Source organism: Sinocyclocheilus grahami, unplaced genomic scaffold (genome assembly GCF_001515645.1).
Source record: "Sinocyclocheilus grahami isolate Dianchi unplaced genomic scaffold, SAMN03320097.WGS_v1.1 scaffold141.1, whole genome shotgun sequence".
Taxonomy (NCBI): Eukaryota; Metazoa; Chordata; class Actinopteri; order Cypriniformes; family Cyprinidae; genus Sinocyclocheilus; species Sinocyclocheilus grahami.
Genome location: NW_015505320.1, coordinates 969,364 through 1,076,863, shown reverse-complemented (window position 1 = coordinate 1,076,863; position 107,500 = coordinate 969,364). Strand labels below are relative to the sequence as shown.

General features: G+C 37.1%; 12 protein-coding genes and 1 long non-coding RNA gene across 27 annotated transcripts in view; 5 read left to right on the top strand and 8 right to left on the bottom strand.

Moving 5' to 3' along the window:
• Nucleotides 1-5,654, bottom strand: part of casq1a (calsequestrin 1a) — a 9,580-nt gene extending 3,926 nt beyond the window's left edge. The window contains exons 1-2 of the mRNA XM_016280599.1: nucleotides 5,249-5,654; nucleotides 211-304 (exon numbers count right to left, since the gene is read on the bottom strand). Of these exons, the coding sequence (XP_016136085.1) occupies nucleotides 211-304; nucleotides 5,249-5,485 (331 nt within the window). The 5' untranslated portion in view covers nucleotides 5,486-5,654. The remainder of the gene's footprint in view (nucleotides 1-210; nucleotides 305-5,248) is intronic.
• Nucleotides 5,655-6,120: 466 nt separating this feature from the next.
• Nucleotides 6,121-11,405, top strand: LOC107591431 (complement C1q-like protein 4). The gene is made up of 4 exons (XM_016280576.1): nucleotides 6,121-6,133; nucleotides 7,966-7,992; nucleotides 10,458-10,589; nucleotides 10,959-11,405. The coding sequence occupies exons 1-4, from the start codon at nucleotides 6,121-6,123 to the stop codon at nucleotides 11,222-11,224; spliced, it is 438 nt and encodes a 145-aa protein (XP_016136062.1). The 3' UTR covers nucleotides 11,225-11,405.
• Nucleotides 11,406-12,203: 798 nt separating this feature from the next.
• On the bottom strand, nucleotides 12,204-16,698 carry LOC107591375 (heterogeneous nuclear ribonucleoprotein C-like). 5 transcript variants are annotated; one of them, XM_016280527.1, is made up of 9 exons: nucleotides 16,569-16,698; nucleotides 15,646-15,774; nucleotides 15,246-15,511; nucleotides 15,095-15,167; nucleotides 14,933-14,986; nucleotides 14,682-14,854; nucleotides 14,373-14,486; nucleotides 13,010-13,149; nucleotides 12,204-12,892 (listed from the first exon to the last, which is right to left on the bottom strand). In XM_016280527.1, exons 2-9 carry the CDS (start codon nucleotides 15,648-15,650, stop codon nucleotides 12,785-12,787), a joined length of 933 nt encoding a protein of 310 aa, XP_016136013.1. In that variant the 5' UTR covers nucleotides 15,651-15,774; nucleotides 16,569-16,698; the 3' UTR covers nucleotides 12,204-12,784. The 5 variants fall into 5 exon arrangements, with proteins under 5 accessions (XP_016136013.1, XP_016136015.1, XP_016136011.1 ...); XM_016280529.1 differs by having other exon boundaries at nucleotides 15,646-15,766; nucleotides 16,568-16,634; XM_016280525.1 differs by lacking the exon at nucleotides 16,569-16,698 and adding an exon at nucleotides 16,388-16,465 and having other exon boundaries at nucleotides 15,646-15,764.
• A 6,687-nt stretch (nucleotides 16,699-23,385) lies between these two features.
• LOC107591372 (Purkinje cell protein 4-like protein 1) lies at nucleotides 23,386-27,778 on the top strand. 2 transcript variants are annotated; one of them, XM_016280521.1, is made up of 3 exons: nucleotides 23,386-23,585; nucleotides 26,025-26,079; nucleotides 27,098-27,778. In XM_016280521.1, exons 1-3 carry the CDS (start codon nucleotides 23,577-23,579, stop codon nucleotides 27,247-27,249), a joined length of 216 nt encoding a protein of 71 aa, XP_016136007.1. In that variant the 5' UTR covers nucleotides 23,386-23,576; the 3' UTR covers nucleotides 27,250-27,778. The 2 variants fall into 2 exon arrangements, with proteins under 2 accessions (XP_016136007.1, XP_016136008.1); XM_016280522.1 differs by lacking the exon at nucleotides 23,386-23,585 and adding an exon at nucleotides 23,988-24,177.
• A 1,504-nt stretch (nucleotides 27,779-29,282) lies between these two features.
• Nucleotides 29,283-30,074, bottom strand: LOC107591374 (uncharacterized). The gene is made up of 2 exons (XR_001609872.1): nucleotides 29,960-30,074; nucleotides 29,283-29,924 (listed from the first exon to the last, which is right to left on the bottom strand). It is a non-coding gene; the product is annotated as an uncharacterized lncRNA (long non-coding RNA).
• Nucleotides 30,075-30,093: 19 nt separating this feature from the next.
• Nucleotides 30,094-38,327, bottom strand: LOC107591365 (uncharacterized). Of its 3 annotated transcripts, none has more exons than XM_016280509.1 (21): nucleotides 38,249-38,327; nucleotides 37,714-37,783; nucleotides 36,286-36,309; nucleotides 36,056-36,160; nucleotides 35,906-35,971; nucleotides 35,613-35,678; nucleotides 35,423-35,491; nucleotides 34,498-34,569; nucleotides 34,311-34,358; nucleotides 34,138-34,203; nucleotides 33,928-34,002; nucleotides 33,753-33,824; nucleotides 33,598-33,666; nucleotides 33,454-33,507; nucleotides 33,174-33,236; nucleotides 33,035-33,097; nucleotides 32,826-32,900; nucleotides 32,697-32,733; nucleotides 32,448-32,499; nucleotides 31,961-32,375; nucleotides 30,094-31,820 (listed from the first exon to the last, which is right to left on the bottom strand). In XM_016280509.1, the coding sequence occupies exons 4-21, from the start codon at nucleotides 36,143-36,145 to the stop codon at nucleotides 31,227-31,229; spliced, it is 2,046 nt and encodes a 681-aa protein (XP_016135995.1). In that variant the 5' UTR covers nucleotides 36,146-36,160; nucleotides 36,286-36,309; nucleotides 37,714-37,783; nucleotides 38,249-38,327; the 3' UTR covers nucleotides 30,094-31,226. The 3 variants fall into 3 exon arrangements, with proteins under 3 accessions (XP_016135995.1, XP_016135998.1, XP_016135996.1); XM_016280512.1 differs by having other exon boundaries at nucleotides 35,912-35,971; XM_016280510.1 differs by lacking the exons at nucleotides 37,714-37,783; nucleotides 38,249-38,327 and adding an exon at nucleotides 37,015-37,064.
• A 282-nt stretch (nucleotides 38,328-38,609) lies between these two features.
• On the bottom strand, nucleotides 38,610-43,603 carry LOC107591367 (apolipoprotein L6-like). Of its 5 annotated transcripts, none has more exons than XM_016280515.1 (10): nucleotides 43,378-43,603; nucleotides 42,281-42,604; nucleotides 42,028-42,093; nucleotides 41,202-41,276; nucleotides 41,016-41,072; nucleotides 40,876-40,935; nucleotides 40,260-40,337; nucleotides 40,140-40,179; nucleotides 39,917-39,968; nucleotides 38,610-39,843 (listed from the first exon to the last, which is right to left on the bottom strand). In XM_016280515.1, exons 2-10 carry the CDS (start codon nucleotides 42,347-42,349, stop codon nucleotides 39,009-39,011), a joined length of 1,332 nt encoding a protein of 443 aa, XP_016136001.1. In that variant the 5' UTR covers nucleotides 42,350-42,604; nucleotides 43,378-43,603; the 3' UTR covers nucleotides 38,610-39,008. The 5 variants fall into 5 exon arrangements, with proteins under 5 accessions (XP_016136001.1, XP_016135999.1, XP_016136000.1 ...); XM_016280513.1 differs by having other exon boundaries at nucleotides 40,876-40,944; nucleotides 42,281-42,355; XM_016280514.1 differs by having other exon boundaries at nucleotides 40,876-40,944; nucleotides 42,281-42,352.
• Nucleotides 43,604-49,734: 6,131 nt separating this feature from the next.
• cbln9 (cerebellin 9) lies at nucleotides 49,735-50,853 on the top strand. The gene is made up of 3 exons (XM_016280520.1): nucleotides 49,735-49,978; nucleotides 50,222-50,359; nucleotides 50,440-50,853. The coding sequence occupies exons 1-3, from the start codon at nucleotides 49,810-49,812 to the stop codon at nucleotides 50,721-50,723; spliced, it is 591 nt and encodes a 196-aa protein (XP_016136006.1). The 5' UTR covers nucleotides 49,735-49,809; the 3' UTR covers nucleotides 50,724-50,853.
• A 1,972-nt stretch (nucleotides 50,854-52,825) lies between these two features.
• Nucleotides 52,826-54,823, top strand: cbln10 (cerebellin 10). Its single transcript, XM_016280519.1, has 5 exons — nucleotides 52,826-53,074; nucleotides 53,274-53,336; nucleotides 53,485-53,568; nucleotides 53,935-54,054; nucleotides 54,133-54,823. The coding sequence occupies exons 1-5, from the start codon at nucleotides 52,906-52,908 to the stop codon at nucleotides 54,414-54,416; spliced, it is 720 nt and encodes a 239-aa protein (XP_016136005.1). The 5' UTR covers nucleotides 52,826-52,905; the 3' UTR covers nucleotides 54,417-54,823.
• A 3,740-nt stretch (nucleotides 54,824-58,563) lies between these two features.
• LOC107591373 (cerebellin-2-like) lies at nucleotides 58,564-61,070 on the top strand. 4 transcript variants are annotated; one of them, XM_016280523.1, is made up of 3 exons: nucleotides 58,564-58,968; nucleotides 60,503-60,640; nucleotides 60,731-61,070. In XM_016280523.1, the coding sequence occupies exons 1-3, from the start codon at nucleotides 58,803-58,805 to the stop codon at nucleotides 61,015-61,017; spliced, it is 591 nt and encodes a 196-aa protein (XP_016136009.1). In that variant the 5' UTR covers nucleotides 58,564-58,802; the 3' UTR covers nucleotides 61,018-61,070. The 4 variants fall into 4 exon arrangements, 1 of the variants encoding a protein (XP_016136009.1); XR_001609869.1 differs by adding an exon at nucleotides 59,198-59,281 and having other exon boundaries at nucleotides 58,887-58,968; nucleotides 60,503-60,811; XR_001609871.1 differs by lacking the exon at nucleotides 60,503-60,640 and adding an exon at nucleotides 59,198-59,281 and having other exon boundaries at nucleotides 58,887-58,968; nucleotides 60,731-60,795.
• On the bottom strand, nucleotides 60,988-65,134 carry LOC107591368 (uncharacterized). Its single transcript, XM_016280518.1, has 9 exons — nucleotides 65,012-65,134; nucleotides 64,731-64,865; nucleotides 64,278-64,369; nucleotides 63,957-64,082; nucleotides 63,187-63,286; nucleotides 62,882-63,104; nucleotides 61,727-61,809; nucleotides 61,527-61,631; nucleotides 60,988-61,436 (listed from the first exon to the last, which is right to left on the bottom strand). The coding sequence occupies exons 3-9, from the start codon at nucleotides 64,364-64,366 to the stop codon at nucleotides 61,317-61,319; spliced, it is 846 nt and encodes a 281-aa protein (XP_016136004.1). The 5' UTR covers nucleotides 64,367-64,369; nucleotides 64,731-64,865; nucleotides 65,012-65,134; the 3' UTR covers nucleotides 60,988-61,316.
• LOC107591430 (telomerase protein component 1-like) lies at nucleotides 64,634-93,986 on the bottom strand. The gene is made up of 50 exons (XM_016280575.1): nucleotides 93,919-93,986; nucleotides 90,811-91,348; nucleotides 90,234-90,404; nucleotides 89,178-89,327; nucleotides 88,928-89,092; nucleotides 88,645-88,782; nucleotides 86,798-86,962; nucleotides 86,490-86,642; nucleotides 85,972-86,052; nucleotides 85,773-85,891; nucleotides 85,554-85,631; nucleotides 83,531-83,677; nucleotides 83,068-83,359; nucleotides 81,852-81,973; nucleotides 81,558-81,671; nucleotides 81,363-81,480; nucleotides 80,905-81,090; nucleotides 80,620-80,804; nucleotides 80,401-80,542; nucleotides 80,108-80,287; nucleotides 79,922-80,014; nucleotides 79,664-79,796; nucleotides 76,308-76,467; nucleotides 76,089-76,222; nucleotides 75,517-75,605; nucleotides 75,304-75,418; nucleotides 75,197-75,241; nucleotides 74,813-75,020; nucleotides 74,303-74,423; nucleotides 74,070-74,194; nucleotides 73,868-73,967; nucleotides 73,622-73,777; nucleotides 73,339-73,551; nucleotides 72,670-72,726; nucleotides 71,983-72,103; nucleotides 71,547-71,777; nucleotides 69,630-69,787; nucleotides 68,983-69,090; nucleotides 68,788-68,886; nucleotides 68,586-68,709; nucleotides 68,394-68,479; nucleotides 66,703-66,838; nucleotides 66,426-66,556; nucleotides 66,176-66,297; nucleotides 65,855-65,980; nucleotides 65,618-65,717; nucleotides 65,449-65,535; nucleotides 65,012-65,147; nucleotides 64,735-64,865; nucleotides 64,634-64,651 (listed from the first exon to the last, which is right to left on the bottom strand). Exons 2-50 carry the CDS (start codon nucleotides 91,336-91,338, stop codon nucleotides 64,634-64,636), a joined length of 6,897 nt encoding a protein of 2,298 aa, XP_016136061.1. The 5' UTR covers nucleotides 91,339-91,348; nucleotides 93,919-93,986.
• A 7,545-nt stretch (nucleotides 93,987-101,531) lies between these two features.
• The window catches only part of tep1 (telomerase-associated protein 1), a 32,804-nt gene continuing 26,835 nt past the window's right edge, over nucleotides 101,532-107,500 (bottom strand). Inside the window, exons 48-56 of the mRNA XM_016280508.1 lie at nucleotides 106,492-106,627; nucleotides 106,224-106,354; nucleotides 105,974-106,095; nucleotides 105,366-105,503; nucleotides 105,112-105,211; nucleotides 104,722-105,028; nucleotides 102,167-102,249; nucleotides 101,963-102,067; nucleotides 101,532-101,871 (exon numbers count right to left, since the gene is read on the bottom strand). Of these exons, the coding sequence (XP_016135994.1) occupies nucleotides 101,752-101,871; nucleotides 101,963-102,067; nucleotides 102,167-102,249; nucleotides 104,722-105,028; nucleotides 105,112-105,211; nucleotides 105,366-105,503; nucleotides 105,974-106,095; nucleotides 106,224-106,354; nucleotides 106,492-106,627 (1,242 nt within the window). The 3' untranslated portion in view covers nucleotides 101,532-101,751. The remainder of the gene's footprint in view (nucleotides 101,872-101,962; nucleotides 102,068-102,166; nucleotides 102,250-104,721; nucleotides 105,029-105,111; nucleotides 105,212-105,365; nucleotides 105,504-105,973; nucleotides 106,096-106,223; nucleotides 106,355-106,491; nucleotides 106,628-107,500) is intronic.

Genomic DNA, 107,500 nt, shown 5'->3' with positions numbered 1-107,500 from the left:
AGATAAAAATCAAATTTAGGTTAAGGTTTTGTGTAAACAAAAATGTAAAAAAAAATTTAATTAATTTTTTTTGCAGTGTAAAAGATTATTTTTTGTTAAAAATTTTACAAATATTCCACTTAATCCCTAAATTAATATTTACATTGAGTAGATCACATCACATTACAGTTATGGTAATATTTGAGTGTTTCTTGAATATACGTAGGCTACCTAATTTCTTGGCAACAGCTTTGTCTGTCTTCTCATCGAGTAGGCCGATTCCGATGTCCTCATCGTCAAAATCCTCCAGGACTTGTGCAGCAAGCTGTGTAACAAAAAATATAATATAATAAAAAATTATGTCCTACAGCTCCTTTAAACAGCATGTGTGATTTAGTTTAAATGTTTAAATGCATGTTAGTGGTGTCCTAACATATACCCAGTTCACATGATATAACTCTTAAGAGGGCAGTTCCTGTTCATTTGGAAACACTAAGGTAAAATGACTTCTTGTTTTAAGCTCATGAGGGTTTGTGTCCTATCAGCATAGCTCTTATGTATTCATTATCAACCTGGTTTTGGTAACTGAGTACAAACACAGCGTGTTGGACAAGGACAGCAAATTTGTTTTCTGCCTGCACAGATATTTCAGGCTATGCTGTAAGAACTGTGGCTAGTTTCGTCCACAGTCTTACATCCATAAAAGCAGTCATCAAGAGTGCTGCCCCTGCACTTTCTAAATTGGTGTGAAACTTGACCCGTATGATGGACAGCTGCTTCCACCAATCACAGCGCTACATGTGCCTGCTGAGCTGGAGTAACAGCGTGCTGGCGTGCTGACAGGTGCAACCAATCATTTCTCCAACCACTGTGAAGAACCAATTCCTATACATACTAACACATATCTCACTTTGAGAAAATTGTCAAATTAAAATGGTTAGTAACTTGTTTGACTTTGTTTCTTCCATGCAGCACAAAAGGAGAAGCAATGTGCTGGTTGCTCTTCCCTATGCAATTACTATACACTGGGACTGAAGTCTTTAAGCTTCATAAAATAAAATAATAATAATAATAAGCGGCATAAACATATCATAAAGGATTTTAATATCACATGCACGCAGTATTTAAAGTCTTTTGATGTCATGTGACAGCTTTGTATGAAAAACAGACTAAATTTTAAGTCATTATTCACTGATAATGTTCCTCTCAAGCAAGCTGTTAATGCATAGATATCTATACGCAGATCCTTCATTTGACTAGTTCACATATGTCAACCATAGACTGTGATGTCAACACGTCCGCCATCTTGGCACGGTTAACATTTCAGATGCTACTAAAGACTTCTGCAGATCCATTATTTCGGATAGCTTATGTAATGTACCTTAGGTGACATCTTCTTAGGTATCTATGCATTAACTGCCGTGACCAAATCAAGCCAATAAATGAATCAGAATGTATCCGCCAGATAAATAATGATTGAAGAATTGTAAATTGCTATTTCTCTAATTAACATGCCAAGGTGAACTTTTTAAAATAATGAATTACATTTACAGTCTGAAACTTGGAATATAGTGCATGAATTTTATGGATGTTTCTGATATTTTTATGGTGCAACTTGAAACCTTCCGTTCTCATTCACAGTAATTGCACGGGGGAAAAAAGACAACGAAAAATGTTATCCTTTTTGTGTTGCACAAAAATATTAATTCAGGTTTGGAGCAAAATGTGGGTGAGTAAATGAGATCATTTTAATTTTGTGGATGTACATTCTAACTGCCTGTACAAGTCATTTAAACTTACATTTTATTAAACTGACTTGAAATATCAAGTTGAATGTCCCATAGCTTTGAAATTGGTTAAAATTAATTTTGATTATTTAAATAATGGAGCTAATGGAACTACTGGAAGTTTTTTAAGGTTTATCCAAGTGTTCTATTTATCTGTTAACATTAAATATGCTGTTCTTCCAGTTTGTTTGTAATATTAGCATCAATATTTTAGAGATAAAATTCTTATTAAAGAAGTTAGTCTGTATTAAAGTGCCTTATAATAGGATAATGCTTCACAGATGTTCTCATGGTTTTCCTATGAGTTTAGTCCTATGCATTAGTGCAACACACTAGTTTTAAAAGGAGGGGGATGTATGTCTGTTAATCAAATCTTAGGCTAAACTCAGCTAAAGGCTTCAGGCCAAATAGACCATGGCTATATAAGGTGACCCACAAAAGCCATGAGTCAACAAGAGAGGATTTTTGCAATGAATCTAGATAGAGCTTGCTAACGACAAATCAGAATCAGGATAGAGGAAGAAGGAGGAGATGTTTAATCCAATACACAGCCACGGTGTAATGCACCCTTCTTCTTCCTCTTTACATCTCTCCATCTCACATAGTCATACCTTCATATCTTTTCAATTCAGCATATATTCGCTAATTCAGAGATGTGATGAAAGATAACTAAATCAGTAATAATAACAGAACTGAGAACACAGTATCATATCTATAACTAGGTTTACTCAGAGGCCTAAGGAATGTTTATAAGTCAACACATTAGTAACCAACATTTGTAAAGGAAATTAAACCAGAACACCCTGCGCTGGTTGGTGTAAATGAAAGTGTTTCTATAAGGGCAGAAAGCAGATCTTCTGTTATGGAGCATCACAGCGGCCTGTACCACACAAACAGCAATGACAGCAGAGCCGACTATAATTAGCGCTGCTGCAGAGACCAACCAGGACTATTTTGGCAAAGTGGTGGTGACGTTCAAGTTCCTGGGATCCGCTGACAGGTACAGTACTGTGCCCAACACTCGGTCCTCTCAGCCGACACTGCAGATTTCATGCTAGAACCTCCTGAATCCACACAGCACACAAGCTGTTATAAGTTATTATAACTCCCGTAACATTACATCAGTGCTGGACTGCTGTGTATTAGGGAGCAAAGCCACATACGCAAAAACCCACAGCTATTGGGCCTTTAAACGGGGAATTTTTACAGAACCTATTACCCTCGTATTATAGGCCTATAAAAAAAAAGGTTGTGCATAATGCATGGCTGATAAATTATATTGGACAATGTTAACAAAACTGTTAGACAAACTGGTTAGACCAGTATGAGGGTCAAATATTAATCCTCAACACATTAACCACATATATTAAATGACAAAAAACAATAATAATACAAATAATAATCATTTATTATTATTATTATTTAATTGTCATTGTTTATTTATTTTAACAACAACTATAATAATAATAATAATCCACTAAATTAAAAGGTCAGGCGATTGGAAGTTCTGGCCCTTCTCCGAAAAAACACAATGTCCAACACAAATCCGTCAGTATGCCACTTATTTTATAACTAACATCAAAGATTTAGACATACGGTTACTCAAATGAGGTAATCCCACACGACAAACACAATATATCAATATCTGTTGTTTCTTTAAGATTGCACTGTGGCCCGCACACAACGTCCTTAATAACAACAGGCCACTATTGAATGCAGGAGGGTGACAGCAAGGCTAAACGATGGCATAACCTTTTAACCACATGGGGTGAGTTCTGCCTGCTGAGAGTTTAAAGGAAGATGCTGATGTAATGGGTGATTGGGATTGCTTGTGGCATTGTCCATATTACAATTGGTATGTTTAGCTGAAAGGTTGATTTGAAATGAAAGTGATGTGAATTGTTGTTTTTTTAATACTCTTTGTGTTATTTTAGTTAACAATAACAACACTGTTGTCAACAGCTGGCTAATATCTGTTTTCTTATGCAATCTAATATAGTGTTACTCATGATTTGGCCCCTGGCCCTGTCCTTCAGGCTCTACATACTGTACTGTTAGAGAAAATCAGTATTGATGCTTCAAAATGCTACAAATGCTACTTTGCAGTACGTTACATAATCTTTTTTAACATTAGTTTTGATATTTGCACGTGGGCCTGTCGACAAACCCAAGTGAAAATGTACTGAGTTAAATCCAGAAAAACAAATTCCTTTGAAAAATGACCCATCCAGGCTTATGCTCAGGGTGCAAATATACTGCGTGATGCATCAGCACTTTTCTGAACATAGATGCCATAGTCCAGAGTGTTCTCATGGCTGGTGTAACAGGCCCCACATTCCCCTGGCTCTGGTGGAGTACTTTTCCTTCTGATATAGAGCAAAGCATCTGATGTATATGATTTATTACATTAATTTGTAATTGTCCTCTATCAATGTTAAGAAAATGAAAAATTATAGCTAATACTAAGTCAATTACTGTGTCAGCCACCCACAAATAGATACATCAATGCAAATTACTATATTTTTGTCAAATTTAAGTGCCATGTAGCTCTGTTTATACTATCAATGTAACTTTCCATGAAGCATAAGAGCAGAACTACAAAGTGCCCGAAGTAAAATACTACATGCTATAAATAGCCACACACTAATTCCTGTAGAGATGAACTTTTCTACTGGCTTCATGAGTCTTTGATTGACATTGCTCAAGGGGCAACACATTTGACTATTAGCTAAATATTTAGTTTTGCATTCTGTTTAAATGTAACATTTATATTTATCTAACCTGTGGCTAGAATCGAAATTAAGACACAACCAGTGTTATTTTAGAATTATTTGTATACTATTATAGTATTTATTAAAAACTTAAAAAATGGCTTTTGTATTTATATTTTTTCGTTGAGATTTTTTTCATAATGCATGTCATTTTTTATTAGTTTTAGTAAATATTTATATTTATATATTTTTTTATTTCAGTTTTAGTTTTAGTAATTTTAGTACTTCAAGTTAAACCTATTAACTATTTATTTCCATTTCAGTTTTTAAAGATACGTTTTCATTTTATTTCAGCTTTATTTCAATTAAAAAGAACTATTTTTAAAACCGTTTTAGTTAACATAAAAAATGGTTTTGACATTGATTCACAAGAATTTATGTTCAAATCTGTTCTGCTCTTATTGAAACACTGCACAATGTGTAAAACTCACAAGCAATATGTCTAGAATGAAGACTTTAAATAAACAGGTTAGCCACACTTTATCTAAATATGTGATATCAGTAGCAAGCATATTCCAGGTGTGCATATAAAGTCATATTTTGCTAAAACAACAGCAAATATGATAATCTACTCTAAATGACACTCCACCTTTCACAGATGTATTTTGGTAAAGGATGTTCATTAACATCAAACTTGCCCAGAGTTGCCCACTGGTTCCAGGTGCTACCTACAACTCCCTCCCCTTTGGCCGATTTCTGAGTGAAACCCACCTCAAGGGCCAGCTCCTCAATCTGAAACTGTTTCTGGGAGACTTTGCTGGATCCTACGTGCTCATGGTAGTACACCACCATCACGTCATATTTCTTCATCACAGACTTGTAATTCTTGACATTTAGGTCGTGAACGCGGTCCTTTCCATCGTACTCAGGGATGTCCATACCTTTCTGCCCCCATGACAGCTGCCCGAAGGTCAGAAGGAGCCCAAGGAACACTAGGTTCCACTTCATGATTCAATACTTAAGAAGGGAAATATGTAGTTCCAATGAATTGAAAACAAATTGACTAATTACGTCATAAAATTAAATTAGAAAGGACCTGTGATCCCCGCCACCCAGATCAGACAAGACCAAGTCCTGAGGCCCCCTGTATGAAACCCCTACACACGGGTAAAAGAGACGAGTAACAGGGTCAAGAGCGTTTTAGGGGGTGGGATTAGGTGAGTGCATGAGAGAGAAAGAGAGAGAGAGAGAGAGCTGCTAAAAAAGAAAGAGACATGATTCTTCATGGAGTGAGCCAGACTAGAGATTGGAGCAAGGCAAAGTAGAATTAACCATACAGAACTTTTTATTATGACCTTTAGGGAAACAACAGAAAGTTTGTGTATGGGACAACCAAAAAATTAAGCATGAATGAAAGATTATGAAGAAGGCAATGTTATGAGATGGAAAGGAAAGGAATCTTAAGGCACACAGGAAGACATTCTCTGCCATATTAAGTGTTACACAGCTCAGATCTTGGCTAAAAATACAAGATGTAGCATGGAGACGGACGTATGGAGAGGGTGGGCGGTGGGGGTGTCTTATTTGCTGCACTTGGCTCATCCTTGATGCTAGAATGTGGCACTAGGTCACTCCAGGACGACATGGAGAGGCAAGGCTGGTGCATCTCCTTGGGTTTCACAGATGTCAGTTTGCTTTTTGGGCAATCAATTCTGGCTTGCACTTCTGTCTGACCCAGAATGGAGCATATGATACGTGCCCGACCGCATTCATGCTCAGTGTGTTTATCAGCACTGAGAATTTTTTTTTTACGGCCAACATGCCTAAACTCTGTGAGGGCACTACAGTACATGTATGCGCAAGATTATATGTGTGCGCGTGATATAGCTCAAGATTACTTTACAAATTGAAAGATGAGAGGGAGTTATTAATAAAAATCATGATCTTACATGTTCTCTTCCCTTCAGGCCTCTTTATTTAGTGGCCTGTGGAGTTAATGCCTATTTAGTCGTCAACTGGTGGTTAATGATGAGGCAAAGCAGAGCATTTGAGAGAGAGATGATGTGATGAAAAGGGGGTCGTAAGTAAAAGGAGAGTGCTTGGATGTCACTGCATATCAGGTGTTGACTGTGCAAAGCATCAGCCCATTTAGCATAATGCTTCATTAAATGGTGATGGTGTTTGATGTGACATCAGAACATTTGGAGTCAAAATTAAACCCTGTTCACAACCTAGTTTATGTCTCTGATGTCACCCATTTCTGATGATATGCAATGAGGAAAACATGTAGGACGAGAATTTTACCTATCATAAACTGATTGGATATTTACACATACACTGTGGCTATTTACTATTGGAGCAAATGGGAACACAAAAATATATTTGTTAGCTTCCATTCACCACTAGATAAGTTTACCCAGCTATGACATCTTTCACTTCTAGATGCAAAAAGGGTCAATTATATACAATGCTAAACATTCTCAACGTTTTACATGTCTGTTACATGAAAATGGCTTTGGATAATAAATATATGCTAAACAATAAGCCAACCATGCGAAAATTTAAATGGAGAGATCACCGTGATAACATTTAAGATCTCATTTTTGACCACCTGGGCAATGGATACTAAACTAATCCCTAATTCATATTTTTCATTATGGCACCATCTAGTGGTAAGAAAAATGTGATAGGCCTACAAATTAAAGACTGGAATAGAGCTCTTTTCAGCATGTCATTATACTCTCGAGTATTTCACATTGTAGCGTTCTTGTCATTTATGACTTGGTTTTGGCAAAGCCTGATTAATTAATTTATTAATTAACCTCCAGAATGCAGACCAGTATTTTGACAATTCCCATATGGACATTGAGGCTAATTCTGTTTTTGACCATTCTTTTGAAATTGAAGTTAGCTAACAGTCTTTCATTTAGAAGTGTTAGAAGAGTGTTACAAGCTCTTGGTGCATAAAGAAGATCTGTAAAGTTGCAAAGACTAAAGTCTCAAATCCAAAGAGATATTATTTATAAAAGTTAAGTCAACCACGCCTACCTAAAATGCGTGTTTTTTGAACATTAAATCATGTCAACATATTTTGTTACACCAAATACACAAAATAATGATCTTTAAAAAAGGAGCCCTTTAAAGGAGACATATTATGTCCCTTTTTACAATATGTAATATACATATCAGGTGTCCACAGAATGTGTCTGTGAAGTTTCAGCTCAAAATACCCCACAGATAATTTATTATATCATTTTGAAAATGCCTATTTTGAGTGGAAGCAGAAACACAGTTTTTGCACCTGTCTCTTTAAATGCAAATGAGCTGCTGCTCCCCGCCCCCTTTTCCAGAATAGAGCTGCTCCATTACAGCTCATACCTGCTAAAAAAACATCTGTTTTGGTTCTGATTATCATGTTTATCATGTTCATTACCATATTAATTTAAACTTCTGATATACAGTTTTCTGAGAGCACACATCCGAAGCACAAGGACAGAAAGCGGCTGTCACAGCATGTGAGTACTAAACTAAGTTTTCATTCACACACAAGTTTGTTAAAAACACATGAGTTACAAAATAGTCGGTTATGTCTGTGAAGGTAAACAGCTGGGAAATAAATTGCATGTTTATTTTAGATCTGTGTGGCAGCAGCATAATATACAGTAAATAAATCAATAAATCCACTGGTCTCTTGTCTCCTCTGAGGCTGGGACTCTAAATAGTGATCTGTGCTCATCTGTGCAGCCAAAGACAGAACAGTTAGCATGTTTTGCTCAAGCTTTCGCCATGGCATTAGAGCTGCTACACCGTTGTCGCTTGTGAAATCAAATGATGGCGCCGTGGGTGTAAATTTACAGATTAAGGAGCGGTAATATTATAATGAGATCCCTTTGCCACGTCACCAAGGGAGTGAAATCTGTCACACTCGTTTTCTCAGACACATGCAGAAAAAGGCTTACCAAAACAAAGTTACTGGGTTAATTTTTTTTCACGTTTCCTTGGTTGGTAGATGCACCTGGGACCTGATTATAGCACTTAAAACTGGGAAAAGTCAGATTTTCATGATATGTCACCTTTAAATAAATACTACCGTCTCTAGGTTACGTATGTAACCATGGTTCCCCGAGGGAACATCACAGTGGAGTCAGCTGTCTTAACCGTGGCTTGTGTACTGCAAACACATACCAGCTTCATCACTGTGTCTGTCACGCGACTCTGTTCCCCTTTCGGGCTCTGTCTTTACATTTATTTTGAAAGATGAAGCTCGCGATTATGGTAAGGGGCGTTACATTTCCGACGAGTGCTTGCGGTGTTCGGCCAATCACAATGCACTGGGTCAGCTGGCCAATCAGAGCAGACTGCGCTTGTCGGAAGGAGGGACTTTGTAGAAAACGAAGCGTTTGAGAGAGGCGGGGCATAGAGGACCTACAATAATGTACAGTATTTGAAAAATAATGTGTTTTTTGAACATTAAATCATGTCAACATATTTTGTTACACCAAATACACAAAATAATGATCTTTAAAAAAGGAGCCCTTTAAAGGAGACATATTATGTCCCTTTTTACAATATGTAATATACATATCAGGTGTCCACAGAATGTGTCTGTGAAGTTTCAGCTCAAAATACCCCACAGATAATTTATTATATCATTTTGAAAATGCCTATTTTGAGTGGAAGCAGAAACACAGTTTTTGCACCTGTCTCTTTAAATGCAAATGAGCTGCTGCTCCCCGCCCCCTTTTCCAGAATAGAGCTGCTCCATTACAGCTCATACCTGCTAAAAAAACATCTGTTTTGGTTCTGATTATCATGTTTATCATGTTCATTACCATATTAATTTAAACTTCTGATATACAGTTTTCTGAGAGCACACATCCGAAGCACAAGGACAGAAAGCGGCTGTCACAGCATGTGAGTACTAAACTAAGTTTTCATTCACACACAAGTTTGTTAAAAACACATGAGTTACAAAATAGTCGGTTATGTCTGTGAAGGTAAACAGCTGGGAAATAAATTGCATGTTTATTTTAGATCTGTGTGGCAGCAGCATAATATACAGTAAATAAATCAATAAATCCACTGGTCTCTTGTCTCCTCTGAGGCTGGGACTCTAAATAGTGTTCTGTGCTCGTCTGTGCAGCCAAAGGCAGAACGTTCCTTGGTTGGTAGATGCACTGGGGACCTGATTATAGCACTTAAAACCTGGAAAAGTCAGATTTTCATGATATGTCACCTTTAATGTAATGCATTTATGCTGAAAAATTTTCAGTGCACTCAATTCTACATCCGACTTGTTCTAATGGATTACTATAATAAACAAATCCCTTACAACATCAGTCTAAAGTACAAAGTTTACTAACTTGTGCAACCATAAGGTTTCAAAGCATTTTAACAGTGTTTGAAATTCGAAGCTAAACTGTGGAATAATCACAGGAGTAATTTGTGTACCTGAAAAATAACTGATGATGGCGGTTACAAATGCTACTGCTGATCTGTGCTGGGAGTTCAGTTCACTTGCAGAAGATTTATTTTCACCAAATGTGAACATTATTGCTGAGCTCGAGAAACTAAAGAACACAGATGAAAGGATACAAAAATTAGAAGAAGCACTAGATTAGCTTGCTACCCATTTGACTTATATTCGTTCCATTTTTTTTTTCTTTTCCATTATAAAATCAAGAAAGGAGAACAATAACTGTACCCATGAAGCAGTTTTGACTGTTACGTTTATTAATTTTTCATGATAAATAAAAAATTTAATAAAAAATTATTAGTAACATTATCATATCAATGTATATTCCGAACAGCTTTGAAAACCATAGTCCATGATTAACATGACAAAATAAGCTTGGGTCTTTCCAAAACGAGAATGAAGGTAAGTAAAAGGCATACTTTGTTCCCATATACATTTAAATGTTTTAAATTAAATATTTTATTTTATTATACATTTCACACCAGTCTGTTCGCTTATTCACAGCCAAAAAGGTTGCCTTTTTAGCTGGACTTCTGGAATCTGGAACAGGACACACTGGGCCCACTAACACTCCAAAAACTCTGGTCTACAAAAAAGTCTTTAGTAATATTGGAGGTGCCTATGACTTAAATACTGGTAAGTTCTGTAATGAGAATATCATGACAAATGCAGATTCCTGTTCACATATGATCTTCTCTGTGGCAACTTTGTACATGTACATTGCTGGTGTTTTCACAGCACCAATCTTCTATTGGAGCCTATTACTTCAGATTGTACGGTCATTCTCATGGTGGAACAACAACGGCAGTCAGTCTCTTGAAGAACGGTGCAACCCAGTGCTCTCTGCATTCTTGGAAGCCTGTCTTCAATGGTAATGCCAGCAATGCTGTTGTTCTCACACTGGAGATCGGTGATCAAATTTCTACACGACACGACGCGAACACCTGGAACATATGATCTTCTCTGTGGCAACTTTGTACATGTACATTGCTGGTGTTTTCACAGCACCAATCAAAGGAGCCTATTACTTCAGATTGTACGGTCATTCTCATGGTGGAACAACAACGGCAGTCAGTCTCTTGAAGAACGGTGCAACCCAGTGCTCTCTGCATTCTTGGAAGCCTGTCTCCAATGGTAATGCCAGCAATGCTGTTGTTCTCACACTGGAGATCGGTGATCAAATTTCTACACGACACGACGCGAACACCTGGGTTTATGATGACCCAGAAAGTTACACCAGTTTCTGTGGTTTTCTGATTTTCCCCTTGTGAACGTCTGAATCTTGTATCTCATATCCAGTGCAGGATGCAATGTGAAAATTATTGTAATGGAACTTAATTGTTCCTGTTTAAGTAAACTGCATCTTAGTAAATAAGAGGCATAAAGAAAAGGAGATCATTGGTTTTTAGTTACAGTATTTAAAGTGATAGTTCACCCAAAAATGAAAATGTAATGTTTATCTGCTTACCCCCAGGGCATCCAAGATGTAGGTGACTTTGTTTCTTCAGTAGAACACAAACAAAGATTTATAAGACTGTCAGTCTTATAATGGAGGTGAATGGGAATTATGGCATTATGACAGTTCAGACATTGCAGTGCATCATAGGTAAAAAAACAATATAAATACCGTTCAGTTTCTTACACAGACCGATTGTTTCGTGTCTTTACACATCAATGTATCGTCACGAGCCGCAGGGTTTAATTTGGTTTTGTATGTTTTTTTGACTCTCAAAGCCGTGATTCCATTCACTTACATTATATGACTCAGACTGCAACGGTTTGAGTTAAAAATCTTCGTTTGTGTTCTACTGAAGAAACAAAGTCACCTACATCTTGGATGCCCTGGGGGTAAGCAGAAAAACCATCACATTTAAATTTTTGGGTGAACTATCCCTTTAACACTAAAAACAGTGAACAAGAATAAAGGAGCTAAATGTGTATGATTTTTCTAAGAACGAGAGTAGCACTTTCCATATTTCTAGCATATCAAATGCTGAACATTTTATTAAATAAACCAAATGTGTCACTGAATTATGCTTCATTTTCATTCTTACCCCCATGTGGTCAGACACCAGCAAAGCATTCATAACAAAATGAAAATCAAACATTTAAAGCTCATGGTGTGCAGTGATGGTAAAATAGTAACAATACGTCACATCAAATTTAAAAACACTGACAATGTCACGATTTGCCAGTGTTTTAAAGCCTGCATGAGTGTTATGTACGCAAAACTAAAAAACAAAACAAATTTAATTTAATATTTTATTGAAATCTTCCTGTAGAATTATTCAGAAACAAGGTAATATAAAAAAGACAGGTAAATACAAACATAGCTGTTTCCTGGAAGCTTCTCAGCTCTCTGTAATAGAGGAGCCACTCAAGTTTCCCCCTTTTAAAATTCAAATTTTATCTTTGTTCACAGAAAAAAAAAAAAAAATCCCATTAAGACACACAGGGCAAACAGGGATCAGGCCAGTTTCACGCTGAGAATACATAATGGACATATTCTGCTAGTGAAAAATAAAAACCTCTCAGGTTCAAGTCAGAATAATTAAAAATAACTAGTGGAAGTAATGGTTTCTGTTGTTTGAAACCAGATGTTTGTCTCCATCAAGGTTGAGGGACACTTCAAAAGCCTGAAAAGATGTCATGCTAACATTAAAAATAAACTGACATCAGTGAAACTGATGTAACTGTAGTGTCAGTTATTATAGGAGTGCAGGCATCTACATCATAAGACAAATCTTTCAAAGACTGGCTTCAACCTTTCTAAAGAACTGAAAGGGCTGAATTTTGAGTGCGTGTCTCATATCCGTGGTGTTTAAAGCAAGCTATGAGTCGTCGCCATTAATGCTGTCACCATCATCTTCCCCTTCTTCATGCTCACCCTCTTCCTCCTCTCCCTCTTCTTCTTCATTCTCTCCTCCCTGGCTTTTAACCTGAGAAAGACAAAACAAAGCTTGTTAGTTTATCTGTGCAGTATCCAGCACCAATTACAACACAACCTCCATTTTGCACATGGCTGTTTTTTTGTTGTTGTTTTTTTACACACATACCTCTTCCTCCTCCTCCTCTTCCAACAAATCTCTCTCCTCCTCAGAATCATTTATCTCTTGCTCTTCCCTCTCTCTGTCTTTCTTGCTGGAATGCTGAAGGGAGGAAGCCTCACCCACTTCTGCCTTCACACTTTTCCCCTCTGAGGGGAAAAAAACACAAACTATAAATATATAACAATTGGTAATAATAATTATATATTTGTCTTGAACTATAACTTTAAGCACCACATCAGCATATTAGAATGGTTTCTGAAGGATCATGTGAAAGATCACTGAAAGTAAGCCCTATTGAAAAGTCAGGTTTTTTTTAAAATATAAGTTTTGGCAAAATGGTGTTTTAAATAATTTATAGGGCTTTCAGTCGCTAAATTTTTTTAATCTATTTATTTAATTACATGTCGATTAATCTAATTGTGAAAATACCCCTAAAAGATTATTTAAAGCTATTTTTTGTGTTAAATGAGAAAGTATTAAGTACACATTACAAATAGTAGCTTTAGAAAGAAACATTTGATTTGATTCAACAAATTTATTACACGTTCAGGCTATGAAGGCCTAAAATAAACTATGGAACATAGAACATAATTTGAGAAACATTTTTTATTTTTTGTTCATGCAATGGAAGTCATTGGTAACCAAAACAGATTTGTTACCAACAGACTTCAAAATACCTTATGAGTCATTCATTCATTCAAGCGGCTGATTCATTCAGGAATTCAGCAAATGGCTCACTTTAGGAATGGGCTTTTGAATCAGTAGGTACGTTTACATGGACACTTTTTGCTTCCATCGGAATGAATTCATTCTGATTAATGAATCCGAACTTAATGTTTACACGAACGTTAAATAAAGTGATCGGGTTGATATGCGCGTTTATATGTCACAAGCTTCTGATCGGATTTAATCTTTTGACATGCGCACACTGCATGAATATACAGAGTTTTATAGTGACTGGACACTCATTTATGACACTTTATTCACCAGGAAGAACAGCTCGTTCCGCGTGTCATACGTCATTACGCTATTTCTTCGTCACTGCACATGCGCAGTACTTTCCAGTTTCGGTTTTCAATCCGATCAAGTGTTTACATGTCCTCTTCACTTGGATTACAAAACGAATAAACCACCCCTTACAATCCGATCGAAATTTTAGTCGGATCTGGCCAATTCAATCCGACTGACGTGGTTACATGTGACTTCTACTATTCTGATTGTGCTTCTAGTCCTATTACAATCAGATTAGTAGGGTCTATGTAAACGCAGCTATTGGTTCACCCGAGTCGTTTAAAACACGGATTCATTCAGAATCACTGCGGTGTTGCTCACAGACACACACAATAGTTCAAATCATGAAGAATGTTACCAGATTTCTTGTTGTGGTTTTTCTCCATCCTGTCCAGATTCTGCAGAAGATAGTCAACCTTGTGTTTGATTTGAGCAAGCTCTCTCTTAATAGTTTGAAGGTCATCTGCTTTCACTGAAAAAACAAAAACAAAGCCTGAATGCAAGTACAAACTGACAAGCCAACTAAGGTCAAAAATGTAAAATGAGAAAAGGCAGACAAATGACAAGCAGACAAAAATCAATCAATGTTTATTTTTAATGCATTTGTCACTGACAAATTAACATGAACCCCTATAGTGAGGGAGAATAATTTTAAAAAGTCACTGACAGGTTCGAGAAGACATCCGTTGGCTGCTCTTGGATGAAGTGGAAAAGCTGGACTTGGCGCGGCGGCTGGTTCCCCCACTCACACTGACCCGCGGACGTTTGGAAGGGATCACAGCCCGTGAGAGAGGTGGTGGTGGTGGTGGAGCGGGCACACGGGAAGGGTATGAATACATTCTGCACAACACAAAGCAGATTGAAAAGTCAGCACACATTTATAAATCCACACTGGCACAGTGTTTGTGCAGATCTTACCGGTCATAGTAATCTCTCTGGAAATCATAATCAAGCTCGAAAGTAGAACTACTGCTGGAAAGATTTAAGAAAATGATTAGAGATTTTGGCAACAAAACAATTGCTAATTTAAATAAAACAATAAAATGGGTGAAAATACATAAGAACAAATGTTTTCCTTACCTGTACATATCTCCGGCCGATCGCTTTGTTGTATTTGACCTGTGAGGTTTGGGCTCTCCTGCCAAATTAATATCTGATGGAAAGACAAGGTGATTGCCCAATTAAGAGGGAAAATATTAAGATAGCCTATGATTCTTTTTAATGTACTCACCAAGCACTTGTCCAACAAACATCCGGCCATCCTCTCCTGCTACAGCCGCTCGTGCGTTCCTCTCGTTGGCGAACTGGACGAAGGCGTAGCCCTTGTGCACAGAGCAGCCAACAATCTTGCCGTATTTGCTAAAAATTGCTTCAACATCTGCCTTGGTAACCAGCATAGTGTTCAAGTTCCCGATGAAGACTCTTGAATTCAGGGACCGTGGGTCTGTCTTATTTGTGACATTGCTGGCCATCAGCTGACTAGTGCTGGGAGAACGACTAGGGCAGGAATAAGGAGGAAGAAACATTAGTATATTTCCAAAGGGAAAGCAATACTATTCCTAAATCATTTATATTCAGAAATCACACACAATATTTAACATGGAAAGAAAGTGTTGATGACTGTGACTCACTCCATGGCGTCGGTACAGCGCAGTTGTCTGTTTGTCAATGTGAGCAGGCCGAAGTGTAGATTGATCTCAGCCAAAACGACAATACCAGCACTCAACCAGTGAGCTGCACCTCCAACAGCCTAAAATTGGCTTAAAATTGAGATAACAATTAGACACATTAAAATTGGACATGGTTAGTTTGGTTTTAATCAATGCACTTCTGTTTTCAAATAGATGTGCACCAACAACTCATTGGATGCTACAAACGCTGAATTGCTGGCAATATGCAGCTGCTTTCCAGTCTTAGGATACAGTAAATTCTATCAATGGAATTCAAAGGAAGAATTTTTAAATTTTAATCTCAGATATCTTAAAGTGAAATGTTTACAAAAGCCCAAAATACAAACATGTACTTAAAGGCTACTATTAGTATACAGAGTGGTCTTGTACTGTGCGTTAATTAAAAAAAATAAAAGAGGAAATTCTTGGAAAACATTTGGCTTCATTGTTCAAAAAACTAATACAACAGACTACAGATATGATAAAATATCGGTAAATCTTTAACTTTGACCTAAAAACCCCCAGCGCTACCAGAGCTGCAGTGCTGTTTGTTTGGGTTTCTGTGCTTGTGGTCGCGAGATCACAACGAACAATACAATAGAATGTGAATGTTCGTATTTATCCCGCCGCAACAACGTGCTTTGGTTTCTTTTCATAGAAATCATTGACGCAAGGCATCGCGACTCAACAAAACCAAACACACGTGCAGAGATCCGTGAAATGTGAAAATCCTCGTAGTAGACAAAGAGGACAGACCGCACTGCATAGAGCGCTGCTCGGCCTAGACACTCAAGAGGGCGGCGGTATAACGGATCTTTCCGTAAATGCACGAAAAATAAGCAGGTCATTGCTGAGAGAAAAAAAAGAATACAAAACCTACTCACCGAATATTTAAAATGCGTTATTTGGGAAGCATCAATATTCTTACACTGCCTGCAAAGTAATAGAAGTAGTCAGTCTGCGACGACATAAAAGCTATCCACACATTTTTCAAGTTAAAAGTCATCAGTTTTATTTTTGTAATAAACCCTCCTCGTGTAAACCACGTAACGTGATCTCGTGATCTTGAAATACTATAAAAAGACTATATTAAGTTTAATGTTTTAACGAGTGATTTTAAGCCGCCGTTGTGCCAACTGACAAGCGAGTATGGGCTCGTATTTTGAAAGAATCAAGACTTTTCGAGACGCCTCGCGCGCCCTTCACACATACAGGCGTTCATAAACTGGATCAATGACATTTAAATTGGTGGTCATGGGCAGTGTTTGTGTTTCGGTTTTTTATTTTACATTTTTATTTTTGGGTATGTAGCCTACTATGACTGTCAATGGTATTATAACGATATATATTACTATCATATGGACAATAATTTGTTGCCAGAGGAGGATGGGCTCCCCAGTTGTCTTGTTTTTCTCAAGATTTTTCTCTGTAATTCCTAAACATCGTATACAGGTTTTTATACAGGTTTTGGCCTGGTCACTGGGGAATTAGAGATTTTGAAGTCTCTAAAATGATTTCTTGTAAAGCTGAATGATTATATCACTGGGACGTACATTTCTGTGAAGTTGCATTAAAACGATGTATTATGAAAAGCATTAAGATCTGAACATGATACGACTTAAACATGAGTGAACAGTACATTAGTCCCGTGAACCTTTTTCGTATAACATTTTCCTCTCTTTGTACTCCTCGAAACTATGGACATAAAAAGCGACACACTATGAATTTTCCTGAAAATCAAATGTGCCAGGAGAATTTAAACAACTTGTTTATGCAAATTACTAGAATTCATTATAATTGTCTTTTATAAGATTGAACTGCATGCAAAAAATCTCAGATATTGCAAGTAAGATTTGCAGTCGTTCTTGTATTTTCTTTTTTCCTTTATATTTTTCAAAATAAATACTGCTCCACAAACTTTACAGTTAAATTCTTGAACTGTTCAAAAGCAAGAAAATTTCTTTCTGTAGTTTCATTTCATTGTTATGCTCTTAGAAGTGCTTCATTCCAAATAATAGCATTGACTAGTATAAGCTTAATAAAAACCAGAAAAAACAGCACCAGTGTAATAGTATTCACAATTTACAAGCAAGTCAGCTACATTAGTTAACATAAGCAATTAACACTTCTACAGCATTTATTAGTAAATAAATGATTTAAATACCTTTTAAATCAAAAGTTCTCTTAACATTAGAAACTGTAATCTAACATCAATGAACATTTTGTATTTTATTAACGAACATAAATTCTATAAAATACATTGTTCATTGTGATTGTGTAGCTAATGCACTGACTGATGTTAAATTGTCCTTATTATAAAGTCTTTTTTTTTAGATTTTGATCACATGGTTTTATGCTAAATAATTAAATGTCATGACTGTACATGACATGTCCCCTATTAGGTAATTTTGGATTGTTTGTGGAAAACATATATAATAGAAATAAATTATGTGTAATTTATTTTCTGTCTAACCACAGGTTGCACAAATAGTGAAAGAGAATACAAGTATATGTTACCATTCATACAACTAATTAAATAGCACTAATTAATACATAAATGATTGATGGCCTTAAGTAGGTTACACAGAAAATAAATTCCTTCTGTATTTATAGTAAATAAAGGCACTTGGTCAGAAACAAATGAACAGATTTTTCTCTCTTTTTTACTGCACAATCGTACATGTTGTCTGAACTGAACTGAAAGAACACAATATTGCAGCGTGGGATAACTCGGATCAAAAAAAATACATGTCAGTGATAGGACATTTTGAGCAGACAAGTGAGAATGAGAAAATGAACATTAACAGAGACTAATGCTTTTAATTTCAGTGACAATTAGGGTTGTAATCCAAAAAAAAGAAAGAAAAAATATATATCCAATGTTTCCATTCATTTAAAAGTATTTTGTCTTATACAATATAAACCTCTGCATCAAATACCAATTCAATTTAGACACCCTTTGAAAGAGTAAGGGTTGAAGATTTTTACAGGTTTTTAATATTTATATATATATATCTTTATATATTTGTATATACATATAGTCATTTAAGTTATTCTTCTCATACAAAAAGAGAAAAGTTGATACTTTATTCCCCTCACAAAAGAAGAAGGAAAAAAGGGGCCAAGTAATTCAAGCTCCTTACCCCTCCCTGCGTACCCCACAAGTGCTATCCCTCCCCTGCCATTGACCCATCCTTCTGAAATGAATCATTCCTTTCCACATGCAAGTCTCAACAGGCCACAGTCCGTCCATGTTTGCTCTTAACCAGCTGAATCCAAATACTGACAAAGAACAGGCACCATTTTTATGAAAAATGGGTTGTGAGGGCTTAGCCTTTCTCTGGCAAGCACGGGACATCCTGCTACAATTGTTCCTTGCCATATAGTTAGGCAAAGATCTTGAGGATGCGTATTCAAACAAAAGACAAAGGAAGAAACATGTATTCAACAAATCACTGGCTCTGAGCACATCATCGTCTTTGCGCTCAATTTTTACGAGATAGGGCTGAGAAGACGACGGTAGTCCGTGGAGAGTTACATTTTTAGCCATTAGGAATTTCTACAAGAACTCCATCCAGTATCTCCACCCAAGTGCAAATCCCAAAATCAAAGAGCTGGTGTCAAATCTCTATTCAATTTAAAAGTCCACAGTATATTTGGGGAATTGCAGGGCAAAAAAATAAAAATAAAAAATTAGCAAAATTAACACATTTACTCCAAGTATTGCATGCCCCCTAAGCGCACACTCGTCTTAGAGATTCAAAACTCAAAACAGATCTCTGATTAAAGTGCACCCCGTAGCATGGGAGAGAGAATAGAGCAAAACAGCCAGCTCTGGAACCAGATTAAGCAGCTCTGGCTCATCTTCTGTGTCTTCAGTCGGATCTAAGAGAGCATGATTGACCTCAAGAAAATTTGCTGTGCCTGGCTTCAGCAAACACACACACACACACAGGAGAAGAGATCAAAGACAAGACAGGATTGGACGGCCAGACGGCTCATGACAGTCTATCACTGCGATGAACAAAGATTGCAGTCCAAAAATAACAAACGTCAGCTCAGTCTTACATAGAGATGTAAGCAGTTCAGATCACTGGAGAAAACTGATGACGCCAGTAAAAGATGGTGCTGGTTTTTAGAACAAGTAACACTCATCCTCTCAGTAATCTGCATAAGGACCGGCTTTGAGTGTCCGTACTGTCCCGTCATGCTGCGGACACATCGCTGTGAAAGAAAAGCTTCAAATGGGACTGTTTACTACAGCACAGATGAGAAATTTCCTCTTCTGCGCCTCACGACTGCTGCAGCAAAATGCTGCTTCTAAAATTTGTGGTTGTTGATAAAACAGTAGAGGTGATATTTCTCGATCACCGGCTGTATTCTTCCTTGTGATACGCTGTAAAACTGGGAATGAAATGCGCCAGTGTCCAAGTTCATGTAAAATCAGAGTGGTTAACTGCATGTGTGGTTGCAAATATATCAAAAATACGAATCTCAGTATCAGTTCTTCCCCTAGTGATGTCATTTGTGTGTGTGGAGCATAAAGCCAGATTTCAGTCGTTTCCCTCTCCCTTACACTGTGTATGTATATATAAAGCTGTGTGTGTGTTTGTTGCTGACCTTTCAGTGTCTATTTGTGTACCAGTGGGTTACTAGTATGTATGCCCTGCTTCTGCTCAGAGTTTGCCAACACTCTGTCCTGACCATCCTCACTTCCCTCTGGGACTGAACTCAAATTTGCTGTCAAGAGAAATCTTGAACAATTAGTGGAGCACTGCTTATTTACATATCCTGCTGTCAATGTGACTCCAACATTATCTAAGATTCCATAACAAATGCACAACAGTTCATGATTTTAAGGTGTGTTGGATGCATTAAAATGTTCAAAAGTGACAGTAAAGACACTTAAAATATTACAAAAGTATTCCATTTCAAATAAATGCTGTTGGTTTCCACAAAGCTATTAAGCAGCACAACTGTTTTCAACATTGATAATAAAAATAAATGTTTTTTAAGCACCAAATTAGCATATTAGATGTTTTCTAAACGATAGTGTGACACTGAAGATTGGAAATTTAGGTTTGCCATCACATTAATAAATTACACTTAAAAAATAAAAATGGAAAATAATTATTTTAAATTATAACAATATTTTACCATATTACTGATCAAATAAATTACAGCCTTAGTGAGCACAAGAGATGTCTTTCAAAAGCATGAAACAAATCTTACTGACCACAAACTTATGAACAGCACTGTATATGAACTAATCTAAGCATTTGCTTTTGTGGCATTACCCTGGTCAAAAATAGAAAAGCTGCAGGCTAATTTTGCAAGCGCACACGGATGTTGGCAGGCAAGTACTGTAGTTCCACAGTTTGAACAAAGAGAGAGATATTCTTAAGATTACAAAAACGTCCCGACGAGGAAATACGGTGTAATGTGTCGTGCACGAAAAACACAAGTTCAACACGTCAGTTACGAGAGCTGACAACATGTAAACATTGGTCGTTGCGAGAAAATGGAGAGCTAACTAGCGAGCGGTGGTGTTACCTCTACTGTAACGTTAGGCCCAAAGTCTCCGCACTTGTTAATCCTCTGCGCAGATTTCCCTTCCTTCAGCTTCGAGTCAAGCGCGAACAAAAGCTCGACACATTAGTGAGATGTGCCCTCAACACGCTCACGCACTGGCGATCCAAAAAACCCCGCAGTTTTAGGTCACGTTTTTGGTCGTGCCCGCAAGTGTTTATGTTTTGACTGATCTGCTTCGTTAGCACTTCTGTTTTTTTCCTTTCTCTTTCCTTTTTTCTCGCTTTCTTTTTCCGGCAAGACGCTCGTTCTCCGGAAGTAGGTCTAGATCCACAAACAAAGCGGCGCTTAATATTACCATAGACTGTGTGAATATTACACTACATATAAATTAAAGAGAAAATGGCTTGCTTCAATCAAATCACACACTGGATATTCACTAGATAACATTATTTTCAATACAAAAAAATTTGATTTGAGGGTACTGTTAAAGAATGCTTGACAGATCACTTAACGATGGTATTTCATATAGCAAGTGATTACTAGAGGTCTGATTTAAAAGCATGTCTTCAAACTGATGAACATAAAAAGAGACATTACTGCCATTTTGACAGGTGCTGACCCCACATAGTGACCGACAGGATCCCTGACATTGGCTAAAGGTGGCAAAATAAGCCTGCTTCTATAGTAAATAGCTAGTACACCTGCCTCTAATCGCAATACCCATGACATTAACGTTACCCTTGTACAGTAACAATTGAGTCCAACTGCAAATGACCCTTAGATTGCAGTTTGTACATTAATGTTAATGCCACATAACAACTTGATAGTGCGCAGTAAACTGGCTGCGACTAGCTAGTGTGCTTACTAATCTAAGCATTTGCTTTTGTGGCATTACCCTGGTCAAAAATAGCAAAGCCGCAGGCTCATTTTGCCCGCGCACCCGGCTGTTGGCAGGTGTTGGCAAGCAAGTAACGTTAGTTGTACAGGTTCTCCAGTTTGAACAAAGACATATATTTTCAAGATTACAAAAACGTCCCGACGAGGAAATATGGTGTAATGTGTCGTGCACGAAAAACACAAGTTCAACACGTCAGTTACGAGAGCTGACAACATGTAAACATTGGTCGTTGCGAGAAAATGGAGAGCTAACTAGCGAGCGGTGGTGTTACCTCTACTGTAACGTTAGGCCCAAAGTCTCCGCACTTGTTAATCCTCTGCGCAGATTTCCCTTCCTTCAGCTTCGAGTCAAGCGCGAACAAAAGCTCGACACATTAGTGAGATGTGCCCTCAACACGCTCACGCACTGGCGATCCAAAAAACCCCGCAGTTTTAGGTCACGTTTTTGGTCGTGCCCGCAAGTGTTTATGTTTTGACTGATCTGCTTCGTTAGCACTTCTGTTTTTTTCCTTTCTCTTTCCTTTTTTCTCGCTTTCTTTTTCCGGCAAGACGCTCGTTCTCCGGAAGTAGGTCTAGATCCACAAACAAAGCGGCGCTTAATATTACCATAGACTGTGTGAATATTACACTACACGCTGATAAATGTGATACATTATGTTCACTTTAAAAATACACATAATATCCCAATTTTGATTATGAATACGCCATTTATATTTATAATGATCATAATGAGATCAAAATACAACATAACACATTTATAATAATAATAATAATAATTCGAAAACAATTACAGAATTTGTATTATTATTGTTAGGCTATGATTATTATACCAATTGCATATTCTCCACCAGTATTAAAAACAGCCTATTTATACCAGTGAAAGTATGGCACAATGTCTGACCATGTCTGAAAATAGTATTTTAATTAAATAATGATAATAATCAAGAATGCAAATAAATAAATCAATAATGATGATCATTATAATAATAATACAGTTTTTATAATATTTTAATAATCTTATGATTATAATTAAAGAAAATTGTTATACCAATTCATCAACAGTAATAAAAACAACAAAACATAATTTTATTTTCAAAATAATATTTAACATTTTTTATTAATTAGGGCTAAATGATCAAGAATGCAAATAATAATAATAAAAACATTTCGACATTTCATTAATAAAAACATTCAAATGTATTATTATTCTAGTACACTGACCAGAGCGAGAGAGAGAGAGAGAGAGAGAGAGAGAGAGAGAGAGCGAGCAGGGGCGTGTTTTTCGGGATGAGAGATGGAGATTCAGTTCTCTGAGTAATATTCTCGGTTCAGTTGTTCTGACATAATTTTAAAGCACTCGGACAAAACCCCCCGCAAATTTCGATTTAATTTATTTAGTGTTTCAAAGTCACGCTACAAATTATCCCGCGAACCCAAAACGACATTCTACTTCTCTCAGAACTATGAGTGAGGTAAGTGCTCATTTGTTATTTTAAATCTGATAAAGCAGATTAATTTAAAAGTTAAATTCGAAATTTATAACAAAAGTATAAACATCTATAACATTACGTTCAAGGTAAATATATTCTTTGTTGAGGCAAAAAAAGGATTCAATAAATTCAATAAAAGATCAGATTGCTTAGCTGTCAAGCCACCTCCAATTTCTCTTCAGTAAAGATGCGAAATATAAAAGGGTTGTGTTTTTCATCTTTACTAAAAATAAATTAGAGGTGGGTTTACAACTATGCCATCTACTCTTTATAAATTTGACAAATTTGACATTTTACAGTGCTTTTTACTCAATGTGAAAATATGAGAGAGAGAGAGAGAGAGAGAGAGAGAGAGAGAGAGAGAGCGAGCAGGGGCGTGTTTTTCGGGATGAGAGATGGAGATTCAGTTCTCTGAGTAATATTCTCGGTTCAGTTGTTCTGACATAATTTTAAAGCACTCGGACAAAACCCCCCCGCAAATTTCGATTTAATTTATTTAGTGTTTCAAAGTCACGCTTCAAATTATCCCGCGAACCCAAAACGACATTCTACTTCTCTCAGAACTATGAGTGAGGTAAGTGCTCATTTGTTATTTTAAATCTGATAAAGCAGATTAATTTAAAAGTTAAATTCGAAATTTATAACAAAAGTATAAACATCTATAACATTACGTTCAAGGTAAATATATTCTTTGTTGAGGCAAAAAAAAGGATTCAATAAATTCAATAAAAGATCAGATTGCTTAGCTGTCAAGCCACCTCCAATTTCTCTTCAGTAAAGATGCGAAATATAAAAGGGTTGTGTTTTTCATCTTTACTAAAAATAAATTAGAGGTGGGTTTACAACTATGCCATCTACTCTTTATAAATTTGACAAATTTGACATTTTACAGTGCTTTTTACTCAATGTGAAAATATAAATCCTTAGATTTCCCTGGTTTGAAATGAAAGTGTGGTGCTTTACATTCTTTTGTGCGTCCCATTAATTGGCAATTAATAAGTGGCTCAGGAGAGCTTGGCCTTGCTGATATGAGCTTGGCTAATTAGCAGATGGAGATTGTGCCGTGAGGCTTGTGTGTATCACTGATGTGTGAGAGTGAAAATAAAGAGCTGGCTGAGGTAATGTAGCAGAGAAAAAGTAATAGCCCACACACTGGGCGCCAGCTGGCTGAATGGGATCTTTTCCCCCCTCATCATCAAGTCTTTTAAGTGTGAAAGCCGGAAGTGTGAAAAGTCTTACCTCCATAATACTCATATAACCTACTTTTGGCAAATTATAAGACAGAAAATAAACAACAGAATGGCATATAGCCTACCAAGAAAACAAAATCTCTTGAGACAAAAGTTGTCATGTTTTAATGCTCAAAGGGATTTTATCTGACAGCTCAGAGAGTGGGGGATGTATGCTTTAAAACCTACAAGAGAGAGAGGAAGACAAGGCAAGTTCAGAGTTAGGGTAAGGTGAAGAGGTTCTTTCATTCCAAAAAAAAAAGGGGGATTATAGAGGGAGGGCTGCAGAGATTTGCATTTAAAAGAGCCCTTGCAGCAAGAGAGTGGATAATATGTGGATAACAGAATGGCTATATGCCATTCTGTTGTTTATTTTCTGTCTTATAATTTGTCAAAAGTAGTGTGTGTTTTTAAGCAATGTTCTATTTTGTTCTCTCTTGATGACATTTTGTGCTTTACAGAAGCTATGTAAGAAGTATTCGCAGTATATTACTTGCTAAAAGCAAATATTATACAGATTTTCTCACTAACAATTCATTGCTGAAAGTGCACATTAAAGTGACGCAAGAAATACATGAATTAAACTGACACATTTTGGATGTCAGTGTCTATATGAATAACTCAAATCTAGGGCATCATCTCAAGGCTAATTTGTTTTCGTAATTGAAGAAGCAAGGTCACAGATATACTGAATGCATTTTGGCCTCAAGTAGTTTACTCATGCTGTGCGCATTGAAAAGGCAACATAAGGATGGTGACGGATTATATCTTCAGCAAAAATACAAATGCACACTTTTATTTAACCTATATCAAACAGATAAACATGATATTTGGGAACCTCATGAACCTTCAACTAAAAATGTCAACCAGGATAAATTAATTTTAAAAATAATATCAAATATACACACACATACACACACACTAAGCTTGCATGTTATGGCGATCCTCTCCAGGGCTGAGTGCCACTGTTCCAGATTGCACACAGAATTGAAAAAAAGGAGGATTAAACCGATGGGGATTAAGGGGTCTTTATCGCTCACTGTCCTAACACACGACTCAGAAAGCCCATATCAGCTTTTAATTTAATGGCAGAACACATCAAAATTCACAAATGTTGTTTTGTTTATACTGCATGTATGAATGCTTTCACACAACGTTAAACCTGCTGAAAGTTGCCGTCTCTTTCCTGCAGAACAGTTCATCTGATCCTCCCAACAGCACTCAGGGGCCCACCACAGATAAAAAAGGTGCGTTTATGCGTTTCATTACACCATGTTTGAATTTTTCAAAATGGACTACTTGAAAACTCCTCCATATTTTGTTCTCCACCAGAACTGTACGGTTACATAAGGCCAGGTTTATATTTGTACAAATATAAGTGTAGCCAACCACAAAACAGATGTCTACTAGTCCAGTCTGATTGTTATCTTTTTTTACTATTTTTATCATAAAATATCAGTTCAGTTCTCTCTCTCTTTACAAAAAAGCACACACGCATACCCATGAGAACTGAAACACACATTTACTCTAGAGAGACCGTTCTTTATTGCATATCTAGTGGAGGTTGGTTATTCCCATAAGGTCAGGGTATATTCAGCTGACTTACCCTTTCATCTCACCAAAGCCCTGACGTTGCAAACCGCATCAGCTAATTAAATGAGCTCGTAATAACTTAAAGGGATATTTCATCTAATAAGAAGATATTTTGAAGAATGATTCAGCTGGTTTTGACCTAGTGTGACCTGTCGGCATGAGGCATTATATCTGTGTCCTTCTTTTCAAGACAATTAAAGCTTTAAACAAAAGAATTACGGGGTATTACTGATATATTTTAAGTTGTAGAAAAAATATCTTAAGCTTGTTTTAACCACAGGCCTTTTTTAAAGCCATTTAACCAATAACCCATTCAAAAAACTCATTGACTTTGGGTAGATGGTACCGGAAGTGATAAAATGCTAACTCATTTCCAGGTTTTGGCCCTCAAAAATACATAATTTCTGCAGCACATCCCTGCATGTTAATTTAAGATACAAGAAAATATTTTAACATCGAAACAAATAGAAACTTAACTATGAAAATATGTTCTGATTAGAGATATTAGAATGGTTGCATATTTTAGAGTTCTGTGGTATGAAAATGTATAAACAATTTATGTAACAGGATTTAACCTGCCTGAATTAGGACACACTGGCTTAAAAAAAAAGTAAGAAATCCTTTTACTATGTCATCGACATTGTCAGTGTTTCTATGTCATGTGCCCCTCAGCCCCCCAGGAGAAACCGGCGGACAAAGCAGGGAAGAACCCTATGCAAGAACCTGAAGAAGAGATTGACATTGATCTGGATGCGCCAGAGACAGAAAAGGCAGCTTTGGCAATACAGAGTCAGTTCAGACGCTTCCAGAAGAAAAAGAAGTAGAAAAGGGAAGTATGAACTAAAGGATCCGTGCAGAGGACAAAAAAACCTTCCGCAATATTGGAAATGGAAAGAAATTTAATAAGGAACAAACAGAGAAAAGGGAAAAGTCAAGTGAGGGTGGGAAATTAGGGGTTTGGAAAACAAATGATAGCCCTGTGGCATCAACATGCTGGGTTGAATAGAGTTTAGGACATAAGAATAGAGAAGGATTTTCACTTTAAAAGACATTGCAGATTTTATTCTCGTTGTATTTGTCTAGATTTGTCTCAATCCTTTCTCTCCTCTCCTGTAGACATGAATATAGGTAGGAACATGTTATTGACATGCGCAACACACATCTATCATTTAATACAGTATATTTAGTATATCATCGATGCAAAATGTAATTTATATAAATGCAAGAATTCAAAGGGCAGTAATGACCAAATGGTGCACTGCACCTACAGTAAAACATGCTGGTGTGAATTAGCATAGATATGAAGTAGATTAGTTGTAAATGTATTCTTAGAGGTAGCTCTTAATTGTTTTGTTTTTTCTTTCAAAATGACGCGTTTGAAAAATAAAGCAATCTCTGTAACACCATTATCTGTTTAGCATTAGTTGACTACATTAACATGGACTAACAATTAATTACTTCTAATGCATTTATTAATCTTAGTTAATGTTAATACATTATTAAAAGCATTAACAAAGATGAATAAATATATTAACAAAGGAACTGCTTGTTGTTATTGTTAGTTTAATGCATTATTGTAAAGGTGCTAACGGAATTTCTTTATATCAACCGCAGACTAAATAATGATTATTTGATAACAGAAAAAATATAATAACCTGACATTAACAGAAGAATTAGCAATAGCAATATCTTGCATATTTCTGCATTTTGGACAGGTATTTAATCAAGACATTGTATAAAATGAAGTAGCTTGTTATTTTCAAATTGATCCCTATTCATGCAATTGGCCTTGAAATATATGTGAAACAGGTATAACATTTTTGCTCAGTTTACTGTATTTTACCGGCTGTTGAATTTAGCACAAGGTCGAGAACCTTTTTAAGTCATGTCATACTCAATGAAATGAGCATAATGCCTTTAATTTTTGCTTTATTGCCAGTTACAAGCATGCAGCGAGATCCTTGAATTTTTGGTGAGTCAAATGAAGATGATTATCAAGGAAAGTGTACCATTTGATCTATTTTAAGTGTCTTTCTCTTTCTCCTTCCCCTATAATTAAAGCGGTCTCTACAGATATCTCAGAATAGCTCATAATAATGAGAGCAGATAGACTCATGATTATCTCACAGTTAGTGGGACAAATGATGTCTGTAATTGCATTTAGACAGGTGTGATGAAAATATCATCTGTGTTTGATCGTTTTCAAATAGTCGCTGGCAATGCAATATGTTATTATTCTGTGTTTTATATAAAGGATGACACATTTTACTGTTGAACAGTTATCTTGTCCTGTATTGCCCTGTACTTCTTTTCCTGTGCATGTGCTTATGTTTGCTTAAGTGCTCTAACCTACACTTGTTTCTTTTTTCTCCGTGTGACTCAGTCTAAAATATATGCTTCAATAGCAAGAACTGTATGTTCTGAGCTGAATTGTATGTCCTAGGGGCAGTGAGTCCATGGTTATATAAAGTAAAGAGCATTATATAACATTAGTTTGTTTCTTACCATCAAACCTATTTAATTGATACTGTAAATGCATATTGCTTGTAGGCTGTAGTAGTATTTATTTAAACTTGCGATCTAAAATAATGTGTTTAAGCAGAACATTAATGCAGGTAAAGCATTAAGCACAAAGTGAAGGGTAAAAAAAGTTCCCGATTATTTCTACTTGTTATTTATAACCCAAAATATTAAGCTATTTATAGCTTTATAGCTAGTTTGCTGCTGTCCCCTGCAATGAAGCACATTCAATAGTTCATTTCAGCTTCATTTGATCATTTAATGAATGCACATTTAGGCTACTTATGTTTGGGTGCTGATGTGTAGGACATGCAAATGTTTATCTTGTGAGAGGAGATGATGCCGTCATACTTTAATAGATACTAAAAAAAAAACCTATAAACACTTAATAGCTATAAACTGTATAAATACCCCAAATACCAAACATATACAAACATTTTCTTCAACAGCAGAGGGCATTCTCTCCCATTCTTTCAGTCTTAGGCCTATGTACACACAAGCAGAGAAACATGAGGCCCTGTCACAAATGCAACAATTGATGTGAACAGCAAAGCTCGCATGCATTAAAAGTTCATGAGACTGTGTCCCATTTGTCATTTGAGGTTGCAGAAGAGTCCTCAATCCCACCTCTAGCTGTGATTTATGGCTCTGCTGCAGGTGGATTTTATCAGAGGCGCTTCAAGGACCCTTCAATGTTAGCAAAAAAAAAAAAACCTCAACACCTTTGGATGCCGTGAATGGAAGTAGGAGATTTTGTTGTCGATAGATAGATGCTTATCTCGATTTCGGCGTACGCTGAATAAACTTGTGAGGAAACATCTCACAACAATGACTCGACAGCCTGTCGGCTAATCTTCAACATGTTTGCCAATAAACATTCATTTTGGATTGAATAAATTGCTCTTTTATAAGAGAAGGGTTAGGTTATTTATTACAAAATAAATACAAAAACGCATTTTGCATTCATTAAAAAAAAAAACTTTTATGCATTGCATAAATCCAGAGAAAAATAACACCTTTTAGGAAGCATTTTTAAAAATAAATGTTAAATCATAAACAAACTACCTATTAATAGACTAACAGAAAATGCTTTTTTTTTTTTTATAAAAAATTTATATATTTACAAAAAATGAATAATACATAAAAAATAACAAAAATACATTACATCTTTGCTGCATAAAGCCCAGCATAAAAACTTTTCTTTTTTTTGTGGGCAGAGAGGAGGAAATAGGATTATAATCCAAACTTGTTTCACCTGCACATACCCCAAAGAATCATGTGTTGGAACACATGAACTACCCACTAGGTCAGCTCCAACAAATGCTCATTTAAAGTTCTCACACTCATAAAGAAAATAAAATCTAGATTTACCGAATGCCTTTTTACTTACAAATGATAGTTAGTTGTGCACTCTGTCATTACTGGTTTAAGGTGGACTCCCTTTTTTTTTTTTTTTTCCACACAAGAACAATTTGATTAATGTAAAGCCACAAAAGAATACTTCTTGGATATATTGCTGACGGAATTGAAACAAACAGATTTGTGTGTGTGTGTGTGTTGTAAACCACACTAGCCAATTGTGAGAATCTTAATTATAGACTACAGGCCGTGGGAAACAGGTTGAGGGTAAAGTTTCTGACTCAACCCTTATGCTGTGTAAGCCCTTCACATTTTTACAATGGTCTGTATTTTCACACACATTCTAATTAATTAATTTATTTACATTGTTTACAAGAGTGAACATTATTGATACACCTTAAATATTAAAGTTTAGTGGTTTGTTTTAAACCTGCAACCGTAAAAATTAATTTTGAATTTTTCGTCTGCATACTTAATGGTGATTACCATATTTAAAAAAAAATTCAGTTAAATAACAACAAGAATGTTGATTCTCGTGTGTAGCACACAGGAATAAAAGATGCATGCTGAGTGGCATCAGTTTGCATCCACTGGTATTTATTTAAAGAAATGCAAATCTCCTTGTTTTTCTCTTACTATGTCATCTTTGATTTTCCTGAATAACACAACAACAAGTGTTTATAGGCTTCTTTTCTTTCTGTCTCATTAGATTCCTCTTATAATCTGTTTTCAGCCCCTTAACATCTGTGTAAAGACTTCTATTTTCTATATTCTAAGTCTTTCCAGGTCCTTTCAATTCAACTGCTTTATTCCTTCCCACTTACCATTTTTCCTGTCAAATCTTTCAATTTAGTGCTTCTGTTGTTTCCATATGTTAGCTCACTGATAAGACCCTTTATCATTCACTCATCTCTTTGACTCCTCATTTTATTTCTTTTTTTGACATCTCTTTCTCAGCATCTCCTCTCTTGCTTCGGTTCATTTGCTGCTGCATAGTTTTCTGGTCAAGTTTCTCCTCCAACTGATCTATTTCTTGTTCAAGTAGAGCCAGTTTAACAAGATCTGACTCACAATGGTCTTCATCCTCCTCCTCGTCCTCATATTCTTCCACTTCAATTCCATCCATGGTCTTTTGAAGCTGAGTCTTCACTTTGTTTAGTTCTAGTAGGCCATGTTGAAGCTCTTTGCAGACTTCTCGGAGCTTGGAGGCAAATTTGGTCTTGGCACCTTTGCGAAGTTCATTGGAGTCTTTGGCGAGAAAGAAGACATCCAGGGCGAGGAAGAGAGTGGACATGACCCCTGTGGTGATACTGATGGCCTTGGCGGCTTTGGCAGCACCTCCAGCAACACCTAGAACTTTCACAGTGTTGATAAGCCTATCTGTGTTTATCATAAGGGCTCTACCTGCTCGTCCACCTTCCTTCATCACATGCTTTATGTTACGACTAAGACTCGTGTTGACCACACTCTCAGAGTACCCCTTAAAATCCCATTCCTGTAGGGTGTTCATTCCTTCCTACATACACAAAAGAAAAAAATCACATCAATCAGACAGAAAAACAAATAGACAAACAGATGGACTGATAGATCAACATACAGAGAGAATGATAGCCTGGCATACAAACATTTGACACACAGATGGAATGCTAAACATACCTGCATGAACTCCAGACAATCTTTGATGTTACTGATCTCATTCTGGTAGCCTTGGATCATCTTCTCCACCTTCTTGCGATCCATCTTGGATTGAACCGCATCGGTGATGTTAGCTGTGGCTGAGGTGATGCTTCCAGCTGTTGCCACACTGATACCCACCGCAGTGACGATAGTGGAAGTGCCAAAGGTGAAGGGTGCCAAGATGAGTCCAGTAATGGTGGCTATGCCCCCTGCAACACTAGCTACGCCTCCTCCAACAGCTGCACTCACAGTCTTCTTATGAAAGCTGTCAGCATTGTCTGCCAGAGCAAGCAACTCTAAAATATGATGTTGCAGAGATGCCCCACGCTGGTTGAACAGACTGACAAAGAGACGGGCGGCCCTGAACACACGGTCTGCAGCAGCCTCGACAGCCCTGACAAAACATAAAAAAAGATCAGTGGAGGCGATTAGACAATGATTTAAACTAAAATCCACATTTACTCACAGCTCCTCGTCGTCCTCCTGAAAATGTGCTGTTTCATTCCATTCACTCCAACCTGTCAAAAGTCAGTAAGTCAAATGAAGTTGCTAACAGTGATCTAAACTAGATATAGTAACAGGGATGAGGGACAAAGATTAACCAATCGTCCAACTGATTAATTTTAGTCAACTTAGATTAGGAGACTAGTCATTTTTGAAAACATATAGTTTTGCATATCCATAATAGGTAATCAGGTCATTTGACCCAACTCACCCTCAACAGTTTTCCACCAGTCCATCAGGTCATCATCCTGTGAAAAGAGAGCAAGAGAGAAATAAAAGGTTAAAATAGATATCCTAATTAACATTATTGCATAATAATGAAACAATAATGATAATATACCTCATCTGTCTCTAAAGAATTTAAATCTGTTGGGTAGGCAGCCATCTCCAGTGGCAGGATTTCAAACGTACAGTCCTGTAACATTCAGAGAATAAGATATTAATTACTATGTGATGGCATAATAATGTGTCAAATAAGTCAAGGACTGCAATAAACTCCAATGTCCATAATGTACACTCATTCACATACTCATTGCAACAATAACTCACCTCATTTGTCCCCAGTTGCTCCATTTCCATTGGCTCCTCAATCATATCTTCTTGATCTGGATCCTATATAGATTTTAGAGTATGGCAGTTGTTTTGATGTAAAATATCAAGTGATATTTTACAAAAGTGTTAACACTACCTGCGTACTGGATGAAAATGTGGACATTCTAGGTAGAGTTCTCTTCACTCTAAATGACACAACCTGAAAAAATGTGAACAGCACATGAGTTACTTCAGAATGTGAACTGACACTAAATAATTTCAGGTGCAAACAAAAAGTCAAATTCTACTACTGTTTGTGACAAGTAGAATTATGGACTTCAATTTCCTACAATATTCCTGCCTATGTATGCCACTTTTGTGACCTTCAGAAGAGAAAACAAGTACTCCTCTATTTAGAAAGTGAGAGAGAGGCTTACTTTGTTATTACTGTTAGATAGTTTCTTGTCATGGTATTTTCTGGGTACAGATTTCTATCAAATAGAGGAAACAGTTCAGCATTTGTTTCACAACATCATCTACTTTGCAGGCAACTTATAATCTTTAGCAATTTGGTAAAGTACCTTTTCAATGCCAGTGTCCAAGAATTTATAATCCCAGTCTGTAAATTCACTGTGCTCACTTAGCGGGTCCTACATATCGGATAAACTGTCATTTTAATTTGATTAAAAATGGTATAAAATCTAAATACAGTAATAAGTAATGGAAGATGCTTTACCGTTTCAGCAGGAAAACGTAAGGCTGGTTTTGGGGAACTGCGAAAAGTGCCACTTAGCTTTGCTGAGTTATCCTGCACAAAAAGGACAGTTATTGTCAATAGCAGGTGACTAAGCAATTACAATAATATACATATATCTTACTATATAATATAAATAAAAGGTTGTGATAAGCACCTTTAAGTTGTTGTTGGAGAGATATAATAGATTGTCATTACAGGCCAGCAGTTTAATGTGTAACGGTGGGCTGTCCTACAACAAGAAAGCTTGTAACTATTGTGCATTATCAACAGGAAGGCAGGAGTAGCAATACAAAAAATATACAAATCCTACAGATAAATAAAATAGACAGTCATACGTTAATTATTTTTTGTTGTAGCAATATACCTCTTCAGAAGTATCCTCAGCTCCTCTAGGAATTGTTTTGTGAAAATTAAACAGGGAATTTCCCTCCTAATGAAATGAATCTGAGAGTTAGAATGACATATTGTGTGACTTTGAATTCATTATACATGGCCAATGTGATTGTTGTTACTGAACCTACTGCCATTGTGACTTACAAGATTGCCACTGCCTGAAAAATCGTCATTTTTCAATGCTGGTTCTTCCTGTAAAGAGACAGAAGACCAGCACATTATGCAAAGCTACAAGAATTATATCAAAAATTAGACAGTTTTGCAAAATGTAAATTTTAAGACATTAATTTAAGAATAAATGATTGCATCCAAGGCTGCAGTTTTGTCACACCGTGGTGTTGTTGTTTTGTGTTTTGTTGTGATTGCCAGCTGAGAGTTCTCCATGTTGTAATGATGGCTCTTCCTGTTAAGAAAGAGAGGAAGGTAACATCAGACATACAGTATTTGTGAGCTAAACCAAAGACAAGCTTCAAAATTGCAGGTTGCATTATTCTGTGTAATGTGCAACATCAAAGCATGATTTTACTGACTGAACTGTAAAAAAAACTTGACCACAATTATAGCAATACATTTTATACAGTTTACTGTATGTTTTTGTGGACACAGGGTGGATCATCTGAGCTGTTGTGGTGTCCCTAGAGCACTAAATACTTATTTTTAAATCCAAACATATTGTGTCATTACAAACCATGTGATTCACACTGGATATTCAGTCTAAGGTGTGATGTCATGTGATGTTAGGTGTACTGTAATCACAACAAACCTTATAGCTGTGTTGGCTAGACAGACTGTCAGTGGTGGCAGTGAAGCCATCCTGAGCCAAATCTCTTATAAGTTTGCATTATCTTTCATATAAGATCATAATCGTTAGCTTAAAATGTATGTGCCACTCAACAGGCATCTCATTTGACCATGAGATTCCTCTCCTGAGGGTTTGGCTGATTTGTGGTCAATTTCACTGAGGAAGTCTCTTGCCTCCCCCTAGTGGTAAAAAATGGTACAGTTTCATGGCCTGACACTAACTGTGTGATGTAATGTCATTTTTATCTGCAAAGCATGTAGGCCTATGTAAGACACAATGGATGAAAATAGCAGCATTCTGGTACCTCAGTGCTGTTGACTCATGTTCAGGTCATTTGAACACTAATAACTGATTATATATGACTATATGAAATAGCTTCAGTTGTCTGTTATGAATAAAAATATTGGCTTAAATTGACTATTTTAATGTCTAAAAGCTCCACCAGATGTTTTACCTCTTGTGCAGGGAGTCTCGTCCATGTTTTAGTTCTTTTAAACAACCGGCTGAAACTGGCAACGTTCCCCTGATAAATGAAGACAATTTGCATTCTATAAACATTTTCATCATTAAAAGTGAAAACTATGAATCGGATATAGATTTACACCATTTATGATCAAAGTCAAGTTTATAATAAGACGACAGACCTTTGGGTTATCGTTGCCCGATGGATGATCATTAAGAGCCGACAGTTCACTTTCAGTTAGCTTGTTCTGGGAAAAGATTAAATTATTCTTCTCAGAAACATGCCACTACTATATTTACTGTATAGATTCTACATATTACTAAATCAGATTCTTCCTTGCAATCTGCCTATATTTCAAAATGTTATTTATTGTAAAGCACAATCGATGCAGATTCAGAACAGTATTCTGAGAAATCAAAACATTACATTAACTCTCAAGTGCATTAAGACAAAACATACATTAGCTTTACATACATTAACCTTAATTTTGCTGTTCTCCAACAGACCATCATTATTGCTCGTGAGTTCACCATTCTCATCCTACAGAGAAAAAAAAATAGTCAACTAACCGTTGCAAATGAAAGCCTAGATATTATGAGAGTCTAGTTACATAAAACTAATTACCTTAGTGTGAAAGCTTCCTGTTCCTACACCCTTAAACATGTACTGTCTCGCCTCAGATGAGCGCTCAACTACGTCTGAAAGCCTGGACATTGAATCAGCTTTTTTCTATAGCACAAGCAGAGGAAAAAACACACCACAAAACACAAATTGGAATGTCATTCATATATGTGGTTGCTAAAAAGTATTTGCGCATTTAAGTGTGTTATACAATGACATATGATATTGCTCACCTTAATGATCTGCTGTTTTCACACCTATGGAGGAATATTCACCATTAGTGAAGTAAATTATACTTAGAAATCCATTAATGCAGTTTATTTTTTAAATATCATGCTTTGAAATTACCTTGAAAGCACATAGCTTTTTTTGTATTTTCTGAAAAGCCAATCTAATTAGCTAATCTTTACAATATTCTCATATTATTTAGAATCATTCTAAAATATTGTGCCTTTTTTTGCTAACATACACAGTCAATGTCTTACATTTACACATAAACCTATAAAAAGAGTTTTCTCTCGCTTTGATTTTCTTGCTCTGTGTCATTCACTGGACATTTTCTGGGGTGGACTCTTCTATTTGGGATTCATGTCCATGGATGTTATTCTGTCAGACCAGGCCCACAGAGAGTAAAATTAATTATCACAACCAACTTCTTTCACAGATTATGAAGAAATGGACAATCATCTCCGGACATGTTTTAGTGGTTCATTAAATAGTTCATGACTTCCTTTTAAATATCTATAGTTCAAATAATTTCCATAATCACTTCCATAATAAATGCTTAATATACATATTAAATGCTTAATAAAATTAAATGCTTAGCCTTTTTTTGCTTATTTTTCTTTCCTTTTTAAATTTTTTACATAATCTTCATGTTCTTAATTTATAGTAAAAATGTGTTTTTCTTTTTTCTCTCTTTATTAGACACCGTATTAAATGTATTATACAAATAAACATACCTTGCCTTTTCATGTCATAATTAAACAGTTACTGGAAACATTTATTTCCTGAAATGCAACAGACATTCATAATCAAATCTCTTGTCAGCATTATTAGACCTATCTCGCAGTCAGAATTTCCATAATCACTTCCATAATAAATGCTTAATATACATATTAAATGCTTAATAAAATTAAATGCTTAGCCTTTTTTTGCTTATTTTTCTTTCCTTTTTCAATTTTTTACATAATCTTCATGTTCTTAATTTATAGTAAAAATGTGTTTTTCTTTTTTCTCTCTTTATTAGACACCGTATTAAATGTATTATACAAATAAACATACCTTGCCTTTTCATGTCATAATTAAACAGTTACTGGAAACATTTATTTCCTGAAATGCAACAGACATTCATAATCAAATCTCTTGTCAGCATTATTAGACCTATCTCGCAGTCAGAAAAAAAAAAAAAAAGGTCAAAGAAGTCTATATATTCTTCCGCTATTTTGTGGACTATTTGTGATTAGCTGACATAAAGCATTAATGGAGTTAGGTTGACTAAATTGTATTTTGTGTTTTGAGACTTCTGAGAATCTGCTTACTCCCCACTTTTTTGTTTTTAATGTTAAAAATCCATCAATTATTTTAGCAGTGTCATGTATGGCAAAGAGTGATATTTTATTATCATATGACTGTATCCTTGCCTCGTATAACCACGTTACCTCATTTAGGGGAGGTCTGAGCTTCCTGTTTCAGTTTTCCCTCTGGAATCACAATTGCACTTCTCCATTTCTAACATAAGAAAAAAAACCATGTTTACACAATGTATCATGGTAAAATAATGTAAACTATAATTATGAAGCGTTACTCAGGTAACACTGCACAGGAGTGCACTGTAAAACAATCCTCAGAGTCAGGAGCGCCAGACACTGACATGATTCATGATGACAAACGACTGCAAACAGTAGGCTACATACGCGTCAACGCCTCGCGTTCCAGGCGCTTCATTAAACGTTCGTTAAGATGCGCTTTGGTTTGCTCACTTTTTATTATTTTATTTTCAAACAACAATGTCGAATTATTTGTCTTTTTCGTTATTGTGGATTTTTCTAGTCTCAGAGAAAGCGTCTGTTCTGAAATGACACGTTGCGCGGGCGAGACAAACACAAAAATCTCTTACCGAAACATAATAGTTGATTTAATAAACATTACAGAACTGACAATCGTGACGATATTTCACCGTACTGTTTTGCCTACCTTAGGTTCCCATGCGTACTTCTAGTCTTCTACAGGGAAACGGCCTGTCAAAACTTTGTCAAGCTCCGCCCGCCGCCCGGTTAATCTGTGTTGAGTAAAGACAGCACAGCGGGGCGGTTGAGCAGGGTACTGTGACGACGGTGAATCATATCTCTTCACTTCCACTAAACAAGTAACAAGTCATATTTGTTACTTTTTGCTCAGGTACTGAGTTTTATTATAACAAATTAACCTGTTTTTTTTTGTTACATAAAGGTCACGTTAAAACCGCCTTGAAAACTTTTTAGAAAACCCATAAAAGTTATTGGAGAATAAATACAAAATGAAATAAGCACAACCTACTGCAATATTCACTGTGTGAAAATATATTTTATTGGTTTTTAAAATCACTTTAAGACTGTCACACAGTTGTGGTGACATTTCAACCATCAAAAATGTTGACACAGACAGACAGACAGACAGACAGACAGATATTTGGGCAATGGTAAATTTGCAAGTAATTAAATGTAATAAATAATTAACTAACTAATGTTCTTTATCAGGTTGTTTTACAAAATACAAAATAGCCTTATAAAAGCAGCAAATATACCCTAACAAGCAGTGGATATAAAGTCATAAAAACAAAATAAGATCCCGAATTTCCTTTGCTGTCTAATAAGGAAAGTCAGTAGCTATAGTTCTAGAACCATATAATTTTTTATATATATATCATCTAGTCTGAAAGTAAAAAATAAACTCAGGGGAGTGTTTACAGAGCTTTTCAAGATGGTTTGTCTTCTTTCATAGTGGTGGTCAACCGCAACTCATCTCGGATTATGTTAAATTCCATCAAGCCCTCATGCAGCTGATCTGCCACCTCTCTAATCTTGGCAGCAAATTCTGACTTTGCACCATTTTTCAGCTCATGGGAGTCCTTGGCCACAAAATAGATGTCCATCCCGACAAAAAGCCCTGTCAGAACACCTGTGGATATACTAGCGATCTGCACAGCACGTGCCGCAGTGGTTCCGGCCGCGTTGGCTATCTGCATCACACGCATAATCTCATTGGCATTGGTGAGAATAGCTTTGCCCGCCATGGCGCCATCCTCGTAGATATTGTTTAAACAAGGGTAGTCTTGATTATATGCATGCTTCTTCATCTTATTCCGGTTGAACTTGCTTAGGTTTGTAATGCCTTGCTTGATAAACTTCATGCATTTGTTAAGGTCAGCCATCTTCGCCTGGTAGTCTTCCACAATGCGCTCCACCTTCTTGCGATCCAAAGAGTTGTTGACGGTACTGGATATCCCAGCAGATGCAGAGGTAAGACCACCTGCCATGGCAACACCCAGACCAACCGCAGTGACGATCAGAGAGGTTCCCATTGTGAAAGGTGCTAAGATGAGGCCAGTTATGGTAGCAACACCTCCCACAGCACTGGTGGAGCCACCAGTGATCTGGGCAATCTTGGTTTTCTTGTTGAAGCGGTCCAGGCCATCAGCAATGGCATGCAGGTCGATCACGTGCTGCCACAGTCCTTCTGCCCGTTCTGAGAAAAGTTTGTTAAACACACGTATGCCCTTTTGCACCTTTTCAGCTGTTACAGCAAAAGCCCTGAGAAAAAGACAATTGGTCAGTCAAATTTACTTTGTCATGTCACATGCACACAGAATGAATTGGGAATTACTTGGCTTCCTCTTTCTCTGTCATGTTGTCACATTTGGGCATGTCCTCCCATTCTAAATTGGTAAAAACAAAAAGAGAGGAAAATAACTAAGAATATCATGTCCAGATCATGATGGACCATCTATCAGAACTTTATTAAGAATTAATTACTGTTAATTAGATTACATAATAAGTATGTGGGGTGGGTGTTTCTGAAAGTAGACAAACAGGGTAGGAAAACTCACGTTCCACAGTGTTCCACCAATCCATGAGGCCATCAAGTTCCTGTGACAGACATATTTAGGATGACTAAAAAATTTTCTTTTTAGAAAACAAAGGCATGGATCTTTATTTATAGAACCAACCTCCTCATCTTCTCTCTGAGTTTCACTTAAACAGAACTCATCCAGCCATTCCATGAGGGACTTCTTGGGGTCTTTAGTCTTAGGGGGAAAAAACAACAACAACAGAAAGTAGATTGGACAATTACGTGTAAAAGGGAACTTGAAGGGAAAATTCCAATGCAGAAACCAACAGAAATTGCAGAAGTTGTGAGTCAAGTAGGAAGGTAGTGTGTTTGTGTGGTTTTGTTTTTTGTAACAGATTGCAAAAATCACTATTTGGTGTTGTAAGCTGATTTTTTTTTTTTTTTGCTTGATGAGTAAAAAAAATAGTAATTGTTAATTTTTTAATCAAGATGCAAAATAATAGAAGCACAGAATGCTTGCTTTAGAGACACAACTTTTCTTATTAATGTTTGCAGACATATAGAATTCCACTATTTGTGCAACTGTTAGGCAAGCCAATGCATGGCTCATTTATTGTCACCTGACCTGTAGCGTAAAACAGTTTATGAAGGCTTCAGTGGGTTTTTATATTTAGGATACCACATCTCTCAGTTCTCATTCTTTGCCTGGTTGAGTCTTGTTTTCAGTGTCACGAGAGTTATTGATTAAAAGAACTGCTAGGACATTACAGCACCTCTGCAAGGTCACTGCCACTGTCTCCATTTTGGTTTCCATTCTTCTGAGTTGTTTTGTTCTGAAATTTCTGAAACAGCACGGTTTCATTAACTAACAACTGTGAGCATATTAAAAAAGTAAACATGTAAAAATGTTTACCTTTGCTGCAATCTGGGGCATAAATGGATTTCTGGGTTTCTTCTTTTGTCCCTTTTGCTGTAAAAATGTCATATGGTTTAAAGCTGTTTGACTGGGATGAAGTCCAGATCACCTGTTTTGGTTCTCTGAAAACATGCAATGTTAAGGCCATCAAAATTGACTCAAAATGGTAAAATGGGTGCTTACTTTTGGATTCTCCTCTTCTCCAGGTGTCTCAGCCACTTTGTCAGACTTCTTTTCCATGATTTCATTGCTAGTGTCCTGTAACGATGAGTAGAATGCATATAACCCTATGATTCAGAAATTACTTTAAAAGTGTTTATCTGGCCTATAATCTGTATTTATGAAAAAAGTGCAGATTTACAAAACAGAAATGCCATTAAAAAAACTTTAGTTAACCTTTCATGTTTGCCTGACAAAACAGCACAATTTGCTGCATGTTTCAGACAAGTATTTAAATTGTAGCCTCACAATTTGCTTTGTTATTGAACTACTTTATTCGACCTCAGCTGGATGATCTTATACAACAATTTGAGTCATATTCCACCCAGCATTCTGATGTGCATGTGTCTACTTGCCTTTTATCTTTGGTTACTGCTATTTAGGCTATGCCAATAAAAAAATCAAAAAGTATTGCTGAAAAAGCCCAAAGGTATGCTCAAAGAACAGCTTCCATACCAAGCTAGACTTGCACAAGATTCCTAAACGAACAGCAGCAACTTCACCAGTCTGTTACAACATGTTTTCAATTAACCTCAAAGTTTAGGGGTAATGTCTGTACATATAAACCTAATCGAGTGTTAAAGTCTTAAAGCCTTTTTAATAAACAAACAACACAGGAATGTCACAAGAAATACATCTACAATAAAATCATGATAATAATTTTCAAATAAATATAATAATACTGTAATTTTTTATTATAAAATATTATAAAAAGAATAAAATAAAAAGCAAAAGCAGTTACATTTTCTTTACATTAGAAACCAGTGCAGAGATGAAACTGTTTATTTACCTGCTTATATGTTGGTTGGCTCTCAACATTAACCAGCTCGTCTGTATCTAATCCAGAACCTGTAACCTTGGTATAAAAGAGAAAAGTGCATTTTTGACAATAAGCATTTGATTAAAATGCCCATGCCTTTTGACATTGACTGGATTAACGGCAGTCCTAAGAGCCACCCAAAGATGTAATAAATCTGAGCTGTAATATATAATATATTCATTGCTTTTTAACATCTTTAAAAAGCAATGAATGCCCAGCCCACCTGCATAGATTTTGACTGTTTATCCTCAGGTTTCTCACAGGGCTCCAAGGACTGTTTTGTTTTTTCCATGCCCTGCTGGGGAAGCAGATGTCTTCCTATTACAACATGTTTTATCACCTATAAGAACTAGTGAAATTACAAAAAAAGATCAAGTATGTGGAACATTAAGTAAGGGTTAACTAACACACAACACATGGAGCATGCAATACATGTCAGTGTGTCAGTAAGTGAAAGTGAGAGGGACAGAGTACAGACATATAAAAGGCAGACAAGGTAAGACAAGGTATCAGTTTTAGAAAGTTCTGTGTCCATTATTAGAATGTCCTAGTAAATGATCAAGAAAGGACTGAGAGTCAGATGAGCAAAAACAGGAATATTAAACACTCATTGATGTTGCGGTCAGACCACATGCTGAAAGTTGTCTTTGAACTGAGAGGTCATCCTAAGACAGAAAGAAAAAGCTTTTTTTGTTGAAAAAGGACCTTCATGAATCAACATTATATGCTGCAGGGCAGAACAGACCCCAGATCAGCAACTTCAGGAATGATAGAAGTCAGTAGGCTATATGCTCACCAAAAATACAGTAAAAAAATAATAATAATATTGTGAAATATTATTATAATTTGAAACAACAATTTAAAATGTGATTTACATGATTTGGCAAAGCTGAATTTTCATCGGCCATCACTCCAGTCCTCAGTGTTAGGCTACGTGATTCTTCAGAAATGATTATAAACTCAGTTTATTGTCAGATTATAAACCATAAAACACCAAGAGACATGTATGCACTAAAACCGCTTCTGAAATTCTGGCATACCTAGGTAAAACATGGATATATTGGGGACAAAATAGAGGTGACAGCAAGGGTATTTGAGAAATGAAATCAAAGTAACGGCTGTTAGTCAGTCCTGCTGCCTCATGCTAATTTGTCAACATCAACAGAGTCAAGGCAAATCACGGGATTTAACTTTCAGGATTCAGGTCTTTTCCTGAATATGACAGTGCTTTCCCACCATACATATTCAATTTTGTATAATTTGTTAAAATAAACGGCACAAAAAAGTTCGAATAACAAGACATGCCCTAACGTTACTTACCACACACTTCCCAGAGAAAAAAATGCCTTAAAGGAGCAGGGCGAAAGAGAAACAAATCTGTGGTCTGTCTATGAAATGAAAAAAATATACAACTGTAGGCTAATACAGTACTTATGTCTTGCAGTGTAAAGTAGCGAATGTTATTAACTCCGCCCTTTCTTGCCGTGTTTGTTGTGTCTGTAAATCCATGGACGGCAGTCAGGTGCTGCTAGTCAGGCTTTCTTCACTCAGAGACTGCTGGTCAGATAGTGTGTGTGTGTGTGTGTGAGTGAGAGAGAGAGAGAGAGAGAGAGAGAGAGAGAGAGCGAGAGAGAGAGAGAGAGCGAGAGAGAGAGAGAGAGACCTACTTAACCATTATTTTGTTAACAAATTTGTACCAAAAATTGAGTTATTCTCCGGGAAAACCCGCATTGTCTTACTGGTGATGTTGGTCTACCAGTATGGTCTTGTTTGATTTTTTTTTGCAGCCAGTACTTAGCCTACATAGCCTTAGGTTATTTCTAAATTTAAATTACTGAAATAGAAGCAATGAAATAGAATGTCAAGGAGTTCTTTAAGGGAAGTGCATTAGTACATTAACCCACAAGAAAAAAAATCATAATGGAATAACACAAAATAGATATAATTTTAAAGCTTAGAGTCTGAGCTTTACACTGCATGCAGGGGCGTATAGGCAGCGGACGGGCATGACGGGCATGACAGAATAAGGCCCGACCACTCTGATGAAAGGCCAGTTTATTATACAAATATAATATTTGTTAAATAATTGTTTAATCTATTTTAACACAATTAGATAACTATTATAACATCTCAAATAACTAAAGTAAATAAAATGTGTTTCTAGAAAATGTTGATAGAAAATGTTAGAAAAACAGCAGCAATGCATACGAGGGAACCGGTTCATCCTGTGAAGCCGTGAACATTTTTATTAATTTGTATATATATACATTTGGTGACTGACGCTGGCGATTAACTGCACCTGTTTCCTAATTTGTAGGCCTATTCATTTAAATAATTGAAGAAAAAAAACATCACAAAAATGAAATTTCTGATCACCGAATCGTTGAACTGTGTTGGTAACGACGGAACTTGCGACCATAGTTGGCTAACGATGCTTTTGGGAAACGCGCCCCAGTGCTGCCTAGTTCCTCTAAACCGGAGTGTACAGCCGGCGTGCGCCCCGAGCGATGAAAAAAAATAAGCATATTTTTCAAAATCACTGCATAGATCAAGAAAAAAATAGGTGACATTTGAAAGCTTGGAGTCTGACCGTTGCAATGCATGTAGCCACTTTGATTAACTCCTAACTAAGTAGTGCTGAGTTATTTGCTGTTAATTAGAATTTTTCCCCCCATAATTTATGAAAAATATTTTTTGTGCCATGTACTCTAATATGTCAGAAGCATACAGCTCAGATAGTCATGTGTCATTTGAAAGGTCTCATCGAGTAGAATAAAAGTAGTATAATTGTTTGGGGCTTTGACTAAACTTGAGTGAGGCATTACTTCAAATTCAAAACAATTTCAAAACTGTGAAGGGCTAAGAGAAGGGCTACCTTGGTTCCAAATGCTGTAACTTTTGATTACTTCACCACAAACTTTAATTCACATACAGCACATATGTTGTAATTTTTTTCATATATCATATTTAATCCTAAAAAAGTACAAATTTATACACTACTGTATGTGGGGTATTGATTGAAAGAGACTGGATGGATTCACAGTATAATGTCATTGTGATATAGAAAAGAAAACAAAATATGGGCACAAAGGTGAAAATACAAAATTAGAAAGGCAAACACAGGCAACCCACCTCAGCCATTAATTGACGACATGGTCCACAATAGTGGCCCTTATTTAATCTGATATGTGCCTATGTCCTTGGCCTCTTCTGCCTTTTCCTCTGTACCCTTCCACCATGCATCCTTACTCCTCTTCCTCTCAGCTGTTGATCCGGATCATTTCCTGGATGTTCATCCATTGTCAGAATTTGTAACTCTTGTGTTGTCCTCTGTCTATATGCTTTCCAATTGAAGGTTCATGAGATGCACCTTTCAGCCATTTCAGAGAACTGGTTTATAATTTGTTGATCTACATTCTCTTCATTAGTGAAAGTCAAGATTCACCTCCACAATTCATGGCAAATTTACAAAAAGTTTAATAGAAATGTGTAGAAAATATACTTCATCAGCTAGATCAACCAATTTGCATTTAATGACTTATACAATGAACTAATGACTAAACGTTTTGAGTGGTAAGACTATTACACAGAGAACTATATAATACATTTTAAGCAACATGACAATAGCAACTGATAATGTAGGAAACAGACAAATGTGCATAATCAGTTGCATGAATGTACCAAAGCAATCACAACTTGTTCAAAAGAATGAGAAACTGCTTTTATTTGTGCACATCAAGTGACTAGATCGGGGTTGTCCAAACTCGGTCCTGGAGGGCCGGTGTCCTGCAGAGTTTAGCTCCAACTTGCCTCAACACACCTGACTGGACGTTTCTATGCCTAGTAAGAGCTTGATTAGCTAGTTCAGGTGTGTTTAATTAGGGTTGGAGCTAAACTCTGCAGGACACCGGCCCTCCAGGACCGAGTTTGGACAGCTCTGGACTAGATAATGTGGAGGTTGAGCAAGTAGTTTTGAGAAGTTCATTTGATTCGAGAAATGCACCAAAGCGACTGAGAAAAACTAATGCTGAATGTGTGGGGTATACCAGCAGATGATTTATTTTCACCAAACATAAACATCCTTGAAGAACTGGGGAAAATAAAGATCACGGAAACAAGGATGAATCTATGGAGAAGGAAATGGGGCAACTAAGAACAGGAAATACAGCTAACATGACACTGTTTACAAATGTGTTTTTAAGAACATTAATGGAGTACCAAAAAGTAATTGGTTTCCTAGACACAGATTAATAAGTCCTAGTTTTTTTGTTTTAGTGTTAACATAACTAGCACTCATCCAAAACATTGTGGATTTTTCAAAAGTAAATCACTACCGTCCATGTATGCACTTAAGTTAATGATTATTTTAACACGAACAAAGAAGCTGGAGGACACAGTCAAAATGGATTAACTAAAAGAAAATGAAGGTAACAATTTATTACGGTTTTGTCAGACAAATCTCACATATTTAGGCTACATTTATAAACTGATGATACATGTGGCAACTTTTTTTGAGCAACATTGCTTGGGCACTTTCCCATGGAGAACGGGTAACAAATTTCTATTTGGATATTTTAGCTCAGTTGTAGGCTCTGTGTCTCACCTGGTTGCCCGTTGATGGCAACATTGCTCAAAGTTGCCCGGTGTATCATCAGCCTCACAAATGCTTATGCTTAATCTAAAACAGCATTACCATATAAAACTCTGCTGTAACTTAAATAACCACAAACATTTAGATATTTAAAATGTTGATTTTTGTCATTTATATTCATTTAATTTTTGAAACCCTAACGTAGTGCTGTTTATAAAGAATTTCAGTTATTTACTTTTTTATTGAAGGTAATCCTTTAAAAGAAACCTAGTTAAATCTATATGACGGGGGCAGTAAGTGATAATGCACGACACCTGCGCCACTCACCGGGCTCGTCCCACAGAGGAGCTCCGGAAGGATACATTTTCCCACTACTTAGCCCCTTAGCGGGTACTGGCTGCCGCTATAATTGTATTATTTAATTAATAACTTATTAATAATAAAATAAACACAAAACTTAAAATAGCGCGACAGCCCCTCACGGACGACTGCCGCGCACAAACAAAACAACATAAATCCGGGCCTGGTCCTCTCTCGTCTTGCACTGTCGTCACTCCTCCTTTTATCCTTCCATTGCTCCTCCGTGGGACTGGAGACCGGTGAGTGGCGCAGGTGTCCTGCATTAGGCCTACCACTTATTCCACCGGCCTTGCTCCGTTCCCACGGCTCTTGGCCCCGCCCCACACGTCACAAACATATATGATGTTGTAATCTAATTTAGCCTACATATTTTGTCTTATGCCGAGTTCACACTGCACGATTTTCAAACTCGTCAGATCGCCGTTGTTTTCACACTGCTTGACTATCTGGGCCAGCATTCAGTTGCTGCTGTGTTCACACTGCACGATGGATCGGCGACAGGGGGTTTCACACTGCATGACTTCACAATAGGAAGAATCGCCGACAGCTCTGTCTGGTCCGCAAACTACGTTTCACAACAAAACACATGCGAGAAGTGATAAGGAAATAACTCGAGCTGGTCAAGCAAATGTTTGTGCTTGTTTCTGTATGATATAATTGTTCATATATCTATTAAAATACTGATATTCTGGTCTATAACTCCTCCCCGAACTTCCCTCTGTGCTGTATCTTGGTCTCTCATTGGCTGTAGGTCATGGCCAATTTAGTTTTCAGTCAGAAATCATTGCACACAGTGATTGTGATTGAGCTCCAGATATTTAGCATGCCAAATATTTTGCGGGCGTCGGCGACGTGTCCGCGATTCCCTCAGATCGTGTCTTTGATAATTCACACTGCGTGATTGTCACTCGCGTGAACGAGCACCGATTTGCCTCAGATTTCGGGCATTTGTTGGCGATTTCGCAAAACCTGTCGGCGAGTGAAAAATCGGGCTAAAATCGTGCAGTGTGAACTCGGCATTACTTTCAAAAGTTTTCTCAGTTTCACTGTCGTCTATACATAGGGTATATGTCCTGACCAAACCTGGAAAACAGGTCTCATTGATTCCGCTTGTCGGAGAACGTGTTAACAGCCGTATTAAATAATAGCGATATCTATGGACTTTTAAGATAATCAGTTAAACTAGCTAGCTGTTTTTATTGTTGACGTTTTATTACATTTTTATATCTAAATGTGAAAAGAATAAAGATTAAAAAAAACTTTTAGATATCAGTCCGCATATGTGATGGGCATTGGTTATGATCTTCACTGGTATCTACTTTGAAGGCATCTTGAGTAAAACTGCTTCATATTTAACTAAGCATATGCAAAACGCTTGAACCGGAAGCGACGAGACCCGATTAACAGAATACGGATGTCTGTTGCGCATAACCCCTGTTGACCACACAGTAGTTTACACACCCTGATTTACAAACACATCTTTCTCAATACTGGAGATTCCCATGATGCAAACAAAAAAAAAAGTCTTGAATGATTTATGTAATTTTATTTTTGTAATTTTTTCATCTGATGCAGGAATTTTACAGCACCCATGAAGGGAGTGCATGTAGTCAGAGTTTTTTATCGGCTCTTCAAATGGAGTTTCTCTTATGCTATAGGAAAAGGAGATCAAATCAGTGTAAATCTCTATCCTGGATATTGGATTTTTGACAATGAACATCATCACAGCACCTTTAGTGGACATCTGCTTTTCCCCATGTGAACAGAAAATACACTAGGTTTACTCACCAGCATTTTTTTAATATCAAGATCAGGGCTCAACGCTAAGGATTGTTTGTACTGGCCCGGTCGGGTCAGTAGTTCAAATTATTACTTGCCCTGCCAATATTTTCATTGGCCCTGCCACAAAAAAATAAAATCGTTGCTGTTATCATTGTTTTTAATCAATGTTATCTTGTATTCTAATAAATTAGCTTATATGACACCAATATTTAAGATACCAATTAAATTTTACAATTCTCAATTTCAATTTTGAAACCACAGCAAAAACACTAGCCTGAGAAATATAAAGTTCATACTGAATGAACGAGCAAATGAGTAAAAGAATGATAGATAGAGAGATAGATATATAGAGTGTAATCATACATTATTGTTTTGTAAATGTGTAAATTAATTTGATAATACATTTTAAGTCAATTTGATATGTAACATACTAACTGATACTTCAGTTGTATCACCTTTGTTTACGACACCTACAGTATGAGGCATGTATACATGTAGCTAAGTCTTTCTCTAAAGCCTTTGGAAATCAAAATAGGCCTATAAGATTTTATTTTCCACAGTAAAGAAGTTCACAAAAAATCCTGGTATATTCAATTTCAGCATTATGGTAGATTTTTAGCAATGATTGACCCTTATGTGTGTCAATGTGTGCCAAACGTAACCCATAAAAGCATTGTAGTAGTGTCACACTATTCCATTATAATGCTCTTTTACTGTTTTCTGTTTGAGTGTGTCACTGATCATTAATCTCTTCATGCAATATCAATAAAGAAAATTTTATCCAATAGAATTTATAACAGAACAATATCGAAAAGAGGAATTGGGCAAAATAACTGGGCAAAACCAATTCTCTTGTATTACCATTGGTAACTGGTATTACAAATGGTAACTATTTCTTTAAGGAAGGGAAGTTTAAATATTTGTAGTCCAAAGTCTGTCAGACAGTTCAATAAATGTTGTTAGGTTTTTGTGAGGCTATGAAAGTGATCACAATCTAATAATCACAGAGAGCAGCAAAGATGAAGATGGAAATTGGCATTTTATTGCTGTGTGTGTGGACCACACTGGCTCAGGATTTAATGTCACCAACAATAGACATCCTTGCCGAACTCAAAAAGATTAAGACCATGGAGGAAAAGTTAAATGCTCTAAATGATGAAGTCAGGGAACTAAGAACCAAGAATGAAGGTACTGTATTTTTTATTTTATTTTCTAAACTGTCTGACCACTGGAGAGGCCAGTTGTTTCTTAAAGCTGATATAAAAAGGGTTTTTTCTTTTTCTTTTTTCGTCCCCAGTGTAGCTCTGACTACAAACATGACATTTAGGAAACATGCAAGGAGACTACATGAATAGCAATGATTGCATGAAAAGAAACATTAAAGTTTCTTCTCTTCACTTGCACATTTTCATCTCATCTCTTTTTTTGCAGAAAGGGCAAAAGTAGCCTTTTCAGCCTCACTGTCATCTTCAGCGGGCATCAAGTATTTTGGGCCATATGCAGAAGCAATCACTCTTGTGTACGAAAATGTATTAACTAACATTGGAAATGCTTATGACACCAATACAGGTACCACCACATTGGTCAAAGAAGTTTCAAACATGATGCTTCAGCAATTTTCAACAACAAGTTTCTACTGTTATTAACAGGAGCCTTCACTGCACCAGTAAAAGGAGTTTATTTCTTCAACTTTGTGGTCTTCAATCCTTATGACATTTCAACCGGTGTGAAACTGTTAAAGAACGGCAATTTGGTGGTCGCAGCATCAGATAACCCTCCTGGGCAAGACACTGAAGACACTACATGCAACTCAGTTAGTCTTATTCTTGAACAAGGGGACCAGATACGTCTTCAGCTCATAGAGAACCGTCGTATCTACACAGATGCACTGAGACGCAACACCTTCAGTGGACACCTACTTTTTACTATGTGAAGTTTCTGCCCATGTAAATTTCTAAAGGATGTTAGTCCAAATACAATGTTTTATTCAGATGTAAAAAATCAATGCTTGGCAAGAAAAAATAAAATCCATCAAAAGTGACAAAAATACAATAAAGTTTTAATATAGCCTACAAAAATCCTTTAAATTTGGTACCATTTTCATTAATATTAAAACCTGTCAATGAAATAATAGAGCAGTTTGATGTGTAGACATTAACAATTCTTACGTCATAATAAAATTCCATGCATGTTACATGATATTGCTAGTAAAGGCAAGTAAAAGAAACATTAGGACACTACTGAAAAGCTAAAAATGAATCTCTCTTTAACATGATTGAACAAAACCGTGTTACTCAGTACCACCTACATGCTTTTAAAGGTCACATATTGAACACTTTTCTGGAGGTTTATTTGAGGTTTTGATGTCCTTAAGAATATATATTTGCGATATAAGTACCAAAAACCATCTCAATATATTTTTACAGCTCCTCTCTCAGGAGCTCAGCTGAGAACAGATGGATTTTGGCCTGTTTAATTAATATTCATTAGCCTCTCTTCTGATTGGCCAGGCCAACCACAGGTAACTAGGGTCAGCGACATCACAGCGCTAGCTGGAGGCAGTAAAACAAAGGGGAAACTCAACTGGAGGTGGCCTATTCAAAGCAGCACAGATTCGGCTACATAAGGAGCTTAAAATATCATCTTGTTGTGATGTTGGGTGCCAGAATCGACGTAATACAGCCTCAAATTAGAAATTTGATCGCATATCTGCTGCCACTGCCAGACAAAAAACCGACGACAGCTGTGGTTAAATGCTATAAAACGAGCGGACTGGACAGAAACGATCGTCAAAAATGCTCGCGTTTGCAGCGCACACTTCTTATCAGAAAAGGTTCAATAAAATATTGTCTTTTGTTGTTATGGGCGCGTCTACAGATTTCTTGCTATATATGTTTCTTGCATCTCACGACTATGTCGTGTATGAAATAATGTCTGTGTGGATGTGCGTAAAACAACAAACTGACGATTTATATATAAGCATTTGTAATTGTATATACATTGTTGTGATTAATTGTGGCTGGAACAATAATGTAGCTGTAAAAATAGTTGCCTGCTGAAATTGAAATGTATATACATCATCATGACTAGATAGACACGGTGAGTTTGTCTTTACTATACATGTTAGATGTGATCCACCTCATAGTAACAATCCTGTCAGATCGTCCATCCTTTGAGTGACAGTGTAACAGGTTGACCGTTACACAGGTCGGCCGATCTGGTTTCGTGGTTAAAGTTAACCTTTTCGACATGTTTCCGTGTTGTTGTTGCTCAGCAATGGCATGGACACGATGTTGTCTGGGGGTTTGGCAAAAGGAGAGTGGGACGGTCGGCGGTGCTCGGGGTGGTGACTGAAGGCGGTGACTGTGTAGTTCTGACGTCAACTTTTTACAGAAGTCACAACGGTTCGTGAAAAATCACAGCTACTTTATGCAGGCTGTGTGCATTTTACTGTGGACTGACTGTTTTGAAACTTAAATGGTAGTTAAATAGCCCCTAGACCTCAGTTATCGTGAAAAAAGCCAGGAAATTTCAGTTTTGACAATATGGGACCTTTAAGTCACCTTTTTCTATTTATTTGGGATAATCCAGCATTATCACAGTGTTTTGTCTGCTGTCACGTCCCTGTGCATGGCTTACACCAATTATTGCTTCAAAATGTCTAAGGGGAAGTCGTGGCCTAATGGTTAGAGAGTCGGACTCATAACCCAAAGGTTGAGGGTTTGAGTCTCGTACCGGCAGGGATTGTAGGTGGGGGGAGTGAATGTACAGCGCTCTCTCCCACCTTCAATACCACGACTGAGGTGCCCTTGAGCAAGGCACCGAACCCCCAACTGCTCCCCGGGCGCCGCAGCATAAATGGCTGCCCACTGCTCCGGGTGTGTGTTCACGGTGTGTGTTCACTGCTCTGTGTGTGCACTTTGGATGGGTAAATGCAGAGCACTAATCCCGAGTATGGGTCACCATACTTGGCCACATGTCACGTCACTTTATAAATGTAGTTTTTGCAGTCCAGAGTCTGTTGATCTGTTTAAACAATTACGCAACTTGTGGTCTTTAAGACAAAGAGTGTTACTCAGCTGATACAACATTAGTAACAGACAGAACAGTAAATAATGTTGATTTTTATAACAGTTTTAATGCTCAATGTGTGGGCTATACCAGCAGATGATTTATTTTTACCAAACATAAACATCCTTGATGAACTGGGGAAAATAAAGATCATGGAAACAAGGATGGAATCCATGGAGAAGGAAATGGAGCGACTAAGAACAGAAAATACAGGTAATGTGGAATTTTTTACAATTTTTTTTTTTAAGAACAGAGAACTTTAATGGAGTATTAAAAAGTAACTGGTTTCCTATACACAGATTAATAAGTCCTACCATACATTTTTTTCCCAGTGCAATAGAATGTGGATTATTCAAAAGTAAATCATTGTCCATGTATGCACTGAAATGTTAATGATTGTTCATTATTTTAGCACAAACAAAAAAGCTGGAGGACACAAAGATCAAAATGGATGAGCTATTAAAAGAAAATGAAGGTATTTTGTCATTGACAAATCTCACATATTTGGGGTATATACATTTAAAAACAACCTATCAAAAATGTCAAGGCTTACAACTGATAAGAAATGTTTTTTTAAAATAAATGAATTAATTCTTATCTATTAAGGGTTATTATTATTTTAGCACAAGCAAAGGAACTGGAGACCATGCGTGGTACAACAAATGATGTAAAGAACAAAGTGGATGATCTAATAAAACAAAATGAAGGTAAAAATGTACAACCATAAATTACAATTTTGCTATTTTCTATATATGTTTCTATACGTTTAGCCTTAACAGGGGGGGGGTGCAACTGGTGCGGTCGCACCTGAGCCTTGATCTAAAACAGCATTACCATAAAAAAGTCTGCTATAATTTTAATAGCCACAAACATGAAATGCTTAAATGAAAAAAAAAATAAATGTTGAATTTTGTGATTTATATTTATCTTTATATGTTCATTTAATCTTTGAAAACCCTAAGGTAGTGCTGTTTATAAAGAATTTCAGTTATTTATTTTCTTTATTGAAGGTAATCTTTAAAAAGGAAATCATTTCTAATGATGTAATCTAATTTGCATATTTTATGTCTTAGTTTCAAAAGTGGCTTTCTCAGTTTCTCTGTCGTCCTCTAATGGACCACACAGTAGTTTACACACCCTGATTTACAAACACATCTTCCTCAGTACTGGAGATGCCTATGATGCAAACACAGGTACATTAAATCACTTCATATAGCCTGTGAATATTTTAAATCTTGAATGATTTAAGTTTTCTTTTTCGTCTGATACAGGAATTTTTACAGCACCCATGAAGGGAGTGTATGCATTCAGGGTTTTCTCAAAGGCCTACGGAAGTCAAGATAAAGCAGTTGTCGCAGGCCTATTTAGAAATGGCCAGCATGAAATTTCAACATATGCACGGCAAGACGGTGGTTTTATCGGCTCTTCAAATGGAGTTTCTTTGTTGCTGGAAAAGGGAGATAAAATCTATGTAAATCTCTATCCTGGATATTGGATTTTTGACAATGAACACCATCACAGCACCTTTAGTGGACATCTGCTTTTCCCCATGTGAACAGAAAATACACAAGGTTTACTCATTAGCATCTTTGTATATCAAGAGTGTAATTATATAAAATGTCCACATTATTGTTTTTTTTCTGTCTGTAAGACTGTGTAAATGAATTTGATAAGTAATGCATTTTACGTGAATTTGATATATAACATACTAACTAACTTCAGTTCACCTACATTTACGGCACCTACAGTATGAGGCAAGTATATGGCTAAGTTATACAAGGTCTTTCTCGAAAACCTTTGAAACTCAAAATAGGTCTATATGATATTGGTGTATTTTATTTTTCACATTAAAAACCTTATAGTGTACACTAAAAACTTTTTTTTTAGCATTGTGGTAGATTTTTTTGCAATGTTACATATTTAACAATGTGCCAGATGTAACCCATAAAAGCATTTTACCAAAATAGTTAGCATACTGTGTCATATTATTCCATTAAAATGCTCTTTTACTGTTTTCTGGAGTCACTGATCATTACGCTCTTCATGCAATATCAATAAAATATAAATAAAGAGACTTTAATCCAATCAAATTTATAGCAGAACAATATGGAAAGAAGAACTGAGCAAATAATGTTTACACAATTAAAAAAAAAAGTACAGTATTGTTTAATGGTTCATTACAAACAGTTGCCATGCTCCATTTTATAGTGACTGTCTAAAATAAATATTTCTTCAAAATGTAGTTTTTGCAGTTCAAAGTCTATTGGACAGTTCAAACAATTGCACAAGTTGTGGCCTTTAGGACTAAGACAATGGTAATTCTCTTGTATTAACTGGTATTACAAATGGTAACTATTTGTTTAAGGAAAGGAAGTTTAAATATTTGTCGTCCAAAGTCTGTCAGACTGTTCAATAAATGTTGTTAGGTTTTTGTGTGGCTACAGGAAGGTTATCACTATCTATAATAATCAGAGAAGCAATGATGAAGATGGAAGTTAGCATAGTTTAATTCCCCAAACTCCTGTTTCGTCTGTGGAAGATTCTGCAAGTTTTCTGGAGAAGGGGAAGAATCCCAGAGCAGTGGCGAGTAGCTGAAGGGGTATGGATCCCAAAGGAGGAAAACTCAACTCATATAGATCAGTTCCGCATAATCTCCCTGCTGAGCGTAGAAGTGAAGATCTTCTTCAGTGCTGTCTCCAACCGGTTATGCACCTATTCGGCAGAGAACACCTATATCGATACGTCAGTACAGAAAGGTGGAGTTGTAGGTATTCCAGGCTGCTTGGAGCACACTGGTGTAGTGACGCAGCTCATTAGGGAGGCCAGAGAGAATAAGGGCAACTTATCGGTCTTATGGCTAGACCTGGGCAAATGCATATGGTTCCATTCCTCATAAGCTGGTGCAGCATACACTAACCAGGTACCATATCCCCAGCAGAATTACAGACCTCATCAATGATTACTACAGCAATTTCAGGATGAGGGTCTATTCAGGAGCAACGACATCAAGCTGGCACAAGGTTGAGATTGGGATCATTACAGAATGTACTATTTCTGTCATACTGTTCTCACTATCCATGAATATGCTCACCAAGTCTGCTGAACCACAGTGCAGAGGCCCCACAACAAATTCGGCCCAGCGACTACCACCCATCAGGGCTTTTATGGATGATCTTACAGTCACCACAGAATCAGTCCCAGGATGTCGGTGGATTTTACAGGGCCTAAAGAAGCTAATGGAGTGGGCCCCTTTGCATTTCAAACCTGCCAATGTTTGCCTACAAAACCACCACTGGCTCTGCACCCCTTTATATAAATTCATTACTTCAGAGTTATGTGCCCTCTAGAAGCTTGTGTTCTGCAAGTGAATGACACATTATTGTGCCATCTCAAAGAGGCATAAAATCACTTTCACAGACTTTTTCATTAACTGTTCCCTTGTGGTGTAATGACCTGCCCAACTCAATCCGTAAGGTTTGGTTTCTGCCCATGGAAATTTTTGATGGTATGTTAACCCAAAAACGTAAAGTAGTAAAATAAACCTTTTTTTGAAGCTGTGGGGAAAAAAACAAAAACAAAACAATGCTTGGCAAGACAAAAATAAAAAAATCAAGCGACAAAAATAAAAATACAAAAATACAAAAAAATTTTTTAAATGTAGTAGCATTTTCACACACTGCTTTGTATTATTGTTTGTTGATTTTGTGTTGATCATTCATTAATATTAAAGGGGTCATATGACGTTGCTAAAAATAAACATTATGTTGTGTATTTGGTGTAATGCAATGTGTTTATGCGGTTTAAGGTAAAAAAACCCGCATTATTTTCCACATAATGTACATTATTGTTGCTCCTCTATGCCCCGCCTTTCTTAAAGTCGATGTTTACAAAGCTCATCGTTCTGAAAAGCGAGGTGTGCTGTGATTGGTCAGCTATCCAGTGCGTTGTGATTGGCTAAATACCTCAAGCGTGTGACGGAAATGTTACGCCCCTTAACATACTGTGATGCCATCTCCCGGCACGACGAGACAAAACCAATAAAACCCATTACAAACTAGGTATTTATTGCATCCAGTGGGGACATAATTACTGATTATAATGACTTATACTGTGTTTTTACACGTTGCGTGTCGCGCGACGTAAACATAAAACCATGTCTGGATTTGTGATCGGAGAAACGACAAACAACAAGTGCTACTCTACACTGCTTAAAACTCGCATTTGAATCATCAGTGGCAAATTCTTTAAATATAAAAAATTTACTTACAGGCTGTGAGTCAGAAGCGCCAGACTGTCCTTGCAAAGTTGGAACTGCCCCACTTTATAGAACAGCCTTTGATCACAGACCCATTGTAGGCTATGCAGAACTGCAGGTTCAGGAAACAGTCCTCCATAAAATGCGTCACACAGCATCACACACTGCGGGCTAGATTAAGCAGCGGCCGGCGGATTCAACGAAGGAACATCCGGCGGGCATTGCTGTTCTGTTGTAAGTAATCTTAAAGATTCCTAAATGCATCTACTTTCGAATGTTCATGCAAAGAAAGAAGGCGTAACTTTTATTCTCACTGTAGTATTGTTGCTGCCACCATGTCGTGAAGGCGCTGTGTGATTCGTTGTGAAAGCGAAACTACTTTGTTTGGCCTTCCAAAAGAGGACGATATCCGCTTCGTCATGCCTGGAGCTGATCCATGCTGGTCGCTGAGGAAATACAACAACTTTTGCGCTGTGGATCGCCGGATCGGCTTTCACCGTGGACGAAGCGGAGTCCAGCCCGGGGTCGCCACATGTGGTTGCCACAAGCCCGCCGGATGCTCCTTCGTTGAATCCGCCGGTCGCTGCTTAATCTAGCCCGCCGTGTGTGATGCTGTGTGACGCATTTTATGGAGGACTGATTCCTGAACCTGCAGTTCTGCATAGCCTACAATGGGTCTGTGCACAAAGGCTGTTTCTATAAAGTGGGGCAGTTCCAACTTTGCAAGGACAGTCTGGTGCTTCTGACTCACAGCCTGTAAGTACATTTTTTATATTTAAAGAATTTGCCACTGATGATTCAAACGCGAGTAGCGCTTGTTGTTTGTCATTTCTCCGATCACAAATGCAGACATGGTTTTATGTTTACGCGGCGCGATACGCAACGCTTAAAAACACTGTACAAGTCATTATAATCAGTAATTATGTCCCCACTGGTTGCAGCAAATGCTTTGTTTGTAATGGGTTTTTATTGTTTTTTTTGTCTCGCCGTGTCATTGCTTTTCAGACCGATGAGCTTTGTAAAAATCGATGCGTTTCAGAAAGACGGGGCATAGAGGAGCAACAATAATGTACATTATGTGGAAAATAATGTTTTTCCCCCCGTTAAACCGCATAAACACATTTCATTACACCAAATACACAACATAATCTTCTTTTTAGCAACTTCATATGACCCCTTTAAAGAACCATCTCTTTCTTACCTTTTTATAATCTGAAGAAATTCTGTGAAACAAAGGTTCTTCAGATGTTAAAGATTCTTTATGGAACCATTTAGACAAAAAGGTTCTTCTATGGCATCATGAAGCACCTTTATTTTTAAGAGTGTATATTAAATTTAAATATCCAGTCAAAATCTTAACAATGTTACAAGGCCCCTAGATTGTGCTCTGGAGTCACTGATCTGAATAAAGCATGAATAAAAAGACTGATTAGAAATAGAGTGAAAGCTTTATTCAACAAAAACTAAGCATAACAATGAAGAAAATAAGAATTTGGAAAAATAATGGGGAAATAAAGGCACAGTACTGTGCAATGCTTCCTTCTGCATATTCAGGACTGCCTAGTTTAGTTATTGCTTCCGTAGTCCAAAGTCTATAAGGCAGTTTATTAAGCAAGACACTCTGTTTTTAAGACTATAAAATAACATGAATTCAGTTGATTCGGTTTAGCAACTGACAGCAAAATAATGTTGATTTTTATAGCATGTGTAATGCTCAATGTGTGGACTATACCAGCAGATTATTTTTCACCAAGCATAAACATTGTTGAAGAACTAGGGAAAATAACCATAATGGAAAAAAGGATGAAAACTATAGAGAAGGAAATGGAACGACTAAAAACAGAGAATGAAGGTAACATGACAGGATCCCACATACTGTACATGACACAAGTGCCAGTTTAAAATAAACTGCAATAGTATATTTATAAAACCATATTGCTCTACTGAAACATTATAAAATAAAGTTAAATTGCATTCTGTGGTATCACTACTAGACAAAGGTTAAGAAGGTGAATCTATATATTTGTTTGGCTTTAATTTACTGTCCATATCTTAAACTGTTTTTTTAATTATTATTTTAGAACAAGCAAAAGAACTGAAGATTTTGTATGATACAGCGATTGACACAAAGATCAAAATGGATGAACTAATAAAACAGAATTAAGGTAACAAACTATAACTTGCAAATCAAGTCGCTTTGAAAAGGATATAAAAAATGTAACTTTTTCCCCTCCACAAGAATATTAAACAGCACAACTGTTTTCAAATGTGATAATAATAATAATACAGAATATTTCTTGAGCACCAAATCAGTGTTAGAATGATTTCTGAAAAATCATGTGACAGAAGAAGACGGATTAACAGCTGTTGAAAATGTAGCTTTACCATGACAGAAATAAATTACATTTTAACCCTTAAATGCATACCTTGGGTCTTTAGCGACCCGGGACATCATTCTCTACCCTCTCTCTACCCACATTTCTTAGTATTTCTCAATCTATTAATTATAAACAATATAACAAGAAAAAAAAATTGAAATATAAAAGAATGCAAGTTTTCTGATACATTTTTTGTAAAAAGTGTATAGAGACCTGAGGTATGTAAATGTGTAAGTATTTTTTCCTGCGCAACTATATTTACATACCTGATGACTCAATATGTGCAATGCATTTTTTTTCCTCAAGGTGGCACTGTTTTGATGCACAATGATGACGTGACGATTCACTCATAATTACGGCGGGCATAAAACATATGAATATCATCAGCAAAAATTGAACTGATTTGAATGGCTTTACTGCAGAGCAATTACTATATGCAATGAAATATAAATGTCACTGTCATTTGATGCTAGATGTGGTGAATAAGCTGCCAGTGATCAAAATATTGAATATGAAGTCACTGAAAAGGATAGTTTTGAGAATAGGTTGAGATCGTGAATATGAGGCAGATGTTGAATATACGCTGGAAGCGCGCTCTGACGATGCCAGCGATGATAAAATCATCTGCTCAAATTGAACCCTTTTAAGTTTCGAAAGTTAACGAAATATGCTTTATTTTATTCTTCTGTAATTGTTCTTAAAATATCAAGAGAGTTTTTTGCTATTGCAGCAGTTAGAGATCCATCCGTGCTGGATACATAGGTCCGGGTCTCTAAAGACCCGAATATGTAATAATGATTGGCGAAACATTCATGCATTTAAGGGTTAAAACGGATTAAAATAGAAACTGTTAACATTTTAATAATATTTTACAATATTACTGATTAATTTTAATTTTAATTTAATTTTTATTTTAGAGCAAAAGAGACTTCTTTTGAGAGAGAGAGAGAGAGAGAAACCCCAAAATTCTAAACAATAGTGTATCTAATTTATAAGTTTATGTTTTAGCTTCTAAAGTGGCTTTCTTAGCCTCTCTGTTGACCTCTTTTGGATCACATAACATTGGACCCTTTCATAATGGTTTACACACCCTGATTTACAAGCATGTCTTCCTCAACACTGGAAACGCCTATGATCCAAACACAGGTGAATCAATTCATATAGTGTGAATGTATCTCTGAGATTTTCTATAACACTCTCATTTTAATGCATCTAATTAACCACTGTACGATACAGGAATCTATACAGCACCTGTGAAGGGAGGGTATGCTTTCAGGGTCTTCTCCAAGGCCTCTGGAGACAAAAACAGAGCCGGAACTGCAGGCCTGTTTAAAAATGACCAGCATATAATTTCTACATACGCACATCAAACAAGTGGTTTTATCAGCTCTTCAAATGGAGTCTCTCTGCTGCTGGAAAAAGGGGATAAAGTGAAGGTAAATCTCTATCCCGGAAAATGGATTTTCGACAATGGAGAACACCATCACACCACATTCAGTGGACATCTGCTGTTCCCCATGTGAACCTGCAGACCGTTTACTCACCCAGAATAGCTTTTTACATGTACAACCCTTAACAAAAATCAACTGACAATGTAATCAAGTGGCAGTAAAATGTATATAATAAAATCAACACAAATATTCTTCATATGGCTTAGTTTAAGGCAATATTATCATTAGTGCAAAATGCTTCATGCATGTAAAATAAAATGAAAATGTACAGAATGCAACATTACAACTGATGGAAAAAAGATTAAAGATTACGAATGTACAAATAATGACATGCAACAAGTGACTGTGTCCTTTGACTGATGTTCAGGAAATCAACCTTTCCAAGACAGGAAGTACAGCTGACCCTGCGTATCACTGCAAACAAATTTCTTGGGGTCACATGGGTTCACCTCCAGAACCTTGACAGGGCCTCCACACACAAACATGCCCACCTGTGAAATACAGAAAATGAGTAAGAAACAGAAAGGAAATTAAATAAACACTGGTATACACACCGTGCATAAAAGCAAGAATAAAAATACCTGTTTCTTAGTTCGTCTGTCCCACAGTTTGACGGTTCTGTCATGAGACGCTGAGATGATGAGGCTCTCTGTAAGCCGCAGTACACTCACTTTGTCTGTGTGTGCCTACAGACCAGTCACACAAACAATTTATCAGAAACACAAGACTGCATGATTGACATATGATCATTACATCTATGAGAGAGTATAAAGATACTTGCCGGTCTTCTTTGAGTCCAGGTGGACAGATTAGGAGGCTGGTTAAACCACATGTTCCCTTTACAATCACCACACACAAAAAAGTCTGTAGGAAAACAACAACAACAACCTGACTTAAAAACATCCAAATTGCAATGTGTTATTAGTCATAAACAGTTCACATAATGACCACTATAGGTTAATGGGTTATTGTTTGTTTGGTAGTGTTAAAGCCACCATGTAATCAAAATAGACAATTCTCTTTTTCATTATACAGCCCTGTATTCTGCTGATTTGCAAAAAAAGGCATAACATTACCTAATTTGATGCTGCGTTCAAAATATATATATATTAAAGAATTTAAAATGTATAATTTAACTTACAAACTGCAAAATAAGTGTAGAAATATGTACTACACTTTATAAATAAGCTTTTATCCTCTATAATTTTGTGTGTGTTGTTTGTATGTTATAAAGCACCCACAGATGTAGCAGAAAATATCTGCGTCATGTTTGCATTTACTTCTGTCATTTGTCATGATTCTAGATGCAGGGCGGTGTTATTTATCTGTGCACATCACTTATTTCTTAAAAATGTACATGCAGTCGTAATTTTTAATTTAAAAAAAGATTAAAAATTACTTATCAGGCCTTATTGTCTTGCTTTATAGCCTAGCCAAAATACCATAACCATGCTTTTCCTCCAGGGCTGTTTGACCTGGGCTTTACACAGTGGGAAAAAGATGGCATTCAAAACATAAAAGATCTATATACAGTATAGATGGGAAATTTGTCTCATTTAAACGATTAAAAAGTGCATTTAATATCAGTACGTACGTAATATCATACATGCCTGATCAGTTAATTCAAGGCATAATCTGATAAAATTCAAAACCTTGAACAGAATGTATTTCTGTTATATCTATATATCTATAGTGAAAATACACAGCTTATTTCCAGAGGTCTCTGCACTTTGTAAGAGAAGTAAGGTAGCAGCAGTTCTGTTTTGTTTTTGTTGTAGTAGGTTCATGTTTTGTGTTTGACTGTTTTGTGGACAGTAAAATAAACATTAAAAAATGTTCATGGGGGGGAGGGGGGGGGGAGTGACAAGTGCACTTTATGATTTTTATACATCCTGACAAATAAATTCTTTAATTCAGTACATGAAAACAGGTGTACCGTTCTGCGCTGCTGCGGCTGTGATCCAGGAGCTGACCTGTGCCGCCCTCTGGATTGCAGTTTGCCTCTCTCTCCGCTGTTCCTCACTCAGCTTCTCCTGCTGCTGCTCCTCCTCCTGCTGCTCATCTATTTCCTCCTCTATCTCTAAGTCCTTTGGCTTTTTACTTATCGCATCATCACAAAAGGCTAAGAAGAAGTCTGACACACTCGGATTCAGAGACAACTAAAATGACAGATCATTTCAGATTATTATAAGAGTTTTCACAATGCCAATATCAAATGATAATGACAGATGATGAACTTACAACGAGGCCAACGTACAGAACGCCCTGTTTCTGGCCCAACAGCCAAAAGCTCTTGCTGTCATTCGCCATCACGCCGAGAGGACATACCCTTCTTAACCAGCTACAATGAAACAGACATACTGTACATTTACTTTTTATTACCCAGTAAAGGAATGTTATTTTTCACTATGTGCCACCTTGCATGGAAAAACAGGATTGCAGGACAGCTTTTATATAAAAATTGTGGTGATTACTTACTTATAAGCTGCTTTACTAGAGAACTGACCTGTGCCGCCCTCTGGATTGCAGTTTGCCTCTCTCTCCGCTGTTCCTCACTCAGCTTCTCCTGCTGCTGCTCCTCCTCCTGCTGCTCATCTATTTCCTCCTCTATCTCTAAGTCCTTTGGCTTTTTACTTATCGCATCATCACAAAAGGCTAAGAAGAAGTCTGACACACTCGGATTCAGAGACAACTAAAATGACAGATCATTTCAGATTATTATAAGAGTTTTCACAATGCCAATATCAAATGATAATGACAGATGATGAACTTACAACGAGGCCAACGTACAGAACGCCCTGTTTCTGGCCCAACAGCCAAAAGCTCTTGCTATCATTCGCCATCACGCCGAGAGGACATACCCTTCTTAACCAGCTACAATGAAACACACATACTGTACATTTACTTTTTATTACCCAGTAAAGGAATGTTATTTTTCACTATGTGCCACCTTGCATGGAAAAACAGGATTGCAGGACAGCTTTTATATAAAAATTGTGGTGATTACTTACTTATAAGCTGCTTTACTAGAGAGCACATCAGTGACTGTTCCACCCATATACACTCCAAACAGACTGCCACAGTAAAACAAAAAGCTCAAAGGAGACTCCACTTTGTATGAAGACACCTTATCGAGCCTGGAACAAAACAAAATAATAATAACCGATAAATGGCAGATATTAAAATCTATACTGTTTTGTTTAAATAAATGTAAAATAAAACAATACAAATTAAAATCAATAATTTTAATTGTGAGCAAAATGTAAAGTGAATTTAAGTAACAAATTTGCAGAACTGAAGTATGGAAGTGAAAAAGAGTTAAAAGTCATTACCCCATAATGCACTTCTTGGAGTCCCGCTCCAGCTTCCAGATACAGACAGAGCAGTCGCTGCAACTGACCGCCAGCTCATCGTCCGGCATCCCAGTGACTGCACATAAGCTGCCATCACTGACCTTCAAACAACACACACAGAGCCGTTCACTCTGACATTTCCAACTGAAAGAGGGTGCAGAGCACTCACACTGTATTTTTAATAACTGATCAACAAATAATAATGTCAGCTCCCAACCCACTTCCAGATACAGACAGAGCAGTCGCTGCAACTGACCGCCAGCTCATCGTCCGGCATCCCAGTGACTGCACATAAGCTGCCATCACTGACCTTCAAACAACACACACAGAGCCGTTCACTCTGACATTTCCAACTGAAAGAGGGTGCAGAGCACTCACACTGCATTTTTAATAACTGATCAACAAATAATAATGTCAGCTCCCAACCCATGATTACCTTCTTACAGTAAACTATTGAATTCTGATGCCATATCTCCAATCTGCCTGTGTCATAACCACACACCATGAGATCATCAGTACCCAGGAAGTACACAACTCTGACAATGCCTTTCTGGCAGCGAGGGGTTTCTGTGGATGAATGTACATAAAAAAAGTTAAGTTAATAATATCAAACAAATGCTATATTTGGATGCACTGCTATAGTTTCACAAGAAAACAAGTGTTGCGATTTTTGCATCAATTAAGATTCTGCTTTTTTGACCATTCTGTCATACCCATTGCTGTGGTGACGCTCCATGACCTGAGGGAACGATCAGCTGAGACAGTGAGAAACTCCAGCGGTCCGGTCTTTTTGCACACTAAAGACTGGATTTCTGCACTGTGTCCATGCAGAGTGTTGTGATGCTGTACCTATGAAAAAATTTTTGGGAATAAATTAGGGATGCACTGATATTAAAATTCTGGCTGATACAGATGAGAATTATTTTCATTTTATGCCAATAGCAACAAATGTTGATGTTGGCCAAAATTCTATACAATATTGAAATTCTATGCTATACTGTATAAATAAAAATAAAACACTTAAATTAAATATATTGATACCATACTAGTCATCAGTCGATATTATGCATGACAAGAATTAATGTCAGGATCCTGCCCTGTTTGTTTTGCCACTGTTTAATGTTTCCTTGTTTGTGTTGTGTGTGAGCACATGGCTCTGTCTTTGTTGTTGTCTGCCATGTGCCGCATCATCACAAAAGGCTAAGAAGAAGTCTGACACACTCGGATTCAGAGACAACTAAAATGACAGATCATTTCAGATTATTATAAGAGTTTTCACAATGCCAATATCAAATGATAATGACAGATGATGAACTTACAACGAGGCCAACGTACAGAACGCCCTGTTTCTGGCCCAACAGCCAAAAGCTCTTGCTGTCATTCGCCATCACGCCGAGAGGACATACCCTTCTTAACCAGCTACAATGAAACAGACATACTGTACATTTACTTTTTATTACCCAGTAAAGGAATGTTATTTTTCACTATGTGCCACCTTGCATGGAAAAACAGGATTGCAGGACAGCTTTTATATAAAAATTGTGGTGATTACTTACTTATAAGCTGCTTTACTAGAGAGCACATCAGTGACTGTTCCACCCATATACACTCCAAACAGACTGCCACAGTAAAACAAAAAGCTCAAAGGAGACTCCACTTTGTATGAAGACACCTTATCGAGCCTGGAACAAAACAAAATAATAATAACCGATAAATGGCAGATATTAAAATCTATACTGTTTTGTTTAAATAAATGTAAAATAAAACAATACAAATTAAAATCAATAATTTTAATTGTGAGCAAAATGTAAAGTGAATTTAAGTAACAAATTTGCAGAACTGAAGTATGGAAGTGAAAAAGAGTTAAAAGTCATTACCCCATAATGCACTTCTTGGAGTCCCGCTCCAGCTTCCAGATACAGACAGAGCAGTCGCTGCAACTGACCGCCAGCTCATCGTCCGGCATCCCAGTGACTGCACATAAGCTGCCATCACTGACCTTCAAACAACACACACAGAACCGTTCACTCTGACATTTTCAATTGAAAGAGGGTAAAGAGCACACTCACACTGTATTTTTAATAACTGATCAACAAATAATAATGTCAGTTCCCAACCCATGATTACCTTCTTACAGTAAACTATTGAATTCTGATGCCATATCTCCAATCTGCCTGTGTCATAACCACACACCATGAGATCATCAGTACCCAGGAAGTACACAACTCTGACAATGCCTTTCTGGCAGCGAGGGGTTTCTGTGGATGAATGTACATAAAAAAAGTTAAGTTAATAATATCAAACAAATGCTATATTTGGATGCACTGCTATAGTTTCACAAAAAAACAAGTGTTGCGATTTTTGCATCAATTAAGATTCTGCTTTTTTGACCATTCTGTCATACCCATTGCTGTGGTGACGCTCCATGACCTGAGGGAACGATCAGCTGAGACAGTGAGAAACTCCGGCGGTCCGGTCTTTTTGCACACTAAAGACTGGATTTCTGCACTGTGTCCATGCAGAGTGTTGTGATGCTGTACCTATGAAAACAATTTTTGGGAATAAATTAGGGATGCACTGATATTAAAATTCTGGCTGATACAGATGAGAATTATTTTCATTTTATGCCAATAGCAACAAATGTTGATGTTGGCCAAAATTCTATACAATATTGAAATTCTATGCTATACTGTATAAATAAAAATAAAACACTTAAATTAAATATATTGATACCATACTAGTCATCAGTCGATATTATGCATGACAAGAATTAATGTCAGGATCCTGCCCTGTTTGTTTTGCCACTGTTTAATGTTTCCTTGTTTGTGTTGTGTGTGAGCACATGGCTCTGTCTTTGTTGTTGTCTGCCATGTGCTCCTTTCGTCCTACCTCCTTGTTTCCCGTTGCCATGCCCCCTTGTTTAGTCCTCGTTTGTCTGAGTGTCGTCACCTATCCGTCTCGTTCTCTCCTTGTTTGTCTGAGTGTTCCCACCTGTTCCTCGTGTTCTCCTCTCCTTTATATGGTTCTCTCTTTCTCTCTTGTGTTGTCAGTTTGTTGTCCTAGCTTGCGTTTGTGCTTACGTCCGTATGTTTGCTAGCTCGTCTCACCTTTTATTATACGGAGTGTTCCCTGCCAAATTGTTTGTTGAGTATTAAGTTTCTTGTCAGTTCCTAGTCTAGTCTAGTCCTGTCCTGCAGGCTGAGCTACTGGTTTTCTCCCTGGGTCTGCCACACTGCTAGGCCTGTGCAGTGCCTGAGACATCACGAGTGTGGAGTGGGTGAGGTGTGTCAGGCCACTGCTGATTACCTCCAGCCTCCAGCTTCGCTGCCTTCACTGCTCTCTGGCGGTCTGCCATCCTGGACTGGACTCTGTGGCCGTTCACCCAGGCCTGCCTGTCTACAAGTCTTTCTCTGCCTACTGTTTGGACTGTATTCACTCCCCTCCTCACCATCTCTCGTCTTGTCTGTCTAATAAATCTGTAACACACTCTGCATTTGAGTCCTCCCTCCAGATCCCTGACAATTAACCTCTGGAAATTATTTAAAAGATCTGATTTGCTTGCTAGCTCGTCTCACCTTTTATTATACGGAGTGTTCCCTGCCAAATTGTTTGTTGAGTATTAAGTTTCTTGTCAGTTCCTAGTCTAGTCTAGTCCTGTCCTGCAGGCTGAGCTACTGGTTTTCTCCCTGGGTCTGCCACACTGCTAGGCCTGTGCAGTGCCTGAGACATCACGAGTGTGGAGTGGGTGAGGTGTGTCAGGCCACTGCTGATTACCTCCAGCCTCCAGCTTCGCTGCCTTCACTGCTCTCTGGCGGTCTGCCATCCTGGACTGGACTCTGTGGCCGTTCACCCAGGCCTGCCTGTCTACAAGTCTTTCTCTGCCTACTGTTTGGACTGTATTCACTCCCCTCCTCACCATCTCTCGTCTTGTCTGTCTAATAAATCTGTAACACACACTCTGCATTTGAGTCCTCCCTCCAGATCCCTGACAATTAACCTCTGGAAATTATTTAAAAGATCTGATTTGCTTTTAATTTTTTTTTTTTTTTTTTAAAGAATCTAACTAAACAAACTATTAATGAAAAAAATTGTTACCTGCAGTGGATGCCAGAGTTTAACAGTTCCATCTTCTGATGCTGAAGCTACCAGTAAGTCTTCTGGTTTCAAATTCTTTTCCAGATCTGTGTGCAAAAAATTGTTTTGCTTAAAATATTTCTGTGTGAGGAAGATACATACCCATATTTAGATATCAGGCAGCTATTTGTGTGTGTTAGTCACTGACTGTACCTGAGACAACAGTGCAGTGATGGAGACGTGACTTGTGGGCCTGGATCCTGGTGATTTCTACCCCTGATTCCCACTTCCAAACCATCAGCAGTCCATCTGTGGAGCCTGCCATTACATAATCCTCCTAAAGACATTAGAAACTACATAAATATTAACAGGTTACACTTCTGTATGTCTTTGCAACATGGCACAGCTGTCTTACCCAACAGCACAATGTGCTCAGCGATGAACTAGAGAGGATCTCTCTCAACAAACGTCCTGTTTGGATATCCCACATCCGCAGCTTACTGGAGCAGCTGAGCTGAGGTGACAGAGAGGTTTTGTATTCAGTTACAGACACACAGAGTCAGATGCTGATAACATGAACTAAACAGCACTTTGTAAATGGCTTTCTCACCACAGCAGATGATGTCCAAGCACATCCTGTAATCCAGTCTCCATGGCAATTGGAAATGGACTGGGAAAGAACTGGAGGAGAAGCGTTTACCTTCCATATCATCAAAGCCTATTAGAAAAGATTGTGATTAAATTGAGTATGACAGAAATTGTGTATTTTCTTCAATTTCTTCCAGTAATGAATAGGCAGTGGAGCAAGTACCTGATCTTTTCCTCCTGACAGCAACTCTTTCCCATCAGGACTGAAAGCAAGGCATGTGACCCCTCCATTGTGACCTCTCAGAATACACATCACCTTTGGGTCAATCCAGGGCTTAGAAGTCAACATATCCTTCAACCACAGAGCAATAGTGAAGTCATCTAAAACAAAACAATATTTTAAATAAAATAATTTTAATAAAAAAAAAATGAAATGTATGCATTAAGCAGATATAAATTATAAAAATTGGCAGATATATAATAAAAATAACATCCTGTAATCCAGACTCCATGGCAATTGGAAATGGACTGGGAAAGAACTGGAGGAGAAGCGTTTACCTTCCATATCATCAAAGCCTATTAGAAAAGATTGTGATTAAATTGAGTATGACAGAAATTGTGTATTTTCTTCAATTTCTTCCAGTAATGAATAGGCAGTGGAGCAAGTACCTGATCTTTTCCTCCTGACAGCAACTCTTTCCCATCAGGACTGAAAGCAAGGCATGTGACCCCTCCATTGTGACCTCTCAGAATACACATCACCTTTGGGTCAATCCAGGGCTTAGAAGTCAACATATCCTTCAACCACAGAGCAATAGTGAAGTCATCTAAAACAAAACAATATTTTAAATAAAATAATTTTAATTAAAAAAAAAATTAAATGTATGCATTAAGCAGATATAAATTATAAAAATTGGCAGATATATAATAAAAATATTTAAAGAGGTCATATGATGTTGCTAAAAAGAACAGTATTTGGTGTAATGAAATGTGTTTATGCGGTTTAAGGTTAAAAAAACACATTATTTTCCACACTGTACATTATTGTTTCTCCTCTATGCCCCGCCTTTCTGAAACGCGTCGATTTTTACAAAGCTCATCAGTCTGAAAAGCGAGGTGTCCTGTGATTGGCCAGCTATCCAATGCGTTGTGATTGGCCGAATACCTCAAGCGTGAGACGGAAATGTTACACCCCTACCATACTGTGATGATGCCCTGTCAGGCCGGAGCGATGATTCAAAAACATTAAAACCCATAATAAATGAGGCATTCGTTGCATCCAGTGGGGACATACTTATGGATTATAATGACTTATACCGTCTTTTTAAAGTTTTAAAATTGTAAACATTTTTACAATTTAAAGAAATTAAACATAAAACCATGTCTACTTTTGTGATCAGAGAAATGACAAACAACAAGCACTACTCTACACTGCCCAAAAAACTCGCTTTAAATATATCAAATATAAAAACTCTTTAAAAATAAAAGACGTACTTACAGTCTTCGAGTCAGAACAGCCGGCATTGTAGTCTACTCTACCAGGATCAGGAAACAGTCCTCCATAAAATGTGCTGCACACATCCGAATATTTGGGTTGAAGTGTTCTGGAACAGTGTTGTAAATACAACTTAACCACTGATTTCTAGTCGTGTGCATTTTTGGAAGGCCAAACAAAGTAGTTTCGCATTCACAACGATACAGCGTCACACACCACGGCCTACAGTGAGCAGAGGCCGGGGGATAAAATGAGGAACGGCGGGAGGGTTAGAGTGAGCAGAGGCGCGGGCTTGAGAACGGTGCGGCCGGCGATTTCGACAAAGGAGCGTCCGGAAGGGCTGGACTCCGCTTCGTCCACTGTGAAAGCCGATCCAGCGATCCACAGCGCAAAGTTGTAGTACCTCAGCAACCAGCACGGATCAGCTCCAGGCATGACGAAGCACATATCGTCCTCTTTTGGAAGGCCAAACAAAGTAGTTTCGCTTTCACAACGAAGCACACAGCGTCTTTACGACATGGCGGCGGAAACAACAAAACTACAGCGAGAATAAAAGTTATGCCTTCTTTCTTTGCGTGAACATTTGGGCGGCGTTATGCAAATCTTCCCACAGAGCGACGTAGGTATGTTGGGGCGTGTTAGAACGAGCCGTTTTAGGTAGGTGTGGCTGACTCTTAACTTTTATAAAGAATATCTCTTTGGATTTGAGACTTTAGTCTTTGCAACTTTACAGATTTTCTTTATGCACCAAGAGCTTGTAACACTCCAAAGAGAAAGGAAAAATTTTAATCGCATCATATGACCCCTTTAAATAAAAATATATTTAAAATATTTAGAATAAACCTCTAAAAACTAAAATCCATTGTTTTAAAAATGGTAAAAATGTACAGTATGAAAAAAGATATTCACTCTGAGATTTGCTAAAGATTGCATTTTACACTGTTAAGTTACTGCTTTTAAAGATTGACTTTAAGTGAGTGCTAGATGATGGCAAAGGTAATCTAAATGTAAAAATAGATTGAAATGAGCATGCAAAAACTAAATATCCAATATGGACTGAAATCAATCAACAAAGCATTGTGCACACGGACCAGACGCAGAAGCTACACAGGTGGAGTTTTGAGCCAGGGCGAGAATAGGTCCCTTCTGCACGCCAAAAGATCCTACCAACACAAGATTTTCTGGATTTTCTCCTTGACTTTCCCAGACCCTGAGACGGTGGTCCATGCCCCCCGACAGCAGAAGCTCTGTTTCTTTGGCCTCCATCCACATGAGGCAGAGCATGGACACCGGAAGGTCCTCACTGGACCAAACCTTCTCTCCTACAGCACAAAATATTTTGGCATGAGTTCTGCTTCTGCTCTATAATTACTGGAGTTGTAAGTTTTTTAAAAACTTTCTTCTTTTTATGTTGTGGTTTTTGAGAACAAGTAAGATTGAGAAGTGTGAGAATGTGATCTCTGCACATATCTTGAAACAGGATGACATGAGCACATTTGTAAATGCTGGATGTAAATGTTTATTTACCTGATTTCAAACTGAATATTCTGATACCATCATTCTGGTAACCCACAGCAGCGTATCCACCGGCTACAGCCACACACAGAGCATTAGCTTCATCCTCATTTCCACGTCTGGTGCGCTTTTGCTACAATTGATTATTAATTATTATAATATAATAATTAATTATTAATAATCATCTTTAAAGGTGCTCAACTAAAATTATTCTGATGTCTTGAAAGAAATATAAGTGCTTGCCAAAGAATAGTGTTTAAGCTTTGACTCTGCAAAATGAAACAAACCAGTGCCGTATTTGCAGTTTAATGCTATAGTTGGTTTATTTTAGAAGACATTTTTACGTGCACATTTATCAATATTTACAAAACTATATTTTGTGTGATTTCATATTTTGAATTATCTTAATTTAAGCTCCTAAATTTCACACTAAATAACAAAGTTAAATGAACAGGAATAAAATATCACACAAACATGTACAGGTATACAAGTTTAGAAGACCAATAGAGGTAAATTATTTACAAAAAGTCTGCTTGGAGTCTGCAAGTTAAGCAGTTCAGGCTGAATTCATTACAGAATTGAATGTTCATAAATGGTATAAGCAGTAAAAACATTAAAATAAGTAGCCATTAAATTTATTTTATTTAAATTTATTTATTTAGCAATGAAATTAATTTTAATTTAAGAACATGAAAGTACCTTTTCTTCTCCCAATACAGCAACAGTTTTCCCAAGACCACCAGACCATACATGAACCTAAACAACAAAAAAGTACTTTGTGCACTTTTTGTACACAGACAAAATGCTGTACATTTCTTTGGGAAATTGAAATATTGAAATAAATCCCAAATCAAATAAATAAATGAATAATACAAATAAAATAAATCTCTTCATATAAACAAACTAAGGCTTTCTGGCAACCACGATCTAAACAAAGATGATGCATACAAAAAATTAAAAATTTTAATTAGATTATAGTTCAAAATTGGAACAAAAACAGAATAGTCTGACTTCAGCTTTGTGAAGTTACGCTACATAAAGCTACATGCAGATGGGCTGAATGAGAATGCCAATTGGCTCTCTGACAGCAGGTGGCACTTATGAAACAGCAGTGATATAGTTTTTCCTTGGTCACCACTGTAAACAAAGCAGCGCTGCGCTTATAAACACTACTTAAATATGCATTATGCAGAAGGCAAGATGAAAAGATGATACCATCTAAACTTTTCTGAAGACAGTCAGTTCCCCTCAGAGATAAATTGATATAAACTCCTACCCCCAACTTTAATCATCACATATTATCAATTTCCAACAGGTTACATACCTACAAATAACTGAAAATGAAGACTGTAAGATCATATTCCTCACCACACTGTCATGTCCAGCGCTCAGCAAGAGGTTTCCTCCCTGCAGGAAGTTTAGTGACTGCGTGGAGCCATGGTGAGCATAATAACTGCCCACACAAGCAGCTGCTGCCACTGACCAGAGCCGCACTTCTCCTGACAGACAGCCTGAGCACAACATGGAGGAGCAGGGAGAGAAAGACAGACTCCGCACCGAACTCTGATGACCTAACAGAGTCTAAATAGAAGAGAAATTATACGTTTTAGTATATAAGGCATAATAACATGTCTTTGGATTCATTCCTCACCGTAACATTTTTCTGTTCAAGCCAGTTCCACAAACGAACGGCTCCATCCCAGCATCCCACTGCCACGAGCTGACCCTCAAGGTCAAAGTTCACACAGTTCAGAGGGGAGGGATTCATGAGAGAAGCCACCTCTGTGCTCTTCTGCGCTGACCACACCTGAGTACAGCCACATAAATGATGAATACTTCAAAACAGCACAACACTACATGTAGTTCAGAATTAAACTGATTTATTTCTTGGTTTCACCTTCAAGTTTAAGTCTAGTGAGACAGTAGCAAAGAGTTTTCTGTCTGGACTGACATCACATCCTGTGATCTTGCTGGAGTGAGCATTCACATGGGCAGTTCTAAAAGTGATTAAATATTTTTCACAGGTTATTCATCTTTGATTCATTTTTTTTTTTTTTTTGATAAATACATTGTACTTTTGAGTAGGACAAAAAAGTTACCTGCAACCACTTGCAACATCCCACACTTCCACCTGCCCATCAAATGAGGTTGTTACCAAAAGCTCCTCCCCAAGGAAGGCACAACTAGAAATGCCATCAACACTGCTCATCAATGACTTCACTTCCTGTTTGCAAAAATGTATGTAAAAAAAGTCAATTGTTATGTCGATTGAATTATCTTAAAAATGCAGAAAATCATAGCAGATTCCTCTTTTTTTATGCTTAACTGTTACCTGTCCAGTCTCTGTATGCAGGAAGTGAATTGTTCCGTTTCCGGTTCCAACTGCCACAAGTTTTCCATCAGGACTCACCCCCACACAACTCGGCTCAGAGTGGAAGGTGGAAACCAGCTCACTGAGCAGAAAAAACAACATTAAAACATATAAAAAACTGTAGATAAACAACCTTTGCACATAGTGGTGTCTAAGAAGTCTGAATCTACATCATTAAATTTAATCAAATTCAAAATCTAATGGAAACCTGATAAAAAAAAAAAAAATAAATAAAATCTGTTTTTTAAAAATTAAAAAAAGGCTTATAAGAAATTTTGGAAAATTCGCATAAGCAAATTTGTGACACTTACATGTTAAATTCTGAATAGCATAAATACCCATTATTAGATAGCTAAAAAACAGTATTTCTACAGGTTAGTCCCTATTGATCTGGGCTTATAAATTCAGCAAATTCTGTTTAAACTCAGCATATGAGAATAATATACTATTAACAAGGATCAATATTAGTACCTGGCTTCGTTTTTTATTGCATCTGTGCAGTTTAGCCATTTTACAGTATGTACTCCTCCATTTCTCGTCATGCTTTCCGCCCACAAATGGGCAGAGCTGTCACATGGTTCATTAAGAGCCGTTTGTACAAAGAGAGCAGGCCACTGGGAGAAGAGAAGGCTGTGACGCTTCAGAAAACTCAGACAGTCTTCAAAATCCTTCATGTTATCTGAAAAACACACATGAATTTGGTATAGGTTCACCACAGAAATTGTGATTTGTAGATTCAATACACATTCTCACTCATTGAGGACACATTATGATCATAAATCTATATTAAGTCTTTTTTCAAGTCACTATAGTTGTGTTTTTACAAGTATACAATAATAAAAAAAGTTAAAATACCTGTTGAAGTTTTCAATTGGAGCTGATGGGTCTCATATTTTTGGGCATATGTGATCTATGAAGAAGTGTACTACTGCTAAAAATCTGAAGCATTAAAGCTCTCTTACCAAACAAAATGTAGGTCTCCAGAAGTTGGTGAATAAGTCCATGCCGCACATTAGCATAGAGGAAGCAGTAACTGGACAGCAGAAAACACAAAGTCTCCCACTGATTACTGCCCATCTGAGCACAGAGAGAGAACAGACATTTCTATGAGTTTTGTAACCTCACATTGCTCACTGAAACTGAAAGATCAAAGAAAAGAGCAGGAGGACACTGACCAGGTGTGCAGGGAGTTGAGACAGAATATCAGCATCAGAGTGAAGAAATGTGTCTTTGCCCTGAGGATTTGACTGCACCCAAAGGTGAGCTGGGAAAAAGTTATACAGAAATAAATATATAAAAACATACATTACCTTTCAAACGTTTGGGATAGGTAAAACATTTTTAGGAAGAATTCTCTTATGCTCATCAAGGCTGCATTTATTTGATAAAAAATTGTGAAATATTATTACAATTTTAAATAACTGTTTTCCATTTTAGATATTTTTAAATGTAATTTGTTCCTGTGATGGTAAAGCTAAAACCATGAAATATTATTTTTTCAAGGTTCACGGATAAATAGAGAATGTTTAAAACAACAGTAGTTTTTAAAAATAAAAATCTTTTGTAACTATAACTAAGTCGCAATTTCATGCATCCTTGATGCATAAAAGTATTAATTTTCTTTACACACACACACACACACACACACACACACACACACACACAAACCTTGCTGAACCCAAAACCTTCAATCAATAGTGTATGAAACGCATAAAATGCATCATGATTTACATGTATCTTGTTTCACCTGCAATTATCAGATGACTTCTGGTTCTACTCTCCTCAGTAGACAGATACAGATGTTCAAAGGCTGACTTCACCTCTGGATGGGTCAAAATCAGGAGGTCGTCTGAGCCCTGACCATGGGACGGTCCAATTAGGCTGCATTAGAAGAATGACCAAACTAATTATTCCTTGTAAAAAACAGTAGTTACTTCTTTTGTCTATATATTTTACCGGGCTGTACCTGTGCAAAGTTCGTGCCAGCTGAGAGAATACTGCCATGGGAACACGGCTCTCTGGATGCCTCGCTATATGGAGAATTTCCTGCCATGTCACCAGCCCACCTCTGGAGTTTAAATCATTGCACATGTTCAGTATAGTGTAAAGAGAACTCTCCCGCAGTCCTGTGAAAGAAACAGATTATTGATTAGAGAAACTTTCAATACATTCAATAAAAAATAAATAAATAAATGAAATGTTGTGCTCCATGCAAAAACTATTATTTAGATAAGCGATTCAAAATAATGAAATTTAAAAAACATATAAAGAAAATAAATACATTTGTTTAAAGGAGACATATTATGCCCTTTTTACAATATGTAATATAAGTCTCTGGTGTCCCCAGAATGTGTCTGTGAAGTTTCAGCTCAAAATACTCCACAGATGGAAGCAGAAACACGCTGTTTTTCGGGCCTGTCTGTTTAAATGCAAATGAGCTGCTGCTCCCCGCCCCTTTTTCCAGAATAGAGCTCAGCTGTGCCATTACAGCTCGGACCTGGCCTGCTAAAAAACATGTTTTGGTTCTGATTATCATGTTTATCGCGCTGAAATCATGCGTTTTAAACAATATTAGTTTAAACTTCTGATAGACGGTTTTCTGAGAGCACACATCCGAAGCACAAGGACAGAAAGCGGCTGTCACAGCATGTGAGTGCTAAACTAAGTTCTCATTCACACACAAGTTTACGTTAAAAACACACGAGTTACAAAAACAGTCGGTTATGTCTGTGAAGGTAAACAGCTGGTAAACACTTTTGCACTTCTTTGCATATATTTTTGTAATTTTTTATTTTTTTGTAAAAAAACGTATTTTGCAGATTAAAGTTGGGGTAAGCGATTTTTCAAAAATGCTTTAGAAAACTGATTGAGTAGCAAAACAAACGTGTAGCCAATCAGCAGTAAGGGGCGTGTCTACTCATGATGTGGAGGAGAGAGCGTTCAGTGCACAGGACGGACATTAGCCGAGCCGAGTGACAGAGAGATAGAGATGGCGGATAAAAAAACAAAAGAGGAAAACATCTGTGGAACAAAAGAAGGCTTAAGGCAATAAGGCAAGAAGTAGGACCCGTGTAAATATCGGATCAGCTTTCCAGCGCTGGAGAGAACTCAAGGAGCGGAAGGCCTGTGATCGGACGCCGAGGTTTCTTTGTTTCTTCTTGATAGGTGAATAAAACTGTGTCTGCGCCGCAACAGCTAAAGTCTGTCTAGTACACTGGTCGGGACAAAGCGACCGTTGAAAATCATTTGAAATTTGTGTCAATACTTCATAAATAGAACGCAGCAGCAGTTTTCTGTCGGGGATTTGTCGTGTCGTGCCGCATCCAGTGTAGACCACAGATATGTATATATATCTATGGTGTGGACAGCATCACTGATTATAATGAGTTCTATAGTATTTTGTCGCGCCGCGCCAATCGCGTCCGGTGTAACATTGGTTCTGCTTTGTTTCACAGAACTAATCGTTGCCTGGGTTGCATACGTATGTGTGGGGCGGAGCTATCAAAATAGGGGCAAAACCCTTTTGGAGTAGGGGCGTGTTTGTTTTGGTGATTTCAAATGTCAACATTGGCTACCAGAAATCGCTTACCCCACCTTTAAGGGGGGTAATATTATAATGAGATCCCTTTGCAACGTCACTAGGGGAGCGAAATCAGACGCGCTAATTTTTTCAGTCGCTTGCAGAAAAAGGCTTACCAAAGCAAAGTTACTGGGTTAATCTTTTTCACATTTCCTTGGTCGGTAGATGCACCGGTGACCAGATTATAGCACTTAAAACCTGGAAAAGTCAGATTTTCATGATATGCCACCTTTACGCTTTTGGATTCTGTGTGTTAATTTCTTAATATATCCTGTGCATTACATTAATTCATTTGTTTACCAAAAAACAATATGCAATTAAAATTCTGACAACATTATGATAAAAACTATGTAAGATCTTAATATTTAATACAGTTTAAGTTAAAGTTAAAGTTTAAGCTTGATGTTTCATATTTGATAGAATCTCTCAAATCTTCCCAGGTTTAACCTTTTTTTAAACATCTATTAATGACATTTCTAAAGGTATGGTCACATTTACTTTTACTCTTGTTTGGCAAATTTTCAATTCAAATTGAAATCATGAATTTCACCTGAGGGCAAAAAATTTCCAGATGCAGATTTTGCATCGGGTTGAGGTTGGTCATGACTCATGTGAATTTACTGCTTTGATTAACAGAAAGTTGCTTGGTTTGAAAGTGACCTCTGTGTGAGCTGTGCTTCATACATTGCTACATTATTGACAATAGACAATGGGCCTTGTTGCATGTAAAATTTTACCAATATGACTGCACCTTAAGACGTACATTGGGCCACAGTTCTTTATAATAAAAATTAGCAAAACAAGTCCCTTAGTATGACCCTGAATCATTCAGTGCTATATTAGTATTACTATTTGATATTAATCACTGTATTATGGTATCCCCTTTAAAAGGATAGTTCACCCAAAAATGAAAATGTGATGTTTATCTGCTTACCCCCAGGGCATCCAAGATGTAGGTGACTTTGTTTCTTCAGTAGAACACAAACGAAGATTTTTAACTCAAACCGTTGCAGTCTGTCGGTCTTATAATGGAAGTGAATGGAAATCACGGCTTTGAGAGTAAAAAAAAAAACATACACAAACAAAACCAAATTAAACCCTGCGGCTCGTGATGATACATTGATGTGTAAAGTTGATGCCACCTATCTCTCAAATGGACCATTGACACTCCTAATTGAGATTGTAGATAGAGTGCCAATGGTCCATTTGAGAGATAGGTGGCGGTAATGCACTTATAAGTCTGCAATCTGCCGTAAAGCAAGAAGAAGAAGAAGATGCGTCATGTCCCGGCTGTCGAGGACGCGCTCAGGACAGTTCAGACATTGCAGTGCATCAGAGGTAAAAAACTATATAAATACTGTTCAGTTTCTTGCACAGACCGATCGTTTCGGGTTTAATTTGGTTTTGTTTGTGTATGGTTTTTTTTACTCTCAAAGCCGTGATTCCCATTCACTTCCATTATAAGACCGACAGACTGCAACGGTTTGAGTTAAAAATCTTTGTTTTTGTTTGTGTTCTACTGAAGAAACAAAGTCACCTACATCTTGGATGCCCTGGGGGTAAGCAGATAAACATCACATTTTCATTTTTGGGTGAACTATCCCTTTAAGAGAGGAGGGTTGGATAATTTAATTTGACAGGCCAACCCTGGACCCCTGTAGAGCTAAATTTAAAGAATTAACAAACATTGTAATACAGCAATGAATTAATTCTTGCAGAGCAATAAATACTATGTTGTTTACCAGTAGAGCTGATGGCAAGTGAAGCTAATGCCCATCCCAGATCTGCTCTGCAATATTGATTCTGCAGCTTCAGCAGACTGTGCTGCACCAGCTTACCAACTGACTGAGGAAGAGACTGGAGGCTGTCCTTCATCTACAGTAAATAACACATTTCATAATCAATTTTATGTTTAACTTCAGACTTCTTTAGCAAAATAACATTATGTGGATCACTAAAAAACAAATTTCAAAAAAATTTATTCTTTAACAATTATTTACCTTCTCAAAGGAGGCATAATTCTTAAGCTCCTCACAAGCCAAACGGAGGTAGAGTGGACTCACAGAGCCTTTCTTCATCAGCAGTGTCTGAAGCTACAGAGGAAATACAATGATAAATTTACTAGATATGCAAAAAGAGGTCTCAATTTTTTCTTATATTACTCCAACAGCAAAAGGGAAATTCACCTGTTTATTGAAAGCATAATCGCTCAGTTTCTTTCCAAACTCAACAAGCTGCTTCTGCACAATCTCGTTCTTGTCAGAAAAAGATAATTGCCCCAGTGGAAATGACACAGTACCTTTACTTTTACTAAGAGTGTTTCGTAGGGATGATTCTGAAGTAACACTCAGGACCAAACAGACACCCTGAGAGGACAACGAACACCGTGACAGGTTGATGAGAAAGTTTAATCATTTTTAACTACACTTATTTACAGTAAGTGTGCATGTTTTTGTGCGTGCATGTTCCTCTCTCTCACTTTAGGGATGTGCTGTGGGATCCATTCTGACACCCTTTGACCTCGACCATCATGGATATGGTCTGCCCCATCAACAAGCAATGCCAATGGCTTCTTTTTGTTAAACTCATTCAAGTTCAAGTGGAACTCAGACAACAAGTCTCTGTGATGCAATAAGAGAATAATTATGAAATAATTTTTCTGAAATGACGATGCATGTTACATCAGATACTTCCTTACTTATAATATGTGTTTGGAGGCAACTCCACATCGTCTTTTCTTTTCCTCAGCCATTGAACAAGACAGCGAAGAAGCTGCACAATCCTGCAAGCTGACTGGCTAGCATCTGTGGAATAGGATATGACATCACACAGAGGGGCTTTCTTGTTTTTGACAGAGGTTTTGAGTGCCTGGGACAGGGCAGCCTTAATAAACAGAAGACACAGAGAGATATTCAGATTAACGTCAGTGTTCAGAAAAATGAATACATGAAGAACGATGGTTATTTATTCAATGTATAAATACCATGAACACAGTTTTGCCCTCTCCAGGATTTCCTTCAACCATCAGAACTCCTCCTTTTTGCTGACATTCTTGAACTTTTGCTGTTGCCATAGAAATAAGCTTTGCCCTGCCGTGAAACTGCCGCTGTTGGGCATCCTGATGCACTTCCTGTTCCTTAATCTCTGAGGCCACATCTTCATCTGTCTCCTAAAAAACAAGAAAGGAAATTATGTTAAATACATTGATATGAATAGAATAAACAATTTTAAATGCAAATATAATTTAATAAAAACACTGAAATAAATTAACAATCTAACAGAAAATATAATGTAAATTAAACTAGCAAACTGAAAATATGGAAGTACTGAATTAAAATGAATACTATATTTTCAATTTAGCCATTTTTTTATTAAATTGCATACTCATATTTATTTATCCTTGACTGAGTGGCCCCCAAAAAGTGGAACTCCAAGTCTGACCTTCACAAAGAGCTGCTGTATGGCTTCCCAGATATCCACCAGCGCCGCCTTCCCAAAGTCCTCCAGGCCTTTCAGATAGGGCGTTCCATCCACCACCCCACCCCATTCACAGGGATAACTAAAAGAATATGAAGCAGTGAAAAAATAAACACATAAATACTCACTGTGCTGACAAAACAAATATACTGAACTCACTTTTCTGCCACTTTGAAGTCATTGTTCCGGATCCATGTTTTCAGGCTGTTCATTTTAGCTTCAGCTTCTTTGGATTCTGCCACAAAGTCTGTCCTCCATGCCACTGGCACCGAACTAAACACAAACACATGAAATGTAGATAATGTGACATACTGTATCTAATGTAAATCACAGAGCCTCAGAAACATCAGCTTGCAGTTGATATTGTGTTTTCCATTATTTCATTTTATGCTGCTGTCAACTACAGAGACAAAATGAATGTGATCAGCTGACAAATAATAAATGAATGTATACCTGGTGAGACGAGGTGATCTGAAGTAGAAGAACATGCGGCTCTGGGCAGAGTCTGGATACAGAGCTTGAAACTGTCGAATCTCCATTTCAGTGCTGGATAACCCATCAGGCACAGAGTTCAGCTGGCAGAGTGAAGAATGAAAACAATTCACAAAACTTCAGGACAAGGAGCCCAAACTCGTGTCATATTAGGGATGGCTCAATAGCACATTTTTGGCTTCGGTACGATACCAGAATCTGTATTGAATCAGTATACTAAATCAATACCATAGTTGACAAATGAGCAGCCTCAAAAGATAACTTTTATTAAGAGCATTGCATGAAACTCTGCAGTAACAAATGTGTACTATTATTGTTATTATTATTATTATTATTATTATTATTATTACTATTATAGTTTATTTATTACTATTATAGTCTATTATAGTTTAGTATAAATTCAATACACCATTTAAATAAGGTTGTCAATGCAGAAACTTGCAGTTAGCAGCATGACAAATGTGATATATACAAAAAGAGCGTTCCTATTATAATCACTGAAACTCAGCACCGCCAACATATTAACTGAGCGAAAACTTCCATAATAATCAATGAAGCTGACAACACTGCACAATTTAAATTGTTACAGACATGACAGAGCACCGAAGCAAAGCGTATACATTCAAAAATCACTGTTGTTAGGACAAAGTGGGTGGTTTTTTTTTCAGACAGGTCTCCATCTTTCTACAAAATGCTTACTGTTGACATGAATTAAAAAATGGGTGGCCTTTGATCTCTCTTTAGAAAACATGAAATACAGTAGGATGAAAATGTAATTTTACTTTCGGTGCACACCTTATTTGAGGTGGATAGACATGGCGATTCCCTTCAAATTTCTATTAAAGCAAATTAATGCAGTAAAATACAGCCCTAAATGCACAATTTAGAAATAGGGTTTTGTTCTTTCGGTAAAAAAAAAAGGTTTTCATGGTAAGGTTGGCATTTGCATGGAATTGCTCATTAGTGTCTTTGAAAAAAAATCTTACTGGCCCCAAACTTCTGAACGGTAGTGTACTTATACTTTTTACCTCGATTCTCTTATCTAGCTTACAAGTTTCTAGTCAAATTTTAACTGTGGTGAACATTAAACTACATGCTGTGCAGCAAGATTGTACGTGACTCATCACTTCTATCACACTTTTGATAAAGCATCTATCAGACAAATAAATGTAATTACCCAGCTGTATTGAGGAAGCTCAGGTAGGGTGGGGCAGGGCGGCACAAGGCCGTATCTCTCTCCCAGAATCCCGAGCAGCAGCTGGCTGCGGCAGACCTCCCACAGACAGAGCTCCACAGCACGGTTAGACTCCTCCTCTGTGACGCCCCAGCGCAGCTCCACTTCCTGCAGGTAGAGGTAGTGCAGAGCAGCTCGTCTCCTGAGCTCGGGAAACACGCTACGCACAAGAACATCCCTCTCCGCATGCATGTCCCTGAACGTAGAAGAGATGAACACTCGCACACCCTTCCATCTATGAAAAGAGAGAAAAGAGAAATTATGAAGACAGGTTTTATTTAGTAATATATTTTCAATACATTAATGGCCTGTCTGGTCTCCACTGGAATATATGCTGGACCACAACCACCGAACATTTGATGAACAATTTAATACAAGAAACTTATGGATTTTTTAATGGTCATACCTTAACTTCGGTGTTGCCGGCAGTAAGATGACATCAGCAGTTCTCTCAGGTTCAATTTTGCGCCCCTGTGGTGGCGGGATGTTATAGACTCTGTCCATGTGCTCCACATGCTGCAGCATCCTTGAGGAGCCTCTCTCTGAGACAAACCTACGACCACGAAACAAATCTAAATGAACATCTGAAACTCCAGCCACTGTCTATCAGAATAGATTCAAAAGTAAAGTAGTAAGAAGTAAAATACATTGTTGTTTACAAACTGACATAAGGAAGTATGGTTTTGAATTATTTCTACTTATATGCACATAAAAATAAAATCTGTAGTTACAAACAGGAAAAATTCCAGATGGGGGATTCTATGATCAACTGTTAACCTATTCTAATGCTGAAATTTCCTATTCTAATTTACGTATTTGCAACTGAAGTTTAAAATAATGACATAAGTACGGTGACCGAGAAGTGCAGAACAAATCACAATTCTGAAAACAAAAGAACAAATTACAAACGCAAATGCAAGTCTAAAAAACAAAATAACAATTCAGAAAACACAACGTATTGTATGAATTGCCCTTACTCTGGAAGAAAAAATACGGGGTGTATATTTACATTTAGTAAAAAGTTGCTGTAAAAGCATCAGTTCTAGTGGCGCAAATGGATAAGCGTGTATCACCGACTTTTTGACGCGATCGACCTCGGATTCGATCCAGGCTTTTGCCTAACTTTTTTTTCCTCCCTTTTCAAATCTCGTATTAGCAATGGATTCTATTTACACTTAGTAAAAATAGCAGTATTTTTAGCAATATGCTATTTACACTAAGTGCAAATACCTAGTTACACTGTTAAAATAGCAGGATTTCTACTATCAAGTGTACTACTTGTTGCAAATAGTGGCAATTATCTGCACTTCAGTATTGTAGTACATTATAAAACAGTATGCAATAATAACGTATTGAGTGTAAATTATAATTAAAATTTTAAATTATAAATGGATGCCACCTTATTGGTACAATAAAGCCCTCCCCACACCTACACTAACCCTATCCCATACTTTATTTTCAACTTTTTGATTATTTCCTTAATTTTTATTGACAATAAATGCCTTTACGATGTGATACGAGATTTGAAAAGGGAGGGAAAAAAAGTTCGGCAAAAGCCTGGATCGAATCCGAGGTCGATCGCGTCATAAAGTCGGTGATACACGCTTATCCATTTGCGCCACTAGAGCTGATGTTTCACAGCAACTTTTTACTAAATGTAAATATACACCCCGTATTTTTTCTTCCAGAGTAAGGGCAATTCATACAATACATTTAAACTGAGCTACTTTAATACCATCTCCGAACTTTCTACCACGACTCTGCTGTTCTTCGGCTGGTTCTTCCTGTATAGGTTGATTGACAGATGTCTCGTCCAGTCAGCAGTGAGTAATCCCAAACCAATGGCACTGTCTCAAACTATACCTACCTCTTCCGGCTTGTCTGCATTGTCCTTGTGTTTTCTGACTTGTTAATTTGTTTTCAGATTTGTCGTTGTGTTTTCTGACTTGTTATTTTGTTTTCGAATTTGTCATTGTGTTTTCTGACTTTCTATTCATAAAAGAATCTTGAAAAACATTTATTCGTTTACACAAAAATATTAAGCAGTACTGTTTTCAGCATCGATATTAATAAGATAAATAATGTTTCTTGAGCACTAAATCAGCATGCTGAAATGATTTTTGAAGGATCATGTGACATTGAAGCCTGAAGCAGTGACTGCTGAAAATTCAGCATTGCCATCACAAAAGTTACATTTTAAAATACATTCAAAAACATATTTTATTTATTTTTTATTTTCACATTTAAAAGCTTCTTTCAAAATATTTTGAAATTTTGAATGATAGTAAATACTGTAAATACTTGATAGATCCTACACTAGCTCTTACTAACAACTACAAGTTTTTTTTCTCCACAAAATAGCATCTTAAAGTATTTCACAAGAAAGAACATATACTGAGTACAACATAAAATTCAGCTAAAGATCTTACTTCAGGATCTGCTCGCTAAACCCCCAAAGCTCTATAATGTTGGAGCTCAGTTTGTATTTCAAAGTATAAATTGGAGACCTGTTCAAAACAAACAATACAAGACTTATTTGCAACTACAACTATTTTTGTGACATTTCTGCTTCAAGCAGCAGACATTTGAATGAAAACATAAAATTTCAGTTTTGGAAATCGAGATAAAACAAGTTTCACAATACTTACATTTTTCTGAGCAGCACACGTATCACAACAGTATCATGGTTGATCTGTCGATAGTTATTGATCTCCGCCATTAAATCTACGTTGGTGTAGTAACTTTCAAACACAACTATACGATCCAGCTGTGGAGGGAGATATTTTAACAGACATGTCATATGCAAAATATTTTTGATGCCTTCTGGAATAACCATAAATACAAAACCTTTGTCTTCTCTTCAGATAGCTTAGCAAAGAATGCTGCACGAGATATGCATTCGGATTGTACATAGTAGGCATTCAAATCCTGAGCCATAGAGGGACAGAGAGAGACACAGAGAGAATAAAACACAAAAAGGTGTGACATCATCAGAAAACAATGTCATAATGTCAAGAAGAACATCAAAGTGCATTATAAGTATAATATTTGACATGCAACTATACATGCTTTTTTCTACTCTTTTTACTAATAATTTAACAGTTAAAACCAATCTTTAGTGAATCTCAAAATGAATATCCATTTTCCATTCTGTAGATTACAATGTCATGATGTCTAAATACACTTGTAGAATATCAATGACTGATTTTACTTCATAGTGCTATATTACACATTTTATTATTGTTTCATTTTATTTGTTATTTTGTTTTCATTTTTTTAAGTGTTTTATTTTAATGTAAATATCAAATGGAAAAAGGGCTATTAGATTAACAAGAGTATGTTCACAATAAAAGGGAAATTCTTACCTTCAGTTGCTTCATTGCTTGTCTCACATTATCCAAAAGCACATCAGACTTCACTTTGACCTCCTGGAGGCCTTGGTGGCTAAACAGCATGACTTGGGAATCTTCGCTACAGTAGTTAATCATCAAGCATAAAAGCATTGCAGCTTCCTGTTCCTGTAGAAAATATAGTTCACCATATGTTTCATTTATACTAGAAGCCTAATTTCTAAAATGTAACAAAAATAAAAATCCACAGTCACTCTGAAAAATGCATAAAGGTACAACTATACTGTGCTGAGAAATGAAACAATAAGATGCTGTTATCTGACCGATGCTGAGAGTTTATTCTCATCGATGTTATCAGTGCTTTCAGGGGGCAAGCAGACAACATTAGCGCCACTCCAGTCCCGATCCTCTGAAATTATAGCATTATACATCACAAGAGTGCGTCCAGGAAGATTACCCCACTTTTTCCACTGTGCAGCAGAGATTTTCTGAAAGAAGAGGGGTAGAAAACAAACTCAACTCAACTTTATTTATATAGCACCACTAAAAACAACAATTGTTGACCAAGGAGCTGTACAATAAATCCAATATCATCAACATTAACACCATGAACAACATGAATTACAGCACAGAAAAGACCAGACACAACACAGTTAACTACACTTAAAAGCCAGAGAAAAAAGATGGGTTTGAGTTTTGCTTTAAACTCATACAGTGTAGGGGCAGTTCTAATAAAAACTGGTAGGTTGTTCCAGAGTTTCGGCGCAGTAACAGCAAAGGCTTGATCTCCTCTTGATTTTAATTTAGCCCAAGGAACGTCTAATAGTCTCTGGTTGGATTACCTAGAGACCTTCAAGGATTGTGAACAGATAATAAATCAAACCAATTTACAGGAGCTAACCCATTCATAGAATTAAAAAACCAGCAGCAGAACTTTAAAATCAATTCTGTAATGAATTGGGATGTAATGATATTAGTACTTGGGTAATGTGCTCTCGTTTACACACAACAGTAAGGTGCCCAGCAGCAGCATTTTGTACCATTTGGAGTCGATTAAGAGATACTTGATTAATACCCATATAATGGGAATTGCAGTAATCAAGCCTCATTGAAATAAAAGCATGAATGACCCCTTCAAAGTCCTTAAAAGAAAGAAATGGTTTTACTTTAGCTAAGACTCTAAGATGGAAAAAACTGGTTTTGACTACCGTACTAATCTGTTTGTCAAATTTGAGAGCACAATCAAAATAGGAATTCCAAACAAAAAAATAATAATAATATTCTTCACTAGTGGTTTTACACAGGAAGACAAATGGCCAAGATATAAACCAGGGGAGCTAGCAGCTTCTGAAGATTCAAAAATTATAATCTCAGTTTTGGCTTCATTAAGGGGAAGAAAATGTAGGGACATCCAGGCCTTAACATCCGCTAGACAAGCCAACAGAGCTTCCAACCCCTTGTTATTAGATCCCAGGGGCAGATAAATTTGGGCATCATCTGCATAACAATGGAAGGAGATACAATACTTCTTAAAGACGACCCTGGGGGAAGCATATACAAGGAGAATACCATTGGAGAGATAATAGAGCCTTGAGGGACACCGCACTTAAGAGGAGCTGCATGTGAAGTAAATTAATCAACACTAACAAAGAACCTTTTATTGTTGAAATATGATTGAAACTATTTGAGAGCATTTCCTTGAATGTCCACCCAGTGCTCCAAACAAGAGATCATAACAGAGTGGTCCATTGTATCAAATGCCACCCTCAGATCTAACAGCACTAACACAACAGACTTGGCAGAATCAAGAGTCAGTAAAATATCATTCAGAACTTTTACCAGTGCTGTCTCTGTGGAATTGTTTTACTTAAAACAAAAGCATTTTAAAAGTGATGTGGAATGGAAAAATCTAGAAAGAAATAATGCGTTCATTATTGTATGTTGGTAGGATGTGTGCAACACTGAAAATATGGGGTTCAAAATGTTTAAAAAAATTAAATCTTGAAATAAACAGAAATAAAGAAATACAAATTTGAAAGTACATAAAAAAAACTTATTTATAAAAATATATTTTTTAAGAAGAATGTTCTGTGGTCTCAGATTTGTGGAGCCCACTGTATATATTTGGGTCTATAATATTATAGATAAATAAGCGGTTTTGACATATTACCTCTCCTTTTTTTAGTTTCTTGTTGTGTTTGCAGCGATGCTTCCGTGTATTGTATTTGGCCAGCTGATATTCAGTGAACTGCTTAAATTTATCCACTAGAGCTTTTTTCAGGCAGGAGGGTAAAGATTTACTGAAACACTGCACAAAAACATTTAAAAAGCATGAAAAAACAAGAATACTACAATAGGAGCAAAATAAAATCCTTATTTAAACATCAACCATGTTAAAACCGTAATCGGCATATGAATATGGTACGAGTAAGATATTTAATATTAACACTTACCGTGCTATAGATTCTTGTCACCTCCAGCCAATCAGATGGCAGCTGTACAGCAGCACAAAAGTATCTTCTCAAGTGTGGTTTAGAACCAGGCAGATGGGCCGCCAGTGCCAGCAGGAAGTTGGCTGTGATATGAAGGTTTAGTTCCTGCCTAGTATAGACTGCAACCTAAAACCAATGCAAATATGCAAACCATACATGTTAACACCTGACAACATAACCCACACAAACTCATACATACAAAAACACCAACCTTTAGGAGAAACTCGGGGTCTTCTGTGGTAATCTCTGTGGCCAGAACCTTAATAACGGCCCACACACTCCTCTTCTTATCCCAGTCTTTCTGGCCCGGGGTAAAGCTCTTATTGACAAGGGAGCAGCACACCATATTCAGCAGGATGTTCTGAAGGTTAAACAAAAGAACTGTCACATTTTGTTTGATTTTACAATTACCAATTTGTCTATCCATTATCTGGTGTAAGAATTATTTAAAATATTACATATATCGTTCAAAAGTTTGGGGTCAGTAAGATTTTTAAAGAAAATAGTACATGCATTAAATTCATCAATAGTGACAATAAAGACAATTATAATGTTACACAACATTTGTATTTCAAATAAGTTCTATTCTTGTGAACTTTCTATTCATCAAATAATCCTGAAAAAAATAGCATATTAGCATTATTTAAGACTGGAGTGATGGCTGCTGAAAATCCAGCTTTTAGATTACAGAAATAAATTACATTTTCAAATAAAATGAAAAAAGTTATTTTAAATTAGAATTATTAATTATAAATTATAATTCACAATGTTATTGTTTTTACTGTACTTTACTTTTTACTTGGATATTTTTTTATCAAATAAATGCAGCTCAGAGGCTAAGCATGCAAGAGACTTCTTTCAGTTAAAAAGAAACTCTGTAATTAACCAGAAGAGGTATATATTCCTAAAATTAATGTAATTTCACAAAAACTCCATAGTTATTCATTAAAAAATAAAATAGACCTGGGTCTTAGGCTACATTGGAAGTAACCAAATCTTAAGTAACAAAGTCTTCTTCAGGTTACCCAACTGTTAATGTGAAAAATCCTAACAATCTGAATGATCTACACCTTTATTATACAGAGCATATTTTCCTTTGTAAAAACAAAAGACTAAATTTAACATGCACTTGTGTGCTGACTGTCTAAATATATTCACCAAAGAATACATATAAATAAAGCTAAAAATAAATAAGTAGGGCTAGAAGCACATTTCTAACCATTACTTAGGTTCACAGAAACCCTAGAAGTGTGCTCACTCGACTCACCTTTCTGTCCCTCAATTCCACAAGATGCTCATCCTCGCTTGCTTCAAGCACCCCAAACTCCTCATGAGGAGCTAGAGTTTGCTCCCCCTTTCCATCTAAATTCATATTCAGAACAGGCATCTCAGAAGACAGCTTCTGGTCATCCTCTTCCAAGCTTTCATGACTTGCATCCTGTTAAGATGTACAGAGAGAATATAATTAACCAGATCTGCATTTCCCAAAGGAAATACCAGTCATTGCAAGGTATTTGTAAGTTTATGCAGAAACAAAGTTTTAAATGAAATGCTATTTCATGCTGACTTAATCATAATGTGCTTTCTGTGCAGCATTGGAAAGATAAATTGTTAAAAGTGGTGAAACAGATGTATGACCTCAAAACTGAATCATCCATAAAATAAATCATGTATGTTTAGTGCTTGAGTCAAATTATTGCCAATTACTGTGTTGTTTTAATTAATAAATACTAATAAAAACTTGGGGAGATGAAAAAAATAACTTAAAATATAAATCTGAAAAAAAAGATGCTACATTAATTCACATACAGTTTTACAAAGCAATAGAAGAAATCACTCTATACCTGTCTAGGCTCCTCACTAGATCCCAGCAGCCCTTCAGGTGAGAAAAGCATGTCTTCAACTTTTCTCTTTTCATTAGAGCCCGCTTTATTCTCCATTGAAGGTGACGGATAGGAGCAGAGAGGTGGGGCAGCACTGGGAGTTGACATTTTGGAGTAAGAGAGTAAAGGATTATGGGAATAGGAGGAGGTTAAAGAGGATGAGACTGGAAAATGAAGTGAAGGCTCCATTAGGAGGGTATTCTTAGTGCTCAGCAGAGAGGAGGAAGAGGATTGTGAGCTCATCGTTGTGGATGACAGAAGAGAGGAGGTGGCCATGGTGGAGGACAGGCTGGTTGGCTGGAGTGCTGGACATTGTGAGGAGATGGAGGTCTGCTTGGCCCAGGATGGAGATGTGTGCTGATGCTGAGACAATACTGAGGGTGCTTGAGCCAGAAAGCGATTTTCCAGCCTTGAACTGCTATAGTTTCGCTGTAGTCTGGCATCTGTGTTCGCCTTCATTTCAGTCTGAAGGGGAGCCGAAGCCTTCATGTCTGCCTGGCTGAAGGAAGGAGAAACACAGAACAGGGCCTGTGTTTTTGTCCATAGACATCGCAAATGCTAAAAGTACAGCACCAAACTGATTCTTGAGAAAGTGTACAAAATATGTCCCACAACTTTTCTTTCAAACTAGATTTAAAATAATAAATTTGAACTGCAATGAGTCAGATATGATTACAAAAATGTTCTCTTAACATTTGCTTTTCTCTTTATTTCATTAAAATTATGACTATCATTCAGTACACCCGCAAAACAACAATGTACATAATTTTTTTTAAAGATAAAAGGCTACTATATCCTGGTTACACACACACTTTTTAAAGGTCTGTTTCCATGTTTTACCTTTTTATGAGTTCAACAAGATCATACAAGCTCTGGTGAGTTTTATGTTTCTGTATATAATCTTAAGTAATTCACATTTACATTTCACAATTAAGCAGACAAATAGTAATATAAAGAAACTGTTTATGATTTTAGATAATTTGCCTCTTTTTAATTAGGCCCCATTATAGCTAACAACACCAGAATTGAATTCAGTACAGTACTCAAGAATCACTAGCGTTGACAAGCATGGGTGTGTCTTATGCAAACAACAAATGTAGACAAACGTGGAAAATCAAACGCTGCCTCCACTCCTTTTCAACGCGTTTATTGAATATCAGCTTCTTTACGCACCGACCTTACTGGAACTCTGCACTGCGATGTAACGTTACCTTTATTAGTCCCTCTGCGGCTGCCGTTTGCAGTGTCCTTCCAACCACGTACGCTCCTTTCGCATTACATTTCAGAAAGTTCACTTTCCAGCCAGGGCACTTACGGTCAATTGGGACGCACCTAGTGACAGTTGAGAGTGTAGGACAAAGTCCTCTTACTTAGCTGATAATAAATGAAGAACAAACTTTGTCTTCGTAATGTTTTCCATATTGCCACATATATATAAAAGACAGATTCATCAGTACTCCCTTATCTCTATTTTTACAATCACTTCTTTATGGTCATAAATGTGCACAAACAAAAACACAGAAGTAGACAGTCCTGTCTGACACTGCAGAGCAACACTGTTGAAAATAAACGCATGCACTATATTTTGGATTATTGCCGTGCTACACGGTTCGTTCAGTGGTGTGACTAAAAAAAATAAAGAAAACAACACACCTTTAAAGCTTGGTAAGCAGCAGGTATTAGTGTAAAATGAGGTAAACCGGTGAGCTGCTGACTGTATCACGAATGTGTCACTACCGTAATGAACCGAATATAGACACATTCTAAGAAGGTTGGTGAGTGAACTTGTGAAACGTCGTTAGTCGATGCCCAAGTAGGCTACTGTTCCCTTTTTTCTTTTTTTGAAATACATGAGTCATAAGCAAACATAAATCAATGAAATAACGAAGCAAAGTTTTTCAATCTTATATAAAAAGTCATTGGGTGAAGTCAGCAAAAGTGGGAAACTTTTTGGTAAACTGTGTATTACATACAAATAAATCTATTCTACCAACACAATTTATGCTTTAAACTAATTCTGAAAGTCTCTTGTATCTCCCACTGTTTTTTTTAAAGGAACATTGGTTGTCGTTTTAAACATACAGAGATTCAAACATGTAAAGTACCCATTTTTTTCTTTGGACCTTTTCAGGTAAATTGGAAAAAAAATTATGTAGTCTGTGCTTACAAAATACAATGTCCCACAGCAGGACATTGTAGAAATAATCTTTTGCAATAGAAAATCCTCAGAATTCAAAAGAATAACTTTACAAAAATAGACATACTAGTGGATTGTGTTATTGATTGTGAACTCATAAACACTTAATGTTTCAAAAATGTCAGCAGAAGCATACATTTGAAGATTAAAGCAGTCCAAAAGAAGTACAAATTTAAACAATTAAAACACTTCAACAAAAGGACAAAAGCAAAGAAATTAATAATTTCAACAGAAGTACAATGCACTGTGTAGTATAAAATGCCATGATTTCATCTATGATGTGCCTGCTTGTGTGTAATGTACTGTGTTTGTATAGAACTGTGTGCTTAAGTGTGTGTGCTGGTTTATGTGGTTCATGATAACACATTTATTTGTATAATGACATGGGTATGATATAGGTATTACAATGTGAAGGTGGTTTATAAGGACACTTTCTGTGTCCCCATCATTCAAAAGGCTTAAAAAAAACATACAAAATTGTGTTTTTTTGAAAATCACATTTCAGAAAGTTCACTTTCCAGCCAGGGCACTTACGGTCAATTGGGACGCACCTAGTGACAGTTGAGAGTGTAGGACAAAGTCCTCTTACTTAGCTGATAATAAATGAAGAACAAACTTTGTCTTCGTAATGTTTTCCATATTGCCACATATATATAAAAGACAGATTCATCAGTACTCCCTTATCTCTATTTTTACAATCACTTCTTTATGGTCATAAATGTGCACAAACAAAAACACAGAAGTAGACAGTCCTGTCTGACACTGCAGAGCAACACTGTTGAAAATAAACGCATGCACTATATTTTGGATTATTGCCGTGCTACACGGTTCGTTCAGTGGTGTGACTAAAAAAAATAAAGAAAACAACACACCTTTAAAGCTTTGTAAGCAGCAGGTATTAGTGTAAAATGAGGTAAACCGGTGAGCTGCTGACTGTATCACGAATGTGTCACTACCGTAATGAACCGAATATAGACACATTCTAAGAAGGTTGGTGAGTGAACTTGTGAAACGTCGTTAGTCGATGCCCAAGTAGGCTACAGTTCCCTTTTTTCTTTTTTTGAAATACATGAGTCACAAGCAAACATAAATCAATGAAATAACGAAGCAAAGTTTTTCAATCTTATATAAAAAGTCATTGGGTGAAGTCAGCAAAAGTGGGAAACTTTTTGGTAAACTGTGTATTACATACAAATAAATCTATTCTACCAACACAATTTATGCTTTAAACTAATTCTGAAAGTCTCTTGTATCTCCCGCTGTTTTTTTTAAAGGAACATTGGTTGTCGTTTTAAACATACAGAGATTCAAACATGTAAAGTACCCATTTTTTTCTTTGGACCTTTTCAGGTAAATTGGAAAAAAAATTATGTAGTCTGTGCTTACAAAATACAATGTCCCACAGCAGGACATTGTAGAAATAATCTTTTGCAATAGAAAATCCTCAGAATTCAAAAGAATAACTTTACAAAAATAGACATACTAGTGGATTGTGTTATTGATTGTGAACTCATAAACACTTAATGTTTCAAAAATGTCAGCAGAAGCATACATTTGAAGATTAAAGCAGTCCAAAAGAAGTACAAATTTAAACAATTAAAACACTTCAACAAAAGGACAAAAGCAAAGAAATTAATAATTTCAACAGAAGTACAATGCACTGTGTAGTATAAAATGCCATGATTTCATCTATGATGTGCCTGCTTGTGTGTAATGTACTGTGTTTGTATAGAACTGTGTGCTTAAGTGTGTGTGCTGGTTTATGTGGTTCATGATAACACATTTATTTGTATAATGACATGGGTATGATATAGGTATTACAATGTGAAGGTGGTTTATAAGGACACTTTCTGTGTCCCCATCATTCAAAAGGCTTAAAAAAAACATACAAAATTGTGTTTTTTTGAAAATCAAAAAATGCATAAAGTTTTCTGTGAGGGGTAGGTTTAGGTGTAGGGCGACAGAAAATACAGTTTGTACAGTATAAAAACCATTACACCTATGGATACTCCCCGTAAACCATAAACACCCATATGTGTGTGTGTGTGTAACATGCTTTCTTTTCTTTTCTTTTTTTTATTAGAACAACACATGCTTTCAATTTTGTGTGTTTATGTTGTATGTTAAGTGTGGGTGAGAGCAGGCATGTGTTTGTTTACAGGCACTTTTTTTATGCACAAAAACTTAAAGGTGCAATAGTATGGAATGCCAATCCATAATTAGAAAAATAAATGTATAAAGAAATGTAAAAAAGCAAAAATAAGTAAATAAATATACAAAGAAAAGTCAAATAAAGTCTTATATCACGGGTTATTATTTTCAGTTTCACGTGGGGGGTTGTTTCGGCTGGGAAGCGTGCAATCTATAAATATATGTTGCAAAATACACATTCAAATATATAATGTCAGTATTCATAACTTCAGTCAGTTAAAACATCATAATCATGATGTGCATACAAGGATTTAAGTCTTGACGATATAAAGTAAATAAATTAGTTGTCATCAGCTTCATCATCACTTCTAACACTTTATTTCGAGATGGTCCTCATCGCAGAACACAAGATCCAGGGGGCGAGGTTGGATCCAGATCCAACTCCTCCCACCTTACATATACCTAAACCTACCTGTCTCCACCCCTGATCCCTAAACCCACCCATCTCCACCCCTAAACCTACCATCTCCATCCCCTAGATGTGGATCCGCCCCCCGCCCCCGCCCCCTGGATCTTTGTTCTGCAGCAAGGGGCTGCTGTTTGTGAGTGCCAGCTACGTTAAAAAAGTGAATAATTTAAGTAATTTGTGGATTAGTGCTTACTGGAGACGCGAACCGTTTCAAACGATTCAGTCCAATTTGGTGAACTGGTTCAACCGGTTCACGAAGAAGAACCGGTTAAATCGAACGATTCGTTCGTGAACTGGACATCACTACTGTCCTGAGACTGCTGTGATGTAAGGGTTCTGCAGCTGGGGATTATTGTGGCCACATCCAGTGTACCGAGGAAACATGCTACCTATCAGATTGTGCTACCAAAAATATATTTGGATTGTTTTAAGGGTAAGTTTATGGTAAGGGTAAGTGTGCACGGGTAGGTTTAGGGTAGGGGTAGGTATGGACATTAAAAAAAGGCCTCAAAGGCCTTCCTCCGTCTCACCAACCACCTGTATATCCTCCATCAACAACATGAACCTCCTTTTGGTCTTCCTGTACTCACTAATCTCCTGCCCAGTGGCCCCACATCCTTTGTCAGCACATGCCCAAACCATCTTAAGCCCTATTCGCACAGGATTAGTATTATCTGGGGACCTTGTGTGATTTTGAAATCACCCCCACATCTGAATTCCCTGTGGTGCATTCACACGGGATAAGCGAAGCCTGTGATTTTACTGATTTATCTCCCGGACGACGTCAAGGCTTTGGGAGATTCCCGTTCAATGGTCCGGTTAGAAGGATTTAAAAACAAAGAAACCAATATAGTTTCGTGCCCTGTGTGATTTACATTTTACCAGGTTAAAATAATATCTCTCGCTTTATGCTTGATTTATTTGTAACACATTGACCTCAAAACCTTTTTAGCTTTCCCTTTCTGCAAATTGTATGGTGTAGCGATATGACAGCACCCAAAATACTATCAAACACTCTCAACGCAGCTCCATTCTTCACGCAAGAGGGATAAAAAGGCGCACGACACTTTCTGTGTCCCCATCATTCAAAAGGCTTAAAAAAAACATACAAAATTGTGTTTTTTTGAAAATCAAAAAATGCATAAAGTTTTCTGTGAGGGGTAGGTTTAGGTGTAGGGCGACAGAAAATACAGTTTGTACAGTATAAAAACCATTACACCTATGGATACTCCCCGTAAACCATAAACACCCATATGTGTGTGTGTGTGTAACATGCTTTCTTTTCTTTTCTTTTTTTTATTAGAACAACACATGCTTTCAATTTTGTGTGTTTATGTTGTATGTTAAGTGTGGGTGAGAGCAGGCATGTGTTTGTTTACAGGCACTTTTTTTATGCACAAAAACTTAAAGGTGCAATAGTATGGAATGCCAATCCATAATTAGAAAAATAAATGTATAAAGAAATGTAAAAAAGCAAAAATAAGTAAATAAATATACAAAGAAAAGTCAAATAAAGTCTTATATCACGGGTTATTATTTTCAGTTTCACGTGGGGGGTTGTTTCGGCTGGGAAGCGTGCAATCTATAAATATATGTTGCAAAATACACATTCAAATATATAATGTCAGTATTCATAACTTCAGTCAGTTAAAACATCATAATCATGATGTGCATACAAGGATTTAAGTCTTGACGATATAAAGTAAATAAATTAGTTGTCATCAGCTTCATCATCACTTCTAACACTTTATTTCGAGATGGTCCTCATCGCAGAACACAAGATCCAGGGGGCGAGGTTGGATCCAGATCCAACTCCTCCCACCTTACATATACCTAAACCTACCTGTCTCCACCCCTGATCCCTAAACCCACCCATCTCCACCCCTAAACCTACCATCTCCATCCCCTAGATGTGGATCCGCCCCCCGCCCCCGCCCCCTGGATCTTTGTTCTGCAGCAAGGGGCTGCTGTTTGTGAGTGCCAGCTACGTTAAAAAAGTGAATAATTTAAGTAATTTGTGGATTAGTGCTTACTGGAGACGCGAACCGTTTCAAACGATTCAGTCCAATTTGGTGAACTGGTTCAACCGGTTCACGAAGAAGAACCGGTTAAATCGAACGATTCGTTCGTGAACTGGACATCACTACTGTCCTGAGACTGCTGTGATGTAAGGGTTCTGCAGCTGGGGATTATTGTGGCCACATCCAGTGTACCGAGGAAACATGCTACCTATCAGATTGTGCTACCAAAAATATATTTGGATTGTTTTAAGGGTAAGTTTATGGTAAGGGTAAGTGTGCACGGGTAGGTTTAGGGTAGGGGTAGGTATGGACATTAAAAAAAGGCCTCAAAGGCCTTCCTCCGTCTCACCAACCACCTGTATATCCTCCATCAACAACATGAACCTCCTTTTGGTCTTCCTGTACTCACTAATCTCCTGCCCAGTGGCCCCACATCCTTTGTCAGCACATGCCCAAACCATCTTAAGCCCTATTCGCACAGGATTAGTATTATCTGGGGACCTTGTGTGATTTTGAAATCACCCCCACATCTGAATTCCCTGTGGTGCATTCACACGGGATAAGCGAAGCCTGTGATTTTACTGATTTATCTCCCGGACGACGTCAAGGCTTTGGGAGATTCCCGTTCAATGGTCCGGTTAGAAGGATTTAAAAACAAAGAAACCAATATAGTTTCGTGCCCTGTGTGATTTACATTTTACCAGGTTAAAATAATATCTCTCGCTTTATGCTTGATTTATTTGTAACACATTGACCTCAAAACCTTTTTAGCTTTCCCTTTCTGCAAATTGTATGGTGTAGCGATATGACAGCACCCAAAATACTATCAAACACTCTCAACGCAGCTCCATTCTTCACGCAAGAGGGATAAAAAGGCGCACCGCAAAAAAAAAAAAAAAAAAAAAAAACCTAGAAAAATGATATACGGCCCGCCAAATGCTGGCCAAATTACAGACACGGCCGATTCGCACAGGATTAAGATCACAGACAACCTCCGCAATTATTACAAATGACTGGAGGTCACCAGATAATACTAATCCCGTGCGAATAGGGCTTTAGTCTCACGCCTCTCACTTGGTCTACAAAACATCCTAACTGTGCGGTCTCTCTAATATGCTAATTTCTCATCACTCCCAAAAGGAAAAAAAAATTTAAAACCTCTTCAACTCTGCCACCATCTCCTGCTCCTGTCTTTTTTTGTTAGTGTCACCGTCTCAAGGCCATAAAACATAGTTGGTCACACTAACATCTTGTAAACTTTCCCCTTTCACTCTTGCAGGTACCCTTCTATCACAAATCACTCCGGACACTCTTCTCCTAAGCATCTCCATGCCTCCACTGGTATGTCATCTGGTCCAACCACCTTTACACACTTCATCTATTTCATAGTTACCCTCACTAACCCCCTGCACTTCACTAATTCCACATCATCCAACCTTCGCTCTCTCATTTTCTACATTCATTAATTCTTCAAAACGCTCCTTCCACCTTCTCAACACAATCTCCTCACTTGCCTGCACATTTCCAACTGCATCCTTCATCACTCTAACCTGTAACACATCCTTCCGAGCTCCATTCCTCTGTCCCTGTCCTTTTCCCCTTCCTCAATGTCCAACTTCTCAAAGAGCTTGTCATAACATTTCTAACACTAAAAACCACCCCGTGGGGGGGGGGGAAGACACAGCTGACAACAAAACAAGGCTTGGCTAGGCAAGACAGGACACATCCAGGATGCATACAACCACAAACTAGCACAGAACTGTAAACACAAGGAGAATAAATAGGAAGCAAATGAGGAGGGTAACGAGGTAAGACAGGTGTGGCAAATAAACCAATAATCAGGTAACGAGGTGGGTGGGGTAGACAATTGACATGAGAGCACATGGCCAGCAAAACAATTACAAGCCATGTGCTTGAACAAAACAAGACACAAACACACAGCTAATGAGAATACTCACAAGCCACGTGTTCACACAAGACATGACAACATGAAAGCACGCAGCCAATGAAAAACACAAGCTGCGTGCTACACAGCACAAGACATAACATGAAAGACATGTGGACAACAACACAAGGCACGTGGACAGAAGAGCGTACGGCCCGAGCAAACTCGAGACCACATGCTTCCACAACAAAACAGAACATGGAGCGTGAGTGTCCGAATACCGACACCAAACCGAAACTGAATCTGAACAAGACATAAGTGCCAGGATCCGAACACCACACTCTAACATGAAACAAGGCACACATACAAGAGAGCGCATGACTCGAGAATACTCGAGACCGCACGCTCAACACAAGGACAAGAAAACCAGTCAAGATGGGAGTGTCAGGGCTCTGTCACAAAACAACGAATAAACTAGACTGAAGTGACAGAACCCTGATAAATAGTTAAAGTGAAATCTCCAATCTCAATGCCTTTAATTTGTGAGCAAAGTACAAGGTAAATATTTAAAATTTCAGCTACTAAAAAATAAAAAAGGGAAATAGAGCATCCCAGTCTAATGCCTCTATGAACCACAAAATAAGAAGTACCACCACTGGACAAACATATATGACTTGATATATTATCGTAAATGTGTGCATCATATTTGTAAAGGCTGGGCCAAACCAAAATGATTGAGGTCCTGAAACATTAAATTGTGATCAACGGTATCAAACACCTTTTAAAAAACTAAAAACAAAATAAGAGCTTCTTCATGGAGTAGTCTAAAAGGTCTAACACTGGTCGAATATTATTTGAAATATTTCTTCCCCTCATAAATCCTTATTGGGTGACAGATATAATATCCTCCAAACATGGTTTTAATTTAGTGGTATATAGAGATGCTAATAATGTAAAATCAGAATTAAGCAGCATAATTTGTGCCAATTATCTTGTGCATTTTTCTTGTGCAAAATGTCTTTATTAGCTGGGGCCAATCACTGAAGATGCATAAGCAACTATTGTAACCATTAGTTTTCTTCTTCTTCTGCTCTGGATGTCTATGGCAGTCTATAGAACCGTATGGTAAAGGTTGTGAAATTTGGCAGACAGATAGAGGACAGTCAGAACATTAACCACAAAAATGTGTGGAGTCTCTAACTCAAAACTTCTAGTGCCACCAACAGCTCAAACAAAAGATTAGAAGCAAAATTCTATTTTCCTCTCATTACTTGGCTCATGAAAATTTCAATTTCTTTAAGTCAAGATTTTTTTCAGTTTATTTATTTTCCATTATTCCAAAAACATTTTTGAACTGGTCCTAGAAAGTTTGTCACCAAAACTGGTGCAGGTCCTCTTCCATGCTGACAAAAATGTTACGTATTTCAAGTTGATTAGTCAAACCGTTTTCGAAAAACGATTTTGACAAAGAGCATGTCAGGTTGGACGTGAGGCTATATCTCCACAGCGATTTAGCGTAGTCAAACCAAACTTGGTGTATGTTTAAAAAAAATTATCTGAGGGTACCTGCACAGATTCGCCACAGCGTAACCTAATGGTCAGGAGATGTGAAAAATGGCTATTTTACATTTTAAATGGCTTAAAAACTTCTGAATGGTTTGGCCAAAAATCACACAACTGTCAGAAGAAGTCTCTTTACATTCAGAGCAACATGTCGAGTCAAATGGTTTTGCCACCTATTGGTTAAAAGTAATAAACCATTAATATGGAGCCATTAATGAATAATGAAGTTCAAAAAATGCAAATAGCTTATAAACGGTTTATAAACATCTGCTTTTCGCCATGTGTACTTGCAGACCGTTTATTCGTCCAGAAAAGCATTATATATATATAATATATATATATATATAAATTTAAAAAAAATTTATTTAATATAACTGAATATATAATCAAGTGCCTGTCAAATTTATATAATGAAATCAACACAAATATTCATCATATCATGGATTAGTTTAAGGCAATAGTATCATTAGTGCAAGATGCTTCATGCACGTAAAATAAAATGAAACTGTGCAGAATGCAACATTACAACTGATGGTAAAAAAGATTAAAGATTACGAATAATGTATAATAATGGCATGCAACAAGTGACTGTGTCCTTTGACTGATGTTCAGGAAATCAACCTTTCCAAAACAGGAAGTATAGTTGACCCTGCATATCACTGCAAACAAATTTCTTGGGGTCACATGGGTTCACCTCCAGAACCTTGACAGGGCCTCCACACACAAACATGCCCACCTGTGAAATACAGAAAATGATTAAGAAACAGAAAAGAAAATTAAATAAACACTGGTATACACACCGTGCATAAAAGCAAGAATAAAAATACCTGTTTCTTAGTTCGTCTGTCCCACAGTTTGACGGTTCTGTCATGAGACGCTGAGATGATGAGGCTCTCTGTAAGCCGCAGTACACTCACTTTGTCTGTGTGTGCCTACAGACCAGTCACACAAACAATTTATCAGAAACGCATGACTGCATGATTGACATAATTATGATCATTATATCTATGAGAGAGTATAAGGATACTTGCCGGTCTTCTTTGAGTCCAGGTGGACAGATTAGGAGGCTGGTTAAACCACATGTTCCCTTTACAATCACCACACACAAAAAAGTCTGTAGAAAAACAACAACAACCTGACTTAAAAACAACCAAGTCACAGTATATCAGTATCAGTCATGATCAGTTCACATAATGACCATTAGAAATTAATAGGTCATTGTGGAATATCACAGTGTTTATGATAAGTTACACAGTCCTGTATTGATATTGAAAAAAAATCTGAGCTGATATACAAAAAAGCCTAATATGACCTAATTTGATTATGCAGAGTTAAAAAAAAAATCTATACAGGATGGAAAGTTTTCACAAAATAAGAATGAAGGTTTATTCAAATTATATATGTATCGGTTTTAATGCATTTAAAATAACAAAAAGAAGTGAAATGTCAAAAGTTTTCACAACAAAAAGACGTATTCTAAATGCATCATTTAATTTACAATCTGCAAAGGAGTGGAAAAATATGCACTACATTTTATAAATGAATGCTTTTCAAACAAAATCTGCATTTTTTTGTTGCTGTTCGTATGTTGTAAAACACCCACATTTTCTACTGTCACTGGTCATAATTCTAACCTTGACATCAGGATTAGGCATAAAATAATGCATGAAAACAGCTTTGAATTAAGCAAACAGTTGTAACCTGGTTCAGAGGAAGATAGGAATCATGACTGTGTTGCAGTTTTACTGGTGATTAAAGGATAATACAAGACTTCTTCACCTTACAAATGGTTGTCAAAAGTTTAAATCCTACAAAATGCACGAAAGTGTGACGTGCTATTTTTGGAATCAGGTGTACCGTTTAGGGCTAGAAAAAATATCGATATCTCTATATTAAAGGTGCAACAGGTGATTGTCTTCAGAAACATTTGTTGTTATGTTGGTTGAAAGTCTCTTCACATCCCGACAGCAATCATTAAGTTAAGTGGTCTAAATGTATTTGTCTGTATTTATATATTCTGTGGATGGCGTATCAAGAAATGTTCGTCCAATCAAAACGCTCGGTCCAAGCGTTTTAATATGGTTTCCTACCTGCCTGTCAACATATGTATTAGCATACATCTGCGCACCCTGTTCGCGCAGACCGGATACGTCATCAGCGCGTTCACGCACACTGTGCAGACAGAGCGAGGATGGCAGGCAAACATCAACAACCCGATCTTCCTTCCTGGTATTGTAGTACTTTTAAAGATTTCTCACCGGTGAATGACACATGATATAGCCCAGCGGTTAATCCAGTTCTTGCGCCAGCTCGTTAAAAGTGAGCTACGTGCATGAACTGTGTTCCGATCGATATGATCCCTACAGTGTTCATTGCTCCCTCCTCCTCGAGCAGGGGAAATCCGTTGACGTTTACTTCACTTCGGAACATGGGCTGGAATTGGGAACCGCTGATGTAGCCTATTGTAGTAATGTTCTCACTGGTATTCTGGTCTGTGAGCATAAATGCGTTCAGGGGGCGTGGCTTTGGACAGCGATTGCAGGGAGGGTGGGACGTTCGCTTTCAGTGCTATCAGGCTAAAGTTAGCATTTTCCAAGATCTCCTACTGCACCTTTCATTGATTCCCATTTTTACGGAACGATATCGATTCTTAAATCCCAAGAATCGATTAGTCTAGCCTGTTTTCAGTTAATGGATGGAACGTTGAAGGGGACGGAATGTCCCATCCAATATATCGCAATAAGCATTGTGCTTTGGCTCTTTTAATATGAAACAAAGTCTCAGATTTCAAATTCTGTCCATTGTATTGCAGTATTCAAACAATAAATGCCGTTTTGGCGCTGTTTAATGTGTAGTGACAGATCGCTGTAGCGTCTCAGTTCAACAGACGTGGCAGCGCAAGGCGCACGTGAACTGATCATCCCCTCCACATTAATACCAGTTTCAGAACAAAATAAACATGACTAAACATCCGAAGGTAAGTTAAAAGAAAGAGTATAACTTTACAATCCGTATCCATGTAATCGCTCAATCAGTGTTTCAGCCGCGCAAAGACGTCCATATAACGGCTTGTAAACAATGTCACGTAACATCACATTTACCTCAGAAAAACATATTCGGTGACCATAAACGCTTGGTCAGAAAAATAAACTGTAGAGAGGGGCATTTTGCTAAATGTATGCACCATATAACATATTCATTATAAATTTTACTGTTCTTCAATGTTTAATTTATGTTTGAATAAATCCATCAAGATTTTATGACAGACACCATTATGTTTATATAAAAAAAAAAATTTGAAGTAGAAATATGATGCAATTGCAACTTTCTTATTTTAAAAACTTCATTAAGTGAAATTAACAAATCAGTTAATTTTAACCTTTAATATTATAGTAATGTAGTACCAACTGACTCTCATGTATATTTTACAGCATTAGTTGAGTTTTTTTTTCCTTGAGAAAATTTGGCATGCACTGTACCTGATATATATCGATTTGAATCTAATCAAATTGGTAATCGAATCGCAAGCTTGTGAATGAGAATCGAATCGAATCGTGAAATTTGTGTCAAAACCCAGCCCTAGTACCGTTCTGCACTGCTGCGGCTGTGATCCAGGTGCTGATCTGCGCAGCCCTCTGGATTGCAATTTGCCTCTCCCTCCGCAGTTCCTCACTCAGCTTCTTCGGCTCCTCCTCCTCCTCCTCCTCCTCCTCCTCCTGCTCCTGCTGCTGCTGCTGTTCCTCCTCCTCCGGCTGCTGCTTCTCCTTCTCCTCCTGCTGCTGCCGCTCCTCCATTTTCTCATCTCTTTCCTCCTCTTCCTCTAAGTAATCCGGCCTCTGGCCCACTGCATCTTCACAAAAGGTTATGTCGGACCCACTCGAATTCACAGACAACTGGAAGACATAATTTCAGATTATTATAACAATTTTCACTGTCAATGTCAATATCACATGATAATGACAGATGATGAACTTACAATGAGGCCAATGTACAGAACGCCCTGTTTCTGACCCAACAGCCAAAAGCTCTTGCTATCATTCGCCATCACGCCGAGAGGATATACCTCGTTTGCCCAGCTACAATAAAACACATACTGTACATTTACTTATTACCCAGTGAAGGAATGGAATGTTATTATTCACTATGCACTTGCCACCTTGCATGGGAAAATTCTTAACAGAGGAGTGCAGGAAAGCTGTATAAAAAATAGTAATAATAGAGTTTATTTACGTAAAAACTTCTCTGATCTCATCTTTAGTAGAGACCACATCAATGATGTTTCCATCCGTACATACTCCAAACAGACTGCCACAGTAGAACAAAAAGCTCATAGGAGACTTCACTTTGAATGAAGACACCTTACCGAGTCTGGAACAAAATAAAATAATAACTGATCATTGGCAGATAATAACAATCTATACTATTTTGTTTAAATAAATGTAAAATAAAACACACACAAAAAATCAATCATTTAAATTTTAGTGAAATATAAAGTGAATTTAGAACATTATGACAGTATTAAACATGGATATTCATTTTGAGATTAATTAAAGTATACATTTAACAATATAAATAAATGATTAAAAAAAATTGTAATCATAAATTATTAGATTTTTAGATTAAGTTAATCCTAAAGTGATCCAATCCAAAAATCACATAATAATTATTATTATGAAATAAATAACATTATTATGCTTGTAATTACACTACTGAAATGAAATGCATTTTCAAGGACAGGCATATAAATACATACACATATTCTTGGTTCAAAATGGCACAATTTGGGCACAAGTTTGCAAAACTGAAGTATGGAAGTGAAGAGGCTTAAAAGTCATTACCCCACAATGCACTTCTTGACATCCCGCTCCAGCTTCCAGATACAGACAGAGCAGTTGCTGCAACCCACCGCCAGCTCATCGTCCGGCATCCCAGTGACTGCACATAAGCTGCCATCACTGACCTTCAAACAACACACACAGAACCGTTCACTCTGACATTTTCAATTGAAAGAGGGTAAAGAGCACACTCACACTGTATTTTTAATAACTGATCAACAAATAATAATGTCAGTTCCCAACCCATGATTACCTTCTTACAGTAAACTATTGAATTCTGATGCCATATCTCCAATCTGCCTGTGTCATAACCACACACCATGAGATCATCAGTACCCAGGAAGTACACAACTCTGACAATGCCTTTCTGGCAGCGAGGGGTTTCTGTGGATGAATGTATATAAAAAAGTTATTACCAATCAAATGCTATATTTGGATGCACTGCTATAGTTTCACAAAAAAACAAGTGTTGCGATTTTTGCATCAATTCAGATTCTGCTTTTTTGACCATTCTGTCATACCCATTGCTGTGGTGACGCTCCATGACCTGAGGGAACGATCAGCTGAGACAGTGAGAAACTCCGGCGGTCCGGTCTTTTTGCACACTAAAGACTGGATTTCTGCACTGTGCCCATGCAGAGTGTTGTGATGCTGTACCTATGAAAACAATTTTTGGGAATAAATTAGGAGTGGACTGATATTACAATTCTGACCGATACAGATACGACAACAATTATTTTAATTTTATGGCCAGTAACAACAAATGGTGAATATCAAATTCTCTACTATATTGTCTAAAAAAACACTTACATTTTAGAAGTAAATTAACCATCACATCATAATGTACAATATGAAAATGGATTCCTTTTGAGATTTGCTAAAGATTAAATTTAGCAGTATTATTAAATTATTAGTGTTATTCAAACATTAACTGTAAGTGAGCATTTAATGACCGCAAATTCTCAGGAAATTGTGTGAGATATAAACTCAGAATTCTGCCTTTTTGTCAGTGAATTCTGAGTTCACTTCTCACAATTCAGTTTTTTTTTTTTTAAAGAGGTCATATGATGCGATTTAAATTGTTCCTTTCTCTTTGAAGTGTTACAAGCTCTTGGTGCATAAAGAAGATCTGTAAAGTTGCAAAGACTAAACTCTCAAATCCAAAGAGATATTCTTTATAAAAGTTAAGAGTCAACCACGCCGACCTAAAACGGCTCGTTCTAACACGCCCCCACATGTCTACGTCACGATGTGGGAAGATTTGCATAACGCCGCCCAAATGTTCACTCAAAGAAAGAAGGCATCATTTTTATTCTCGCTGTAGTATTGTTGCCGCCGTCGCCATGTCGTGAAGACGCTGAGTGTTTCATTGTGAAAGTGAAACTACTTTGTTTGGCCTTCCAAGAGAGGACGATATCCGATTTGTCATGCCTGGAGCTGATCCGTGCTGGTTGCTGAGGAAATACATCAACTTCTCGCTGTGGATCACCGGATTTCACCGTGGACGAAGCGGAGTCCAGCCCGGGGTCG

Coding starts and splice junctions, on each gene's coding strand:
- LOC107591365 (XM_016280509.1), bottom strand. CDS start 36,145: ATGTCCAGGCTTTCAGACGTAGTTGAGCGCTCATCTGAGGCGAGACAG. Junction 35,679..35,905: donor ACAGCAAAATTAAGGTTAAT/GTATGTAAAGCT, acceptor ATCTTTTCCCAG/AACAAGCTAACTGAAAGTGA. Junction 32,376..32,447: donor CAGGAGGACGACGAGGAGCT/GTGAGTAAATGT, acceptor ATGTTTTGTCAG/GGCTGTCGAGGCTGCTGCAG.
- cbln10 (XM_016280519.1), top strand. CDS start 52,906: ATGTTGATTTTTATAACAGTTTTAATGCTCAATGTGTGGGCTATACCA. Junction 53,569..53,934: donor TCTAATAAAACAAAATGAAG/GTAAAAATGTAC, acceptor TTTATGTCTTAG/TTTCAAAAGTGGCTTTCTCA. Junction 54,055..54,132: donor TGCCTATGATGCAAACACAG/GTACATTAAATC, acceptor CGTCTGATACAG/GAATTTTTACAGCACCCATG.
- LOC107591375 (XM_016280525.1), bottom strand. CDS start 16,450: ATGCAGTGCGGTCTGTCCTCTTTGTCTACTACGAGGATTTTCACATTT. Junction 15,765..16,387: donor CATTTCACGGATCTCTGCAC/GTGTGTTTGGTT, acceptor AGCCAATTTTAG/GCTGTTGGAGGTGCAGCTCA. Junction 12,893..13,009: donor AAGAGGAGGAGGAGGAAGAG/GTATGTGTGTAA, acceptor TGTCTTTCTCAG/GTTAAAAGCCAGGGAGGAGA.
- LOC107591368 (XM_016280518.1), bottom strand. CDS start 64,366: ATGCCGGACGATGAGCTGGCGGTCAGTTGCAGCGACTGCTCTGTCTGT. Junction 64,083..64,277: donor TCCAAGAAGTGCATTATGGG/GTAATGACTTTT, acceptor GTTTTGTTCCAG/GCTCGATAAGGTGTCTTCAT. Junction 63,287..63,956: donor TCTAGTAAAGCAGCTTATAA/GTAAGTAATCAC, acceptor GTTTCATTGTAG/CTGGTTAAGAAGGGTATGTC.
- LOC107591431 (XM_016280576.1), top strand. Junction 7,993..10,457: donor GAAAGCGGCTGTCACAGCAT/GTGAGTACTAAA, acceptor GCTTATTCACAG/CCAAAAAGGTTGCCTTTTTA. Junction 10,590..10,958: donor TGCCTATGACTTAAATACTG/GTAAGTTCTGTA, acceptor GTGTTTTCACAG/CACCAATCAAAGGAGCCTAT.
- cbln9 (XM_016280520.1), top strand. CDS start 49,810: ATGAAGATGGAAATTGGCATTTTATTGCTGTGTGTGTGGACCACACTG. Junction 49,979..50,221: donor ACTAAGAACCAAGAATGAAG/GTACTGTATTTT, acceptor CTTTTTTTGCAG/AAAGGGCAAAAGTAGCCTTT. Junction 50,360..50,439: donor TGCTTATGACACCAATACAG/GTACCACCACAT, acceptor TGTTATTAACAG/GAGCCTTCACTGCACCAGTA.
- LOC107591372 (XM_016280521.1), top strand. Junction 26,080..27,097: donor GCCCACCACAGATAAAAAAG/GTGCGTTTATGC, acceptor TGTGCCCCTCAG/CCCCCCAGGAGAAACCGGCG.
- LOC107591430 (XM_016280575.1), bottom strand. CDS start 91,338: ATGAAGGCTTCGGCTCCCCTTCAGACTGAAATGAAGGCGAACACAGAT. Junction 69,091..69,629: donor TGTCAGGAGGAAAAGATCAG/GTACTTGCTCCA, acceptor CTTTTCTAATAG/GCTTTGATGATATGGAAGGT. Junction 68,887..68,982: donor CTTGGACATCATCTGCTGTG/GTGAGAAAGCCA, acceptor CTGTCACCTCAG/CTCAGCTGCTCCAGTAAGCT.
- LOC107591373 (XM_016280523.1), top strand. CDS start 58,803: ATGTTGATTTTTATAGCATGTGTAATGCTCAATGTGTGGACTATACCA. Junction 58,969..60,502: donor ACTAAAAACAGAGAATGAAG/GTAACATGACAG, acceptor TTTATGTTTTAG/CTTCTAAAGTGGCTTTCTTA. Junction 60,641..60,730: donor CGCCTATGATCCAAACACAG/GTGAATCAATTC, acceptor TGTACGATACAG/GAATCTATACAGCACCTGTG.
- LOC107591367 (XM_016280513.1), bottom strand. CDS start 42,349: ATGGAAAAAACAAAACAGTCCTTGGAGCCCTGTGAGAAACCTGAGGAT. Junction 41,277..42,027: donor GCCAACCAACATATAAGCAG/GTAAATAAACAG, acceptor TCATCGTTACAG/GACACTAGCAATGAAATCAT. Junction 40,945..41,015: donor TGCCCCAGATTGCAGCAAAG/GTAAACATTTTT, acceptor GTGCTGTTTCAG/AAATTTCAGAACAAAACAAC.